General features: G+C 37.3%; 3 protein-coding genes and 1 long non-coding RNA gene across 9 annotated transcripts; 1 reads left to right on the forward strand and 3 right to left on the reverse strand.

Moving 5' to 3' along the window:
* Positions 1-229: 229 nt before the first annotated feature.
* On the reverse strand, positions 230-23,216 carry LOC139149108 (short transient receptor potential channel 4-like). Its single transcript, XM_070720664.1, has 9 exons — positions 22,649-23,216; positions 12,208-12,353; positions 11,815-11,965; positions 8,164-8,333; positions 6,778-6,957; positions 4,794-5,530; positions 3,574-3,844; positions 1,685-1,858; positions 230-1,468 (listed from the first exon to the last, which is right to left on the reverse strand). The coding sequence occupies exons 1-9, from the start codon at positions 22,650-22,652 to the stop codon at positions 1,346-1,348; spliced, it is 1,956 nt and encodes a 651-aa protein (XP_070576765.1). The 5' UTR covers positions 22,653-23,216; the 3' UTR covers positions 230-1,345.
* Positions 23,217-31,404: 8,188 nt separating this feature from the next.
* Positions 31,405-33,841, reverse strand: LOC139149102 (uncharacterized). Its single transcript, XR_011556073.1, has 3 exons — positions 32,585-33,841; positions 31,803-32,060; positions 31,405-31,538 (listed from the first exon to the last, which is right to left on the reverse strand). It is a non-coding gene; the product is annotated as an uncharacterized lncRNA (long non-coding RNA).
* A 2,118-nt stretch (positions 33,842-35,959) lies between these two features.
* Positions 35,960-75,772, reverse strand: LOC139149111 (short transient receptor potential channel 4-like). 5 transcript variants are annotated; one of them, XM_070720669.1, is made up of 11 exons: positions 75,636-75,766; positions 60,676-60,821; positions 59,064-59,212; positions 52,281-52,426; positions 51,922-52,072; positions 48,196-48,365; positions 47,032-47,211; positions 45,065-45,801; positions 42,021-42,291; positions 39,938-40,111; positions 35,960-39,721 (listed from the first exon to the last, which is right to left on the reverse strand). In XM_070720669.1, the coding sequence occupies exons 5-11, from the start codon at positions 52,064-52,066 to the stop codon at positions 39,599-39,601; spliced, it is 1,800 nt and encodes a 599-aa protein (XP_070576770.1). In that variant the 5' UTR covers positions 52,067-52,072; positions 52,281-52,426; positions 59,064-59,212; positions 60,676-60,821; positions 75,636-75,766; the 3' UTR covers positions 35,960-39,598. The 5 variants fall into 5 exon arrangements, 3 of the variants coding, with proteins under 3 accessions (XP_070576770.1, XP_070576769.1, XP_070576768.1); XM_070720668.1 differs by lacking the exons at positions 59,064-59,212; positions 60,676-60,821 and adding an exon at positions 55,804-55,999; XM_070720667.1 differs by lacking the exons at positions 59,064-59,212; positions 60,676-60,821 and having other exon boundaries at positions 75,636-75,772.
* Positions 75,773-76,145: 373 nt separating this feature from the next.
* Positions 76,146-115,874, forward strand: LOC139149109 (short transient receptor potential channel 3-like). Of its 2 annotated transcripts, none has more exons than XM_070720665.1 (10): positions 76,146-76,283; positions 91,234-91,376; positions 100,185-100,335; positions 101,403-101,581; positions 105,157-105,336; positions 105,817-106,571; positions 109,195-109,441; positions 110,648-110,830; positions 113,958-114,023; positions 114,522-115,874. In XM_070720665.1, the coding sequence occupies exons 1-10, from the start codon at positions 76,274-76,276 to the stop codon at positions 114,612-114,614; spliced, it is 2,007 nt and encodes a 668-aa protein (XP_070576766.1). In that variant the 5' UTR covers positions 76,146-76,273; the 3' UTR covers positions 114,615-115,874. The 2 variants fall into 2 exon arrangements, with proteins under 2 accessions (XP_070576766.1, XP_070576767.1); XM_070720666.1 differs by having other exon boundaries at positions 101,418-101,581.
* The last annotated feature ends 28,305 nt before the right edge of the window (positions 115,875-144,179 follow it).

A 144,179-nucleotide genomic window follows, 5' to 3' on the forward strand; every position in this document is an offset into this window, starting at 1 on the left:
GTTACAGGGAGATTATACAATGAACACGATGTTGTTATCCTTACTTACAGTGTGCGAGCAAGATGGACAAGACCAAGATTAGTACCGGTGAAATAAACGAATGAAAAATCTTCCGTTTGAATTATTATTCATAGTCTTCTTGTGAAGCTTTAGGCCTATGCGTTTCATTTGACTCGACTGAGAACTGCAAAAATATTTACGACAAAAAAAGAAAAAAAACACCCAGAAGACGTTTTCTCGCCCATTTATTGGCAACTCTAAACGTCAATACATGGCTAACGTAAAAAGACAACACATGAGAAACGACCATAAAGCAAACCAACACCTAAATTACTCTTTTATCTTGTTCATAGTTTTCACATTTTACCATAAATTAACATATCATGATAGAAAATGGAAACAACAATGTCGTCAAGATACAAGCAAAATAACTGGAAATCAAATCTCTCAAGAAAATCTTTATATTAATTAGTCATCTCGGTGAACATTTCTATAGACCTGTAAAGAACCAGTTCACGTCAACTACTTGTCAGAAAGAGAATATCTACCCTTATCTTCGATTTATAGCTTCTTACAGTCATACATACTAAAGTACGGGTAGAATTTTATCAATTCAAAATAATTCTTGTATACTTCACAAATTTTTATAAATTAGAAGAGGAAACCCTTCTACGGTATCGTTGTTAACGCAATGCAAATGAAGGCTGTTAAGATGATGAATGTAAGTCAGCCATTATGTAATTCAATTCTTAGTACATCCTAGTATGCAAATATTTAACAAAGTCCATAAACTCAAAATAATGATAATCATATTTGATATAGAATTACATTCCTAATGTCTTTTTGTTATTCGAAAATTTCAAAAGTGAATAAAATACACTATTTTTTCGGATAAAATAGGAGAGTAAAGAAAATCTTCTCTTCAGTTAAAAAAACCATCTGATAGCAACAGTATCATATTTGTCGCGTTTTAGCGTCACAACAGCAATGTATCAGATAATTTGAAAACAGCTTACTCGTAACAACTTGGAATTACTTGCGTGTTTTTGCTGAAGAACAGTTCCGTCGGGAGCTATTATACCAACTATTTATTTTGTGTCGATAATGCTCGGTACCATTACCATATTAACTTCATACAACGTTCTTGTACTTTTTAGATATAAATCGCCGAGATATCTTATTGTGTTTTATATATTAATTACAATCACTTTTAATCAGGGTCCATCTGGTCAAACGCCTCACAGGTGTGATCGTCGTTTTCTGCGAAAAACACTTTGGCGAGAAGTGTGCCTTAGTTTGAAACCGTTCGTCGTATCCTCTTTCTGGAGACAGTATGCTTAGCGTGCTATACATTTGTTTCATTGGTAACTTCACTGATACGATGGTCTGAGTCTTCAGATGAACATAGATAATCCTTTTGCCCAAGCATATGCTTATTTATATAATGTAAGGTGAGCATTCTAACGAGCTGAAATGAAAAAAAAAGAAAGATTAAAAAACATTTATGTAACATTCTGTAGGATTACGTGCACAATTAAGTAAACCGTTTCTCGGGATTTCGCAGCGATTGCTTCTGAGATTCGACAGCTCGATTAGTTTTTGTTTGATTCAGAATTTAACCCTACCGTACACTTTATTTTTTCACTGTATATATAGCAAAGAGTATAAACAAATTACATGATACCTTTTTTTCATATATACAGGGCATTTCACTGGGTCCTCCTTTAATCCATTTTACACAACTCTTCAGGAACTCATACGTTGGGATGATGTTAAAGGGAGACGCTAACACAGGTCCCGCTATGAAATCCATCCAGATTTTTGACCTTTCAAATTTCCATTCGATGTCGATATTGTCCTACAGGTAATATGAAAGAAGTGCACAATTATGGAAACAGATGATTGCCATGATTTTAAATTAAATCACACTTTTGACATTTTGATTTATTACAAGTGTCTTCAAGAGGGCTGAAAAGACATTTCATTTAAATGACTCCCGATCCCGTTTTACCCCATTCCGCAGAAACATCGTCAGATATATCACTGCATGAAAACCCAATAATTCAGATAAATGCACATTAATGAGTTGCCTGTATTATAGTGTAATACACGTGAATTCACATGAAATCACATGAATACAGGCTTGCTGAATACAAAAAATGGATTCTTGACTGTATTCATCTGTATTTGCACTCTTCAGCTAAAATACAGGCAATAATCCATGTTAATACAGTAAGTATTATAGGGTTTTCATGCAGTGTATAGCCTGTTTAAATGGTGTTGAATGCACTAAAACATCTCTTATGGGTCCGTATTACTGCAGACTAGAACAGGCTATAGCTGTACTTAAAGGTAATGCACGAGACGCTCCAATAGCACCCATACTTATATGATACAAGGAAAAGGTGATTTAAAAACAATAGAAAGGTCTTACATGGTAAAGTTCTGATTTGATTCTACCACTGACATTAAAGCATAAATATTTATGTAAACTTCATAAAGTCTGTGCGACATCGTTACTACAGTAACATCGTGTGTGATTGCTCCTTTACTTTCTGTGCTCCATAAGCAAGTAATACGGAACTAAAATTCTGCAGATGACACAAGGCATACCACAGGAAAGTCAATCTGCAGTGGCATTAAATTTAGTCATTAATTCAAAATGTTTCCGCATTCAGACTTCGCTCCCCTATTGCGATCTTCGGAACATGTGTAGAGTTACGGTAATTTTTTCTTTTGTTTAGGTCTTCCTAAAAATCACCATCTATACAGGCGAAGCACAAGCGCAGTGTCACAGTCGGTCTCTCCAATACGGGCTTCACATTTTACAAGATTGGAAGGAATTTCAACGCAACAAGTATTTCCGAGCAATCCGTTTGGTAAACAATACAATACTCAAAATGCCATCCAGTACTATGCGATTGAAATTATCTTTCATTCTTTTAAAATCTACCACTGCATTTTGAATTTGATACTTTCTTCACATGGAGTGAAATGTGACCATTTTCTGGAGCAAGTAGAAATTCTTGAGATTGAATGTGGTCCTCTCTTAGAGCAATGTTCAACGTTTTATCTATTGTTTCTCTTTGCCATTTACATTTGTGAGCACCCTACACGTTATCCAACACTTAATAAGTTTGCATTTTGATTCCTACTTTCGTGTTGATCAAAATTATGACAAATTCCGATCGCCCCTACAATAGTCTCTTATCTTGAGATGGTATCAACTAATCCTATAGGGTATGCGCAGTGAGACTAGGCTGATGCCAAAGGAAAGGTCAGAGGGTAAATTTCTCATTCTATTTTTTTACAGTTTTGAATGTAATGTAAAGACAACTTCTTCCAAGAACTGCCTGAGGATAGATAGTAATTACGGCATTACCAAACAATGGTGGTGGTATTTATATAGAACAAAATATAACAAAACAAGTTTTTGAAATTGTTTGTAGTTTGAACGGAAACGAACTACAGATGCCTTCAAGACAAAATCTAGAGCCTATAGGCAGATTAGATGCATTCACTAAAATATTCAGATACGCCCCTGTGTGTATAAATCGCATTTTAACCACGAACCTGTATCTTGGTGAATGTGTCTGACATCATTGCAATGCATAGATTTAAGAGGATAAGCAATGTTAGGAAGCAAAACACGCAGTATAGGATATAACTGGTCGTAGTCGTGATGACCAAATGCGACTTCTCTAAAGTGAACACCGGAACACTTGTATTGGATGTATTACTTCCATTTGTTAAATTCGTATACCAGAGGTCATAAACGTCCATTTGATCCGTGGCATCTTTACCAAATATCGTCCAAAGCAAGGTAGCTATGCCCGTATAAAATCTGTTGACAAATAATCAGGTGAGTCATGTAACACGTCATTCCTTAACTTTCGCAAAAAATTTTGATTAGGATGATTTCTATTTTTGTTTATAACGAAATTTGGAGCTACGTCACATGATACTAGCAATTACTAAAGTCAGACTTAGGTGGCTACAAGGTACACTACACGCGCTATTCACAATTTTAGTATAATAACACAATTGCCTCGGTGCACAGTTTCAGCTTGCAAATTTTGAACTGTGACCTCTTAGCGACAGTGAAATGGTGAAATGTAATGGTGATACATGCAGAATACATCTACCAAATTTAATCATATGGAATAATTGCATAAGAGTTACGAATGGATAGCCTTTTCGAACAAAAAGGTAGGATTATTCTCTCATGATACTTGGCATTGTATTTTGACCAGTATTTGCGAAATTTTAAAAATCATTGACCGAGCAACTGTGTAAGTAATTCAATTAGGATTTGACTCAGATGACTCTTGTACATTAAAGCTGACTGAAGTTTCCTCAAGATTTTTCATTAAAACTTTCAGAGACCATGAAGACTCTATGTTACGCATCCGAGTATTTTTATAGATATTGCTTCACGAACGCAGGATTAGACTCAGACAATGTATTACATTGTCGACACTTCTATGTTAATTTGTAAATGAAATTTACATAAAAATTATCGTAAGGCAACATTTGTGAAAATACACGGATTTGTACACAGGTTCTTTAGATATATGTTACTTTGTAAATGTGATAATCGCAAAGGTTATCGAGCTTGTTTCCATGGAAATTCGCATCGGCACTTTCCATAAATTTAGGCAACTGACATACAAGTGGCCTTCGTGGTTTAGTAAAGAGACTTACTTTCCAAAAAAAATTTTGCTCTTAAAATTCTTATTTTGTTATGCATTATAAATGAAAGAGAACTATGTCAAAGACGAGTTCTAACTTACGTTGAGAAGGCTGTTTTGCTACCATCTTCGGAGTAATAGTAATTGTGAAGAACGTGAAAACTCATGGCGAAGGAGAAGACCACGATGAGAAACAAACAGATAAAGGCAAAGACGTCGCCAGCCATAGACGTAAACGATAGGAGCATGGAACCAAGCTTTTCGTGAAGGTAAAAAAACTGCATTCCTCGTAGTAATGCCAATGTCACCAGTAATGAAGTTATGGTGAAATATATATTTCCATTTGCGTCTCCCAGTGAACTACTTTGCACTACTGTGCTAGCAAAGATAAGCAGCAGAACTGTTATGTCGAGCACGTTCCATAAATCACAACAATACTGCGAGGCACCCTGGCAGAAAGCTTGCTGCACCTCCCCTAGAAGAAAGCCCGTTGTCCAGATATACAACAACACGAATATAATACGCTCGCCTTGTGGTGAAAAAACGTGAACATGCTGACTTATAAGTGCTTCTTTGATGATCAAAAGACAGAGGAACGTAGCAAAGGAAATCATGCGCATAGTGAACTTTGTTTTTGGTGACGTGATGAATCTTGAGAGAGGTGAACATGGGATGAATATGTGCGAAAGGGCCAAGATTGGCTGCAATGCTCCACACATAATTAGCAGAAATATAACGTATATCAGCTTCCAACATATCCCAGATTTCTCTGCCCACAAAGGTTGACCGTCAATCCAGGCCGAGTGTATGACGTGTTGAGTCTTTGAGTCGGCAACGAACTGTATACCAAAACATAGATAGCACACATCAGTTCGATTCATTATCCCATAGCGTTGTTGAAATGAGAACGAAGGAGAACTTGAATTATCGTTTGACCAAACTATATTTCCGATTTCAACAATGCCGCTAGTTTCATTCTTCCTGTATCGTTTCCTTATCCTTTGTGGCACAATTTTATGAACGCAATGTGAAACTGACGGCATTGTTGAAATCGGGAATATTGTTAGGTCAAACGAGAATTTCAGTTCTCATTCCTTGAGTAAAAATGGATCAGCCAAAAATTACAGAACGTTTCTGATATGTAATTGAAATAACGAAACGCATAAGTGTCGCATTTCAAAGAATTTTTTTGGAATTTATTGTTACATCGGTATTCAAATGTTGACCCTCATGGCAGAAGTGTAACTTTCTTTCTTCGTGGTCAGTCAGACCATTGTTACATTTTAAATGAAATAGAAATAAAAATGGCTGAATGAAAGGTAGCGCAAAATGAATCGAAAGAAATCCAAAAACCAAAACTTTAAATGACCAACATCAGACCAGTAGTTCTTAGTGCAAAGGTTTTTATGTTTATTTTTCTTCTTTCAATATCCTGATTGCATTGAAGGTAAAAGCTTAGCATCAATATCATGCCAATTACAAAGAAAACCCATACTATTTCCTTTCATTCAATTGATTCATTCATTTTTTGCAGCAACATCGGCTGTGTATTCATCAGGATAGTATGTTGGATGTATTATGCGGTGAAGATAATGAAAATGATCTTCTTTACATAAAGAGAAAAATTAAATTCCACAGCAAGTCCTACCTATCCGTAATCCTACTTGTGCAATTTATGCAAAAATATTTTATTCTATTATTTCAAGGCCTGGTGACTTAAAATTTGAATTTAGATTATTTGTAGGTGTGATAAAATTTGTTTTATCGAATATTAATAAATACATCAGTGTCTTTTCATCAGTATGCACTGAAACATACTCCGTCCCCTATTTCTCCTAAGAGCGGCAAAGATTCTAGCTGAGCTATGAAAATAAATATCCTGGTAAAATTTTTGCGGCGCCGTATTATTTGAAATCGTTCTATAGCAAAGGCTATATTCAATTATCGTTATTTGAAACGTTTTAATATAATAAGATAACATCTTTCATTTCTAAGTAGAGGTCGATGTTATTTACTAATATTGCACTGCACATGGATAGCTCTATAGACAATTCCAGTTAAAATAATGTTGTTTGATTACATTTACCTTTTTCTGTTCTTTAACGAATGCTTCACGTAGGGTTTCCCAGTCCCCTTTGTTCCACCACCTTGTTTTCGATTTGCAACAATCTTGTAACAAGCTTGAAACTGTTTTCTTGTTCTTGCAGAGTTCCAACAACGCTACAGTAAAGTCATCTACACGGTCCACCAGTTTCAAATAATCCTCCTAGGTAATATTGAACAATTAAGGGAGCCTGTAGTTATTATGGGGGCGGGCAGGACGAAATTGAGAGGGTACATCATGTAAAATGTGATCCTCTCCCTGATGCCCCTTTCTAATATATGGCCCTCGACTGACATCCCTTTCCAAAGTGTGACTAAAGAGTAATAGAACTGCTGAGTTTGTTGTATTACAACCAAAGATATCAGAGGGAAATTTGCTAAGGGACTGGACAGAAATTACGAGGGGGCGGTATTTTTCGTGTAGGCATATTTAAAGCGTCATGAAATTTCACACATGCCTTTTGGGGAAGCTTTACGTTTTTGGGGCAGCTATTAGATGTCAAGACGTAGTTCTTCGTCCATACATATCAAATCATAGTATATGGGAGTCTAATGGGTGAAGTATTAATAACTTTCTCCTCCAACACTTAGTTATAGGTGTACTTTTATTATGTTTACTAAATTATGTAAATGTACTTTGCTTGAAGTGGGAGATAAAAGGTGCACGTGAGTACAAGAAATTTGACTTTCGGATTAAAACGAAAGTGATGATTCACTATACATGCTAATCTATGAGAAAACTGTTAAGATTTTTTTCCCAAATATAAAACTTAACAATATCTGTGCATTTATTGACATAGAATAATTGATATATACGTACTTGATGTAACTGTACAAGAGATTTGATTTTGGAATTTCACTGAAAATTTTGATTCACCATACATGGCAGTATTATTGAGAAGTTTCATTACACAATCATGCATACTTTGTATTTTATCCTAATCTTTATAGCAATGTAAAATGCGATAGAAAGGCTGGTTGTAAAATGTGGCCCTTCTTCAAATGCATCCGGCGTACTCCCTCAAAATAACTGAAGGCCCCTAAGTATGATAATTTATAGAAAGTTAAGATTACATAAGAGGCGGCAAAATATAACTCTTTATTACCAGTATCCAATGTATTAATAGTCCTGGTTCCTTGTAATTAAATGGCTCTTTCAGGCTTGTTCATCCTTTCACCGGTTCAAGGCAAAAAAATAGCCGTTCGTGTGCGTGTGTGTGTCTGACGACTGCCTCTACAATTTCCGTATTTCTGACAGAAAGCGAAAAAGTAATCATCAAGCAGAATGAATAATCACCCATTTTAAACGCTTTCGTTTTGAATGCACCATTATATGCTACGTTCCAACAAAACAATACAGATTACTCACACTGTAAATCATGTGTATCCCACTTGATGTTGACATGGATCGTAACAATCTTGAAAAATGAAAAGCTGATAGCAGTGGATTTTCACTGGTGAAACAGATGTACGCAGGACTTGAAATTGCACCGTATTCCTTCAATCTCAGTAACCCAACTGTAATGTCTTCATCGTAAGCTGTATTAGAACCATTGTGTAAGGTCAAAAAACTAAAATAATTTGGGACATACCTTCGAATATACTTACAAACATACATGTACATTTACTGATATGTATGCAAAAACATAAACAATCAGATACATAGCTTCCATCCACCTGTCCATCACTGAATCCATCCATCCATCCATCCCATCCCATCCCTCCCCATCCTCCGTCTATACAAACATGCATGTACATCTACACATACGTATGCAAAAGCATAAAAAATTAATACATAGTTTTTGCTATCGGTTTATCCATACGTCCATCCATTACAGCCTCCATGCCTCCATCAATCCCATCCTTCCTTCCTTCATCAATACAAACATACATGTACATGTACAAATATGTATGCAAAGGCATAACAAAAATTAATATATTTTTTTCCATCCGTCCATCAATCAATCCTTCCTTCCCTCCATTATTACAATTTATCAACAATAATAATCAACAACAACAACAACAACAACAACAACAACAATAATAATAATAATAATAATAATAATAATAATATTTCTTCTTATTATTATTGTTATTATCATCATCATCATTATCATCAAAGTAATTATCAAACTTCAAGGCCAAAAACTACTATATATTGATCTTATAACTATATTAAAGGGGGACGAGTCACATAATTGTTTATGAGCAATTTTCGTGATATTTCAATAACAGTGCAGAATACAACTTGCAACGAAGTAATTTTAGCCTATAACAAGTGTGAAATCAATGACGCATATAGAAGATGAAGATTGCATATATTAATATGAACGCGAATGGATACATCATCTGTATTTGCGCGCTCTTATCCTGTTCAGTTGATGTTACACAATCTCTTGTTGTTTGCTAGTAACTTTCTACTTGAAACGATTATTTCTGGCATTCGTCTCTTCCGAGAGCGATCTGCATGCTCACTTTGTTATAGACTCTATGTGTAATATTGACATTCCATTCGTTTTGTATTGATGCTATTGGGTTTTTTTTCCGATTGCCGTCTGATAACAAAACCGATACGAAGTTTCACTGAACAAAGCCAATGTACGTCTTGCGTTCTTGCAACGCAGACTTCGCTGACTGCACCTCAGTCTGCTTACATGAGCATTTACAATTGAGTTCAGTGCATGAACTCAGCCAGGCGTTCGTTTGACTCTCGTGTAATCGTCCATCTCGACTAGTCTCTCATAAAATAAGCACAAATTTGACGGAAACGAGTGTCTTTGCTGACATCTTGATTTGTACGATTACAGTGGAACTTTCAGGAAATCTGTTACGAATAATAACGGCCCCCTTCTGCACTCTTCAAGTGAATGGCTGTGGACCGAACTTGCTATGGACCTGTCTTACAGCTATAGTATAGTCTATTAAAATACTACACTCGGAATGTTGAATATGGTTTCACGTTGTTCTGTTATTTAGTTCACAATCATGGGCTTTTCTTCAAGCGTGGAAAAGAAGTGTAAAAGACTTGGTAATGTTGTCTTCAGCATCGGAAAGATTTACACAAGTAGATTTTCAAGAACATAGGTGAATGTAAGCTGAACACTGAGTTAACTTGTTCAGCAAAATGGTATCCCCAGCCTGTGTAGTTTGGCCATCAAGATGGCGTGTGAACATTGACATTAATCAAAAATACCCTGCGAATCTATGAAATAATCTTCACCGTAGCCTGAATGGTGGGAGGATTATTTTGTCCCTCATGAACTATGTTTTAATCTATGTTGCCCTCTCTGTGTTCAAGAAGACCCTGCATTACATTCAATACAAGGTATATCGTACTGTATGGAATATAAATTAGTTCTGTAGTCTCTTTACATGATTGAATATTTTGAGTACAGTCCTCGCAGAATTACACCACTTTCTTAGAGACTAAGCACTTAGCAAGGAACCATTTCTAATCCGATGTTGTATGATTACAGTGTCTACTGGGTGATGTACTGGTATGCACCCAACAGGCACTTTGTTGTTTTTTGTACGGCACTTATGAGTGTACAAGAAGAGCAATTGTTGGTCTGATATATCAAACTGAAAATTTGTGAAATATTTTTATGAAAATGTTAGTACCGAAGGATGGATTTTTTACGCTTTCTCGGCGATGTATATAAGTATAGCCTTCACTGTAGATTGACTCTTCCTGAACAAAACATAGGAGTTTACCTGTTCCCACCAAATTACGTTATGCAAGAAAGAAACATCGGACTTGATCAAATCGTGGCCATTTGTTAACTATCGGCATAATATCCAAACGGTATAAATGTGCAATGTTATTGAAATATTAAACACTAACCTTTGGCATGCAATCCTAGTATTTTGATGACTATGCTTACTCTGTTAAGCTTTGATAATGAAAATACAAATGTTCAAAGATAAACTTGAATAATGCTAACTGTTGCATATGTGCTTCGGTATAAATCAGCAATATTAAAATTGTATTTACAATTATGCAAATGAGAGAAAGGAGTCCTTGTGTACAGCATATTTTCACGGCCGAAATGTCTTTTTTTCGTATTATTTAAGGGAATATAAGCAATTATAACATAACGCAACGAATTAGCGCGTGATCTGTGAGGTAAAGGAGTAATTTTCACTTGCTCGTTATAGTCAAATGCAGAAAATACCTGTGTCACTAATGAAAATGAGTTATGTACTCCAAGGATCATACTATGAGGTACTGGCCTTCTTTCACAGTCACACTGCTTGTTGATCTCAAACACTTACCGTTAGGCTGTCTATTGAAACCTCAAAACATACATCTCAGCAAAGGTCCACCATGGAGTAAACAAAATTTAGTCAACTATCAACTGAATAATGTCAATGCTAATGTCATGGTTGACATGGACGCATGACCATAAAATGAATACATATTTGTGATCAGCAAGATCAAATACCATTAATTGTGTTATTTGAACAGAATTTTTATTTTAATGATTGAATCCATTGCCACAGAAAAAAGTGACTATAAACTTAATCCTATATTTGTCATTGCAAACATCAAATACTTAAATGCTGTAATTGGATGAAAATCAAACTATGAGGAAATTGTTACTTTGATGTATAAAGCGGTTGCCACAAAAACATGTGTTCACAAAATCGATGTCAATTAGTGACATTCAATATCTGTATGTTGCATGATTGATAAATATCCAACTTCCTTTAAGGAAACAGTATCTAAGTTCCTGTATCATGATTTTAAGGAAATAATATCTAATTTCGTTTATCATGATTTTGAGGAAATAGCAATTTTTGCGGCCAAAACGATTATCAGGTAACATTTGCCCATAAAATGGATGACATTTTTGATATCAGAGCCCCAAAATTATTCTTCACTAAACATTTCATGAAATATTTAATATTTATCATTAATTATACAGTTTCCTAAAATGATCTTTTGATATTAACAGTTTTCAGGGACTCTGTTCCGTCAACATACAATCATAATGGAGGCAAAAGACCTAATCCATACCCGTATTTTTCTTTGGCTCCATCAACCTCTCGGCTCCTTTGTTCAAAAGGAGGTGAACCATTTGAAAGTCGTTTTTCTCCGCCGCTATAAGTAGTGGTGTCATCTGAATTCCTTCTACTTCAACCTTGCAATTAACGTCCACCATTTCTGCCTGCAATGAGAGTGTATAGTCAGTGAACGAGATCATCAATCCAGAGGAATTTCAAAATAAAGTTTTAATTCTGAGATGTTCACGCAAAAAAGATAAATCCTTCCCTTTTACAATTCTCAAATGTCTAAGTTCTAAGTCACATTTTTGTGATAATTATCATAAACTTGATTTTTATGACAGTCAAAGCTTAGATAACAAACACTGCTGATGAAAGAAACTACTCTGTAGCTTCATAGTTATACCTGCAACCATTCTTCAACTTCTTTCACATTACCAGTCTCAACGAGAGCGATGAATTCCGCCTCTCGGCCGCTTTGGATATCACGCTTGATAGAAAGTCTTTCTTTTGGAGTGAGTTTTAAAAACTCAAATGTCTCTTCATTCGAATCTGAAAAAATAACAAAGCCGATGTTGGTGATAAAGATTTAGCACAAAGTCGATTGAAAAACTTTAAATCATTCAAATATCTTTTCTTTTCATTGCTTTTGGACCATACGCAAAAGTTTAAGTACACTGTATGGGAAATAATGAATATTTTCCAAAGTTTGGTCAATTGAATTGTTCTGGTGAATTAATGCGTGAGTGCTTCACGAACTCTACAACGTGTGGAGCGGTCTCAGTCAGAAAAATGTAACAACTTAGCCGGCTATTGAACCACTCTTTTTTGAGAGTGGGGATTTAGCCGAGCGGATCTCTCTGTGGCCTCTCCGCTAGGCGACTGATGCCGTATGTTGTGGGTTCGAACCCGATTGAAAACTAGCCGTATTTTGGCAGGGATGATGGCAATATACATGAAGTGCTGCCTGTGCTTTGCAAGCATATTTAATTTTTTTTCTATTTTGGGGAATTGTACGTTTGCTACAGACAGCAAGTGTATTCTAAAGGGAAAAAAATCGAGACTGGAGCGAGAAAATGACGCTTTCTCGCAATTGGTGAGAATCTCTTGCTATTCTCACCGCTGTCGGTGAGATTTTTTTAATTCTCGCCTGTGAGCTGCGAGAAATCCACTCCTTCGTGCGAATACAGTATGAAAACAGATTCCTACCAGTGAGACTGGAAATTCTCACCAAGCACGGTGTGAGAATGGTAATTTTCAGGTAAGATGTATCATACTCATCATTTACTGGTGAGAATCAAGCAGACTCGCTGTTTATTGGTGAGAATTAACCAAACTCGCCGTTCATCGGTGAGAATCAACAAGACTCACCATTTACTGGTGAGAATCACGCAAACTCGCCGTTCATGGGTGAGAATTAACCAGAGTCGCTGTGAACAGCGAGTCTGCTTGATTCTCACCAGTGAATGGTGAGTCTGGTTGATTCTTACCGATGAACGGTGAGTCTGGTTGATTCTCACTAGTGAATGATGAGTATGATACATAGATGCCGGTCATTTTGTTTGCGGTAGGGAAAATATGTCATCGGCTGTGTCTTGGCTTAAGCGGCCATTAAGTCTCATCCCTTTGGGAAGTATAGGAATAGTGGTACTGTCGTCGCATGTTGAATATGTTGTATGAGCTGTTTAGTCAATCATTTCAATCTTTTCTCAACATGCTGTTGTCTCTAACACTCACGCACATACATCATATACATACACACAAAAACATACAACAAATAAACAAACAAATGTAAACACACAAGCACATATAATATATATATATATATATATATATATATATATATTATATATATATATATATATATATATATATATATATGTTCGACTGTGGTTTTTCAGGTTGTCCCCAGTGTTGTCGGTGGCGTGGTTATGATAAATTCGTTTGTAGGATATTACACACGTACCAATCTTCTGGTTCAAATAGTTTATTATAACAGCACAACGTTTCGTCCTAAAAGTAGGACTTCCTCAGGTGCTACAGATCAAAAAATTTCAACACGGAGTAAGTCACAGTGATATTTAACGTACAAAAGTTACATGTCGGAGAAAATACTAAGTGACAGTATGGTGAAAATACAGGAGTTGTTTCTTACCTATTTGAATGGCTCAGATGTTGAATGGCAATTGGGAGAATGTTTGAATGTGTATTTATAGTGTGGCTGGGAGGGCGCTAGTGTTGGAATTTGAATAAAGACAATGGGAGTAGCTAGCTGTGAATATTTAGGCCGTCAGGTGTTAATGTCTTTAATTTGGAAATCCACAAGGGTTCCAGTTTTTTTCGACGACCCGCTTCGAAAAAAACTGGAATCCTTGTGGATTTCCAAATTAAAGACATTAACACCTGACGGCCTAAATATTCACAGCTAGCTACTCCCATTGTCTTTATTCAAATTCCAACACTAGCGCCCTCCCAGCCACACTATAAATACACATTCCAACATTCTCCCAATTGCCATTCAACATCTGAGCCATTCAAATAGGTAAGAAACAACTCCTGTATTTTCACCATACTGTCACTTAGTATTTTCTCCGACATGTAACTTTTGTACGTTAAATATCACTGTGACTTACTCTGTGTTGAAACTTTTTGATCTGTAGCACCTGAGGAAGTCCTACTTTTAGGACGAAACGTTCTGCTGTTATAATAAACTATTTGAACCAGAAGATTGGTACGTGTGTAATATCCTACAAACGAATATATATATATATATATATATATATATATATATATATATATATATATATATATATATATATATATATAATATATACTGATTTGTCAGCGTTGACCATGTGTAGTTTTTTTTATATACAATGATTACATCGCTTGCTTATGTTAGAGTAAGTTCGTGCTTTGTCAATGATTGACCACGAAATGTCAAAGACCTTGTTCTTTTGGCTCAAGGACCAAATGTACTTGGACAACTCCGTGCAGTGACGATATCTTTCGTTACAAAACGATTACATGTGGTTAGCGAAGCGCGTCTTGAAGGTGTTTTCAGCGAGTCCGACGTAGACCTTCTCCGTGTTGTCCCCCGTTGATACCTTTGCCTTGTAAACCACACCCTTGACTTGACAGTTCCCCGTCGAAGGGCATGTAGACTTGTCCCGGCAATTACAATCAGCTGGTCGATCTTGACGTTGTTCCGGTGATTACTCTCTTATTATATGATTTGATTATACTAGCCATATTTTTCATACAACTGTAACTCACTTTAATAGTGTTTCTATTGAAGATCTTATGAAGCTTAGACCCCTTTGGAAAGTGTTTGTCAACAAGTTGAAGGAATTTCTTGTGAGCACTTTAGATAACGTATGTACGTGTATTTGGAGTGGAATAGAATCTCTATATACCTACGAGTTTGAAAAGAGCGTACTTCCGGTCTTTACATGGGGGCGGCCATTTTGACTACTTTGTCACCGATTGCGTAAAGAAAATATATGTCTTCTACCACAATTCCTACTCGAAAATGGACTTTTCTGACAAGGGAAGTTCTCTGTTGCGGAAACAGTACCAACTTTGATTTGACATTATTATTTTTGATCACACTAAAAGCCGGGCTATGTAACCACTCTACGCTGCCATTTTGAAACAAGCCAACTCTCATGAGACTCATTTACAATATTCTTACCTGATCAAATTTGCCCATTATAATTGATTTTCGTTGGTCAACTTGATTGTTGGGTAGTTTCAAGATGAAATATTGAAAACTATTGTTATTAGCTCACGTGTTCACACGTGGGCTAATGTCATAGCGATGTCTGTCTGTCGGTGTGTTTGTATGTGTATGTTAGTGTGTGTCTGTCTGTCTGTTTACACGATAATTCAAATCAGATTTGGTGGAAAGGGACCATATGCTACTTGCAAGAACTGATTAGATTTTGGTCAACGTAGCTTGCATATTAATGAAGCTATGCATTTTTTTCCGTACAATGGTTTCCCTAAGGAGACGGTACTGACAGTGTAGACATATATCAAGAAATACTGCACAAAATTTCATGAAACTTTTCACAGATGACAATCGCAGAACATTACCATGACACTGTGAGTGTCATGTCAATTATCTGCTAATTTGCATATTTAATGAACTTTTGTTATTAGTTACATAACTCTGAATATCCTGCACCAAACTTGATGATACTTGCAATACATATTGATCTGATATATATCTAATTATAATTGGAAGCATTGGGCAGTGTAAAGTTAATAAATAGCTCATTTGCATATTTTATGAAGTTTTGTAATTAGTCATATAACTCCGATATAACTGCACCAAATGTCATGAATTCTGCTGAAGATACTGATCCGACTGATATCTCACTGTGATGTAAAACATTTAGTAATGTGAAGTTAACTAAGGGTACATTTGCATATTTAACGAACTTTTTAATTAGTGATATTACTCCGAAACTACAACATTAAATTTGATGAAACTTGCTACAGATGTTGATCTGATAAATATCTAATTGTACTGAGAAGAATTGAGCAGTGTCAAGTTAATAAATAGCTCATTTGCATATTTTGTGAAGTTTTATAATTATTCACATAACACAGAAATAACTGCATCAAATGTGGTGAAAACTGCTGCATATACTGATCCGACAGATATCTGACTGTGTTGTAAAGAATTTAGTGGTGTGAAGTTAATTAAGGGTTCATTTGCATATTCAATGAACTTTGTAATTAGGCATATAACTATGAAATTACGGCATCAAAGTCAGTGAAATCTGGTACAGATATTGATCTGATAAATATCTAATTGTACTGACAAGCATTTGGCAGTGTCAAGTTAACAAGTAGCTAATTTGTATATTATATGAAGTTTTGTAATTAGTCATATAACTTGGAAAAAACTGCACCAAATGTGATGAAATATGCTGCAGATACTGATCTGACAGTTATCTAATTGTAGTGTAAACCATTTATTATGTGGAGTTAATTAAAGGTCCATTGCATATTTAATGAACTTTGTAATTAGTGATATTACTCCAAAATTACAGCATTTCATTTGATGAAACTTGATACAGATATTGATCTGATAAATATTTAATTTTACTGAGAAGCATCGGGTGTGTCAAGTTAATAATTAGCTCATTTACATATATTAAATAAAATTTTGTAATTACTGATTTAACTCTGAGAGTACTGAGCGAAAGTTGATATAATGATATAATGATATAACATATATCTGATTGTTCTTATTACACGCCTCACACGGATGTCGATTACATTGGTATGAATTGGGTTTATTGACAGGAATATTGAAAAACATCATACAATAAATCTTCGTCAAAGAAAGTTACTCTGGCAGTAGACGGTTTACACTGCTAGTCTTAACTATCAGTAGTCTGTCTGCCACTCCGCGTCAATGCTCAATTGAACTGCTGTCAGAATATACAATGTCTGTCTTTGTTCTTGTGTTTTGGTTAGTGATTATCCTCAGGTCTGCAAATGTTGCGTAACTTCTCCTTGCTCGTTGTTTTAAAATGAAACAGGTCAAAGGTACAATTGTTTTACACAACTTCATAACAGTCAAAAGTATGCAGTAATTCATGTCATACTGTTTTATTTCATGCGTCCAGTAGTGTCTAATAAATGTCAATACATGTCGAGTCATCAGTAGTCAATTGCAATGCTTGATAACTAACTTTGTAATTTTGTCAAACTCAAATCTGTACACGTCATTCCTTCCGTTCAGAGGTCACATTAGCAGGTCAAGTTGTTGTGTCAAGTAAATGCTAACATTTTCAAGTCTGTTTACTGGATATCAAACATGTGAAGCGTACTACTATTAATGAACCTGTTGTAAAACACGTTAGTATATTCAGTTCATATCTGGTTTTTGAAAATATTTGGCAGCCATTATCCGTCTGCAGCACTTTTGCAAAAATATACAGCGAACATCTTTATCTGCATGCTATGGGAATAGTTACCTCAATGTCAAAACGTCACACTGCGCTTGCTTTCACATCAGACCTGTTACATATTATATATGCATTGTGTATACATGTGTTTGTTAATTTGTTTGTATGTTTGTTATTTAATCAAAGTTCTATGGTATTGTAGGTTTGTTTGCTTGTTTATCTATTTGTTTGTTTGTCTGTGTTTTGTGATTTATTTATGTATTTGTATGCTTGTTTGGATGTTTCTTTATTTTTGTTTATTTGTTTTATTTATTTATTTGTTTGTTTGTTTGCTTTTCCTGGCTCCCCTGTGGTTCACCTCGCCGCCGCCTCTAAAACCTCAAGACATAATTTACATGTGTGGGACTTACAAAATTATTATGAGTTAGGGGACCTAAAACTTTTGGCGAAGTTAGTACCGGGTACATAACCAGATGTGAAGTGAATGTGCTCACGTGTTTTACAACAGGTTCATTAATAGTTGTACGCTTTACAGAACGATCAAATATCTGTTATATCATTATATGTAGCAGGTTTCATCAACTTTCGCACAGTACTTTCAGAGTTAAATCACTAATTACAAAACTTTTTTAATATGCAAATAAGATGTTTATTAACTTGACACTGCTCAGTGCTTCATGGGACAATTAGATATGTGTCATATCAACATATGTTGCACATTTCATTAAATTTAATGCTGTAATTTTGGAGTAATATCACTAAATACAAAGTTCATTAAATATTAAACTGAACTCTCAATTAACTTGACATACTCAATGTTGTACAGCACAATTTGATATTTATCAGATCAATATCTCTAGCAGGTTTCACCAAATTTGGTGCCGTAATTTTAGAGTTATTTACCTAATTACGAAGTTCATTAAATATGTAAATGAACCCTGAATTAACTTCACACTACTAAATGCTTTACAACACAGTCAGATATCTGTCGGATCAGTATCTGCAGCAGATTTCATCAAATTTGGTGCAATTATTTCGGAGTTATATGACTAATTACAAAACATAATGTAATATGCAAATGAGCTATTTATTAACTTGACACTGCCCAACGCTTCTCAGTATAATTAGATATATATCAAATCAATATATGTAGCAGGTTTCATCGAATTGGGTGTCGTAATTTCGGAGTTATATATTACCTAATTACAGAGTTCATTAAATATGCAAATGGACCATTAAGTTACAACACACTACTAAATGATTTATACCACAGTGAGATATCTGTAGGATCAGTATGTGCAGCAGATTTCATCAAATTTGGTGCAGTAATGTTAGAGTTATATGACCAATTACAAAACTTCATAAAATATGTAAATGTGTTGTTTATTAACTTGACACTGCCCGATGTTTCTAAGTACAATAAGATATACATGATATCAATATTTTTATCATATACCATCAAATTTGGTGCAGGAATTTCAGAGTTATGTCACTAATTAAAAAACTTCATTTAATATGCAAATGAGCAGATAATTGACATGACACTCACAGTATCGTCATGATGTTCTGAGATTGTCATCTGTGAAAAGTTTTATAAAATTCTGTGCAGTATTTCTTGATATATGTCGACACTGTCACTACTGTCTCCATAGGGAAACCATTATATGAACCAATGATATGAACTGAATATGCTCACGTGTTTTACAACAGGCTCATTAATAGTAGTGCGCTTCACAGAACAATGAGATATATGTTATCACTATGTAGCAGGGTTTTTTTAGACTTCGCACAGTACTCTCAGAGTTTAATCACTAATTACAAAACTTTATTGAATATGCGAATGAGCTGTCAATTAACTTGACACTGCTCAATGCTTTATGGGACAATTAGATATCCATCAGATCAACATTTGTAGCACGTTTATTTAATTTAATGCTGTAATTTTAGAGTAATGTCACTTATTGCAAAGTTCATTAAATATGCAAATAAACCCTACATTAACTTGACACTGTTCAATGATTCATAGCACAATTAAATATTTATCAAGTCAATATCTGTAGCACGTTTCACCAAATTTTAGTGCCGAAATTTCAGAGTTTATACCTAATTACAAAGTTTATTAAATATGCAAATGAACCTCTTAATTAACTTTACACTACTAAATCCTTTACAACACAGTTAGATATCTGTCAGATCAGTATATGCAGCAGTTTTCATCAAATTTGATGCAGATATTTCGGAGTTACATGACTACTTATAAAACTTCATGAAATATGCAAATGAGCTAATATTAACCTGACACTGCTCAATGCTTCTCAGTACAATTGGATATTTATCAGATCAACATCTGTAGCAAGTTTCATCAAATTTAATGCTTTAATTTTGGAGTGAAATCACTAATTACAAAGTTCATTAAATTTGCAAATGAACTCTTAATTAACTTCACACAACTAAATGCTCTACACCACAATTAGATATCTATCGGATCAGTATCTGCAGCAGATTTCAGCACATTTGGTGCAGTTATTTTGGAGTTATATCACTAATTACTAAACTTCATAAAATATGCAAATTACCTATTTGTTAACTTGACACTGCCAAATGCTTCTCAGTACAATTAGATATTTATCAAAACAATATCTGTACCCAATTTCACTGACTTGGGTGCCGTAATTTCAGACTTATACACCTAATTACAAAGTTCATTAAATATGCAAATGAACCCTCTATTAATTTCACACTACTAAATGCTTTACACTACAGTTAGATATCAGTCAGATCAGTATCTGCAGCAGATTTCATCACATTTGGTCAAGTTATATCGGAGTTATATGACTAATTACAAACCTTCATAAAATATGCAAATGAGCTATTTATTAACTTGACACTGCCTAATGCTTCTAACTGTAATTAGAGATATATTAGATCAATATTTATTGCAAGTATCATCAAGTTTGGTGCAGGAATTTCAGAGTTATCTCACTAATAACAAAAGTTCATTAAATATGCAAATGAGAAGATAATTGACATGACACTTACAGTATCATCATAATGTTCTTAGATTGTCATCTGTGAAAAGTTTCATAAAATTTGTGCAGTATTTCTTGATATATGTCTACACTATCATTACCGTCTCCATAGGGAAACCATTGTATGGAAAAATACGATATTGCATAACTTCATTAATATGCAAGCCACACTAACCAAAATCTAATCAGTTCTTGCAAGTAGCACATGGTACCTGTGTACCAAATCTGACTTGAATCCAGTCAGGCGTTTTTGAGTTATCGTGTAAACAGACAGACAGACACACACACACACACACACACTAACACACACACACACACACACACACACGGACAGACAGACAGACATCGCTATGACAATAGCCCACGTGTTTACACACGTGAGATGAAAAAATGATACGTCATACAATATATCTACATATAAGCAAGCCATATATGCAAGCCATACTAACCAATATCTAATCAGTTCTTACAAATCGCATATGGTACCCGTCTACCAAATCTGACAAGAATCCGTTCAGGCGTTTTTGAGTTATCGTGTAAACAGACAGACAGACAGACAGACAGACAGACACTCACACACACACACGCTGACAGACAGGTAGACATCGCTATGACAGAGCTAAAATGGATGAGAATATTTTCAAGATTCTCCCGCGCGCTCGAGGTATTTACAGCACTTGTTTTTTGAGTTTGGAGTTTCAGTGTGTGCACACTGATCAGTCGATGTTACGGCTGATCGCAGCTTTTCGACCCTAATTTGACTCGTTTCAGGTCCTTCCGTCAGTTATTTGGATCGTTTTCTTCATTTTGGGGTTGTTTTTGAGAGTGTAGGTTGTTTAGATCATCTCTATGTATACTAATGCCCCAGTCAGTCAAGTAATCTGGGTGTGCCAAATACAGAAACTCCAAGTTGAAACTCAAATGATTAACGGTTGTATAAATGCAACCTTAAAGTTTCCTTCAGCTAATTATAAGCCTAAATTTATTTAAACCCATATAGTATCATTTTTTGTGTCGTATCACCTTAAATATTTCTACATACACGGCTTATTTGTGCTCACTGGATCGTAGCATTCCTTCCTATTCATGTGTCATGAGTCATGTGACAGAACCAGTATCGCATTGCAGTGAAATCACTATTAACTCATCTAAATGCGATTCATTGCGAACACCGAAATATCATACTGCCACTTAGTCGAAACTCATCTAAAAATACTGAATCGACATCATTGTCAGGACAGGTTTTTGAGCGTAAATGATATGATCGATACAAGCTGGTCTGTAGAGGTCATCTGTTGGTCTGTCTGTCTGACTTGTATGCTAACAAAAGATTTCCATCGCTTTGGTGTACATGATTATAGAGGAGAGCATTCAATGACGTATACAAGTATAGAGAAAAGCAGTCCATTGTATCGTGCTCTTAGTATTTCTACAAGGTTATTCGGCCTTATTGAAAAGGGGAAAACACTAGACCAATTCGGATTATTCATGGCGTGGCCTTAAGCACACGCCCTTAACAAAGAAGTAGAAAAAATGTAGTTTTCCCTACCCATACAGTATTAACGTGCATACTGAGAAAAGTCATCGAAAGAATGTCCAATATATTGGTCTAACGATTAGGTTTCCTACTTTTAACATTTGTGCACGAACAACGCTGAGTAAAAACAATATTCACAGAAGAAAATTCGCTGTACATTACTTGTCTTTGTAATGAATTTTCCTCGCGTGAAGCAAGAAAACTCAAAACCCTGGGAATATCTGCTATTGAAGGTGATAGCATAGAAATTAAATATATTATTGGCCTATGTAGGCTTTATAGGCAAAGAGTGTCAGCAAAAATTTTGCCTCAAATCTACAAAGTTATTGCATTCAAAGCTGAAATCATACTCACCCATATCGCTATATCTGGCCCTCAAAATTTGTGTGTTGGTGACGAACTACAGACATGTATGGTGACTGTATATATGTGCTGGAGAGAATTTCCCAATGAAATGATTCGCCGACAATTGATATTCGATAGTCATGCGGTGTAATCAATCATCCGTCTTGTTTAAAAATATTGTGTCACAAAATATTCGGCTTTCACTCACTGATTGATCCCAGCTTATCGAAGACAAGTAAGCTGGTATAAATATGATATAAACTGATATTTGCACCGCTGCAGTACGTGTCAACTGTTGTTCGCTCTTCCAAAACAACAGGCGTTATCCCCGTGATTCAAAATGGCGGGGCAACGCATGAGCAAACATGCTCACTACAACATTCAACGATGCCACATAAAAATTGCGGTCAGGAGACGGTCGATGGTCGAATGAAGGTGCTGCAAACTTTCAAAGTGTAGCTCGTTTAAACGGGTCGAGATGATATTTTCATTTGGTTCTGGTTCACCTCGCAAAGATGTTCCCAACTGAAAGGTACGTCAACTGGAAAGCTCAGTTGACCTATTCTTGTCAACCTTTGAACTATTCTTTATACAATAGCAGAGGGCGTATACACTAGCCTGCACAGCTGCTGAATGTTCAGATTATTCAGGATTGATGACCACTGGGCAATGAGTATTTTAGTCGGAAGTTATAGTAGATAGAACAATTTAAGTTTCTGGATTATCCTCTCTGTAGTGCCGCGGACTTGTGATGCGTTTGAATTTTTTATTGATAATCTGAAATATATACCAAGGATTTTAACGGAATTCACGAATGCAAGGATTGTAATTGGTCGCCCGAGACTTGCGTAAGTTTAACTGTGTATATTAGCTACAGCAACGTGTCTGCACTACAGTGCAAGTTGCCTTCAAATTCATATGAACTCACTCGTTTTATATGAAAATGATGACAGAGTACAACGTATCATGTAACTATACAGATCATAGTAGAATGTTCTACCCTGCAGGCTCGGCAGGGGTCTTTGTCAGATCAATTTAGCAAAAATTTTAGAATGTTTCATTCTGTCGTGTAATTACTTTTCTTGCATGCATTTGGAACACCGGAAATCGCTAAATAAACCTATATCCTATTTTGAGAATAGGAATAATACATGACTGTCGATGCGAATGGACCAACATTTATCTTTGCCAAACGACTACATCGTTTCTCTGACATACTTGTCGGAGTGAACAATTATCATGTTGGCTTGGTTCTGTCATGCATTCGTTAAGGTCACTGGCCAGCCGCTTGGTTTTTTTTTCAGACGGGTATGTATTGTGGGAAAGTTGCTTTGTACGGGGCATGAACATCAGAACGCATTTCTGCTGGCGACATGTTATGGAGTAAACACTGAAAAGTCTTAAGGATATGTCCTTGTCAGGGATAGCTGATAGCGTTGCTGTCACATGATACTGATTTCGAGGAATCCGGAAATATCTTACATGAACCTATCTGATTGCGAGCCTCTCGGCCCTTGACCGTGCACGGCTGGCAAACTAGCAGTTCAGGACGTCACGAGCGAGAGCAAATTGTTTTGTAGTCTGTGAGGGGTTGAGTTATTAGGGTAGGCATAGCTCGGAATCTAGATGATTTTGGCCGAAAGCAGTTTGAAAAGTAGTTTTTCGTGCGCGGTCGAAATTGGGACCGCATTTCACCGCCTTTGTCTACAACAGTCCGAAGGCTGTTGTTGGACGCCGTATAACTCAGGGAACACACAGCATCGTACGCACGGCTAGTTACCAGGTCAGCTCTGTCAGCCCACTCCCTCAGGGTCATCAGCCTACAATGGTTAAAATTATCTGTAACTATGTCTGTACCCCAGTCTGAAGCCAACCATAGATATTGGCAACCATTGATATGCAGTCACATTTAAACATGAACATTCCCATTAACCCGAAAAATAAATGTATTTCCCGTGCCATGCAACAATCAAAGCACTATATCTTCTTGCGAGTAATGATACTGTTTTCATCCTCTGTATTATTAAAAACACAAATACAACTCTTTTAAAAAGTTGACCTTGCGTTCTCTAGCAAAACAGGAATATTGTAATGCAACTTATGTAACCGTGGCCTTTGATTTGCCTTAAGGATATGCCTGTTCACCCTCCTTAGCCTGCAACACACCTATTTAATACCAGACCCAAATGTCGCTATGCCTCATCAGAACCTGTGATATATTCTCCTTGCCGAATATTGTATTTCTATGTAGTTAATGAAATTTCACCAGTACAATGCCATCTATATCATTTCAATCAGCTGTAAAAATGAGGTCCCATTCTTCAGAACCTAAGAGGGGTTTTACAAATTGGCAAACTTCGGCTTCACGGTCAGCAGACCCTGGAGTGAGCTCCACTACTGTCACATTATGAAGCTGGCGCTGTAGCATCTATGCAAGCTATGATCGCTTACTCATTAAGCCACGGTTGCCATCTGCCAGAAAAAGTTCGCCTATGAGAGCTAAGATCTAAGGCTCTCTTTTTCCAACCATAACTCTCTTTGCCGTTGTTCATGATAGATAGCTCAGTGTTTCTTTATATAATTTTCCCAAGGCTTGGTCATGCCTTTTCTGTTCAGCCCTTTAAATTGACAAAGATATTGCAAACAACACTGCATCTTAAACTGTCGTAACAACTGTTGCTGCCATACCTACAACGTAACTCTATAGACTAGGATTTTTTTTGAGCAAGAGTTTCCTAATCCATGTATTTGGTAACAACGGCTCCAATAGCCACGGCTGTAAAAACTAAGATGTCCTTGACTTTAAAGATATCCTTATCCTAAATGTCTAGTAAGATAGGGGCTAAACTCAAGTCCGGCAATATCTAACGTAAAATGGACGCTTTTGTAGTCACATGGACTTTTCCGAATAATAATAACTGTTATTTAATACTTCAAGTTGCGAAATATACATAATTAGGGATTAGGACACAATTAACATCGGAGAAGGCTAGTGTCTATATGAAAACATACCTACTCCATAATATGACGCATTTGAAGTCACATCGACATTTTGACGTCATACTAATCGCTGCTCATGAATGGATATATGAATGGATATAAAAAACAAAGGAATAGTCCTGGAGGCAGGATTATAGGGACTATTTTTTTTCAAAAATACAACTGCCATATAAAGAGATCTTTTGAAGTCATGCACAGTTTTTTGAAATCATACTAGTTCACGCTATTTGATTCTTGAAGTTACAAAAATAAACAAGATCAGATCTCTAGAAGAGTTGTTAAGCAGGGAATTGTTTTGTAAAACATACCGTAAAATTGAAGGAAAGATTTGGTTGGAGTGATATCGATATCTTGAAGTCATATTTATTTATTTTGTTTTACTACTTCAAGTTTAATATAAAAGTACAAGAATGGAACAGAATAAACAAGGAATGGGGCTAGTTTTCAATATACCTCCAATACACAGGGACAGTTTTAAGGTATTTGTTGATATTTAACACTTTAAACAGCACAAAATCATAGCTTGGAGCAGGACTGACACGGTTAATGGATTGTGCTTTTTTCCAAACATACATTGCTTATAGAGGGATGCTTGTTGTTACGGGAAAGCTCCATTAACTTAGGAATACCCCACTTCCCTTTTTGGTTATCAGAGGATTAATCTCTATGTCAACATTTGCAAACAGACTATCATGTAGTGTAAATAACACATTAGCACTGCCGGAACTACTTTCAGGATCATCACATTGCTACATGTGGTGCTACATTTGTTTGGCATTGAGGTTGTAATAGACAACCGCATGTGTGGCTATATAGTGTAGTCACTGTCTAAATATACATTTGTAATAATGATGAGTTCTGGAAAGTCCCTGACTGCCAACAATAAAGATATTCTAAGTCTTATAGTATTTGGCAGAATCCTTCATCTATAATGCATGACAATTACAATCACAAAGGACTTTTCATTCTCACGTCCCCAGTGCGCTGGGAGTGTGAGAACACAGTGTGAGAACAATTTGTTCTCACACTCTGTATTGTTGCTCGACCGAACACCTCGTATGTGAAACGTATGTTGATTGGTCAACTCTGCTCAGCGCCCAGTTCTCTGTACGAATTATTTGACGAATAGAACATCGCGTAATGTACAACTGGCACTATAGCGGACAGACGACTGAACCGCAGAGTGAACAGGTTGTTCTAGATTTGAGTACGGTCAGCGCAGCGTCGGCAACAAATACTCGGAGGATGACCGCTTTTATGTTGTAACGGGAGAATTCAGGCCATTACAAACCTATCGGCTGTTTACGCTCGTCGACATATTTTCTGGAGAAGAACTGACTTGACAGCGATACAGTTAGCGAAAGACTTCGATGAGCGAGCCATTTGCACACGAGGCTGTAGCAGACGACAGCTTTCACGCAATGTCATCAACAGATGGCCACCAGAGCTGTTTCGCAACATTTTCCTCAGATGACCTGGAGAATTTTGTGGCTGACCAACAAAACAAAATTGCCATATCGGTAATATACATGTTAACGTGTTTGATATGCTCATCAATGAAAGGAACTTCATTTTTCTGTGCGGAATGATACAAATGAAACAAGAGCAATCGGCTGCTGGTTTTTGATAGTTTAAACCTACCACTCTGACAATAAAATGCAATTTTCTAAAGATATTGGAGGGACGTGAGAAAAATAATCCCACACCCCAATGGGTTGGGATGGAATGTCTCACACTCGTTGGGGAATTCTGTCTCACACGAGCCGAAGGCGAGTGTGAGACAGAACTCCCCAACTCGTGTGAGACATTCCATCCCAACCCGTTGGGGTGTGGGATTCTATTAATCCACAAGTAAAAACATCCCTAAAATACCAATAAAATGTCAAAGACATCTGATAGTTAGAAAAAATGACAAAAACAATAGGAACAAGAATACCTTCCTGAATCAATTCCATATGAAGATGTACCACAAGAACTTTTAACTGAAAGAAATCACCAGAGAGACAAAGCACGGCGGAAAAAGATACTACTATACACTCAGTGCACAACAAGGTCGAATTCTGAAGGGAAGTTGAGACATGTGCACCTCTTGTACAATATCAAGGGGAATTTAATTCAACTATTTTACGTGTTTATCAAGTTGGTCTGACAAATCCTCATGTCCATGAATAGATAGTAAGGATTTATTGTCAGAGCTGAATTGATATTCCCCTGAAAAAATGAAGGGAGTTGCACTATCACTAACACTTAGTAACGACCGACATTCAAGTCTTGGTCAAGTGAGTTCGACACTACCATATACTCATCACTACCAAGTTCTGGTAAGTTTCGAAGTCTTTGAGGCATAACCCAGAACACGGAATCCCACCCCTCCCCCCATCCCAGGGGACTGACTCCTTTTCCCTGTGAAGCCCCCGTCTTGAATTATATGCATGTTAAACGAAACTCATATGACCACTTAGAGTTAAATGAAACGTGGTACAGGTACTGCTCATAGTAAAAACATATGGAACGCAGTAAAGGGAAAGACACAATGCAGTTTTCATGTCAAACGACTAATATTTAACAATTTTTTACAATTTTCATTTATCTCGGTTATGGTTGCATTAAATTTGATCGCCTTTATCTTGGAAAAGGCTTCATCAAATATGATGATCAATACTAGTGACGTTGATGGATGGTATTAAGAGGTGGACATATAATTAGGTGCAATGCATACATGACCACTGCGCATACTACGGAGGGACGGGGGCATTCTCAGTTCACATCTGTCGTTCTTTACGTCTTTCATTTTACAAAATACGTTAAATATTTTCTTTAAAAATTCCATTGTTGTTGATACGGGTACTCACAGTAAAGTACATCAACATACACATTAGGAAAAATTGCGAGACTAGAACGAGAAAGTGACGCTTTCTCGCAATTTGTGAGAATCTCTTGTTATTCTAACTGCTACCGGTGAGAATTCAAAAATTCTCATCGATGAGCAGTGAGAAATGCACTCCTTGGTGAGATAATAGATTCTCACCGGTGAGAATGGAAATTGTCACCAAGCACTGTGAGAATGGTTGATTCTCGCCGTAAAAATAACCAGACTCATTGTTCACTGGTGAGAATTAACCAGTGAACAACAAGTCTGACTGATTCTCACCAATGAATGGTGAGCCTGGTTGATTCTCACCGTAAAAATTATAATTCTCACAGTGCTTGGCGAGAATTTCCATTCTCACCGGTGAGAATCTATTATCTCACCAAGGAGTAAATTTCTCACTGCTCACCGGTGAGAATTCAAATATTCTACACCGGTAGCTGTGAGAATGACAAGAGATTCTCACCAACTGCGAGAAAGCGTCACTTTCTCGCTCCAGTCTCGCAATTTTTTCCTAGAGTGATATCACTGCAAAATCAAATGAAGCACTGGGAAGAAATCCCGGAAAACGACACAAGCAGTGACAACCCTAGGCATGGTGACAGAGGAACAAGTAGTTAAGCTTCGAATATCTGACACTGCCGTATTTATTGATCTTTCTAAAAAGTAGACAGTGGGCATACAGAGATAGATTTGAGAACGAAATGTTCTACAAAATTAATGAGTTGAACAGTGAGGTGTAACGACTCCCAGTTGCACTGATCATGCTGGTTCATTTGTTGACGATGGACTATATATGATGAGTCCTTTCACCAGAGTTTCTATACTGGTATTTGTATTCTCTATGTGAAATGAAAATATCGTTGCTTTCTGTATTTTTATTTGATGCGTAATGAGGATTATTATACACCTACTGCCGTAAACTATGGGAGTTTGACCGTCCAATAACTTTCCGTATTTTGTATAGTACGCGGAGTCCCGAATACGGGAGACGCGCGACGGGCTTGTTTGACCATTGACCTAGCGATTATCGGATGTAAACAAACTATATTCCGGTGAGATATAGACATAATAACAACTTCCACCAAAATGTATTCGTAGTATAAGGTTTAAAACACGCTAAACACAAAACTGAGTCTAAATGCAATTTATTTTTATTTTAAAAAACTAATTAAATTGAAAACATTCAGCGAAGTTTGCTTGTACTGCACTGGAAATTAATTGGCTTCGTGCCAATGCAACAATCGCGCGCGTTCCACTCGTACTCATATCGCGCGTGCCGCATTCCTCAAAATTTACCATAGAATTAGTTTATACGGACGATTAATGGAGGGAGGTGTATAATGATAGGGTTATACACAAAATACGGCCCTGTATGGACTCGGGCTCAGTGAGTGACGTATTGGACTCGCCTTCGGCTCGTCCAATACGTCACTCACTGAGCCCTCGTCCATACAGGGCCGTATTTTGTGAATAACCCTATAGTATTTATGTTTTACATATTTGACTGTACAAGAGTGAGGATATGTTCTCAAAAATATTATATTTTGCTGCATCAAGACAACGCGCCAAGAGGACACAAATTTTGACTCTCAAACTTTTACAATTTTTTTCTGAGATACCGCTTGTTGGGGTTAATTAAAGCTCTTGGTCTATTACAATTTTTCACCGTCTTAGTTTTTCGAAATTCGAAAATTTTATTTTTCTCCATGGAGTTTACACAGCGATGGTGGCCATTTTGAATTTTAAATATCGGTAAATCTTGAGTAATTTGTTTCCCTAGTACGAAAAATTGCAATTTGACCCCCGATTTTTATTCTTGATTTTGAAAGAGAATGGTTGAAAGATTCCTCAAGGAAAGTTGAGCAAAGGGTTAGTCTTTCATGTTCGAGCCGCGAACTACCTTAAAGAAGTTTGTTGCTACGTCAGTGTGACTTTCGCAAGTGCTGAAACTTAAGGATGAATAGAATGCATAGAAACGATTGCCTACCATGAAAAACGATTGCATTTGCGTTAAAAATATTTATCAGATCACTATCTCCAACTCATGCTGGGTAAGAAGTCGACTCTTTACCCACAATGCATTTCGATATCATGCAGTTTGACCCCTTAGCACAAGCAAAAGGTATTTAAGGTAGCGAGAATTGTTTATGATGATATATTGTATGATGGCAGACTCATACAAGACTGCAAAAAGTTTCATGGAGCTTACTAGAGATGTTGCACATACATATATAATGAAGTGTGTCAAGATATGGTTTATTTGTTTGTAGGTCATTGGTGTGTCAGTACATTGCCACTGACCTATTTGATTTCTATTGGGTGAACGATAGATGTATTTGTTACTTCAGAGAATTTACATATTGTAGATATAGGCAGATGTTTGAGAATAAGAGTAGAACTGACCGGGTGAGTTCGACAGGTGGGAAATATTTACATACTACATGAACTGCATGCGTAGGTTGCCATTCGTTACACAACAGTTCTGAGGTCGCGGTTGGACAGACTGAATATTCTGAGAAGGGAACTCGCTTACTCCAGGTTGTGAAGTCACCTTACAACACTACACACGTCAACTGTCTTTGTTCAAGAGGGGCATTCTGTGTAATATAGCATCCATTTTATGCAAATTTTATCACCGGGAGGGCAATATCTAGATAATGCTCCTGACGGGGGCATTATCTACATATTGCCCTGCACCAGAGTAAACACTAAAAAGCACGCGTAAACAAATATTTTGTAACAGGTGCATGACATGCGACTTTATTACATGTAATTTATTCGTTAAACACGATCATTTTTTAGTCATTTTGAAAGAAAAGCTTCCATTTTCTGGGATAACAGCTTCCACGTGTACGTAATTTTGTAGACTTTCGTGTTTCGTGTCGATGTTTCATTTTCTCCACTCTCGCTTTCAACCGCTTCATTCTTCATAGTTTGCTTGTTGTGTTTGAAGTCACAGGTCTTCGGTATTTTCGAGTTTCCTTGAAGCACCTTGCTAACTTCAAACTGCTGCTCAATGCTGGTACGCTGTAATGGTATAAAGAATATAGACATTTAATGGAATATACTAATATTACAGTACTTAGCCTTTCGATTCTATTGAGTGATACTGAATACATTAAATTATAATAGTTTGGCATACAATTTGAATTAGCACTAGTTATAGGTTGTCTTGTACTCTAATTTTGCAGTCGTGTGTTACTGGTTCTTGCGCAGTATCAGCCTTACGGGCTTATCGACTCCATGTTGGTTTGACATTTCGTATTCAATTTTGTCTAGCTACCAGCTTACCTTATATGACCTGATGGCAGCGCTCCGGTGATCAGTTTTTTCAGCAATAAGCTGCTCGTCTATTCCATCGCTGTAAAGACGTGTGGCGGCAGCTGCCCTCAAACTGTGGTTGCTGTAAAAACCTGATATCCCAGCGTTCTCGCACAATCTCCCCACTGTTTTTGCAAGTGTATTTTTCCAATTGGCGTAGTGGAATACCAACAAACTTCCTGGCTGGCTGGCTGCAAGTAGTATACGTCTTGTGGACGATCTGGAGGACTACACAAAACAGTTATTTACTACATGGCGAAAACAGCAATAGTTGCGCATGTTAAAGTTAATACACTGGTCCAGATCTGTTCGATATTAAAAATGAATTAACACAATAACTGCAGTAATTTTCAATGAGTTATGTGTAAAATGGCTTGAAATTTCGCCACCGTGTACATCTTGGTTCATAATGATGATCTTTTATGGTACATGTGAAAATAGCATTGTCACGTGATCTACAACTTCCATTTTCCCGCCAAAACCGTACACTATTAATAATCACAAAAAATGAAGACAAAATTATGGCTTGAGTTTGGAATATTTATTTCATGTTCAAATGTCAATTTGGCGGGAATATGCCGGTTTTGGTCATGTGAAAAAAATAGCTGATTTTTTTGTATTGACAAATTCATTATGTTTACCAAATTTCAAGAAAATCCGACGATGTTTGATAACAAATCGCCAATTTCTTACATTTTAACTTTTTTGATTAAGGAACTTGAGAATATAAATGACATTGGACAAGAACTTACCAAAGTTTGTTGTACAAATCGTATAAACGGACGATGCATCTTTCTTTGTTGTCGGTATTTTCAAATGCCGTGGTAATCTTTCGCTGCACTTTCCTACATGCCAAGCCGCCACGGTTTGTTTTCGACACGTCCTCTGTGTACTCAAGATAATTTTTCCGACAGATTTGCAAAACTTTTTTACTATTTGCCCGGGACGTAAATTTCTGTGTTCTTGCCCCCCTCGCAAGGCAAAATGTATGCCAAACAAGACTACTTGGGCATCCAATAAAGTTTGGGGTGTACTGTCCCCGATCAACTTCTCCCAGAGATTTTCCTCGTCAGCCAGTGTCAAGACTTCGGCTTGACGTTTTTGTATACCAATGCCCATGCTACTTCTAGTTTTCATAACAGAGTCAAAACTATCCTGGAGCTGTTTAAAGGCCTAATCATTAAAAAAGCGGTAGGATTTACCTTCAACAGATAAGTGATTTTGCAGACTCATTATTAATTCATAAATTGTTTGGCCAGGATAATCACTCCCATCCTTTCTCATTTCACAAACAAAACGCGACAACGCGTAATTTAGCTCATCTTTGGTCATTTCTTCTAACTGTGGTTGGATTACACTTATATTTAAAGACTGGTTCTGTGCCAGCTTATTTCTTTCACTTTGCCAAAATCGAAAGGTATTCACAGCCCATTTGTTTTTATACGGGGTATTTTTGGGAATTCTTTCGAGTGCCATTGCTTGTATTTCAGCATCACTTTTTATATTTAAACGAGAGGTATCTGAAACACTATAGGGTACATTAGACAGTGTCGGCTCGGTATGAGCGAGCGGAGCGGACTTTGGCAAACCTGGTGGAATTGCAGTTTCTGCCAATGCAGACTCTTGCAAGTTCTTCCCGTCAAGAAGTTCATCGAAGTCCTGGAAAAGCCAGTCATCCTCGCTTGCATCTTCCCGCTTGTCAGGTTCTATTTTGAATGTGTTTTGCGTTATAAATAACTCGACGTCGTCGCTATCTGACATGATGTTGAAACCTCGAAGGCCGTGAAGTGAATGACGTAGCGTATAGAAATCTCCAAGGTGTCTCTTCATGGCTAGCACGTGACAACTCTCAACCAATAAAACGAATACATGTGTGCATGTTAAGGTCATTAATTAGTTTACTCACAAGCGCTACGTAGTTCCCGATTGGTTAATATTTGCACCAGGTGTTGTTGACGTGTTGTAAGCCGGATAATACACTCGTGTCGTGCAATCGTTCAGATATTGAACGGCACGAGGGCCGTAGTGCCGTTCAATATCTGAACGATTGCACTCCACTCGTGCATTATCCTATACATAGACGTTCGTTTTAGTGTTAATTGGGTGCCAGCCGTCTACACGTCTTTCTGGCGAGTGGTGTACTCAACTGGTGTACCTGTCAGTCCGGCCAGCAAGCAGTTGTGAGCGTCCGGTGTACCAACCACGTGTATAACGTCTGCACGGTCTACCTGCTACCCGCCAGTCCGTTGTCTACGACCCTGGTCTTCAAGTTTACGGTCGTCAAGCACGTAAGAACTCCGCTGTCTACGTCTACGTCCCTGTCTTCTAGTTTACGGTCGTCAAGCAAGTAGGAACTCACCGTATAACCCACATCGGTTATCAGTGCTTGCTCCGTCGTTCGACTTCTGAGGACTGTAGATACTGTTTTTTAACCTGTCGTCACCCGCATTATTATATCGAGTTTTTAGAGGAGTGTTTTAATGTGCATACTTTTTTATATTTCGTTTATTTTGGTGTAAATTACAGAATAGTTAAATCATAATTAATGGTGTGAAAGTGAGCTCTTTTCCACGCAACAGACTCTGGTTCCTATAAGCTCATATTCGACAATTTTAAACTCCTGTTCCAGTTGGCTAGGGCAGTCCGTACCATCTTGTGACATAGTGTATTATATATTGAGCCATGTAATGTATTTCAAGACTTTCAATATTTTAAGGAAAATCACAGGAACTTACATGCCACATGACTAACTGTATTGACCACATAATTATGAGGTTGAAAAGAAGACAACTTCTGGTGAAAGTGTGGCAAATGTGATGAACATATATTGTATTTACAATAATATATCGTAGTGTTATAATAAATCTCACCACATAAAAACCAATGTGAGGAGTTTACATTATTTCATGCAAATGTTGGATTATATTGTCAAACACTTTTTTGACTGGGACAAGCTAAATCATTTAAACAAATACAACATACCATCTTTGTTATCAGACGTATGTTGCCAACTTTGCAGTGTTCATTTTTACTAAGAGTCAATTACATAATGTTCACTATCATGCTTGACCTTGGCATGGTTTTTATTGCCGTTGTGATCAAAAGACTATTGCCGACTCAGCTGATAGGATTATGCTTTCATACACATTTTTGACATTACACAGAAAAGGAATAACCAATGCGGAATGTCAGTACGAGTTTGTCGACTTTCAACTAGCGACATGAAATCTTCAGATTTCTCGAGGGGCGCCCCCCCCCCCCCCCCCCTTTACAAGAGTGAAGCCTTGAGAGTGCCCTCCAGCGATGGATCTTTCAGTGTCGGGTTATTGCTATTATATAATATAAACTTGTGTGACTGTGTCGTCTTAATTGGACACTTTCGTCACTTCAATCCCCAAATCAGAAAATGGACGTCTGAGAGATTTAACGTCGGAAACTCGGCGCCGTAGACCGAGCATTTTATATAAGTTGGGATTACGTTGATATCACACGCATACAGTATCCAATGATATCATATGCATATATACGTTCATGAACATTGCGTTCTATTCACATTTCATCGCGAACATTAACTTGTTAAAAACAACCTGCTTCCGTCACAGAACACGGGTCAAGGGTATCGTAGGTTGAAGCTGCCTCAGATAAAAAAAAACGCCGAAATGATCAGTGTTTTTAGTTTTATGTTAAATATTATTTTAAAAGTGATTTTTACATAAGAATTAACGTTTAAAAAGGTTATATAGAAAAAAAATATTATTGCAACTGAGACAAAATAAATTTGGAAAAAATGTTTGTTTTATGAATTCCTTTTGATTAAAAAAGTGGGAACATTTGAAACATATTTTCTCGATATTAGAAACCAAAAAATAAAATCAAAATTTAAACATTAATGAAATGAAGTAAATTTCAAATTAAGGTGGAGCATGTTGCCAAAACAGTTTTTTCAAAGCAATATTTCTCATCAAAGATGACAAGGAAACCCCCTCATACTATATATTTTCAAAAAGCAGAGACTCTAAAGTTCAGTACGGTAGCAGTAGTTTACTCGAAGGATTTAAATTAATTTAAGCCAAAAATTTGACGCTATTTTCTGAAATGTAATATTTCACTTGAAAGAAGAGTAATAATAATAATAATAATAATAATTTATTGCCATATGCATTAAAATACAATGGAAATTGATTTTTCACGTGCGCATCAGTGAAAGAATTAAAAATATCATAAACTGGAATAAAAATACTAAAAATAAACACACGTTAAAATACAAAGACTAAAATACGAAATGTGAAACAAATATATTACTATGATTTAAAATTCGAACTGCTGATGGATAAAAACTCTTGCGAAAGCGTTCAGATTTTGTTCTGATGCATCGATAGCGTCGCTCAGAAGGTAAAAGTTCAAAATACTTGTGGGCTGGATGATTTTCATCATTAATGATAGATGTGGTTTTCCGAATGGTCCTGGATCGATAAATTGATTGCAATGAAGGTAAATCTGAACCAATGATCTTCTCTGCAGTGCTAACGAGAACAAAACGACTTAATGTAGAACAAAACGACTATTTTATTTTGCATTATCTATCCTCATTCTAGAATAGCATGGGTTGAACAACTGACGCTCAAAAAGAGATTAAAAACATGATTAGCAAAATTAAAATGCCTCTTTTTCAAAATGTAAAAACTTAAGCCCAATTCTTAATTCTTCACAATCACTCAAAAAAACCGGCGGCGACTATGAATTAGTCGGTTACTCGTATAGTATATTGAGCCCGCACATTCGTAGTCACCTAGCTGCTGGCGCGACAATCAACTTGATTCACTAATCTTCTTTAATCTGTGAGCTGGCCAGCTCAGCTGATGTCTATAAATCTTGTACCTATTTGACCATTTGATCGTCATGGGAGAACTTAGGGGGCATTCGTTTTTACGAGGGGGGGGTCGATGGAAAACAGAGGAGATTTGACTATTACGAAAATAATTTTAAAGGGTAAAATCAATGACTGGGCGGATGGTCACATTTTGCGTAGGTTTGTATGGAGTTATGGCAAACAAATTTATTGTGGAATTTCATCTAAATGTTGATTCACTTTACATTGAAGTCTATGAGGAAACTCTGAATATATTATCCAATACAAAAACAAGCTAAGTATGTGTGCTTATAGACTCTTTATATTGATATTAATGTACTTGAGTAGACTAAGGTGGTTACAGGTGCATGTGTGTGCAAGAAATTTGATTTTAGAATTTCATCAAAATGTTGATTCAGTTTACATTGTGAATAATCAATTGATATCAATATATGTGATGAGAATATGTTTGAAAGAGCAGACATGAAAAACAAATATGATATTGGAATTTCACCAATGATTTTGTAAAGTTCAAAAAGGATTCTTTCAAAGTTCAAAGGTCAAATGAAAAATTATATGTCAATTAAGATATTATCGATACGGACTGTGACATCGGAGAGGGTCGCTTTTTTGTGCCTGAAGGCCCACTTTTCACCCCAGGGCCATAGGGTGCAAAATGTTAATGAATCAAATCTGATGATTTTTGGGAGTCGCATTTCACAATTGAAGAAGGGGTCATATTTTAGATATTGGATTTTGAGGGGGCCGCTTTTTACATTTCATTGGTCACTTAAGTTCCACCAACCCCCTCCACGTAAAAAAAGAATGTTCTCTTAACGTTTCACTTAGAGTATTAAAATCACGCATGTAGGCTGTACATTTATGTTAACATTTGCTGTTATGTTTGTGTCTCATGGAAAGCATATGTTACAGGGGAGATTATACCAACAAGGCGATGCTGTTATCCTTACTTACAGTGTGCGAACAAGATGGACAGGACCAATATTAGTGTCAGTGAAATCAACGTATTAAAATGTTCCCTTTGAATTATTATTTATACAGTCTTCTTGTGAAGCTTTACGCCTATGCGTTTCACTTGACTTGACCGAGAAGTGCAAAAATCATTACGACGAAAAAGGAGAAAACCGCCCAGAAGACGTTTTTCTCGCCCAATAATTGGCAACTTTAAACGTCAATACATGGTTAAGACAACACATGAAAAACAACCATAAAGCAAACAAACATCTAAATTACTGTATTATCGTGTTCATAGATTTCATATTTTACCATACATTAACATATGGCGATAGAAAATACAAGGAATCGGGCTTGCAATGGAAACAAAAAAGTAATTACTCAAGAAAATCTTTACAAATTATCCATCTCGGTGAACATTTTGTGGACCTATAAATAACCAGTTTACGTCAACTGCTTGTCAAAAAGAGGAATATCTCCCCGTTTTCTCTTTTTATAGCTTCTTACAGTCACACTACAGTACGGGTAGAATTTTATCAATTCAAATTATTATCGTATACTATACAAATGGTAATAAATGAGACGAGGTAACTCCCTACGGTATCGTAGTTAACGCAATCCAAATGAAGTATGTTATAGCATTTGAACACAAGATGGTGAATATAAGTCAGCCATTATGATATACAATTAAATAACTAGTACATACTAGTATGCAAATATTTAACAAAGTCCATAAACTCAAGTTAATGATAATAATATTTGATATATGATTATATTCGTAATATCTCCTTGCTATCTGTAAATTTCAAAAAGTGAATAAAATACACTATTTATTCAATTCATACAAAGGACGAGACTAAAGAAAATCTTCTCTTCAGTAAAAACAAAACATCTCTAACGCGGTAATTGATAGCAACAGTATCATGTTTCTCTGAGTATAAGCGATAGAACAGCAATGCATCAGTACTGTAGATTTCCCATAATTCATTGCGATTTGTATCCTCGGAGATACCTGAGTGAAGTCTACCATGTCTCCCATGTGTAGACAAATTCACAGACTATTTATCAAAATTTTGAAAACGTACTTTTATGCACACCATTCTTCTCAATTCTCATTTTAAATAATTTGGAAACATATGCATAATTGAGAGAGGAGATAGCATTTTGTGAAATTTGCCAGAGATTGTGTCCTCAGCCATACAGAATAATGTGATGGAAAGTAGGGAGACTAGTTGCACCTGTTTTATGAAACAAAAGGATATTGATTTTTTGCAATGGAAGTGACAAAAGAAATTTGCATGTTAAGTTTTCTCAGAGAATGACCCCTTCAGTTCGTCATAACTTGCTGCCCAAAAAGCAAGGCATTCGTAGTACCTACAGAATGTGACTTTTATGGTTGTTTAGTGGTTATTTTGAAACTTTCACTGAAATATCTAAACGTACTTTTACTAGATATTATTTATCAATTATTTTGATGCTGCACACTAGTGCTTACATGCAGAACTGAAAAAGTTTTTAGAAAAGTAACCTTCATGGATACAAATCAAAGAGAATTGTGGGTAATTTATTGTACTGTGCAATGTATCAGATGATTTGAAAACAATTTACTCGCAGAAAGTGGGAATTACTTGCGTACGTGTTTTTGTTGAAGAACAGTTCCTTGGGGAGCTATTCTACCAACTATATATTTTGTGACCATAATGCTCGGTACCGTTACCATATTAACTTCATACAACGTTCTTGAACTTTTGAGATTGAAATCGCCGAGATATCTTATTGCATTTTACGTATTAATTACAATCACTTTTAATAAGGGTCCATCTGGACAAAGGCACTCACAGATGTGATCGTCGTTTTCTGCGAAAAACACTTTGGCGAGAAGTGTGCCTTACTTTGAAACCATTCGTTGTAACCTCTTTCTTGAGACACTATGCTAGGCATGCTATACATTTGATTCAGTGGTAACTCCACTGATACGATGGTCTGAGTCTTCGGATGAACATACATATTCCTTTTGCCCAAGCATATGCTTATTTATATAATGTAAGGTGAGCATTCTAACGAGCTGAAATGAAAAAAAGAAACGTTCAAAAACATCTGAGTAACATTCTGTAGGATTATGTGCACAATTAGGTAAACCGTTTTTCTCGGGATTTCGCAGTGATTGCTTCTGAGATTCGACAGCTCAATTAGGTTTTGTTTGATTCAGAACTTTACCCTACCGTGCACTTTATTTTTCCACTGTAGATATAGCATAGAGCAAAAACAAATTACAAGGTACCTGTTTTTCATATATACAGGGCATCTCACTTGGTCCTCCTTTAATCCATTTTACACAACTTCTCAGGAACTCATACGTTGGGACGATGTTAAAGGGAGACGCTAACACAGGTCCCGCTATGAAATCCATCCAGATTTTTGACCTTTCAAATTTCCATTCGATGTCGATATTGTCCTACAGATAATATGAAAGAAGTGCACAATTATCAAAACAGATAATCGCCACGATTTTTAATTCGATCACACTTTTGACATTTTGATTTATTACAAGGCTCTTCAAGAAGGCTGAAAAGACATTCCATTTATGTCACTCCCGATCCCGTTTTACATCATTCCGCAGAAACATCGTCAGATTGCCTGTCAAAAATGGTATTGAATGCACTGAAATATTTCGTATGGGTCCGTATTACCGCAGAAAAGAACAGGCTATACTTAAAGGTAATGCACGAGACACGCACCAATAGCACCAATACTTGTATGATACAAGGAAAGGGTGATTGGGTGAGAACAATCTATCGTAAACTAAGTCTAAAATTTAAAAACAATAGAAATGTCTTAAATGTTGGAGTTCTAGTTTGATTCTGCCACTGACATTAAAGCATAGATATTCATGTAAACTGGCTTAATTCATAAAGTTTGTGCGACATCGTTACTGCAGTAACATCGTGTTTGATTTCTCCTTTACTTTCTGTACTCCATAAGCAAATAATACGGAACTAAAATTATGCAGATGACACAAGGCATACCACAGGAAAGTCAATCTGCAGTGGCATTAAATATAGTCATTCATTCAAAATGTTTCCGTATTCCGACTTTGCTCTCCTATTGCGATCTTTCGAACATGTATAGAGTTAGGGTAAATTTTTTTTTGTTTAGGTCTTCCAAAAAATCACCGTCTATACATGCGAAGCACAAGCGCAATGTAACAGTCAGTCTCTTCAGTACGGGCTGCACCTTTTACAAAATTGGAAGGAATTTCAACGCAACAAGTATTTCTAAGCAACCTGTGTGGTAAACAATACAAACATGAAAATACCATCCAGTACTAAGTGATTGAAATTATCTTTTATTCTTTTAAAATCTACCTCTGCATTTTGAATTTGAAGCTTTCTTCACATGGAGTGGCATGTGACCAGTTTCTGGAGCAAGTAGAAATGCTTGTGATTGAATGTGCTCCTCTCTAACAGCAATGTACAACGTTTTATCTATTGTTTCTCTTTGCCATTTACATTTGTAAGCATCGTAAACTTTATCCAATACTTAATAAGTTTGCATTTTGATTCACACTTTCGTATTGATCAAAATTATGACAAATTCCGATCGCCCTACAATAGTACCTTATCTCAAGATGGTATCAACTAATCCTAAAGGGTATGCGCAGAAAGATCGGAGGGTAAATTTATCATTCTATTTTTTACAGTTTTGAGTATAATGTAAACACAACTTTTCCAATACCTGCCCGAGGATAGATAAATATTCATATTACAACCGTCTGAGACCTATTTATATTGGAGTGTTGCACACTTACTATCATTAGGAGAAATTTTGAGGTAAACTACAATACCCCTAAAAGGTTAACCCCACCACCTGCTTTTGACAATTTTTTGTTATATCTGTCTGCATTTTCCCTAAGCTTCCACTTCAAAAGTTCTTTCGTTGAGGGAAAAAGTACAACAACAACAACAACAACAACAACAACAACAACAACAACAACAACAACAATATCAAGACAATGAAGAAGAAGAAGCGATATTGTAACAGTCGATCAACGACCATATTGAGAAATTCGATTCCAGAATACTTTGTTATTAAAGATAGTAATTACGGCATTACCAAATAATGATAGAACTATCGAAAGATTCTAATCTTTCTCTAGAAACTATAAAAACATAGCTTCCTACTACTATTTATGGCACCTGACATACATAGAAAACAAGTAAGTTTTTGAAATGGTTTGCAGTTCGAATGGAAACGAACTACAGATGCCTTCAAGACAAACTCCCCAGCCTATTGGCAGATCAGATGCATTCACTAAAATATTCAGATACGCCTCTGTGTGTGTAAATAGCATTTTAACCACGAACCTGTATCTTGGTGAATGTGTCTGACATCATTGCAATGCAGAGATTTAAGAGGATAAGCAATGTTAGGAAGCAAAACACGCAGTAAAGGATATAACTGGTCGTAGTCGTGATGACCAAATGCGACTTCTCTAAAGTGAACACCGGAACACTTGTATTGGATGTATTACTTCCATCTGTAAAATTCGTATACCGGAGGTCATAAACGTCCATTTGATCTGTGGCATCTTTACCAAATATAGTCCAAAGCAAGGTAGCTATACCTGTACGAAATCTGTTGACAAATAATCAGGTAAGTCATGTCAAACGTCGTTCCTGGACTTTCGCAACAATTTTAGATTAGGTTGATTTCAATTTTGTTAGCTCACGTGTGTGAACACGTGGGCAAATGTCATAGTGATGTCTGTCTGTCTGTCTGTGTGAATGTGTGTGTGTGTGTCTGTCTGTTTACACGATAACTCAAAACCGCCAGAACGGATTCAAGTCAGATTTGGTAGAAAGGAACCATATGCTACTTGCAAGAACTGATTAGATTTTGGTCAGTGTGGCTTGCATATTAATGACGTTATGCAATATCTATTTTTACGTACAATGGTTTCCCTATGGAGACAGTAATGACAGTTTAGACATATATCAGGAAATACTGCACAAAATTCCATGAATCTTTTCACAGATGACAATCTCAGAACATTATCATGATACTGTGAGTGTCATGTCAATTATCTTCTCATTTGCATATTTAATAAACTTTTGTTATTAGTGACGTAAATCTGAAATTCCTGCACCAAACTTGATGATACTTGCAACAAATATTCATCTGATATATATCTTATTATATTTAGAGGCATTGGGCAGTGTCAAGTTAATAAATAGCTCATTTGCATATTTTATGACGTTTTGTAATTAGTCATATAACTCCGATAAAACTGCACCAAATGTGATGAAATCTTCTGCAGATACTGATTCGACTGATATGTAACTGTTGTGTAAAACATTTAGTAGTTTGAAGTTAATTAAGCGTTCATTTGCATATTTAATGAACTTTGTATTCAGATATATAACTCTGAAATTACGGCACCCAAGTCAGTGAAATCGGGTACAGCTATTGATCTGATAAATATCTAATTGTACTGAGAAGCATTTGGCGGTGTCAAGTTAACAAATAGGTCATTTGCATATTTTATGAAGTTTTGTAATTAGACATATTACTCCAAAATAACTGCACCAAATGTGATGAAATCTGCTGCAGATACTAGTCCGACAGATATCTAATTGTTATGTAAAGCATTTAGTAGTGTGGAGTTAATTAAGGGTTCATTTGCATATTTAATGAACTTTGTAATTAGTGATTTTACTCCAAAATTACAGCATTAAATTTGATGAAACTTGCTACAGCTGTTGATCTGATAAATATCCATTTGTACGGATAAGAATTGCATATTTCATGAAGTTTTATAATTAGTCATATACCTCCAAAATAACTGCATCAAATGTGATGAAAACTGCTGCATATACTGATCCGACAGATATCTAACTGTGTTGTAAAGCATTTAGTAGTGTGAAGTTAATTAAGGGTTCATTTGCATATTTAATAAACTTTGTAGTTAGGTATATAACTCTGAAATTACGGCACCAAATTTTGTGAAACGTACTACAGATATTGATCTGATAAATATTTAATTGTGCTATAAAAAGTTAATCTGGGGCTCATTTGCACATTTAATGAACTTTGTAATTAGTGACATTACTCTAAAGTTACAGCATTAAATTTAATGAAATGTGCTACATATGTTGATCCGATACATATCTAATTGTCCCATGAAGCATTGAGCAGAGTCAAGTTAATGAACAGCACATTTGCATATTAAATATAGTTTTGTAATTAGTGATTAGACTCTGAGAGTACTGTGCGAAGTTGATAAAACCTGCTACATATAGTGATATAACAGATATCTGATTGTTCTGTGAAGCGTACTACTATTACTGAACCTGTTGTAAAACACATGAGCATATTCAGTTCACATCTGGTTTATAACGATATGTAGAGCTACGTCGCATGATACTTACTTAAGTCAGACTTAGGTGTCTACAAGGTACACAGCACGCGCTATTCACAATTTTAGTACAATAGTACAATTGCCTCGGTGCACAGTTTCAGCTTGCAAATGTTGAACTGTGACCTCTTAGCGACAGAGAATAAACTCAGACAAAAAATTTAATGCAGCTGCTTAGTAAATCATCATAACAGTGAAATGGAAAATATCATGGTGCTACATGCAGAATGCATCTACGCAAATTTAATCTTCTGAAATAATTTATGCATAAGAGTTACGAATGGATAGTCTTTTCGACAAAAAGGTAGGATTATTCTCTCATGATACTTGGCATGGTATTTTAACCAGTATATTGCCAAGTTTTAAAAATCATTGACCGAGCAACTGAGTAAGTAATTCAATTAGGATTTGCCTCAGATGACTCTTTCTAAGTTAAAGCTGACTAAATTTTCCTCGAGATTTTTCATTAAAACTTTCAGAGACCATGAAGACTCTATGTACGCATCCGAGTATTTTTATAGATATTGCTTAACGAACGCAGGATTAGACTCAGACAACGTATGACATTGTCGACACTTCTATGTTAATTAGTAAATGAGATTTACATAAAAAAAATTATCATAAGGCAACATTTGTGAAAATACTCGGATATGTACATAGGATCTTTAGATATGTGTTACTTTGTAAATTTGATAATCACAAAGGTTATCGAGCTTGTTTCCATGGAAAAATAATCGCTATCATACCAATCCATAATCCAATAACACTAGGTCAAAATTTGTAAGACAATAGTTGTAAACATAGACACAAAATAGCCCAGAGCAGACAGTTAATAGACGGTACACAAACAAAATTAGCATTGGCACTTTCCATAAATTTAGGCAACTGACATACAAATGGCCTTCGTTGTTTAGTAAAGAGACTTACTTTCCGAAAAAATTTTGTTCTGAAAATTGCTGAAAAAGACTATGTCAAAGACGAGTTCTAACTTACGTTGACAAGGCTGTTTTGCCACCATCTTCGGAGTAATAGTAATGGTGAAGAACGTGAAAACTCATAGCGAAAGAGAAGACCACGATGAGAAACAAGCAAATAAAGGCAAAAACGTCCCCAGCCATAGACGTAAACGACAGGAGCATGGAACCAAGCTTTTCGTGAAGGTAAAAAAACTGCATTCCTCTTAGTAATGCCAATGTCACCAATAATGAAGTTACGGCGAAATATGGATTTCCAGCTACGACTTCGTGTCCAATGCTTTGCAGCACTATGCTAGCGAAGATAAGCAGCAGAACTGTTATGTCGAGCACGTTCCATAAATCACAACAATACTGCCATGCACCTTGGCAGAAAGCTTGCTGCACTTCCCCTAGAAGAAAGCCCATTGTCCAGATATACAACAACACGATTATAATACGCTCGCCTTGTGGTGAAAACACATGAACATGCTGACTTATAAGTGCTTCTTTGATGATCAAAAGACAGAAGAACGTAGCATAGGAAATCATGCGCATAGTGAACTTTGTCTTTGGTGACTTGATGAATCTTGAGACAGGTGAACATGGGATGAAAATGTGCGAAAGGGCCAAGATGGGTTGCAATGCTCCACACATAATCAGCAGAAATATAGCGTATATCAGCTTCCAACATATTCCAGAATTCTCTGCCCAAAAAGGTTGACCGTCAATCCAGGCCGACTGTATGACGTGTTGAGTTTTTGAGTCGGCAACGAACTGTATAACAAAACATATAGATAGCACTATTCAGTACGTTTGATTCATTATCAAATAACGTTGTTGGAATTAGTAGCCTGCACTCATAAAGCCATCACATTGCCTTCATAAAATTGAGCTGCAAAGGATGACGAATTGATAAAGGAAATAACTAACGGCATTTTTGAAATCAGAAACATTGTTTGGCCAAATGAGAATTTCAGTTCTCATCCGTTGAGTGAAAATGGATCATCAAAGAATTACAAAACATTTTTGATTTGTAATTGAAATAATGAAACGCATAAGTGTCGTATTTAAAAGAACTTTTTTGGAATATAATGTTACATCGGTATTCAATTGTTAAGCCTCATAGCAGAGTGTAACTTTCTTTCTTCGTGGTCAATCAGACCATTGTTACATTTTGAAAGAAATGGAAATTAAAAAAATTGCTGAATGAAAGGTCGCGCAAAATGAAGCAAAAGAAATCCAAAAACCAAAACTTTGAATTACCAAGATCAGACCAGTAATTCTTAATGCAAAGGTTTTTTATGGTTATTTTTCTTCTTTCAAAATCCTGATCGCATTAAAAGTAAAATCTTAGCATCGATATCATGCCAATAACAAACAAAACCCGTACTGTTTTTCCTTTCATTCGATTGATTCATTCATTTTTTGCAGCAACACGGGTTGTATATTCATCAGAACAGTGTGTTGGATGTATTATGCGATGAAGATAATGAAAATGATCTTCTTTACATAAAGAGAAAAATCAAATTCCACAGCAAGTCCTACCTATCCGTAATCCTACTTGTGCAATTTATGCTAAGATATCTTATTCTATTATTTCAAGGCCTTAAGGCCTAGTGACTTGAAATTTTAATTTTGATTATATTTGAGTGTAATGAATTTGTGTTATCAAATATCAACAAATACAATGCATTAGTGTCTTTTCATCAGCATGTACTTAAATATACCCCGGCCTCTTTTTTCTCCAAAGAGCGGCAAAGATTCTAGCTGAGCTATGAAAATAAATATCCTGATAAAATTTTACCGGCCCCGTATTATTTTAAATCGTCTATTTTATAGCAAACGCTACAACCATTATCGTCATTTTAAAAGTTTTAAAATATTACTATAACATCTTGGATTTCTAAGTAGAGCTCGATGTAATTTACTAATATACACTGCCCACGGATAGCTCGCCGTCTATAGACAATTTCAGTTGAAATAATGTTGTTTGATTACAGTTACCTTTTTCTGTTTTTTATCAAATGCTTCACGTAGGGTTTTCCAGTCCTCTTTGTTCCACCACTTTGTTTTCGATTTGCAACAATCTTTTAACAGGCTTGAAACTGTTTCCTTGTTCTTGCACAGTTCCAACAACGCCACAGTAAAGTCATCTGCACGGTCCACAAGCTTCAAATAATCCTCCTAGGTAATATTGAACAATTAAGGGAACCTTTTGTTACTAACGGGGTGGGCAGGACGAAATTTAGAGGGTACATCATGTAAAATGTGATCCTCTCCCTGATGCCCCTTTCTAATATATGACCTCCAGTACTGACGCCCCTTTCTAAAGTGTGACTAAAACGTGATAGAACTTCTGAGTTTGTTGTATTAAAAGCAAAGATATCGAAGGGACATTTGCTAAGGGACTGGACAGAAATTACGGGGGGAGGCCGGTGTTTTTCGTGTAAGCATTTTTAAAGGGTTATGAAATTTCACGCATGCCTTTTGGGGAGGGTTATCTTTTTCGGACCAACTATTAAAACTTAACAATATCTGTGCATTTATGGACATAGGATAATTGATATATATGTACTTGATGTAACTGTACAAGAGATTTGATTTTGGAATTTCACTGAAAATGTTGATTCACCATACATGGCAGTATTATTGAGAAGTTTCTATACACAAGTCATGTAGACTTTTTTTTTTTATCCTAATCTTAGCAATGTAAAATATGACCCACAGGCTGCTTGAAAAATGTGACCCGCCATGAGGATGAGTTTGTAAATTGTGACCCTCCTTTAAATGCATCCGGGGTACTGCCTCAAAATAACTGAAGGCTACCTAAGTATGATAATTTATAGGAAAGTTAAGATTACATAAAAGGCAGCCAAATATAACTCTTTATTACCAGTATCCAATGTCTGGTTCCTCGTAATTATATAGCTCTCTCAGGCTTGTTCATATACTTTCACCGGTTTGGGGCCAAAGAGTAGCCGTTCGTGTATTTGTGTGTTTGTGTGTGTGCTTGTGTGTCGGAGACGACTGCCTCTGCAATTCCTGTATTTCTGACAGAAAGCGGAAAAGTGATCATCAAGCAGAATGAATGATCACCCATTTTAAACGCCTTCGTTTTGAATGCACCATTATATGCTACGTTCCAACAAAACAATACAGATTACTCACACTGTAAATCATGTGTATCCCACTTGATGTTGACATGCATCGTAACAATCTTGAAAAATGAAAAGCTGATAGCAGTGGATTTTCACTGGTGAAACAGATGTACGCAGGACTTGAAATTGCACCGTATTCCTTCAATCTCAGTAACCCAACTGTAATGTCTTCATCGTAAGCTGTATAAGAACCATTGTGTAAGGTCAAAAAACAAACAAATTAGGGACATACCTTCGAATATACATACAAATATAGATGTAAATTTACAAATATTTATGCAAAAACATAAACAATCAGATACATATCTTTCAATCTACCTATCCATCCATCCATCCATCCATCCATCCATCCCATCCAATCCTCTCCCACCCTCCGTCCATACAAACATGCATGTACGTCCACACATATGTATGCAAAAGCATAAAAAATTAATACATAGTTTTTCTATCCGTTTATCCATACGTCTATCCATTCCTGCCGCCATCAATTCCATCCTTCCTTCCCTCCCTCATCCATACAAACATACATGTACATGTACAAATGCGTAAAAGCATAACAAAAATTAATATATAGTTTTTTCCATCCGTCCATTCATCCATCCATCGGTCCATCCATCCATCCATCCTTCCATGTAAAAGCATAAAAAATTATACATAGTTTCTCTATACGTTCATTCATACTTCTATCCATCACTGCCTCCATGCCTCCATCAATCATATCCTTTCTTCCCTCCCCCAATCCTTACAGACATACATGTAGATGTACAAATATGTATGCAAAGGCATAAAATATTAATATATGGTTTTTCCGTCCGTCCATCCATCCATCCATCCATCCATCCATCCCTCAATACATATAATATTATCATCGTCATCGTCGTCGTCATCATCATCATAGTAATCATCAAACGTCAAGGGCCAAAATCTACTATATATTGATCTTATAACTATATTAAAGGGGGAACGAGTTACATAACTGCTTATAAGCAATTTTCGTGATATTTCAATAACAGTGCAGAATACAACTTGCAACGAAGTAATTTTAGTCCATAATAAGAGTGAAATCAATGTCGCATATAGAAAGATGAAGATTGAATATATTAATATGAACGCGAATGGATATATCATCTATTATTGCACGCTCTTTTCCTGTTTAGATGATGTTACACAATCTCTTGTTGTTTGGCAGTCACTTTCTACTTGAAACGGTCACTTCTGGCATTTAATTTTTCCGAGAGCGATCTGTATGCTTACTTTGTCATAGACTCTATGTTTAATATTGACATTCCATTCGTTTCGTATTGATGTTATTGTTTTTATCGATTGCCGTCTGATAACAAAACCGATACGAAGTTTCACTGAACAAAGCCAACGTACGTCTTGCGTTCTCGCTACGCCGACTTCGCTGGCCGCATCTCAGTCTGCTAATATGAGCATTCGCAGTTGAGTTCAGTGCATGAAATTAGGCAGGCCCTTGGTTAGACTCTCGTGTATTCGCCCATCTCGACTGGTCTCTCATAAAAATGAGCATAAATTTGACAGAAACGAGTTTCTTTGCTAACATCTTGATTTGTAAGCTTACAGTGGAGCTTTCAGGAAATCCGTAATGAATAGTTACGGCTCCCTTGTGTACTCTTTGAGTGAATGGCTGTGGACCGAACTGGCCGTGGACCTGTCTTACAGCTATAATATAGTATATTAAAATACTACATTCGGAATGTTGAATATGGTTGCACGTTTGTTCAGTTATTTGGTTCACAATCATGGGCTTTTCTTCAAGCGTAGAAAAGAAGTGTAAAAGACTTAGGAATGGTGACTTAAGCATTGCAATGATGTAGTTTACACAAGAAAATCTTCAAGAACATAGGTGAATGTAAGCTGAACAGTGAGTTGACTTGTTTATCAAAGGCTATCCTCCAGCCTGTGTAGTTTGGCCATCAAGATGGCGTGTCAACATTGAATTTAATAAAAAAATACCCTGCGAATCAGTTAAATAATTTTCACTGTAAGCTGAATGATGGAAGGATTATTTTGTCCGTCATAAACTATGGACGCCAGTTGTTTTCGATATGTTAATCTGTGTTGCCCTCTCTGTGTTCAAGGAGACCCTGCATTATAGCCAATGCAAGGTATATCGTACTGTATAGAATATAAATTAGTTCTGCAGTATCTTTACATGATTAAATATTTTGAGTACAGTCCTCGCATAATTACACCAATTTCTTCGAGACTAAGCACTTAGCAAGGAATCATTTCTAATCCGATGTTGTATGATTACAGTGTCTACTGGGTGATGTACTGGTATGCACCCAACAGGCACTTTATTGTATTTTGTACAGCACTTATGGATGTACAAGAAAAGCAATTGTTGGTCTGATTTACTAAACTGAAAATTTGTGAAATACTTTTATGAAAATGTTGGTCCCGGATGATGGACTTTTACGCTTTCTTGGTGATGTATATAAGTAAAGCATTAACTGTAGATTGTCTCTTCCTTAACAAAACATAAGAGTTTACCTGCTCCCACCAAATTATGTTGTGAAAGAAAGAAAGATCGGTTTTTATCAAATGATAGCCAATTGTTAACTGAACTATCAGCGTAATATCCAAACTATGTAAATATGCAATGTTATTGAAATATTAAACACTTCAACCTTTGACATGTAATCCCAGTATTTTGATGATTATGCTTACTCTGATAAGTTTTGATAATGAAAATACAAATGTTCAAAGATAAACTGGAATAATGCTAACTGTTGCATATGTACTTCAGTTTACATCAGCAAAATTAAAATGGTATTTATACATATGCAAATGAGAGAAAGGAGTCCCCGTTGACAGCATATTTTCACGGCCGAAATGTCTCTTTTCGTCTTATTTTAGGGAATATAAGCAATAATAACATAACGCAACGACCTTAGCGCATGATCTGCGGGGTAAAGAAGTAATTTTCACTTGCTCGTTATAACCAACTGCGGAATACAAATGACATCTGTACCCCAAGGATCATGCGATGAGGTACAGACCTTCTTTCACAGTCACATACCTTGCTGTTCTCAAAGGCTGACCTTTCTATTGACTTTTGAAACTTCAAAAATGTATCTCAGCAAATGTCAACCATGAAGTAAAACAATTTTAGTCAACTATTAACTTAATGTCAACTCAAACGGTTGCCATGGAAACATGACCATGAAATGAATACATATTTGTGATTAGCAAGTTCAAATACCGTTGATTGCGTCATTTGAACAGAATTTTAATTTTAATGATGGAAACCATTTCCATGGCAAGTGACCATAAAATTAATCCTACATGTGTCATCACAGACATGAAATACCTGAATGCTGTAATTGGATGAAAATCAAAGTATAAGACAATTGTTATTTTGGTGTATAAAGCGGTTGCCATGGAAACATGTGTTCACAAAATGCATGCCATATTTGCAATCAGTGACATTAAATATCTCTGTGTTGCAAGTTTGATATCCTAGTTCCATTAAGGAAAGAATATCCAAGTTTGTTTATCATGAACGATTATCATGGTAACATTTTCCCATAAAATGGATGACATTTTTGATGTCAGAGCCCAAAAATTACGCTTCACTAAAAATTTTATGAAATTAATATTTATCATTAATTGAACAGCATTCTAAAAGGATAGTCTGATATTAACAGTCTTCAGGGATTCTGTTTCGTCAACACACAATCATAATGGAGGCAAAAGACTGAATGTATACCCGTATTTTTCTTTGGCTCCATCACCCTTTCGGCTCCTTTGTTCAAAAGGCAGTGAACCATTTGAAAGTCATTTTTCTCCGCCGCTATAAGTAGTGGTGTCACTTGAATTCCTTCTACTTCAACCTTGCAATTAACGTCCACCATTTCTGCCTGCAATGAGAGTGTATAGTCAGTGAACGAGATCATCAATCCAGAGGAATTTCAAAATAAAGTTTTAATTCTGAGATGTTCACGCAATTAGATAAATCCTTCCCTGTTACAATTCTTAAATGTCTAAGTTCTAAGTCACACTTTTGTGATAATTATCATAACAAATACTTCTGATGAAAGAAACTACTCTGCAACTTCATAGTTATACCTGCAACCATTCTTCAACTTCTTTCACATTACCAGTCTCAACGAGAGCGATGAATTCCGCCTCTCGGCCGCTTTGGATATCCCGCTTGATAAAAAGTCTTTCTTTTGGAGTGAGTTTTAGAAACTCAAATGTCTCTTCATTTGAATCTGAAAAAAAATGACAGAGCCGATGCTGGTGATAACGATTTCGCTCAACCTCCTTCGAAAAAACTTTAAATCATTCAGATATGTTTACTTTCATTGCGTTTGAACCATAGAAATATGTTTAAGTACAGTGTATGGGAAATTAATATGAATATTTTCCAAAGTTTTGTTAATTGAAGCACTTAGTATTATTTATATTTTGCTTTTGAATTTATGATTAACCCTAACAGTTTTAAAAAAAGCACTTGCGAGAGCGATCATGACAATTAAAACGAAGTACCTTTGTGACAGGTATTATGTTTGGACTATAAACATTTGACAACACTTTGCTTGTCAACAGCTTGTTTGTAGATCTAAAACTTGTTGAAATTATTACATTTTTCCTCCTTTTGTCAGTGTGAAAATGGAGAAGGTAGCTTATTACAAGGACTTGAAACAGAAAGGGAAGACTATTTTGTATTATATCATTGGTAAATTTATATTGTTTGTTTCTCTGAGTCACAAGTTTGATTAACCTCGACCATTTTAGACAGTATTCATATACACCTCTGGAGGGTAGATTTGAGAGGGACCTGAATAATACAGAGGGAGAGACTTGAGAATACTGACAGACTGAAAGGGGAAGTTTAGAAAAAAGTGCTGCTAATTTGAAGCATCATAATGGAAAGAAAAATAAACAAAAAGTAATCAAAAAATATTGACGAATTAAGAGTGCACACAGTCTTTACTTGTTGTTAGTGTCATAATCTTCCAAATTGGCGCACAGAATATTAATATTTCACGCTCACAATACATTAGCGTTCTTGGACGCGAGTGATCAAGCTGCAACGTTTAGTTTGTTTGGACTAACGATGCTGACGCCACGAAATACGAGCCAGTGTCGACAGCATGATCTCGCTCATTTACACTTTTAAAAGAATTACCCTAATTTTTCTCAAGGAGGTATTCTGGGTACTACCCCCATGTTCTATTGTCTTTCAACCAATCGTAATAGTGAGCCGTTGTTATCATTTTAATTTATTCATGGCGTGGGTTTGAAACAAAAGAATTGTAGCAAGCCACGCACGGGCAAGTGATAATTTCTACTTTTGTAATCTTTTCTAATGTCGATAAATCAAAGTATTGTCTTATTATATTCTTTATGGCGTCGGCATCCGACATAGCCAAGATACTGTATAAATGGACACACTAACTCAGAGGAAAAACTAGGAATTAGGACCGAAACCAGGACCACGGTCACTCCTTTGTGGAGTGACTGAGACAGGACATTAACTCAGAAACTAACTAGGACCAACGAGAACAGGACTCAGGCAGAGTCACTCACTGATGTTGTTGGGCCGTCAGGCCTAGCCACGGTTCCGTATTCAATAAATAAGTTCCAGTTATACATCAACACTAGTCGTCAATTCACGCTTCTCTCCTTTACGTACAGGATGTACTATTCGTTTATTGATCGGGAATAGATCCGTTTTTGTCGAAATTCCGCTCATCAACCCTATTGACCCTTCGATTGCGGATCTTTTGACTTAAAACACGACGTCGACACTTTCTGTATATTCGCTTTCAAAGATTTATTTATTTAAAACACCATGACACTCTGTATATTCGATTTTAAAGATATTTTTTGCAAACAATTTACGATGTATTCCCAATGTATATACTTCTACTAATGTAATTTCTGTCTTCTCAAAGCTACACGTGAAGAGGATTTCTATCACTTTTTAGTCAAGGCAACACTTAAAAAAGAAGCTAGCATCAGTCCAGTGATACAATGAATCCGCGACCACACACGAGACGATTTCAAGACATCAGCATCTCTGTATCCTGGACTGCACTTGATGTATAGTTAGATTTGTTGCCTCGACATGTATACTTTATTGCTTCTTTTCTCTCGAGCACTTACTTCTTTCATGGAGTGAGGTCACTCCATTAGTTTAGAAACACCCATGTTATGATATCAATCTGACGTTGGATAACGGCTGTGGGTATTTCAAAATTCAAGCCGAATTCTAACTTCCACAGACATAAGATTCCCCAGGCTGTTTAATTAAGTATTCATATAGACAATAGATTAAAATAAGAATAAAAGAGACTGAGAATCTACGTTTCGGGGAGCATCGACGGAGGAGGATCGACGTTGGAGGAGAACCCTTGACGACCTGAAGACCACACAGAACGAGACAACTGCTCGGCGCTCCTCTCCTCCACGATTTAGACATCTTGCTTCCTGCTACCCCCGTTCTATTTTGTCAACTAGGCCATTTTTAGACAGTAGTTTACATAAGTGCTCGAGTTAGCTTGTTTTATTAAATTTCACACATTTCAATTTGCACCATTAATTCCCAGTGTTGGTGTCGGTCTATGCGGATGTCAGAACGATTCTGTATAGGTACCTCTCAGCTTAGTCTTAGCCAAGCGAGTTAGCTCTAACAAGTGAGTGAAATTCCCCCATTACATTTCCCCCGCTCAAAACCCTCCCGCGTGACATTATACAGAGAGGAATTTTCTTTGTATGTATTTGCATATATATATATATATATATATATATATATATATATATATATATATATATATATTCTCGATACTTGGTCACGACTTTTCAAGATCTATGGACTCGGAAAATTGTGTAATAAATCCTCGTTTTCGAAACAAGATAGTAACTTTCTAAATGTACTTTACACTAGCAACTGGATTTACATGGAGAAGGTGGCGGTCAAAATGATGCACAGACACAACTGGGCTTGTTTGTTTGGCAGGGATGATGCCAATACACATGAAGTGCTGCCTGTGCTTTGCGAGCATATTTGAATTTTTCTATTTTGGGGGAATAGTACATTTGCTACAGACAGCAAGTGTATTCCAAGCACACACATGAAAGTGACATTTGCCGCTACTGCCTCAGCGACATACATGCGACCTCAGAATCTGATATATATAGATGCCGCTTGCTTGCCAAGACAGTCACTGAGACTCTTTCAAAGTCCCTCACTGGCTGCGCACTTGTATGGCCTGGCTCAGCAAGAGCTGGCAGAGTTTGTGAAGCCTCGCGCTTCCTGAGGCCAGCATAGCAGGCTGCACCAGATCACAGAGAACAAGGCTACACCAGTCACGATGCGTATAGCAGGCGATGGGCCAGGCTGTGAGCGCGTCCAGACACTGGCTGAATGTGACATATCAGCTCTGCATGGCGCCCGGTGGGGTCATGGCCTGTGCAGTGCAGTTTGTATCCTCTGACGATCATATCCCTGCTCATGCTTTTCTGGTATTCGATTGGCAGCTTTAGTTGTCGATTCATTCCGTTGCCGATTACGACACCCGTCACAAAATCAAAGTTATTATTAAGGGGAGTGGGACCTGAAAATATTTTGGTTGGCGTTTACCTTTTACATTTTCCAAATCAAAGGCCTGGTCGTCTCCATGTGACGGCTACCAAGTAACCGTTGAGTCATCCCTGTGATGCGGAAACAGACTATAGGGACCTTAGCCGAATTTTTCTTCCATATAATTTTTTGACAGTATTGTGGTGCATTTTTCTTCTTTATACTACTACAGTACTACCAATGATAATCTGAAAATCTGTAGTGAATAATAAAAAATATTTTTTTTTAATTTGGTTGCATTTTATAGACCGCTGTGACATTGTATCAACAGTCTCGTTTATAATTAAAGACAGAGTTGATTTTGGTCTGCTAAATATAATTTCTAAGTCAGAAAGTCTGTTTTGATAGGCAAATCCTAATATTTAGAAGCAAGCGCACGATATCCATATCAGAGGCAACACTTCTATCACTAAAAGCATTAAGTTTTGGGCAAACCTAGTGCCGCCGATAATCGAGGAAGGTCCGCCTTCTTAAACCGAAAAAACGCTTTCGCTTGATCGTCGGTCATCGCATTCAAGTCGAAACGCTCAGCTGTGACTGCATCATATTTAAAGTAGAATAGTTGGTACTACCATCGTCGTCTAACAGCGCCAAGTGTTAACAGCGCATAATCATCATTTAGCAAAGTTAAATCGGCAAAGGTGGCATATATGAAATACCAATTGCGCCTACCACGCCACACGTATACGAGCGGGTGACGTTACGCGTAGCAAAATGGATTTTTGCACGTGAACGTATACGCCAACGTGGATTCTACGCGTTCACGTTCACGCAAAATGTATAGCCAAACGTATATGAGCAGACGACGACGCCATGACGAGGCAGATGTACAACGGCCATCATGCGTGACACATGTTACGTGTAGGGTTATACTAATCAATGGAATATGGAAGTTGGAAAGAGATTTGTACGATATCAAATGAAGTTGTACACAAGAGTGGAAAATATAAAAAAATGGGTCGACTGCTGGTGAAAAATCGCTCGTCAACCTATCAGTATCTGGTCAAAGAGGAGAAGTCTCCTCACGCTCGTGTATGCAGCGATCATTTCGAAAAAAATCGGTTCATTCCTAAGGTAGATTGTATTATAGATCAATAGTATGGCCTTGTAATGGTCATCTCTATGTCTACTTATGCCCCATTCAGTCAAGTAATCCGTGTGTGCCAAACACAGAAACTCCAAACTCAAATGATTAACCGTCGTATAAATGCAACTTTAAAGCTTTCTTCAGCTAAGTATGAGCCAAACTTGATTTAAACCCACACTGTAAAGTTAAGTGTTCAAGGATAGAACAGCAATTAAACGCCTTTTTGTAACACTTTTTGAACGCGTCTAGACGTTCAGAAATTTAACACTGCGTGTTTAACCAACGTTCAATTTTTGAACACACGTGTGCAGATTTTGAACACTATGTGTTCATCAGACATTCCATATCTGAACACACATTGCACATGAAATGTGTTCAAAACATTGAACGCATTTACGCGTTCAAGGGGCTGTAACACTTTTTGAACGCATGGACGCCGTTCAACGATAAGAGTGTTAAAGGCTAGAACACATGATATGCACTTGTTGAACACCTTTAATTCACGCGTTCAGGATGTGTTCAAGCCTGAAAAATACAAAACAGACCACTGATATTCAGTGAAATTATTTTATTCTAAATATACAATTATTTAGTGTAAAATGGGAAAATAAACATGGCCACTTTGTAAAGTGTGTCAGAGGAAAACAACGGTGTTAACACCTTCCTATCAAAACATAAACAAAACAAAATCCTTATAAACACTCTCGATCGTTTTCAAAAAATATGAACAAAGTAATGACAAAACAAGTTTTTCTTAAATATTGTGGATTACATTATATGTTCATACTTGGAAAAACGCATTAACTAATTTTGACTTAGTTTCATAAGTTTTGATCTGTGTGTCAATAAGCATTTGCTGTTGAACCTGGAAATTTCAGTCCTTACTAAAATTCACTTGCAAAAGGAAATTGCAGTCTGAAACTAATGGCAACAACTTAAATGCTAGCCATTTCAACACAAATATATTAATACAACGAGCGACTTAGACGTCGAAAGAGCTCACAGTGTTATGTATAGGATCTCTGACAGCTCATTTCAGAATGGCCTCACCAAAAATGGGGAAATAGCTGCAAAACATACACAGTTGAAGATTTCACCATGATTTGACATATCAAATTAAGATCATCCCAAAGAACATTAGTAGCAAATATCAAAGCTATCATACTTGTAATTTTTAAAACAAAAATTTTTTGACGAAAAATGATAAAAATTGCCCCAAAAATAGAAAAATGCAGATTTCACCATAACATGAATATATCACATTCTGATAATTCCTTATGTCTTTAATGTCTGAAATGTCTTTTATGTCTCAAAAATACAAATTTGCACATTTCTGCATAATGTGAACAATCTGAAAAAAGCTATCCGCAGAGACTTATGTCCCAAATATCAAAGCTTTGTAATCAGCAGTTTTGAAGAAAATTTTAAAGATTTTTTGATCAAACAAGAAAAAAAGTGCCATGAAAAATAAAAATTTGAATATTTTATCACAACTAGCACAAATTTGACGAAGGTCATTCTTAGGGACATGTTACCAAATATTGAAGACGTCCAACCATCAGTAAAGGAGAGGATTTTTGCCAAAAAATAGCAAAATTAGCCTCAAAAATACAAATTTGCGTATTTCATCATTAGTAATCAATGGGAACATGTACTCCAAATATAAAAGGAATCGTAGTGGCAGTTTTAAAAAGTAGCTTGGAATGTAAAAATGTGAGGACGATGCCACACATTCACCTTTTAAATAAGCTCTGCGTCGCTAACAGCAAAGCTAAAAATGTAACAAATCGAGAATAAAGACGTGTTGATCTACAATACAAAATAATCTAAGGTTTGGTAGCAGGCTGTGATCAACTAAATGTGACTGGCGCATAAGCCTTAAAAGACGTGAAATCTCCCTAATCAGATGGAATGAAGAATTAAAGCAGATAGTGACAGAGAATTCAGAGTAAAGATTTCAGAAAATTCAGAAATTCAGAATGTACATTTTCCACTCTGAATCATCTGTCGCTTTCTACTTTAATTCTTCATTCCACCCTTGAATCTGATAAGGGAGACAACATGTATTTGAAAGCTTATTATCCAGTAACATTTAGTTGATCATAGCGTTCTACCAAAGCTTAGATAAATTCAGAACAAAAATACAGAAACTTATCAAAATTCAGTTACTGACCCTCGAAAGTTTACATCTACATTAGAGATGAACTGAGGTTCTCAAGCTTGTTTCAAGGCAACTACCTGTACACTCATCTTCTTCAATTTCTGTACCATCAACTTCTGTAATAACTCTTCGATTACCTGGTAAATCCAACTTTTTACATCCTGAAAATAATGCAATAATAGGTAACACTGCATAAAAGCCCTATAATACTTACTGTATTAACATGGATTATTGCCTGTATTTTAGCTGAAGAGTGCATATACAGATGAATACAGTCAAGAATCCATTTTTTGTTTCAGCAAGCCTGTATTCATGTGGATTCATGTGAATTCACGTGTATTATACTATAATACAGGCAACTCATTAATGTGAATTTATCTGAATTATCGGGTTTTCATGCAGTGTAATATGGCGACATGAGACTTTAAATGAAAGACAAGGTAGCCTTATTAGGTTAAGGAAAAGGGGTGACTTTGGTAAAGGTATACAGTGCCTCTTTTTCGATACTGTTAAAAATATTGGCTTCTTCTTAAGCTTGTCATCAACTGATGAAAAGTAAAAACAAAAGCCAACTCTCATATGCTGAAACAATAGAGTATACACTCTGCGATGTTTAACTAATGTTTTACATGCGATTGTAATTACTAAATGACATGAAACATTTCAAATCAGAAGATTTGGGGCAAAAACATGAATTTGAATATTTTTGCTCTTATTCATTGAAATTTTGTCATAAATAATGTCCTATCATGTTTAGTGTGTAGTTCTAAACTTTTCCATATTTCAGAAAAGAACCATACACCTATAATATCATTTATGCAGAATGTGGGGCAAAAAGTGGTAAAAATGGAAGTTTTCTGCCACATTCTTGATTATAAGAAATACAATTTCCATATGGCTTTCTCTTAAATTCAGTTTTATTGATGTTTTATTGTACAATGTGAGTGAAACTGAAGTTGTCTGTCACTGAAAGTCACTGCCATTATTTTGGGGGAAAACCTCAAAAAATGCCATTTTTGGACAAAAGTTACTCTATTTACTCATAATTGGGAAGTAACATATCATATTTTTATATTAATATACAATTTCCTTTGTATTACTGGAAACTCTAATCTGTCCTTAAATTTTATACAGTTCTTTTACATTTTGGGTAGAATTACCCAAAAAATGAAACTTTTTGGTCAATTATCATGTCATCATAGGAAAACTGATATTGAACTTCTCAAATATGTCTTGACACTTCATAATGTATCACTTCACATGAAATCAGGTTGAGCAGAAGACCCCCCACTACAAAATGCCATTTCTAAGCACTTTTACAAGGCCTGGCCCATAGACTATAAGCTGTGATCACGCAGCGGTAATGTGGTATATCGATCGCGCTCGGGTCAAGGGTCATCGCTACAGTTCGGTGATGACCCTTGACCCGAGTGCGATCGATACGCCATGGCCCAAAACACCGCTGCGTATTCACAGCTAGTGTATGGTATACCAGCAACTAAAAGGAAAAAGGTTTCTTCACGTATTTTAGGTATTCCAAAGTACTATACAAATAATTTGAAAGGATAATAATACAGATGCTTCAAAATTAAACACCTTTTACTATTTTGGAGAGAAAACTTACCCTTTCTAGTCTTGCTTCCGTACGACCACAACTTCAGCGTGTCTTTACAAGAAAAATGTCGCATCTTCCGTTTTAATGCATGACGGGATAAGAAAAGGTACCAAACTTGAACACCAAGTGTTTAGGAGTAGAACGCCTCTTGCACGCTGATGTTAAAATTAAAACGTTCATGGTGGTTATCTGATTTTCTTTTCAAAATGTCAAAATTTCAACCCGTAATAAACGTGTAAAATTATTTTGTATACTTCCTTTTTTAGAAAAAACACGCTTTCAGCAATTTTAGACCGGAGACATTTTTTTCTTTAAGTGAGAAATTCGTTACATCAAAATCCGTGTACGTTTGCCGGACAGCGAGGCAGTAATAAGTTTAATATAGCCATAGTAAAGTAGGAAACACCAAAGACTGTTAATTGTTTCACATTATTGTAAAATTTCTGTAATGCTGAGTTTTTGAACACTTAAAGCAGATGGTTGTTAACACTCCGTGTTCATGTTTAGAACACCATTGTTAATAATATGAACACTAGTGTTAACAATATGAACACTAGCCGTTAAAATTTGAACACCGACATCTACATTTTGAACGCGTAAAGACGCGTCTAGCGTCCGCTATGTTTACAGTGCATATAGGAACATTTTTGTGTCGTGTATGGCAAGCCAAGTGTTGCAAAATTCGTGAATTTTATGTTTATGTTCATAAAAAGCATTTTTGTGTTCATTAAAACCATGTTTATATTCATGAAAACCATTTTTGTGTTCATAAAAAAACATTTTGTGTTCATGAAACACATTTTTTATGTTCATGAATTTTATGTTTATGTTCATAAAAACCATTTTTATGTTCATGAAAACCATGTTTGTGTTCATGAATTTCATGTTTATGTTCATGAATTCCATGTTTATGTTCATGAATACTATTTTTGTGTTCATGAATTTTATGTTTATGTTCATAAATTTCATGTTTATGTTCATAAATTTCATGTTTATGTTCATAAAAACATTTTTGTGTTCAAAGAACCATTTTTGTGTTCATGAATATATGTTTTTGTTCATAAAACAATTTTTGTGTTCTTGAAATTATGTTTATGTTCATAAAGTTTATGTTTATATTCATGAAAACATTTTTGTGTTCTTGAATTTTATGTTTATGTTCAAGAAACCTATTTTTGTGTCTATGAACCATATTTTTGTGTTCATAGTGTTTTTATGTCCATAAAATCTCATGTTTGTATTCCTGAAAACAAATTATTTTCATGAATTCGATGTTTATGTTCATTGAAAAACATTCATTTGTTCATATATTTTATGTTTTTGTTCATGAAAAACAATTTGTGTTCATAGATTTCACGTTTACGTGTATGAACCATATGTTTTTTCGTAAAATCATGCTTGTGTTCATAAAAACATGTTTATATGCATACACTTTTTCAGCGCTAGGTGGCGCTCTGCAGTTCTCAGAGGTGGCCATATTATGACAGACTGAGGTGGCCATATAAACTGATTTGTGGCCGCAGTGTTTTTATTTCTTCACCCTCCGAACACCTTGCCCACCACTCAGTCAGCGCGGCATATCCCAAAATCCTAAAACGACGCGAGGATGAACCATTCTCTCGAGAACAGATCTATGGAAGACCGGTCACGACATGCGACATGCGACCTGCGACTTCAAAACTGCGACCTGCGTCCTGCGAGTTTGAAACACACGACCTGCGACTTCGGCATTTAGACCAAGGTGTAGGCCTAACCTGCGACTTCACAACAGCGACCTGCGTCCTGCGTGTTTGTCAAACTGCGATATCAATCTTGATTTGTTCGCACCATTGCTCTGAACACGAGCCTGAAAAACACGAGGGACACCATTGCACTATATTAAAACAGCCGGTGTTTACCGCATTCTCGCGACCAGAGCATTATTTTCGCACCGCTGGCCTACGCAAAAATCGGCCAGCGAAAGAATTCAACCAGCGATAGAAGTGCATGAAGCTGTGACGGTAGAGAATTCCACAAACGAAGAGCACAAATTTATTTTCCTTCTTACGAAAGGCAAACCGATCTGAAATAATGCAATAGCAATAGGGTTTTAAACGTCTACATCAGTGTTTAATAGTTTCTGGAACTTTTCTGCCTACATGATCTAAAATATTATATACACACAAAAAATAATATGTACATATTATAGTATATACATATTAGGCTTAAAGACTGAAAATAGGATTGTAGGAGGGTTTAATTATGTCCTGTTTTACAGTTTTAACTCGCGTTATCTATAAAGAACTTGAGTCGGTCTCTGGCTATTCATGGTTAGCAAATATGTTTGCACTTCTGTCAATATCAGTATTATTTTAACTGCTTTACTTTGCATATGTTATTTGTGTAGACAAATGTAGTCCGAAGTTAACCAGTAAGAATATTTTTATTTTTCCAACAATTTACTGAACAAAAGTTGGATCAATTCGATTTTTTGACGAAAAGTAAAAATGAAATTAGACGAAAAGATGGCAACATCCGATGATCAATCACTAGAGAATTGGAACAAAACTGGAAATGTTAGAAAATGAACGACAATAACTGAAAATTCGAATGTTTGCAATGACACTGACGCAGTTATGATACAGGGGGGGACAACTGATGAATTAAACAGACAGCTAGATGGTTATACCACAGTGAAATGAGGATAAATACCAGAGATTTCTAAAAATCAAAAAGTTTGTCGATAACATAAGGAAAGAAGCGAGGTAAGGCAGACGAAGAATATCTAAAATAATTTGAAATTATAATATAAACATATAAATGCCTATCACGTAGCATATTATTTTCCATGCATTAACACGGACTGTCAACATTTCCGTCATAAAATTATCTCTCCAGATGAAAATGAGTGAACTGGTGTGTACATGAATTGAGTTTTGCCAGACTTGGTGAACGATTTACCACAGCGAAAGCAATGGCTTATTAATTGATTGATGTTGAACGTTAAATCTCCTTTCCACGTTTTACCCTTTGAGCGCTGTAATTTTCTCCCACCAAAATTTTAGTGCAAAATTTTACCAATTGTATGATTTTTCTGTAATGTTTTGATAATTTTGGACCAAATCGACATCACATTTCATTGGCTACAGGTTTTTCCCAAATTTTTTTGCAAAAATTGGAGAAAAATTGACAGGGGTTTATTTTATAAAGGGGACAAAAATAGACTTTGGCGCTCAAAGGGTTAAAGTTCACGCAAGACGCCTCAAATCTTATACTGAGGAAAACACCATGAAACGTTACGTGTTGTTGTTGCATGTCGCAGTTGTGAAGTCGCAGGTCGCAGTTTGACAAACACGCAGGTCGCTGTTGTGAAGTCGCAGGTTACACGTAGGTCTAAATGCCGAAGTCGCAGGTCGCATGTTTCAAACTCGCGGGACGCAGGTCGCAGTTTTGAAGTCGCAGGTCGCATGTCGCATGTCGTGACCGGTCTTCCATACAGATCCGTCTTCGAGTTATTTGTAGACCCCCTAGCTACCTAAGTTTTATTTGTTTTGGTAGACGTATTGGCTATCGCGTGCCGTTCACGGTTCACTGTGTTTTGTCGAGTTTTTCCCTGAGGACACTATGAATACAGCGAAACACGGACAATTTCTTTCAAAGGCCGAGTTCAGAAGATGTCAGAATGTTTCTGTTGTGAATCAGAGTAGAATTTTCACAGTTTCTGGGGCGAAAACTCCAGCGGGAGATCAGCTGCAGAGACAATCAGTTCAGCGCGAGGCCACAGTTGCTGAGAGTGATACTGACACTGTCGGCAAGACATAGACATACCATGGAATGAAGCCATCAGGCTGGTAAATTTGGGAGTTCTTGCTACAAGTCTGAACTCCTGTAACAACTGTAAGAGGCCCCTTCAACTTTCACGGTGTATCGGTGAAACGAGGTATGGAGGTGGAAGTATTTTGAGGTTGGCCTGAGGATGCATGGATGTAAAAAATCTATTTTTTACATCCATGGAGGATGTGATACTGTCAACAAAGTACGAACAAGACACATCGAAAAGTAGATAAACGTGGAATGAGAGCTTGTGATATCAATAACAAGACAGCAACAGGTATGTCAGTACTTTATCAGTTAATGTAATCTGCCAAGTGTATATAGGACGTATGTGTCGACACAGTTTACGTATTCTGACAGGAATTGAGGTAAGGGGCCACGGGTTGCGTAATGTGTTTGTTGCCCTTGACCTAACCGTATGTCGTACCGTGGACGTAAATCACACATTGCACTACCAAATCAACATTTCGGATGTTTTATCCTTCTTTTGAATCAGCGTTAAAATGAGAAGCCTGTATTCATGTTCTGTCGTAGATCCATTGAGTGAGAAATGGAACTTTGGACTTTGTTGAACGTTAGTATTGTCCCCCCTTCACTTATCATCCCTAAATATGTCTAATGATAATAATCTTTATTCGCCTTTTAGATCAAAATCATTTTTATTTTGTGCATTGTTAAATATTTTCTGAACTCAAAACTTTGTTACGAATCATAATTTGCTGTAACAGAACTTTCTTTTTTTTCATTTGCTACTTTTCAAAATTTTGAGCAGTGACAGATAAGTTTTGTTTTGGCAAAATGACTATACACTGTGTTGACAAATCATACAATATCAGTTTCAATGTTCTGTTATCTTTCAGATGCATCAGCAGACATCACACAATTCTCAGCTGTGTCTAGTGAACATCAGTTTGAAGAGTATGTCATACCAGATCAGCCAATTTCTCAGATTGCATCAGAGAAGATGAGACTTACCATGAAAAATTGGAAACTGTGTTATGAAGGAAATCCTGTGCCAGCAGTCACAAAGGCTGTGTGCATGGAAGCGTTTTCTTGATTTTCTTCAAAATTTTGATAATCCAGTTTTGGTGGGGCATAATTCTTGTGTATTTGATTGCAGATATATCATTAAGGCAATGAATGAATGTTCTCTTATTGACCAGTTTGTTTGTCAAGTCAACGGGTTTGTTGATCTTTTACCCATATTCAAGGCACTTTTCCCAGGGAGAAATTCATACTCTCAGAAGAATCTTGTTCATTACTTTATTGACCAGGTATATTCTGCACACAATGCAACAGCTGATGTAATGATTTTGCAGATATTACTTGAGACGTGTAATATTTCTTTGACAACACTCCTTGAACACAGTTTTCCGTAAGAATGGAGAGTTGCTTATCAAAACTACAGAAACATAGTATCTGCTAATTACAATACACTGCATCCCCTGGTCAGTGGCAAAGTTGTTAGTAAGTCCATGGCACGAAGATTGGCAGGTTCAGAGTTGAATTATTCACACTTACAAATTGCATATCAGAGAGGTGGCTTGGATAGTCTGAAAGAGCTCTTTTGTGAGGATAATTGTGGCTCTGTGAGAGTCACCAAGTCCAACAGAATTACAAGTAAAGTGTATGAATATTTTTGCAGCAATATAGTGTAACTTTTGAATTGTTTGTGTATTATTTATTTTTAATTTCTTGCTAAAGGGTGTAAGAATGAGCAGTAAAAATGAGAGTACTGTCACTTTTCTTAAAATGTCAATTTTTGCATTCTTCTTTGTAAGTATTATCAAAATATGTCATCAAATATCAGGGTCACTATGTCAGTTTCTAAGATACAAGACCGTGAACTGTACCAATAATATGAAAAAAATGCTTGAGTCTGCATTTTTCACCAATGCTTTTTCTGTGGACAAAATTATTCAATGTCGTTTACCTCAAAATGAAATGTGTGGACCATACAATTTATTTTATCACTATAATATATTTCTTTTGACCGAGCTTTGTGCAAATTTTAATTAAAATGACAAAAATACAAGGTGCTCTTCCATACATTCTAAATGGAAACCTATAGGAAGAAGAAATGAAATTTAATGTATATAAATTTAACGTACTTGATCATTACTTCAAAGAATGCTGGAAATTGCTGGTTTTCAAGTTTATATACTTTTCACTCGAAACATGACTTACTGTGCTGAATGCCATTATTCATTTTGTTAATGTATAATCACTTACAATAATGTTCAGTTGAGAAAACATCACAAAAGTCAAAAGCATTGATGTTGTTGATGATTATAATGATGATGATAAAATCTGAGAGTTGATTTCTTTGCTAATACACTTCAAGTATATATTGAGCTGGTTTCTTTTCAGAGATGTATAATTATTCTTTTCTATAGATGAGAAAGTAAGTAACCAATTATTTGCACATGTTTGTTTGAGTTTTTAAATTTTTCAGTGATTCCTTCAAATTTGTATGAGTTTATAGTTTTATTAGAGGAACATGCACATTTTGTATGATTTTCACTTACATTAGATTTACAGTACATGAATATTGTTCTTACCTGTACATGGTGACTTTTGTAGTTAATAAATGTGAGATTATCGTACAACATACAAACTGGTACAGACTTTCATGTATTTCACCCCTCTCAAATTTTAATGACTGGCAGGCTGTATTTGAATGATTTTGTTAAAGAGGCACTCCCACTTGGTAACATTTTTAAAACACATTTTTTAATGCCAACGGTCGATATTTGACATGGCGACTGCGCGCGGATCGCGAGATATCGAAAAAAACATGTCCTCAAAAAAGTTAAAGTTTGAATTCCGGTGGCCCACCTGAATTCAGCTTCCGAACATAGAACGTTCGGCACTGGGGCCATTGTCAACTAAGCTATGGAGTACGAGTCTACGCTGACGCTGCTGTACGCCACAGCAGTACCACTCGCGTCGGTGAGCAGTCATGTCCCATGGGAGATAGCCGAGTCCTACTGACTCGGCAAAAAAACGAAAAACAACGTTTGCTGATTCCACCAGAATTCGCATAGGTGACTAGCACAGATAGGTGCGGTTAATACATAGTATGCATAGTGGCCGCCGCGTGGTATGCGCGCATACCACACGCAGCGGCCGCTATGTATCGAACCACGCGTAACCGTGTGGCAGACGACAATATGTAGTCATCAGAGGCAACTAATATTTTACACGTAAAAAGTGATATCTATGTGGTATTGTTTCGAACCACGCGTCAGTGTTTCCGTTAACGCAAAATCCTGCGTATTTTACGCAAAATTGTTCGGAAATACGCAAAAAAAATCATGACTGCGTAAACAAATACGCATTGAGAAATGCCGCCCAATGACACGACGTACTTGACCCGCACTACATTGCCTGCACGTGGTTCAATGCAGGACAAAAATAGAACATATGCACCTGCTTGCAAGTGACATTCATCATGACATTGCAACATTTTAGACTTTAGCAGACCGCAGCACTTTATGCAACATTGTATTTCATCAGCACAAAACGTCATGTCAATCAGTTCTGTACAGACAATGGCACTACAGATGCAAAAAATTCGAGAATCAATCGAGTCTACGTTGTTGGTAACACAATACAGTTAATGGTCATTACGTCGCATGTTATTTGGAAAGTGTTTACGGGTGACCATTTAGACTCTGTCGGGTTGCATTCTTGAGAGGTCCCGCTGGACTTTGAACGGTATCTGCTTTTTGTTGGCCCTTTGAAAACACTAATTTCGTAGTCAGAAGGTATTCTCTTTGAACATGAACTCATTGGGCTGCTCAACGATCATGTACGGGACATGCATCACGGCATGGCAAGTGTTCAGCTACACCTTGAAGCCCCCCGGGTTGTTGTTTTTTGTTAATAGAGCATGCGCATTACAGGAAACCCCCAAGTTTTACAGAAAAGACTGCCCAGCTCACTTCAGATACTGATTCCTGCCGTACGCATTTTGAATACATTTTACGCAAATGAAAACTCAGTTGCGTAAAATCGTACGCAAGTTTTGAAATTGTAACGGAAACGCTGACGCGTAACCGTGTGGCAGACGACAAAATGTAGTCATCAGAGGCAACTAATATTTTACACGTAAAAAGTGATATCTATGTGGTATTGTTTAAAAATTTAATACAACTAATTGAGAATAATGAAAATGACAAAAACTAAGGAGAAGTTTTAAAAAAGAATTACCAGAGGTAAAGGCATTGATAATGATGTATATAAAGTCATCGCAGTAGGAGGTAAATTAATTGCGTCATTCGAACGTTTTTGGACTCCTTAGAATATCGTCAATCACCACAACAACACACTTTCGGGGGATTTCGGGTCATAACCAGAAACGATCGTAAAACTTCGGGATGTGAAAAATACGCTCGGGCAATGACATGTTTTTATCGATATCTCGCGATCCGCGCGGAGTCGCCAAGTCAAATATCGACCGTTGGCATTAAAAAAATGTGTTTTAAAAATGTTACCAAGTGGGAGTGCCTCTTTAATATAGCAAATAATCAACATTGGAGTTAGTACAAGCAGAATTCATGCTGTAAATGCCTTGAGCCAATCGCATGTGGAAGAGTTACTCTTAGGGTCAAATACACTGTACAAAAAACTCTCTTTGAGTGTGCATCCGCCATGGTAAGACAGCCATTGATCATCACGGTGAGGGCCCAACAGTGTAAATTACTTCAGTGTGCACAATCCCCTTTCACGAGTCCCAATCCACTTTGGCCAATTCAATACAATTTAGAGATTGCATTAAATCAGGTAAGAACCTGACGGTTTACATAAGTTTCCTGGATGAAATACAAGGGAAGTGTAATACGCTCAAGCTGCCTATGGAATTGATCATCTGCCTTATCCTTAACAAAAACTCCCTTTGTCACACTTTGTTATTTCTGGCGGCATTTTCAACAGGGACTGAAATTTGCAACTGACAGTGCCTTTCTGTATCATCAGATCTAACACAACGTTTATTCCGAGGAGAAACCGCGTGTTAGTTACGCATTGGTTACTCCATCACGTGATTTCAAACAATTTGCACGGTGTATAGTTTTATATATCTGCGAGCACAGGTCACAAAAATAGTTTTATGAACACAAAAATACTTTCATGAACATAAACGTGGATTTCATGAACACAAAAATAGCTTTTATGAACACGAAAATGGTTTTTATGAACATAAACATAAAATTCATGAACACGAAACTGGTTTTCATGAACATAAACATAGAATTTATGAACACAATAATAGCTTTTATGAACACAAAAATGGTTTTCATGGACATAAACATAAAATTCATGAACACAAAAATGGTTTTCATGAACATTAACATGGAATTCATGAACACAAAAATGATTTTTATGAACACAAAAATAGTTTTCACGAACATAAACATGGAATTCATGAACACAAATGATTTTTATGAACACAAAAATAGTTTTCATGAACATAAAAATGGTTTTCATGAACACAAAACTTATTTTTATGAACACAAAAATAGTTTTCATGAACATAAAATTGATTTTCATGAACATAAACATAAAATTCATGAACACAGAAATGGTTTTGATGAACATAAACATGGAATTCATGAACACAAAAATGATTTTTATGAACACAAAAATAGTTTTCATGAACATAAACATGGAATTCATGAACACAAAACTTATTTTTGTGAACACAAAAATAGTTTTCATGAACATAAAAATGGTTTGCATGAACACAAAACTTATTTTTATGAACACAAAAATAGTTTTCATGAACAAAATTGGTTTATATGAACATAAACATAAAATTCATGAACACAAAAATGGTTTTCATGAACATTAACATGGAATTCATGAACACAAAAATGATTTTTATGAACACAAAAAAAGTTTTCATGAACATAAACATGGAATTCATGAACACAAAAATGATTTTTATGAACACAAAAATAGTTTTCATGACATAAACATGGAATTCATGAACACAAAAATGATTTTTTTTTAAACACAAAAATAGTTTTCATGAATATAAAAATGGTTTTCATGAACATAAACATAAAATTAATGAACATAAAAATGGTTTTGATGAACATAAACATGGAATTCATGAACACAAAAATGTTTTTTATGAACATAAAAATAGTTTTCACGAATTTTGCAACACTTGGCTTGCCATAGTCGTAACACTCTAAATATGTCTACACACACTGCGTATTTGTGCTCACTGGATCATAGCATTCCTATTCATGTGACAGAGCCAGCTTTGCGCTTGTATCGCATTGCAGTGAAATCACTATTAAGGGGCCGCGGATAATCAAAACATGCGCACGGTAAACGAAACTAAGTGCGTTTGTCCTCAACCCTCTCCCCCTCTCTAAAAGAAAGTTTGGAAGTGCGAAAATCCAACAAAGCCTCATTGTGTATCTGCATCCAACAATTACGTCGCTATGAAATCACGCATACGCTACCGACCGCCCCCATACCCCCTCTAAAATCAATCTCTGTTCAGTGCCAACCCAATAATGACGCAACTAATAGAAAGAAATGAAACAGTGTATCCAAATAATCGCAATCATACCAATCCATAATCCAATAACACTAGGTCAAAATTTGTAAGACAATAGTTGTAAACATAGACACAAAACAGCACAGAACAGACAGTAAATAGACGGTACAAACAAAGTCAAATTCATGAAAGAAAGATATATGGACCTCTGGCCAAAAGACCAAGAAGTGATGTCAGGTGTTTCGAAAATAGTAAGCGCATCCTGCCCCACATGTGGCACCCGCCATATATCAATCTGTAAGTCAGATAGGTAGTGGTCACTAACTAAGGCCCAATGTCACCGATGCCATCAGTGATCATTTGTCGAAGAGAGATATTGTACTTATCTACCAGCTTGCGATAGCTGCCAAAAGCGTTTGAATGTAGAGACAAGTCTTGCTCTGGTGTAACCTTGATTTAACAGTTTGTGAGAAAGGTGGCCACGTCTCTTTACAAAATCACCATATGAACTGCATGCTCTTGCATATCGTATAAGCTGGGAAATGTATACCCCATAAGCAGGTGAGAGTGGAATATTACTGATGAGGTGTGGAAAATTAATTATAACTAAAGTTGAAATCATCTCTCTTGTCATATAGCCTAGTAGAAAGGTGACCATTGGAGTCAAATTCAAGTAAAATGTCCAGATATGAAGCAGAAGAGGCCGTTTCTGTAGTTTCTTTAATCTCCAATTCTGGAGGATAAATCATAGCGAGATATTTACTGAATTCAGAGTTATTCAATGAAATAACATCGTCTATGTATCTAAATGTTAGGTTGAAAGTACGAGCTACAGAGACCTTTTTCTGCTTGATAAGGTTCTGGATAAATTCTGCCTCGTATGAGAACAGAAATAAGTCGGCAAGTAAGGGAGCACAGTTAGTGCCCATGGGAATTCCTATACACAAAATGATTGTTACGTTTACTAGTGCACTGATTCACATGTATGTCAAAAGAATGCTGGTGTAGCGCCAGTGCCGTACTTGCCCGGTACACGGCAAACAATGTGGCGCAATATTTTACGATACAGAAAAACCTGTAGCGAGATGTTGCGATAGGAACACTTGTAGTGCGATTTTTGCGCACATGAGGGAAAATGCCAAGACGTTTTGACCGGTTAAGAAGGACTTGACTACGCAGTTTCTGCGTAGTGAAGCTTCATTACGTATTCATGGTGACCCCTGGCCAGCTGTCAATAACTTTGGGGGCTTTTGTCTTTTGGCCTGCTTTGCATATGCGTCGTTGGACACGACATGCCAATCACCCAGGTAGTCAATTAAACTATTAATTGACTGTTTACCGACCCAATTAACACTATCCAGCAGTATCAGTCATATTTTAATCGCGTTGCCCGGGTTGGCACAACGTAGGAACGCGTGTATTTCTATGTGTACGTTTCACTTGTGGTGTTGTTTGTACCATCTTTCGTTTGGAGTCCTTGTTTCACCTACAGCATTACCTTCAAGGTGACAGGCTTACTATTAATGTTCAGTATCATTGCACCGAGTTCTGCCCACGGTGAAAACCACCTGTTTTGCCTACTAATTACTGCCCGTCGCTGCCCATCCTGAATGTAGCCTATCTATAGCTACAGTAATCACATAAATCATTTATCAGTTTTGATATATACTCCTAAATTGTAAGTTTGATCAAAATCGAGACCACATTCAAGGGCTATGCAGACTGTCCATGTACGCACACGCAGTGACAAGAAGGCGGCAAACACCTACTCACCAAGCACATCGAATCGGCGAAAAGAAGCATAAAAAAGCTAGGCTCATCGCAAAAACAAACGCGCCAAGCGCTAACAAAAACCCATACCAAGCGGCCCTTTTCAGGGCCACCAAATACTCCAAAAGAGAACTACCAAAAAATACGATAAAATGACATAGAACACACAAACACTTAAAAGAAATAACAAAAATCGTACACATAACAACAACTGAAACACAACATTAAATACAAAATAAACAATCACAGTAACGTAACAGAAAACATGGCCGTGGAAATAAATCAGCTATTTCCAAAGAAAAGCCGACAACAACATGAAATTCAACAACAACCTATCATCGCTCAAACTATGAAACTCCGAAAAATAGTACTAGGCAAAAGCCTTAAAATTCATTCGGACACCAACAAAACCAAACAGAATAAAACCACCTCAGGATTTCAACAAATAAAGTCGTATAATGTGACTACGCTACATCGTGAGACACAAACAATCGCAACACCTATTCAAAGAAAAGTCAAATTGGACTCCACGAACAACAAAAAAACAAAAACTTGAAAGCTATCTGAAGCTTCTAAACTCGCACTTCTAGAGATACCCTTTCAAACAAGGAAACAAAACATGTCGCGTGCCAAAAGAATCGCGATAAACCAGCTTGCAAACAATAGACAAATTTTGGGAAAATAACCCTTCGACAAGGGTCGGTTTTTCGTTATTGTCAACACAAACGATTACGTACTCGAATGCGAAAGGCAATTACGTAACACTCAGTATTATACACATCAAGCCAGAACAAACAGTAAACAAAGTAAACGAACTATTGATTAAAATGTACGAGAACAAGCACATCAACCAGGATACTTGTAAGTATCTTGATTTAATAAACATAAAATCTGTACCCCGCAGTGGTACTTATTGCCTAAAAATTCACAAACCTCCGCAAAAATCTAAAAGACACACCAGTCAAAACAAAATTTACCGAAGTAAAGAAATATAGAACAAACAAACCGAACCACCAAACGGACTCACAACGTGACCAAAATTAATATACTTGCCTCGCTAATCGGAAAGCAAGACCACTAAAATGCATTAAAATAAATTTTCACAAACACAAACTAAGGAAAGAATCTACACTGCGACTGATGAGAAACCACACTCGGGTTTCGAAACGCAAGCGTCAAAGGGCGACTCTATCAACTTTTGTAACAACATAGGTCCGGCTGCGTCTGGCCATAAGCTTTCCCCACACAAACAAAACATTACCGTACACACTAATCCAAACTTCTCTACAAATATCCAAAGCGAAACAAACATTTCATTAACACAAAAAATCGGATAAGAATGTAGGAACATATTTTCGAAACGAATCAAACACAAACTCGACACAAAAACATTTAGGATAGTTAGGTTGGGAGCCTGTTTCACATTTTTTACATCTCGCTATACTGTCTATGATTCTCAAAATAAAGTCGTCTGCCACTTTTTCTGTATACGCGGTTTGGCAAAATTCATCTCTTCAATCGAAAGTCGGGCGATTTCATGGTTCTTTGGGGCACTTAAGTGTACGTCGAGGTTAAGGAATGTAGTTACATTCGCGATGTTTTATTCGAAAATTATTTATTTCTTCAAAGGGCAAATGCACATAATTTATGCTGTTGGAAATACTGGCCGCTCATAAACAAGACAATAAACTCAATTAATGTGCATCTTTACTTATATTGTCAAAGTACCACCGACACCCACAAAAAACCAAATAGTTCAGTCCAGGTATTTGCAACTCTGCCATCCGACTGGTCAACAGGAAATCAACCATAGGTGTCTTTTGGCACGCGTATACGCCAGTCACCTAGGCGACGGTAATCTGCACCACTTATCACCATCGGGAAGGTACTCCTCCCCATATACCACTGGCGATCCCACCCTAAAGGCACTGCGTCATTCGACCAAGCATTGTTATTGTAATTTCCTGCATAACATTAACAGTGAGGTCAACCGGTCAAAATGTCTTGGCATTTTCTGGCATGCACGGTAATCGAAATACAGCCAAACGCCCTCCCCGCTACACACAGAAGTTGCGTTTACCGTGTGCGTGTTTTAATTACCCACGGCCCCTAACTCATCTAAATGCGATGCATTGCGAACACCAAAATATCTTACTGCCACGTAGTCGAAACTCATCTAAAAATACTGAATCGACATCATTGTCAGGACATTGTCGATACAAGCTGGTCTGTGGAGGTCATCTGAGGGTCTGTCTGTCTGACTTGTATGCTATAAACAAAAGCTTTTCATCGCTTTGATGTACATCTTTACAGCCAATACAACCAAACATGCAAGTATAGAGAAAAGCATTCAACCACGCATACAAGTATAGAGAAAGGGATTCCATTGTATCGTGCTCTGAGTATTTCTACAAGGTTATTTGGCCTTATTGAAAAGATAAACAAAATAAAGCAATTTGGATTTTTCATGGCGGGGCATTAATACTGCACGCGGCCTTAACAAAAAAGTAGAACAAAAGATGTAGTTTTCTCTACTCATACAGTATGAACGCCCGCGTACTGAGAAATGTCACCGAAAGAATGTCCAATATATTGGTCTAACGATTAGGTTTCCTACTTTTAACATTTGTGAACGAACAACGCTAATTAAAAACAATATTCACAGAAGGAAATTCGCTGTACATATTCGCTGAATATTCCTCGCGTGAAGGAAGAAAACACCAACCCCGGGGAATATCTGATATCGAAATTAATTATGTATGTGTCAATATATTATTGGCCTATATAGGCTTTATAGGCAAAGAGTTTCGTAAAATTTGTTTCTCAAAATCTACAAAGTTGTTGCACATCAATCTGAAATCATACTCACCCATATCGCTGTATCTAGCCCTCAAAACTTGTGTTGATGGCGAACTACAGACTTGTATAGTGACTGTATGTATGTGCTGGAGAGAACTCTCACTATGAAATGATAGGCTGACAATTGATATTTGATAGTCTTGCGGTGTAATCAATCATCCGTCTCATTTAAAAATATTGTGTCACAAAATATTCGGCTTTCACTCACTGATCGATTGCAGATTATTGATGACAATTAACCTGATTTCACTGTGATAGAAACTGATATTTGCACCGCTGCAGTTCGTCCGTGTCAACTGTGTTCGCTCTTCCAAAACAACAGGCGTTATCCCCGTGATTCAAAATGGCGGGGCGACGCATGAGCAAACATGCTCACTACAACATTCAACGATGCCTTGTAAATAAAATTCGGTCAGGAGCGGAGACGGTCGATTGTCGAATTAAGGTACTGCAAACTTCAAAAGTGTAACTCGTTTAAACGGGTCCAGGTGATATTTTCATTTGGTCCTGGTTCACCTCACAAAGATGTTCTCAACTGAAAGGTACGTCAGCTGGAAAGCGCAGTTGACCTATCTTTGTCAACCTTTCAACTATTCTTTATACCAGAGCATAGGGCGTTTACACTAGCCTGCACTGCTGGCTGTTAAAATGTCTCAAGGTGAGTTTGTTACAATCTTTACGTCGAAAACGATCATTTGACATCCAAAAAGAGCGGAGGGAGTCATACAATTAGATATAAATGTCTATGTAACATTTTGTAGGAGAAAACATTTCTGGCGTAGCAGACGATTGCGTAAAATACGCCCGCTTTTTTCGTCTTCATGAAAGTGTAGTGATATTGCATAGCATTTGTTACTGAGATATACGTGTTAAATTGAGATTCTATCTCACAGACCGTTTAATCAAAACCCACAGTTAACAAACTTGTGCAATAACAAGCTCAAATGACCGATTTTCCTGACCAGTTTGGATTTTTTACGCTTGTGTGTGCAGCAGTAAATAAGTATTGTTCTGTTTCATATCAACGACCTATTGCCTTGGTCGCCATTACGGTTGTTCGAGGACAATCAAGCAGTACAAGGCCGTTATCAAGGCTTGTACAATTAGTTTTTAAGCGTCTATGACACCGTACCAGTAAAGAGCATACCTTAAGAGTGGGTCAGTCGTGCGTAATGTCGATTTTTCCCCATCAGAAGCTGAAAATTAGGTGTTCTTTAGTGCACAGTTAAGACATGACAATGGTGACCTCTGACGAGATCAAAGTGTTGTAAATAGCTGTGCAGACGACAAAAGAATTACACCAGTGAAAATAAATAAACTGCCCCTCGACTCCCAAAGTACGGGAATACATACGGCAAGGGAGTAGACCAAGAAACCAGATGCAGAATAGAAATATCAACAACTGTTACAGTTTTTTATATTTCTATTCTGTATCTGGTTTCTGGTTTCTATTCTGTATCTGGTTTCTGGTTTCAATACAGTATTGAATTATCCTTTAAATCAAACATCTCTACCGTTTTAGAAAATTAAATTAATCGCTTTTTTAAATTCACATAACGACTGTCATATTTACAGGAGTTGCATCAAATACAACAGCATAGCATTATTCTATTCAGATGATCCAAGATTGATAATCACTGGGCAATGAGTATTTTAGTCGGAAGTTATGGTAGATAGAACGACTTAAGTTTCTGGATTACCCTCTCTGTAGTGCAGACTTGTGATCCGTTTGGAATTGTGGACATAATCGAAGGATTTTAACGGAATTCACGAATGCAAGGATTGTAATTGGTCGCTCAAGACTTTCGTCAATTTAACTCTTTATATTAGCTACAGCAACGTGTCCACTACAGTGCAAGTTGTCTTCAAATTCGAACTCCTTCGTTTTTATATGAAAGTGATGACTGAGTACTATCGCATCATGTAACTATACAGATAATAGAATGTTCTACCCTGCAGGCACGGCAGGGGGTTCTATGCCCGATTAATGTAGAAAAATCTTACAAGGTTTATCATTCCAGCTTTTGGCCATACAAATTTTGACGTGGGCACTATCCGGCCTAGGCCCCGAGAACCGGATAGTGCCCACGTCTATGAATATTCAGCGTGAACGAGGGATATAAAACTACAAAGAATGCTTCAGATAAGGCTGACAGGAACGCAAACAAATTATCCCCACTCTATCCCAAATTCTACACTTGGCTCTTTTAAGTATTTCTATGCACTCCCACTTGGTCAGTCCACAACAACTGGATTTTCGGTAGTTCAGAACGGCGACACCAAACGATGTTTCCATTGTCCAATGAGTTGAAATGGATACTAGCGAACTATTAAAAGTGCATGTCATGTTGTAAAATAACAAAGTCACCATTTTTGGTTGAAAATGAAAAGAAATGCGTTGCGACACACGATAATTTCGAGTATTTAAGCCCCACAGTCACTCAAACAACGGCCATAAGCTTACATGAACGCGCTCGCTTATGTCCGTACACTCTAAGCTGACATTGTATGGTATGCATTACACGTCAGCGACGAGTGCTACGCTTGCGATCGTGTCGATCGGTACGACGGTATGACATGTATCAGTGGTCCAGTTCAAGTGACTTGAATGACTACAAAACTGATGTTTTCTCCGTTGTTATGGACAAGGGTCCGGCATTCACAGGTGCAGAACATTTCGGCCAATGGGACATAACACTAAAACAAAAACTTTGTACTTAGCCGTTTTTATTTATGTGTGTAAACACGTGGGCTAATGTCATAGCGATGTCTGTCTGTCTGTCCGTGTGTGTGTGTGTGTGTGTGTGTGTGTCTGTCTGTCTGTCTGTCTGTCTGTCTGTCTGTCTGTTTACACGATAACTCAAAAACGCCCGAACGGATTCAAGTCAGATTTGGTACACAGGTACAATATGCTACTTGCAAGAACTGATTAGATTTTGGTTAGTGTGGCTTGCATATTAATGAAGTTATTTAATATCGTTTTTTTCCGTACAATGGTTTCCCTATGGAGACGGTAATGACAGTGTAGCCATATATCAAGAAATACTGCACAAAATGTCATGAAACTTTTCACAGATGACAATCTCAGAACATTATGATGGTACTGTAAGTGTCATGGCAATTACCTTCTCATTTGCATATTTAATGAACTTTTGTTATTAGTGAGATAACTCTGAAATTCCTGCACCAAACTTGATGATACTTGCAACAAATATTGATCTGATATATATCTAATTATACTTTGAAGCATTGGGCAGTGTCAAGTTAATAAATAGGTCATTTGCATATTTTATGAAGTTTTGTAATTAGTCATATAACTCCAATATAACTTGACCAAATGTGATGAAATCTGCTGCAGATACTGATCCGACTGATATCTAACTGTAGTGTAAAGCATTAAGTAGTGTGAAATTAATTAAGGGTTCATTTGCATATTTAATGAAATTTATAATTAGGTATATAACTCTGAAATTACGGCACCCAAGTCTTTGATATTGGGTACAGATATTGTTTTGATAAATATCTAATTGTACTGAGAAGCATTTGGCAGTGTCAAGTTAACAAATAGGTCATTTGCATATTTTATGAAGTTTTGTAATTAGTGATATAACTACAAAATAACTGCACCAAATGTGATGAAATCTGCTGCAGATACTGATCCGACAGATATCTAATTGTGGTGTAGAGCATTTACTTGTGTGAAGTTAATTAAGGGTTTATTTGCATATTTAATGAACTTTGTAATTAGTGATATTACTCCAAAATTACAGCGTTAAATTTAATGAAACTTGCTACAGATGTTGATCTGATAAATATCCAATTGTACTGAGAAGCATTGAACAGTGTCAAGTTAATAATTAGCTCATTTGCATATTTCATGAAGTTTTATAATTAGTCATATAACTCCGAAATAACTGCATCAAATGTGATGAAAACTGCTGCATATACTGATCTGACAGATATCTAACTGTGTTGTAAAGCATTTAGTAGTGTAAAGTTAATTAAGGGTTCATTTGCATATTTAATAAACTTTGTAATTAGGTATATAACTCTGAAATTACGGCACCAAATTTTGTGAAACGTGCTACAGATATTGATTTGATAAATATTTAATTGTGCTATGAATCATTGAATAGTGTCAAGTTAATTTAGGGATAATTTGCATATTTAATGAACTTTGTAATTAGTGACATTACTCTAAAATTACAGCATTAAATTAAATGAAACGTGCTACAAATGTTGATCTGATGGATATCTAATTGTCCCATGAAGCACTGAGCAGTGTAAAGTTATTTAACAGCTCATTGCATATTAAATAAAATTTTGTAATTAGCGATTAAACTCTGAGAGTACTGTGCGAAGTTGAAAAAACCTGCTACATATAGTGATAACATATATCTTATTGTTCTGTGAAGCATACTACTATTAATGAACCTGCTGTAAAACACGTGAGCATATTCAGTTCATATCTGGTTATTTATTTGTTTTTATCCTTTATGTAAGCCTAGTGAAAGGTCAGTCGTCCAATTTCGATATATTGAAGTCTAATTTTGATATGCTGACTTATTCACAGACAACCAGAAAAAATGCTTACATGCCGGCTAACCCGTGCAACGCCGGGAACACACGGAGGCTGTACGCAACTCACAGCTAAACATTGCCGGCCAACTTCAAGAATCATGTCTCAATTTTCTCGTCAGTTCTCCTTCAATGAACCCGAGTACAATTTTACTGACAGTATTACACTATTGCCAACTAGTCATGTCACGAGGGACTGTGTATACACAAAAGTTTTTCAATTTCATAAACCAGAATTCAGATCTCTCCGTTCAAGTGATGAAGTTTCTCTTAAATTCAACCAACAAGACTCAAATTATGATGATCGTTCTTTCTCATAATTCGGTATGTCGTTGTAGCAGCAGCCGTAGCTCTCGTCCGCTGCGACGGAAAAACTCTTTTTCAGTCACACAACTCGGAGTTTTCCCGTTGCAATCCAAATTCGACCGGGAAAACGAGAGCTTCGGCTGCACAGCTGAATGCTGCTGCTTCCTTGTGGAATAGACTTTCTAGTCATATTCGTTCAGCATTAAGTGCCGAACTTTTAATATCTTGACTAAAGACCTGCTTCTTTGAGAAAGCATATAGTCACGCGACACTGTGTAAACCGCCAGTGACAATTTTCTTTATGGTTTGTCTATAGAAAACTTAGGTGATTGTGCTCAGCTCACGTCTGAACCACAGAGTAAGATAGACAGAGTGGTAACGCCTGCATGCCTTTTGTTCCATGGTCGTCTCGGTAGACTATTGGCTTTTCATATTAAAATGAGCTTCAAAGGTGTTAAACTTTTTGGAGGCTTTGTTTGTGGTTGATAATTACACGAGATTATGCGAAATATACGACGAGATGGCATCGTACTGCCAGTCGCGTAGCAACCATAGTTACTTTGTGAGCTCTAAGGCCAGAAACACTGCTTCACGCCAATCAAAACATAACACGCCAGCAGTTTCATAAACATGTCCTTCCTTGACGCACGTGTCAAAGACGGTATGACTGACCGTAAACCATTGAGTAAAACCAGACAGTATCGATAAAAGACTTTCAAATTTGGTTCAAACACACTCATTATATATTCATAAAAATATGAGAGGAATTTTTAAAACGGTAAAACTCACTTTCCTGAAGCCTCAAAACACTCCCGTTTTCGCCAGCACGTCAATTCTGCTCAGCACCACACGAAAACAACAACACAAACTTTGCCGAACATACTTTCGCTTAACAATTGGCGAAAATCCGAAAATTACCGAATGATTCATTGTCGGCACTCTTCGGAAAAGAGAGGCGAGAGCAACCTGAGGCGAGGCGAACATGGATGGGTTACGTAACCGCTTCACGCCTTAAACAATACCCGTTGCGACTCTATCTATCTTTCTCTATGTCTGAACATAGCGTTTAGGACTCGATAAACAAAATGTTACACTTGGTGGGGGTGTTCGTGATAAGTGGAACGGCGTTTCTGTCCTATCACTTGCCATGCTTGGGTTAGGCGCCAAATTTAAAATTCATTGTTATCAGTCAGTACACATTGACACACACACCCACTAACTCATTAAGCTGGCAAAAGCTCTTGCAGAAATTTGTATGGCAAAAAGCTGTCATGTTCTGTCCTGTAATTACTTTTCTTGCATGCATTGGGAACACTGCAAATCGCTAAATAAACCTGTGTTCTATTTTGAGAATATAGTCGATGCGAATGACGCTACATTTATCTTTGTCAAAAGGGTACGTCATATGGGGGCCATTCTGGTCAAAATTATGTTTTATTAATTTTAGTATGTTAGAATTAATTTTATGTAGACTAGAATTAATTTACTAGCACCCCGCATTAATTGTATGTTTCTTTTAATTAATTTTTATATGCTTTAATTAATATTGTGTAGTCATGCCGAATTAATTTCATGTGTTCCAATTAATTATTTTTGCTTATCTTTACTGTAATTAATTTTATGTAGTCTAGAATTAATTTTGCTAACATATATGTTTTTTATGTGCCGGAATTAATTTTATGTAGTCTAGATTGAATATATTAATTCCTTCAATTGATTTTGGGTTCAAAATGTTTTCACGTGCTGCAATTAATTTAATGTGTGCTAGAATTAATTTCTACAAGTGTCTTGAATTAATTTTGTGTTCGGTCGAAGTAATTATGTGTGTTCACTCGAATTAATTATGTGTTTGAGCGAATTAATTATATGTGTTCGCTCGAATTAATTATATGTGTTTGCTCGAATTAATTATGTGTTTGCTCGAATTATTTTCGGCCGATCCCACAGTCCTTTGTGCACGCTTTCTTAAATCAATATGGCGGCTAGCCGGCTCCCGACTGGAGTGATTCCGCGCTCGAACCGTTATCTGTGAAAATGGAAATCAATAAACTGATCACAAAAACTTTTGTAGTGTCTCCTGTCTGAGGGATCGTGTATGTGATTGCCCATAGACCGAAGCCCGACCAATTTTGTGTTTACGTCAGACGCCAACGTTCACCCTTTCTATCGGGCTTTGCCAATCATCGTGTACTGTAGTGTAGTGCAGTGTGTACCGTAAGCGTACGCAGCATTCGAAAAGAAATCTGCCGAACAGATATCGACGAATATGAAAACCAATAGGCCTAAAGAACTTTACAATGACCACCAGGAAATGTCTCCGAGCTTGATTACTGTCAAATGTCCCTAATTACAAATATAGCATTCGGCAGTTTCACCTCTATCTGTATATACATATAGGCCTACAGATAGACACAGGCGCTCAAACTGTCGCTACGCGCAGCCGGCCTGTTTTCTTCTCCGGGCGGCTTCGCGTATCTGTAGGCCTATGTATATACAGATAGAGGTGAAACTGCCGAATGCTATATTTGTAATTAGGGACATTTGACAGTAATCAAGCTTGGAGACATTTCCTGGTGGTCATTGTTAAGTTCTTTATTGGTTTTCATATTCGTAGATATCTGTTCGGCAGATTTCATTTTCGAATGCTGCGTACGCTTACGGTACACACTGCACTACACTACAGTAGGCCAGGCTACACGATGATTGGCAAAGCCCGATAGAATTAGAAAGGGTGAACGTTCGCGTCTGACGTAAACACAAAATTGGTCGGGCGTCGCTCTATGGGCAATCACATAGGCCCCACGATCTCTCAGACAGGAGACACTACAAAAGTTTTTGTGATCAGTTTATTGATTTCCATTTTCACAGATCACGGTTCGAGCGCCTGGGCCTGAATAATACCACTCCGGTCGGGAGCCGCCATATTGATTTAAGAAAGCGTGCGCAAAGGACTGTGGGATCGGCCGAAAATAATTCGAGCAAACACATATAATTAATTCGAGCAAACACATATAATTAATTCGAGCGAACACATATAATTAATTCGCTCAAACACATAATTAATTCGAGCGAACACACATAATTACTTCGACCGAACACAAAATTAATTCAAGACACTTGTAGAAATTAATTCTAGCACACATTAAATTAATTGCAGCACGTGAAAACATTTTGAACCCAAAATCAATTGAAGGAATTAATATATTCAATCTAGACTACATAAAATTAATTCCGGCACATAAAAAACATATATGTTAGCAAAATTAATTCTAGACTACATAAAATTAATTACAGCAAAGATAAGCAGAAATAATTAATTGGAACACATAAAATTAATTCGGCATGACTACACAATATTAATTAAAGCATATAAAAATTAATAAAAGAAACATACAATTAATGCGGGGTGCTAGTAAATTAATTCTAGTCTACATAAAATTAATTCTCACATACTAAAATTAATAAAACATAATTTTGACCAGAACGGGCCCCCATATACGTCATGTAGATTTCTGTCACGTACTTTGCGGAGTGAACAATTATCATGTTGTCTTGGTTCTGTCATGCATTCATTTAGGTCACTGGCCAGCCGCCTGTTTTTTTTTTCAAACGGGGCATGTATTTTTGGAAAGTCGCTTTGTACGGGGCATCAACATCAGAAGGTCATAACTCATTAATTTCTGCTGGCGACATGTTATGGAGTAAACACATATATCAAATTGCATTGCTGTCACATGATACTGATTTCAAGGATTCCGGACATATCTTGCATTAACCTATCCTATGGCGAGCCTCTCGGCCCTTGACCGTGCATCGCTGGCAAACTAACGGTTTAGTACGTCACGAGAGCAAATTGTTTTGCAGTCTGTGGGCGGTTGAGTTATCCGGGTATGTAGATCGGAATCGAGTGGATTCGACAGTTGGAAAAATAGCTTTTCGTGCGCGGTCCAAATTGGGACCGCATGTCGCCGGTTCTGTCTACGGCAGTCAGCAGGGCTGGAAACACACAGCATCATGCGCACGGCTGGTTACCAGAACAGCTCTGTCAGCCCACTCCCTCAGGGTCACCAGCCTAGGATGGTTAAAATACTGTGTAACTATGTCTGTGCCCCAGTCTGAAGCCATAGGGCCACCATTGATATACAATCACATTTAACATGAACGTTCCCATCAGCCTGCTAACTAAGTGTATTTCCCGTGCCATGCAACAATCAAAGCACCCAATATTCTTGCAGGTGATGATACTGTTCTCATCCTCTGTATTCTGAAAAAGACCAACAAATCCAATTTCAAAAGGTTTGCCTTCTTGCGTTCTCTGGTAAAATCAAAAATATTGTGATGCAACTTATTGCCATGTAACAATGGCCTTTGATGTGCCTTAAGGATATGCCTGTTTATCCTTCTTAGCCTGCAACATTCTTATTTAATACAAGACCAAAAATATCGCTATGCCGCTTAAGAACCTGGAATATATTCTTCTCGCCGAATATTGTATTTCTATGTAGTTAATGAAATTTTACCAGTACAATGCCATCTTTAGCTTTCCAATAAACTGTAGACAAGAGGTCCCATTCTTCAGATCCTAGGAAGGGCTTTACAAATTGGCAAACTTCGGCTTCACGGTCAGCAGACCCTGGAGTGAGCTCCACTACTGTCACTTTGTGAAACTGGCGCTACAGCATCTATGCAAGCTTTGATTGCTTACTCATTAAGCCAAAGGTTGTCATCTGCCAGACACAGTTCACCTATGTTAGCTAAGCCTCTCTTTTTCCAATCATAACTCTTTTTGCCGCTGTTCATGATACATAGCTCAGTGTTTCTTTGTAAATTTTCCCGAGGCTTGGTCATGCCTTTTCCGTTCATCCCTTTAAATTTACCAAGATATTGCAAACAGCACTGCGTCTAAAACTGTCATAACGTTTTGTGGAACAATAACAGTTCTCTGATCAATGTGATGGGTAACAACGGCTCCAATAGCCACGGCTGTAAAGACCTCTAAGATGTCCCTGAATTCAAAGGTGTCCCCATCCTAAATATCTGGTAACATAGAGCCTAATCTGAAGCCTGACAATATCTAACGCAATGGACGCTTTTGTAGTCACATGGACATTTTTTGAGTAATAATAGCTGCTATTTAATACTTCAAGTTGGGAAAAATATACATAATCAGGGCTGAGGACACAATTAACAATGGGGAGGGCTAGTGTCTATATGAAAACATACCTACTCCATAAAATGACGCTTTTGAAGTCACATCGACATTTTGAAGTCATACAAATCGCTGCTCTTAAATACATGAATGGATATGAAAAACAGAGGAATAGGGCTCGAGGCAGAATTATAGGGGCAATTTTTTTCAATATTTTTTCAAAAATATATCTGCCATATAAAGAGATCTATTGAAGTCTTGCACAGTTTTGAAATCATACTACTTCACGCTATTTAATTCTTCAAGTTATACATAAAAATACATAAGATTAGATCTCTAAAGAGTTGTAATTGGGGGAAGTGGGGTCCGCACGGCCACGGTGTTGGTAGTTCGGTGTTGCCCGAGGAAACACCGCTGGCTAGCGAAGTTGATCATCACACAGTGGCGACGTTGGTGTTTTCGAGAGAAACTGTAGACAGAGTCTGTCTCCTCGTCGTGGTGCAGTAGTCGCGTGTCACTCATTTTCTGGTTCCATCTTTCGATCTGACCAAACAGTGTTTATTTTGCCGACATTTTTGGCCAATTTCTTCCATTTTTGCAAGGCCGAATCAGCCAGCAGAGACCCAGGGCGCGGTCAGAGACCTGACCGCTTGCCCGTGGGAAGGCTAGCTAGGCATGTTGACACGATGTTGCAATTTCATAAACCGTTACCATGAATCAAAAACGCATGCATACATATTCAAATAGTAAAAATGACGTTTCAAATTCTGTGCTTTAATCTCGCAAACAGTACGTACCAAAACAGCAATTTATTCGGTAATTAAATCAATTTACTCAAATTACAGTCATCCCCGTGTTCCTGTTAATGGTCGAATCTGCAAATGAAATTGTTGTGGATTTTTCTATAAAGTTAAATCTTTGAAATATGAAGGTCAATTCTGATCCATATTGCAACTTTAAACACCTTTGTCTATCTGTAGGCCTATGTATATACAGATAGAGGTGAAACTGCCGAATGCTATATTTGTAATTAGGGACATTTGACAGTAATCAAGCTTGGAGACATTTCCTGGTGGTCATTGTTAAGTTCTTTATTGGTTTTCATATTCGTAGATATCTGTTCGGCAGATTTCATTTTCGAATGCTGCGTACGCTTACGGTACACACTGCACTACACTACAGTAGGCCAGGCTACACGATGATTGGCAAAGCCCGATAGAATTAGAAAGGGTGAACGTTCGCGTCTGACGTAAACACAAAATTGGTCGGGCGTCGCTCTATGGGCAATCACATAGGCCCCACGATCTCTCAGACAGGAGACACTACAAAAGTTTTTGTGATCAGTTTATTGATTTCCATTTTCACAGATCACGGTTCGAGCGCCTGGGCCTGAATAATACCACTCCGGTCGGGAGCCGCCATATTGATTTAAGAAAGCGTGCGCAAAGGACTGTGGGATCGGCCGAAAATAATTCGAGCAAACACATATAATTAATTCGAGCAAACACATATAATTAATTCGAGCGAACATATATAATTAATTCGCTCAAACACATAATTACTTCGACCGAACACAAAATTAATTCAAGACACTTGTAGAAATTAATTCTAGCACACATTAAATTAATTGCAGCACGTGAAAACATTTTGAACCCAAAATCAATTGAAGGAATTAATATATTAAATCTAGACTACATAAAATTAATTCCGGCACATAAAAAACATATATGTTAGCAAAATTAATTCTAGACTACATAAAATTAATTACAGCAAAGATAAGCAGAAATAATTAATTGGAACACATAAAATTAATTCGGCATGACTACACAATATTAATTAAAGCATATAAAAATTAATTAAAAGAAACATACAATTAATTCGAGGTGCTAGTAAATTAATTCTAGTCTACATAAAATTAATTCTCACATACTAAAATTAATAAAACATAATTTTGACCAGAACGGGCCCCCATATACGTCATGTAGATTTCTGTCACGTACTTTGCGGAGTGAACAATTATCATGTTGTCTTGGTTCTGTCATGCATTCATTTAGGTCACTGGCCAGCCGCCTGGTTTTTTTTTTCAAACGGGGCATGTATTTTTGGAAAGTCGCTTTGTACGGGGCATCAACATCAGAAGGTCATAACTCATTAATTTCTGCTGGCGACATGTTATGGAGTAAACACATATATCAAATTGCATTGCTGTCACATGATACTGATTTCGAGGATTCCGGACATATCTTGCATTAACCTATCCTATGGCGAGCCTCTCGGCCCTTGACCGTGCATCGCTGGCAAACTAACGGTTTAGTACGTCACGAGAGCAAATTGTTTTGCAGTCTGTGGGCGGTTGAGTTATCCGGGTATGTAGATCGGAATCGAGTGGATTTTGGCCGACAGTAGTTGGAAAAATAGCTTTTCGTGCGCGGTCCAAATTGGGACCGCATGTCGCCGGTTCTGTCTACGGCAGTCAGCAGGGCTGGAAACACACAGCATCATGCGCACGGCTGGTTACCAGAACAGCTCTGTCAGCCCACTCCCTCAGGGTCACCAGCCTAGGATGGTTAAAATACTGTGTAACTATGTCTGTGCCCCAGTCTGAAGCCATAGGGCCACCATTGATATACAATCACATTTAACATGAACGTTCCCATCAGCCTGCTAACTAAGTGTATTTCCCGTGCCATGCAACAATCAAAGCACCCAATATTCTTGCAGGTGATGATACTGTTCTCATCCTCTGTATTCTGAAAAAGACCAACAAATCCAATTTCAAAAGGTTTGCCTTCTTGCGTTCTCTGGTAAAATCAAAAATATTGTGATGCAACTTATTGCCATGTAACAATGGCCTTTGATGTGCCTTAAGGATATGCCTGTTTATCCTTCTTAGCCTGCAACATTCTTATTTAATACAAGACCAAAAATATCGCTATGCCGCTTAAGAACCTGGAATATATTCTTCTCGCCGAATATTGTATTTCTATGTAGTTAATGAAATTTTACCAGTACAATGCCATCTTTAGCTTTCCAATAAACTGTAGACAAGAGGTCCCATTCTTCAGATCCTAAGAAGGGCTTTACAAATTGGCAAACTTCGGCTTCACGGTCAGCAGACCCTGGAGTGAGCTCCACTACTGTCACTTTGTGAAACTGGCGCTACAGCATCTATGCAAGCTTTGATTGCTTACTCATTAAGCCAAAGGTTGTCATCTGCCAGACACAGTTCACCTATGTAAGCTAAGCCTCTCTTTTTCCAATCATAACTCTTTTTGCCGCTGTTCATGATACATAGCTCAGTGTTTCTTTGTATAATTTTCCCGAGGCTTGGTCATGCCTTTTCCGTTCATCCCTTTAAATTTACCAAGATATTGCAAACAGCACTGCGTCTAAAACTGTCATAACGTTTTGTGGAACAATAACAGTTCTCTGATCAATGTGATTGGTAACAACGGCTCCAATAGCCACGGTTGTAAAGACCTCTAAGATGTCCCTGACTTCAAAGGTGTCCCCATCCTAAATATCTGGTAACATAGAGCCTAATCTGAAGCCTGACAATATCTAACGCAATGGACGCTTTTGTAGTCACATGGACATTTTTTGAGTAATAATAGCTGCTATTTAATACTTCAAGTTGGGAAAAATATACATAATCAGGGCTGAGGACACAATTAACAATGGGGAGGGCTAGTGTCTATATGAAAACATACCTACTCCATAAAATGACGCTTTTGAAGTCACATCGACATTTTGAAGTCATACAAATCGCTGCTCTTAAATACATGAATGGATATGAAAAACAGAGGAATAGGGCTCGAGGCAGAATTATAGGGGCAATTTTTTTCAATTTTTTTTCAAAAATATATCTGCCATATAAAGAGATCTATTGAAGTCTTGCACAGTTTTGAAATCATACTACTTCACGCTATTTAATTCTTCAAGTTATACATAAAAATACATAAGATTAGATCTCGAAAGAGTTGTTATCTGGGGAATTGTTTTGTAAAAACATATCGTAAAATTGAGGAAAAGATTTGCAGTAATATCGATATTTTGAAGTCATATTGATATATTTTATTTAATACTTCAAGTTGGACATAAAAGAACAAGAATGGAACAGAATAAACAAGGAATGGGGCTTGTTTTTTAAAGAATATACCTTTAATACATAGAGACAATTTTAAGGTATTTGCTGATATTTAACACTTTAAACAGCACAACATAATAGCTTGGAACAGATATGACACGGTTAATGGATTGTGCTTTTTTCCAAACAAGCATTGCTTATAGAGGGATGCTTGTCAGTTGATAAGTACAACTTCCAAGTCAAAGCTATTAGTACTATTTAATAATTCAAGTTAAATATAAATTCAAAAATTAAGGTCAATTGTACAATAAAACATTTCGCTTCAATTAGACACAAGTATTTGGACAGAGCAATGCAGCATAGTAGTGTAGTCATCAGAACTATCCAGAGACAGTCAAAAGGTTACAGGGGCACTTTTGGAGCCAAAGTTATTTTTCAATTCTGCATATGTTGGACATAGTCGTGGACGTGTACGATAATTTTGTTCGTAACTGATAGTTTACGGGTCACTAGGCACATAACTGAATTAAAACACGTTCATTCTTTCAATTATGTATAAGAAGTTTAATATAGCAGAGGAAGTATATAATCATCAGAATTATCCGGATGCACGTTTGAGATCATGGGACACTTTTGGAGTCATATGTGTTCTTTTCAATACAATACTAATTGTTAAATAAAGCAGTGGACGTTTACCATACTCCTTCAAGTAACTAACACTTGACAGATTACCCGGCACATTTTTAAGTCAAAAATTACTTACGGCTAGTTGGATATAGCAGCAGAATCATGTAACAAACAAAATTATCCTTGGACACTTCTGAGGTCTCAGGGACACTTTTGGAGTCAAGGATATTTTCTTAATTCAATACTTATAAATCTTGGACATCGTTAAAGAAATACACTTTAGTCATATTAGTAGCTGATAGTTTACAGGTTGCCCGGCACATTTTTGAAGTCAAGCACGTTCTTTCAATTATTTATATGTACTTTTAATATAGCAGAAGGAGCATATTATCATCATTTTCTTGGGACACCTTTGCGATCATGGAACGTTTTTGGGGTCATATATATTCTTTTCAATACAACACAAACTTTTAGTCAAAGCAGTGGAGGTGTACCATAATCCTACAAGTTACTAACACTTGACAGGTCACCTGGCAGTTTTGAAGTCAAACAAATCCCTAAAATTGTGTATGGGTAGTTTGATATAGAGGTTTGATCATACAATCATGGAAATTGTCCGGGGAAACTTTTGAGGTCACGGGACAATTTTTGTTAATTCAAAAATAAATGGTGGACAAAATGAACAATGTGCACTCTAGTCCTATTAGTAAGTGATACTTTACAGGTCACCTGGCACATTTTTTAGTCAAACACATTCCTTCAATTACTTAAAAGTAGTTTTATATGTTTGTCGGAGCATTGCTATACAGCATTCTGTCTAGCGTTTCTTGCATGATTAACTTTCGCTCATTATCTTTGCAGATCTATGTGAGTGGGCTACAGAATTGTTCACACTTTCGCCACAGGAGCTACTTATTCGTAAGGAAGAAATTTATGATGGAGACCGAAAATTCATTCAAATAATCGAAGATGGCAACTTACACAACGTTATTGCATGGTTGCAGGTACGGTCAGCTAACAATAATATAGTATAGTTCCCAAAAAGCGTAAATTGATTCGTCGCCCATCCGTGTGTCCATGCATCTATCAATCTATAAATCTGAAGCCATTTATTTCATCAATACACATGAACCAAATTCTTCCAAAACTGGCAAAAGGATAATGCACTATGTCGTTCATATGCAAATACATTTGTTTCATGATACGATCAAATGTGGCAGCCAGTTTCCTTTTTTTACAATTGTTCACTTCAAGAACCATTATAATGATTTGCGTGATCTCATTCAAAGTTGCAAGAAAGGACACTGTATTAATACATATTACTTTAATGTCATGTTACAAGCAAACAAGCGTACGGCTGCTGAATAGCGTTAAGATATGTTTCTGTCAAGAACAATCATACACACAAAACCGAATAGATCTCATTAAAAGCATTAACTTTATTCGAAAAATGTAACATTGACAGTTAAACAGTTATTTAATATAATCAGCTGATGCACAGTCTGCGTCACATCGATAATAAACCACTGTGACTTAATAGAGAGAAATCGCACTTCCTAATATATGGCCTGCGAAACCTGGAGGCTGATCACAAGACTGTCACATGGTATCTTTATAACCGTCAAATAGTATCCACTCTACAGAAACGTAGTATCCACATGCCTGGTCAAGACTGACCAAATGTGCCATCCTACTCACTGGTCGTTTGCCGAAAGGGGACGCAAAGCGAGTTTCACTCGCTGGTCTAGCCTTGTACACCTGCCATAAGAAACTGTAGCCTGAACGGGCTGTCTGTCTCCGTGCATCCTGTAGTGGTCACTTGCACATTCCTCATCTACAGATTTTGAGTAGCTCTTAATCTACAGCTCGATGACCTTAGAGATTTTAGTTAATCAGAAAACATGGTAACAAAGACCAATATGAACAATGATAAGGACTTCATATTATTACATATGTACCTAAGTTTACTTGCATCGAAGCGCGCGCGTACTACCGGTATTTGCACTGCAGTGCAATACCAAAAACATTATGCCATTCCTTTATGTTAATGAGTGTTTACCAATTTTGACCCGGAACTATTTTTGTTTGTAAACACAAAAAATGTCGTCTACAAGATTTCATTTCACTTTTGTTCGATGCTAGTTATAGTAAAATGCATGACATTACCGATAAAAACTACGACAAAGAAAATTGCATGTACTTATTATAGTGTGAGGATGATTTTTATTATCCGGAAGAGCAGTTTGTTTGTCAGCGAAGCAAAAACATTGACAACGGGCGACGTCCGTTTCTAGATGGATACGCGGTGGCCGCCGTGCTATATAGGCTATACGGCGGACATCATACATCGAAACACACGTAACTGCGGGCGCAGTGGAGCCAATTAAACAGTTAACATTTTCAGAGACGTTTTTGCCAGTATCACCGGACATTCCCTGTTTACAATAGAAAGTCACTTTTACATGCAGTTTATTCTGTGCTTGTGTGTCCTACACGCTATTGATAACAGTGAGCGCTTGTGTGCCACGGTGAACACTGAAATTTGATCGTTCGACAAGTTACGTTTGCCGTATCTTACTCTTAAATTTCCCGTAAAAATCTTCGAACTGTTATTTGTATCGATCATTTAGAAGAATTTCAAGCTCAAAATGTGAAAAAATCAAAAGCGTTCCATGTTCAAAGTTCTCTTCGTTTGGCTATCTGTGGCATGTTGCTACGTATCTGTGAGCGATCGCAAGCAGAGTTCGAGCCCTCCGACGTTCCTCTTACGTCATCCTTGATAAACAAGTAAACAATAGTTTAGCCAATTAAAATAGAGGGTGTGACGGCGTTGACCAATGAAAAGTGAAAGCTGATTCGATGCCTCATTACAGTGATGTCAATGTTATATAACTCCGCAGGCTCACCCTGAAGCTTTGACAGACAAGTAGTACGCACGACTAATCGTCGATTCTCTCGATAAATGATGCAAATAAAAGATAGAACATATGTAATAATAACAGAACCCCATGGCCAGTGAGTGCAAGTGCGCCGTACTAGCGGTATTTGCACTCGTGCTGCGGTGTATTTTTAATGGTTTAGTTTAGTTTATTGTCATTTACAATCATACAAAGTCAATTTACAGATGACATAACAAGTAGCAAAATGACAATTTTTGGAGCCAGAAAAATAGCTATCAGCTAATCGAGTCCGGCCCCATCTCTAAAGTTTACATTTCATATTTAGATATTTAAAAGCGCTCAGTGAGTTATATTAAACAAGAGAAGAGGAAAAAAAACAAAAAAAAACCAAACTTTTACATAACTTTGTAGTCTTGTAACAAAAGTTGTCTTAATGATCTTCTAAACTGATTTCTTGATGTAATCATCTTAACGGTATGCGGTAAAGTATTCCAAAAAGTTGCACCGATGTAAGAAACCGCAAACTGGCCTGCAGTGGTGCGCATTTTGGGCAAGGGTAGATTGGCATCAAGTTTGAATCTAGTGTCATAACAGTGATCAACCGTCTCAAAATATTCATTCAGAAAGACAGGAACATTCTGATGTTTTAAATCGAAAATAAATATACAAACAAGTAATTTGTGGAGTTTATACACATCTAGTATTCCTAAGGTTGAGAATAAGGGTGAAGAGGGTTCCTGGAACCCAGAGAAAGTAATTGCTCGTACACACATTTTTTGAGCAATATGAATAGGCTTTAGGTACGATAAAAACGTACTACCCCAGACTTCAAGTCCATATGTTATATTCGGCAAAATAAAAGCATTATATAGTGAAACCATAATATTTCTTGGTACATAATTTCTTAATTTGAAAAGCATTCCAACTTTTTTCCGTATACATTTATTTACTTCGTTAATGTGTGCTTTCCATGTGAGATGTTTATCAATTATCACTCCAACAAAAGATGCCTGTAAAGCCTCGTGTATTGTACTATTTTTTACAGACAGAACACCTTTGATTGATAACAGTTTACGCCTGCTGTGAAAAACTACATAACTTGTTTTGGCAATATTTATCGTCAACATGTTAGCATCACACCAGCGTGTAACATGCCTAAAGTGATTATTAACCATATGTAAATCTATATCGCTTTTATCTGATGGAAAAGTGTGAAACAGATTTGAATCATCTGCAAATAAACGGAAATCAAAATAATTGGAAGAATTCGGTAAATCATTTATATAAATAAGGAACAGAGTCGGTCCAAGTACCGAGCCCTGGGAACACCACACTTTACTGGTAATTTTTCAGATGTTATTTCATCTGCAAATACATATCGCAATCTATTTTTTAAATAGTATGTAAACCACAGAAGCGGGTTTCCCCTTACGCCATAGTGCTCAAGTTTTGATAACAGTATATTATGATCTATCGTATCAAAAGCTTTCGTGAAGTCTATAAAAATTCCAATGGTAGAATTTCCCTGATCAATTTGCTGAATTAAGTTATTCATGAGGTTAATGAGGGATAACTTGGCACTTCGTTTTTCACGAAAACCATATTGGTGCTTAAAGAGCAAATGGTTCTTTTCTAAGAATTTCATAAACTTTTTATCTGCAATCTTTTCCAAAATTTTACTAATTACAGGTAAAACAGAAATGGGGCGATAATTTCCAGGTGCGTCTGTGGCGCCTTTCTTGAAAATTGGAACCACTTTAGCAATCTTTAATGCATCGGGAAACTGACAGTTTTGAAATGACAAATTGAAGATGTGACACAGAGGCTTTGCAATTTGTTCTGCAGCAGTAACTAATAATTTTGCACACAGGTTATCGTAGCCACTGGACATGCCTTCTTCAAATCAAGACTCAAATCAAGACTCATCAAAAGATTACTCACTTCCTGTTCCGTTGTAGGATAAAGAAATAAAGAATGGTTTGAAGGCTCCTGTAAAAATTCTGTAAATGACGAACGAGATGTTTGTATTTTACTCGCCAGGTTTGGACCAATATTTGCAAAATACTCATTAAAATAATTTACAATCTCTTCGGGTGTACGGTAACTTTGTGACATCTCAACATCTGTATTTATAAGATGATCTGGCAAACAATGACCTTTTTTGTCTTACCTAGTAGTTCATTAATGATATTCCATGTCATTGCTGAATTTTGATTATTTTGCATAAAAAGTGATGTGTATTTGCAGACCTTACAACAGATGTAAGTACATTTCTGTATCTTTTGTACTGTGTCACTGTAGTTGGTTCAAAGTTTGATTTCACCATCTTGGCAAATAAAGCATGCTTTTTATGAACTGACTTTTTGATTGATCTGGTAATCCAGGGCTTCCGTTTGATTACATTTTTCAATGACTTAACAGCAAGTGGTGCATGCTTATTACAGCAATTATCAAAAATTTTGAAAAAATTGTTATATGCTTCATTAACATTTGAACTGGCAAATACTCCGTCCCAAGTTTGCCGAGAAAGATCACTTCTGAAATCTTCTGGTACAAAATGTCTATAATTTCTGTAAAAGACCTTTCCTTTGACATTTTCATTTAAAAATAAATCCTTAAAAATAACAAAAACTGGTAAATGGTCAGAAATGTCTCCTGCAATCGTACCTGTGAAAATTGTACATTTGTTTACATTTGTATAAATGTGATCAATAATAGTTTGAGTGGCATTTGTAATTGTTGTTGGAGTAGAAATAATTTGTTCTAAATTTAAACATTTCATCGTGTTATAAAATTCCTCCACATCCTTGTTACATTTCAAGAGATCAGCATTAAAATCTCCGACAAGAATACAGTGTTTTTTATCTACTTTTACATGGATAAGGACTCTTAATAAACTATCTTGAAATTCTGAAATATTTGTATTTGGTTTTCTATATATAATTCCAATGATAAATAGTTGCTTCTTATCGACAACCTCTAGCCAGATTGACTCAGAGTGGTCAACATTGTAAGACAGTACTTTATAATTGACAGATTTATGGATATAAGCGGCAACACCACCTCCCCTTCCGGTTTCACGACATTGAGATTCCAAATAGTAAGAGTCCAAACTGAACAAATTACTGTTATCAATTTTCCAGGTTTCTGTGATACCTATAATTTTAAATTTATTTTGCAAGAAATCTTCATACAGTAATTGGAAATTATCAAAATTTCTGTTCAAGGAGCGCACGTTTATACGTATTCGTACGGCGCGCTTGCACTCACCGGCCATGGGGTTCTGTCATATTACAATATGTGCATAGACAAATTCCAAACTAAAAGTGTTTTGTTTGTCCCTAATGGCTATCCAGCAAAGCCCGAATATTGACACTCAGTGACATAGGTAAGAGCAGGTTCATTTTCTATCTTCATTATAATTATTATTATAATAAGGATAATAATAACAATAATTATTAAATTTTAGAAAAAAAAACACTGCACATGGCATACAAAAGAAGAAAGTGATAAAAGAACAGCAGCAGTTTGGAGACAATAAGCCCTAACTCCACCTATCACGTACGGTTCTCACGTCCATTTTACATGCCTTTCAGTATATCATGGTACAGTCCTCATTTTTCATCTAATTTGACATTTCTATCCCAGTCAAAATACTGCTCACTTCAACCATGAAAGTAGCATATGCAATAAGACTGAATATTCTTGATTGTAGAAGAAAATGGAAAAAAATTATAATACGCCTGAAGAATATGGTGCATGTTTAGCAGAGGGAGGAAGGAGGAGAGTTTCTTTCACACCGGGGGAGTGAGAGGTCTCTCCGTTATGAAATCTGTGATATACTGTTGGAAGATTAGGATAAATGATATGGTTATTTCGGTCTTAACGTAGATTTAAGAATGTGGAATGTACCTAGTGATACTTGAAGACCTGTAAAAATCGAAAATTGGCCAGTACAAGAACAGTATTGATGAGAAATGTATTCAGCTAGTGGATTTTGCAGAGCAGAACACGAACCTGCTTGTAACTTTGTTGCTCAGTATAAATGGGGGAGTCCTTTAGCTGGCAGCCATAAGGGCCAAAAAGCCTCAGATTATGAAATTACTCTTGACACTGGTAGTTTGATATTTTTCCGTATGCAAGGGTACAACAGATTGCAGCCGTGCAAGCGAAGCTGCCTAGTAGTCTCCCGTGGCTAGAGAGTAAGTCGCCCTAACGGGTGGACCTTTTGATATCCTGGGGGGGGTCTGGAAGATTTGAGAGATTGCATTTTTTTTTGTACCTGATCCACTGTTCAATTTTTTTTTCACTCTCTGATAACTGGTAACTTTTTTTCTCGCACTCCTTATTTTGATACTTTTTTTCCGACAACAAAAGTACAGTCCACTACTGTGTGCGGAGTAAAATGTTGCACATTAGATAATCAGTTGGAACACAATACTTGTACGTATATTTACCATTTACCATTTATCAGTTTGAACAAAATACTTGTACATATATTTAGGGAGGGGTTCCAACTTTCGAAAACAGGGTGACCCCCTGCGCGCGACAAAGGTAAAACAAAAGGTAGAGTATAAATTCAATAATTTAGTGTATATATATATATATATATATATATATATATATATATATATATAATATATATATATATATATATATATATATATATATATATATATATGAGCTGTGATTGTATTCCATTTTTTATGCATAACCAGATGTCCAGAACTATTATAAGAAAAATGTAATTGTGATATTTTAGTGCATGTTGCTTTCTAATACTGAATTCTCATAGAGAAAACAGAACAGTATCAAGAACTCGTCATGCTTTTCATATTAACTGAAGATTTCATAATGATTAGTATACTTGGCAAAACAGACTTTCAATTTACAGACATCAAGATATTTCTGACATATATCTCCGATATATTTAAGTAATGCGCCCTAAGGGATGATGAAAAATATTAAACATCCAGATATCTCTGATATTTACATATGATATATGAAAGTCTTGTGGCTGAAGGGCATGCTGAAAAATATGTTTGATATTTTAAAGTAATGCGCTCGAAGGGCGCGCTGAAAAATGTTAAACGTACACATATCTCTGGTATATATATATGTCTGATATATTAAAGCTTCGGGCTTGGAGGGGGCTCTGAAAAATTTGTCTTATTATTATTAAAGCTATGCGCCTAAAGGGCGCAGTGAAAAATGCAACTGAATCATGAATTTGTGGCTCCCCATATGTATTTGGCGAAAGAACCATTGTATATTTGACACAGTCTTCAGTTTTGCCCGAAGGGCGCCCTGAAAATAAAGAAATGTGTTCCAGAAAGTAACTTTTGATGGATTTTTTTTTCTTTCACCTTAGTGAGCCATCCTTTTTTTTCTAAGCCCCCTCTGGCTGATTGTTTTTCATTGACATTCGCTGGGAATTTTTTTTTTTTGAAAATCTTCCAGACCCCCCCCCCCAGAATATCAAATGGTCCATTCCTAATTTGGATAGTCTCAAGCAGGGCATGGAAACGCAATGTGACAAGTCGATACCAAGTGACAGTCATGTTAACAGGTATCGTCGACCAGGACCCAGGTTTTGCAGAATGATCTCAGGGTTTTATTCAGGGACAACAAATACTAATATGATAAAAACCAAATAAGTTTTGTTTTCCAAGTTTCTTCTGTTTGCCTTTCTCTTACCTATACCACAGACAAATAGAAGAAACAGACTAGCAATGCGGCATGGCTTTTGTTCCATGGTCGTCTCGGTAGACTATGGCCTTTCCATATTAAAATGAGCTTCACAGGTGTAAGATTTTTTTTTAGACCTTTGTTCGTGGTTGATAATTGCACGAGATTATGCAAAATGTACGACGAGATGGCATCGTGCTGCCGGTCGCGTAGCAACCATACTTACTTTGTGAGCTCTCAGGGCAGAAACACTGCTTCACGCCAATCAAAACATAACACGCCCGCAGTTTCATAAACACGTCCTTCAATGACCAACTTTTAATAGACGATATGACTGACCGTAAACCATTGAGTAAAACCAGACAGTATCGATAGAAGATTTTAAAATTTGGTTGAAACACACTCATTATATATTCATAAAAATGTAAGAGGAATTGTTAAAATGGTAAAACTCACTTTCCCGAAGCTCAAAACTTTCCCGTTTTCGCCAGCATGCCGATTCCACTCAGCACCACATGACAACAATAACACAAACTTTGCCGAACATACTTTTGCTTAAAAATTGGCGTAAATCCGGAAACTACCGAAGGGTGCATGGTCGGCACTCTTCGGAAAAGCGAGGCGAGAGCTACCTGAGGCGAGGCGAACATGGATGACTTACGTAACCGCTTCATGCCTTGAACAATACCCGTTGCCAGTCTGTTTCAATTTGTCTGTGCCTGTACACTCTGCTCGCTTGAGACATGGCGGACTGCGCACTGTGTCAGATATGCGTAGTAAAATGCGCCCTCTTTCTGTGAACTGCATCCATTGTGGGATTATCATGCCTGATTCCCCAGACTCGATAATTCTGCAGACTCGGTAATCCTACAAATTATTCAGGTCACGCGGAAGCGCATCTTACTACTCAGGCACTTACACGGACACGTCTCAAGCGAGCAGAGCGTATAGGTAAGAGAAAGGCAGACAGAAAAAAAACTTGTAGACAACGAAACTTATTTGGTTTTTATCATATTAGTATTTATTGTCCCTGAATAAAACCCTGTGGAATGATCTTGGAAAGACTCATTCCCCTCTCCTTTCCTATCAATTAAAATTATATTACCAAAGATCGTGCATTGTCTTATAAGTTCATAATGGACAAACCAACGTCTCTGGATTCACAGCTTTTATATTGACTCGTTTATGTAAGTGAAAGTTGATGATTATTATATATGTTTTCAGGTGAATGCAGTCAACATTAATGTTCAAGTAGACATTGATGGAATTAAAGTGACGCCATTAATGGTTGCAGCGGAGAGAAATGACTTTCAAATAGTTCGTTATCTACTGAGTGAAGGCGCTGAAAAGTTGAAGGAGCCAACTAAATCAAACTGTAAGAATACCATAGATGATCTTCTTTGAAAGGTGTTTATATCATGGTTATTGCTTTGGCCGCAATCAAAAGTGCTGTTTGGAGTCTTAACCGTTGAAAATTGACCCAAAACATATAAATCCAAGTTGGTTTTGATGTGAACGGAAAGTTATGTTCTTAGACATAAATAATCCAATAAATTGCAATGTCCCGTAGGTCTCAATAAAGCATCCTTTTTGCATGTACTGCAGTATTCAAAGCAAACCGATGACAAAGTCCCCTGATATATTCATTACACTGTCTTTAAGAAAATCAGAAAGTAGAGGTTCTTGACCAAAACCAAAACGAATTAAAGGTTCTCGATAATTTTATTTAAAGTTTGAAGACAAGCCAGTGGGAATTTGCAAAAACAATACTTACGCCCCTAGGATATTAGTCTTGCAGACTTTCATAATTACGGGTCTAATTTTGTGGTCAACCTGGCCTATAAGTTTGTTTGCATGAAACTATGTGATATTAAAAACTCGGTTGATGTAAAGTCCTGGAAGATAATTTCATAGGCTGCAAGTTCCCAAGTGCTTGTACGGGAACAAAAGTACCGACATGTCGCATCAGTGTGAACATTCTAGATATTTGTATTATGCTTTTGTGCGGAAATCATAGCAAAAAATGTTCCAAGTGAACCATTGAGAAAGTCATTCTATCAAAAATAAGGTTCTTGACTTGTATTTCTTCTTCTTTACTATGCTGTGCAAATTTCTGCCGAATAATAAAAATCCACATCAAAACAGAAACAGTAAATATGAAGTTTTCACTATGAAAGCTTATACTGTCAAATATGTTTCGCGATTTCATATCGAGATCATTGCAATATTATCGATATAAAATATGTTGTGAAAATCAGTGGAAGAAACTTTCTCAAGTGGAACCATAGACCCTCGAGAAACTCGAGGGTCTTTGGTGGAACAGACTAGCAGACAATAGATTGTAGAAACTGTCTTTTACAGGATACAAACAGACCACTGCTAACTCTTAAATCAAATACCCAACTGTTAAATACCAGCTTAGGCTAATTATGACACTATCAGCTTTCTTCAACTTAGGTGATACAACGGCATTTGGGTTGTCGCTTTTGAGAATATACCGTGCACTCTGCAGTCCTGCGTACATCGTTTTGACAAGTGATAATCCTCTACTCTCGGCCTTTCGGTTGTCGAAGAAGATGCGTATCATTGGACAAGTTCGCGGAGTTAATAGTGTCAACAGGGTGAATATTACGCATAAGAATTAAATTATAACACACCCTAGCAAGGGCCAAGTTCACGATTTGTTGCCCGCCCAAGGGATGGTACTCATGACAGTAATATTGATGATGCCCGAGCCGAAGGCGAGGGTATCATCAATATTACCGTCATGAGCACCAGCCCGAGGGCATGCAACAAGTCGTGATCTTGCCTGTGCTGTCGTGTGTTATTAATTTTATTACACCGAACAAACACTTTTGTTTTCGAAACTTTGCTAAGAATGCAGTCAAAGAACTTGAAGGTCAACTTAAATTGACGTCTAGAGTGTTCTAAAAAGAGTCAGTCCAACTACAACCATAGAAGCAACACGTAGAGTGCGGGAACACACCAGGATCATGGCATAGATAAATTAATAAAGAAGGCAGTTCAACCAGTACTCCTTGTCTTCTAATGATCTTTATTTAAAAATACCGACGTTTCGGCAACACACAAGTTGCCTTCTTCAGGGCAAAAGCTGACAAATAAAAATGAGCACAAACAGAAGTAAAAATCGGGCTGATAAAAAGTAAACTGAGAGTAAAAACGAAATAAAATGAGAATTACAATACTTGTGAAAACTGGAATTACAGTGAGTGAAAACAGCACAACTACAGTTGTAAGGAACGAAATTAAAATCAGTAGTGATAAAAAACAGTGAAAAGCGCTATGACTAAAATTAAAGATCAATAAGCCTTTTGAAACAAGAATGGTGGTTGAAACAAAGGTACAATGGAATGAAACTGACCTGGGTGCGGAGAGTGGAACTGTACCAGCTGAAGTGGAGGGTCGGAATGAGCAAGTTCATGGTGAAGGGACTCCTAAGACGGAAAAAAAGGTCTGAACTAAGGGGTCCCCTAAGTGGTTGGAAAAGGGGAAGTTGAAACGCGGGAAAGTAGCTTTATCCTTCTCTTTGGTTAATGCCCTTGGGTGTGAGTGTGTCAATTTCTACAATGTATTTTTGTTCACATCGGTAAAATCTCGTGCAACACCCGTAATCTCATTTACATTATTACCTGCCAAAAATGTTCAAAACAATACGAAAAGGGAACTCAAAGACGAATATACGAACACATATACACAATCCGCAGTCGTAAACCCACCCCAGTCTAAGAACATTTCAATCAACTCGACCACAGTCCATCACACTTCCAAGCTACTGGTTTACACAAAGTTCACACCACAAACACCCGAAAAAGAAGAATATGTGAACGACTGCGGTGTTGTCAAAGCGTCGTCGTGTACTTCAGGTCGAGCTAGTTTCTTGTACCTTTTCGAAAGCCATTTAAAGAATAACACATGAGAGCGAGGGCAATATCACGATTTATTGCCTGCCCAAGGGATGGTGGTCATGATCGAAATATTGATGATGCCCGATATTTCGATCATGACCACCATCCCTTGGGCAGGCAATAAATCGTGATATTGCCCTAGCTCTCATGTGTTATTATTTTTATTACACCGAACAAGCAAACATGCAAAGACACAAAAACACAAAGACTTCTTCGAGTACAGTTCGCCTTTCTGAGTCCGGACCTCAGCGTAACTTGTCAGTGCCGAGTCCAGGGTTGCCGCTGAAAGTTTGCCGATCTCCACGGTGGCGTATCCAAATTTGTTGCTTGCATAGCTGAACACAGAAATTGCATTCCTTGTTGCTATTTTCGTTCGTTTGCTGTTTACTTGCATCAAAATATCGTCTAACTGTGCCGGTGACAGTTCTGCATGACGTTTCGCCGCGATAGTAGCAAGTACAAGCGAACGACAATTTGTTTTGCGCAGAAAGGATGCGCAGTAAGCAAAATGACGTCATCCATGTAATATCAAATGCAGAGGGTATCATCAAGTTCGCAGAGGGCATCATCACGTTCTTTTACATGTCACGTGAGTCGTGTTTAACCAATGGCAGTGCACGCTGAATGAGTGAGGTGTAATAATGCTTTACAGAAAATACCAAGCAAATGTACGCGATGATGTTGTACGTGCAGAAAGGACGCGTCACGTATTCCAGAACGTGTTAGCGGGCTTTATTACACCTCACTCATTCAGCGTGCACTGCCATTGGTTAAACACGACTCACGTGACATGTAAAAGAACGTGATGATGCCCTCTGCGAACGTGATGATGCCCTCTGCGAACTTGATGATGCCCTCTGCATTTGATATTACATGGATGACGTCAGTTTACTTACTGCGCAACCTTTCTGCGCGTAACAAATTGTCGTTCGCTTGTAGGCCTACTTGCAGTCGGCAACTATGGCTGCGAAACCTTATGCAGAGCTGTCACCGGCACAGTTAGACGATATTTTGATGCAAGTAAACAGCAAACGAACGAAAATAGCAACAAGGAATGCAATTTCTGTGTTCAGCGACTATGCAAGCAACAAAGTTGGATACGCCACCGAGGAGATCGGCAAACTTTCAGCGGCAACCTTATACTTGGCACTGACAACATTTTACGCTGAGGTCCGGACTCATGCAGAAAGGCGAACTGTACTCGAAGAAGTTTGTTCGGTGTAATAAAAATAATAACACATGAGAGCTAGGGCAAGATCACGATTTTTTGCCTGCCCTCGGGCTGGTGGTCATGATCGAAATATTGATGATGCCATCAATATTTCGATCATGACCACCATCCCTTGGGCAGGCAATAAATCGTGATCTTGCCCTCGCTCTAATGTGTTATTATTTAAATAACAGTGCTCGCGACTGGGCTATATCAGCGCACGCGACAGGGATATATTGCCAAAGCCAAGTTCTATCATTTTTGTTCTATATTACGTGAGTGAAGCTCAGCCAATCACAGTACCTGCATGAGGTGTAATAACACTTTTTAAACCAAGGGTTGCACTTACTAAATGCTCCGGCCAGGATTTTTCTTTAAAGAACTCGTTCGTTACTTACCTTAAAGCCCCACTAGCTGTATCTTTTGTTATTTTTATAATTTTACTTTCAAACTAAAATAAGCTGTCGAGAATGTACTAATTTAGATGTGTATACACTTGTTATCAACTACCAGCCGGGGCTGAAAATGCATTTTTGAACAAGATAAAGATTTCAGTGCGATTAAATGTTTGCCCAAACATTAAATCGCAGCCCCATGCTAAAGAGCAAAAACCGTGGATACTGTTCATATCTAAACTGAAATCTTCACATAAACTGCATAAAGTGGTCCAATGTAATGCATAGGAATGAATGTTTTCACAGTGTTCTGTTTACATTGTAAAATGTAATGTCATATATTCCTAATGCAGTAAAAGCTCATATCCCTTGAGGTAGAATTCTGAGAAAACCAGGAGAGAATAGGAAGAAATTTTCAGGTCAACAAATTTCAAGAGTTACAGCTAGTGAGGCTTTAATGTCTGTCTTAGATTTTGACTGGTAATATTAACGTACCAGACAAGACAATGGTTTTCATCAGTTTATATAAAATAATGCTTATGTGAACTGGAATGTTTCGATTAATGCAATGATTGCCTAGATTACTTTTTGTTTTCGCCTATTTCTCTTTCTTTGAGGAATTTGACGATGTCACTTTTTTCTGTATTCGATACATACATACACAGGAAGCATACTTAGATCTTGCTACTCGCTTGGAAGATTTCACGGTGGAACTTTTACGGCTGTGCAAGAACAGTGAACAGGTGTTGATCTTGCTTCATGGATCTGGAAAATCGAAAACAATAAGTTGGAAAAGACACGGCATGGTGACAGCTCTTGAGGCCCTTGAAACAGAACAGAAGAAAGTAAGTTTACCCAAAATAAACAAAATTCGGTGTTTATAAATATAGATAATGAAATAAATATTTATAATAGCGTTCGTAAATCATATTTCATAATTTGCATATGTTGTTCTATATTAATTACCGAGCCAAATGTAAAAATTTGTCTCACTTACAAATTTCACAGATTAGGTATAATGATATATAGCTCAGTCACATTATTGATAATTAAATTCAAAGAATCCATGTAAACAATGTGGGAGTTATTCTTGGTTTGATTTGTACTGTGTCCAATTTGTCGAATTCATATCGCATCATAAAAGTTTAATCCTCTCTGAGCGATCTACTATCTGAGAGATTCTTAGCACCTCTAAACTTTAAACCCCATATGACTGTTGTTGTGTGACTTAGGAAATTAAGTATAGCGTTTATCTCATTAATCTGAGAATGGTAAAGGAATAAAGACAGAATAACAGTCAATGTCAATTCTCTTTACTTTTACAGTTTATCGGCCATCCATACACTCAACATGTACTCCGCGCTGTCTGGATGAGCGGACAGCCGGAATGGTCCAACAAAGATGGCATAGCTTGGCAGTTTATCTATTTTTTATTTTTGTTCACTGTTTGTGGAATGCTGCAGCCCTTCTTAGCAATAATGCACATTTTTGTTCCTTGTTCGCCTCTGTCTGGTTTCATTAAGTCCCCTAAGTGTAGACTTGTTATGTATCTTTTTTCATACGCTATTTTCCTAGCAGCCATTGCTCTGATTGCAACGTCAGAGAACCTTCGTATTCTTGACGTAGTCTCGAACATACTTCCGTTATGGGTCGCGGGCCTGGTTTTCTGGGAGATAGAGCAAGCAATTCACCACGGCATCCGGAGATATGTGAACGACCCGTGGAACACATTCGATGTTGGTGTACTTCTTGTGTTTATCATTAACATGCCAAGCATCTTCTTTCTTCTAAGCTCTGAATTAAACTATCTCATAGGTTATTTAATGGAAATTGCAGTCAGCATGTACGCGATTTGCTTCACCTGTGCTTTTCTGCGAGCTCTCCAGTTCTTGTATCTCCAAAACAATCTTGGCTCTATGCTCTTGAGCTTTACGCAGATGATGTCAGATGTTTTTACTTTCGTCTGTCTCTTTCTTGTTGTGGCAATATCATTTGCTGCTGGTTTGTTCACAAATTACTACGGATTGTATACCAATGGGCGTGACGATCAAGGGAATGCTATCCCAAACAAATTTGGCATGTAAGCATTTTTTCATATCTTCTTTCTTATTTTGATCTACAAGACACACTTTCTTTTACTACTGCTTCTTAACAGGTTCAGATTATAGACTAAGTAGTAGCAGCAGCATATTTGTGTGCCACGCTGTCTGTGTTACGTTTATATATTGTGCCCTTTATATGACCAGTAAGGCCAACGCTATCAATTAAATAATCGCAATCATACCAATCTATTATCCGATAACACTAGGTCAAAATTCGTAATACGTAATTCGTAATAAACACAAAGCAGCACAGAGCAGACAGTAAATCACCGGTACACACAACAAAGTCAAATTCATGAAAGAAAGTTATATGGACAATCCATGACAAATTGCGTCCACCCCTTCTGATGTCGTGATTCTTGATATATCATATTCTAAAACACTTGTTTTGACATTTACGATTTGAAATTTCGATGAGCTAAGTCACGATAATGCCACAGTCCTCCAAACGTTCAGAGTGAATAAAACAGAAGGAAGATGAAAGACATCCTTTTTTTCATTTATCCAAATACAACGGCACCAGACTTTAAATCAAATAAGTCAAAACGTCGTTTTAGCGTGAACAATCGCATCCAGATGATGTGTCATCTTTCAGCTGTTCTGGGCAATCATCGGGGTAACTATATCACTGGGCACATTGCGTTTATTCCTTCTGCCCTATACAAATTTAACATTCAATAAGGCCAACTCTTAATCGGTTTTTGCATGTGAGTTTGACCCAAGGGGCGTGCGCCCTCTTTCGTTTATTTTGATCGAAACTGGCACCACATTGCAGGGCTACGGTTCTGAAATAATGATTGTTACACTTTGTAACTTTGTGAGATTATTACCGGTGTGTTTTGATTGTTACCATTTCTTTCCCATGGTCTACTGTGCGAATGATTGTATGAACCTATCACTCATATTTTATTAGTCAGTATCAACGGTTCTATTTGTCCTGGATCGCTGGATGAAGAAACGTTTCTTTTCAATAGAAGCAAGGAAGTCTTGGTGACTTAACTATTTTGATACTGTCTGAGAGTTTTTCTACTCATTTGTTTTGTTTTATAATGTTTACATTTTAAGTACACTGCAGATTGTCAAATTAAACTCAATGTAACACTCCTTTATTTGCCATTTTTATAACTAGAAACAATCTGCCAATTCGTTCTATATTTTGATCGGGTGAAAGCAACAACCCTCATCAACTAATTTTGAAACGAACTGAGACAGACCGTGATGCAGCCGATGATCATGGAGATGGAAAATCTTATTTCAAAGACGAGGTCAGATCACTCATTCATTCTAGACGCACCCATCGTGATGTCAGTATTTTATTACAAACAAAATATCATGGTATTACTGGGATATCTGGAAGGAGTGTGCGCCGTTTCCGTAAAAGACATGATATTCATCGCTGAACACCCGAGGAACTTGACGAAGAAGTTGCGAGAGCTGTGGCGGAAGTAGGCCCGTCATACGGAAAGAAAACTATGACTGGGTTGCTCCGAGCTAGAGGAGTACACGAGGGGAGATACCGCATTCAACAAAGCTTGAAGCGTGTGAACCCGACGTATCATCATCAGCGACAAAATAATACTGTTCGCCAGTTGAATCCGATTCCATATTTTTCACCCTATCATGGACATAAGCTTCATATCAACCAAAATGAAAAGTTGGTTTATTTTGGGGTCACGCATGTGTTGTTTTCTGATGGATACAGCAGGAAAATTGTCGCCCATATAACAATGCCAGTGAAGAATCCCATCATCGTATATACTGCGTATAGAGATCTCCTATTACGCGAAGGGAAAGCAATAATAACGATCAAAAACATTAAACAATCTCACTCTGTAGCAAAGCCTTTCTAGCAAGATGATGGCCCTGTATTCTGCCCCGTTTCCATCAAACTAACGATAGAGGGCGCTTTGGGTCAAACTCACATGCAAGAACCGATTAAGAGTTGGCCTTATTGAATTTTAAATTTGTATAGGCCAGAAGGAATAAAAGCAATGTGCTCAATTATATAGTTACCCCGATGATAGCCCAGAACAGCTGAAATATGACACATCACCTGGACGCAATTGGTCACGCTTAAACGACGTTTTGACTTATTTGATTTAAAGTCTGGTGCAGTTGTATTGATATATATAAAAAGAAGGATGTCTTGCATCTGCCTTCTGTTTTATCCACTATGAACGTTTGAGGACTGGGACATTTTCACGACTTAGATCATCGAAATTTCAAATCGGAAATGTCAAAACAAGTGTTTTAGAATATGATATATCAAGAATCACGACATCAGAAGGGGTGGACGCAATTTGTCACGGATTATGGACCTCCAGCCGAAAGACCAAGAAGTGATGTAAGGTGTTTCGAAAATAGTAAGTGCATCCTGCCCCACATGTGGCACCCGCCATATATCAATCTGTAAGTCAAATAGGTAGTGGTCACCAACTAAGGCCCAATGTCACTGATGCATTCAGTGATCATTTGTCGAAGAGAGATATTGTATTTATCTACCAGCTTGTGATACCTGCCAAAAAAGCTTTTGTAAATGTAAATGATATATCAGTCTTAAAAAGTTGTATTCACTTTTGGTTTTGGCGTCTACCTTTACAGTCTCCATCAAAATATAATGACCTTGATCTGGTCAATATTTGGAAAGGAGGCCAGTGAAGATTTGAAAGCCTATGGCTGGGTCTACAGTAATGGAACGGTGGACAGAGAAGATAGCGAGGATACATTTTATATGCCAGAACCAACAGCCGTGGGCAACGTTCTCCTAGTACTGTTTTGTTTTTTGACAATTCTGATATTGGTAAACCTCTGCGTTGCAATGATGTCAGACACTTTTACAAGGATACAGGTGAGGGTAAATGTTTGTTAAAGGGACACAGTCGGCCATTTTTCATGAATTTTGTTTGATAAGAGATACTACTTATATTGTTTGACATGTTGAAAAATACTGAATGAATGGGTGACCATGCATATATTCGACGCTGGCTTCAGACACGATACATGAAACCATGGCGAAAATGAATTAATGGTCATGACCATTAATTTATTTTCGACATGGTTTCATTTAATTTGTCTAAAATCGGGGTCGAATATATACATGATCGCCCATCTATTCAGTATCTTTCAACATGTCAAACAATATAAGTAGTATCTTGCATCAAACAAAATTCATGAAAAATGGCCGACTTTGTCCTTTAAGTATTCAAATTTCTAAAATAACAAGGGTTGTTAATGTGCCTATCACACTAATTTTCATACCAATCACTCTCAGCATTATTTTTCTAGGCATCTTAAATGTTGTGATGGCATGTAATATTCCAATGTAAACAAGAAAATTCAAAACCGTTTCAAGTTCATGATTACGGCTATTTGAATTTCTGTAGAATGCAAGATCGTCTGCCAGATATCATTACCCTGTATGGCTTAGTTGCCCTCTTGTGGAGTTCAAGTACATGCTTTGTACATGACACTGTATAATGGTCTCGTTTTCAATCTTCAAACAAGTGGCCATATTACGGACAAAAGGATCTCAACTTCGCTATATAGAAAGTCGAGAAATTAGCTTTTGATAAAAAAAATTGGCAAAGTGAATGGTCGTAGTCCATAAGCTGTATATGAATAACGCCACAGCCATTCGTTCAGAAGTATGCAAAACTATTTGGTTTGTCAAAGTGCAATAAATTCTACTCAAAAATTACATTGTACAACCAAAGTACGTGTTTCAGACTGAAAAGTCGAAGAAGCGCGACATTTTGTCCTATGACTGGTTGGCCAACTGAAAGGGAGCAGCCCATGAAGCAGTCAAGCTGCGATGAGATGTTGCTAAATAAATATTTGGGAGGGAAAAGGACACCAAAGGAAGAGCAATTTCAAGAACTTAACCTTTATTTTACCGATGCAGCATGTTTGCTTACCAGCCCTTAGATGCAACACTGCTTCGAATGAAAAATTAAGTTATTGTCGATGTGTAACAGATTTTGAACAATTGCAATATAGAAAATGGTTAATTTGACAATATGTACATTAATCCTACTTCGACATCTTAATTCCCTAGGAAAATATCGACATCGAATGGAAGTTTGCCCGTACAAAGATTTGGATGGAGTTCATCAGAGGACCGGTGTTACCAGCTCCATATAACCTTATACCGACATTTATGTGTATGAAGGGCATTGCGAAACGATTGATAGGATTAACACGTAGAGCGAGTGGACAACAAGCGGGAGACACGCCACAGGTAAAGCAGGCTATGCTACTTTGGATAGGCAACTTTACTCATTTGCTAAGTATGAACAATAACTGCATCTGTGAATACGCAGCGGTGCGAGGTGTATTGCGTGCAATCAACTTTCGAACTCTCAATTTGGCCTGACTCCCATTTTTGACTAACTCCCTCTTTGGACTCGAAGTCGCACTTTTAAGTTTCGAACTCTCATTTTTACAAACTACCATTTTTGACTAACTCGCATTTTACATACGAAGTTTCAACTTTCAACTTTCGAATTCTCATTTTTACGAACTCCCATTTAGGACTCGTAGTCTCATTTTCATCTTTTCAAACTCTTATTTGTGACTAACGTTTTCACTACTAACTCCCATTTTGGACCCGTATTCACTTTTTCAACTTTCGAACTCTCATTTTCGGACTAACTACCATTTTTGGCTTATAGAGCTCCCCTACAATACTAGCAAACTAGCACAAGCAAAAAATTAGCATACGAACAGTCAAACGCGACAAGCAAAATTGGAAGGTTTCATTTTACATGAAGTTACTCATCACTTCGTTAGGGAGTCCCAAACACGTGGTGACCACGCTATTGGCAGTTTGTCAAGACTTTTATATGACCTTGACAAGCCTGACAGACGAGGAGATGTGTCACATAGGTGTCAGAGATAGACTTACTGGACTTTTCCCACAGTTAAGTGCGATCGGAATGTTTGATGAGCGTGTGGTTCAGCTCGTGCGTTTCTAGTGGACCCTCTGGACTATCACTCAGGAATAACTCCAATAATCCGATAACATCACGTGAAGTATCTATTACGCGTTCTGGCGTAGCTGGCCAGAAGGAAAACGTGGCTAACTGTAATGAAACAACTGAGGTATGCCTAAGAAAAGCTAAGCGCTAAGAAAAGCGTCGGTGATGCGGCTTCCAGTGAAAAATGGGAGTTCGACAATTGTGGGTATGAACGTTGAATATGACGCGACGACGAGTCAAAAATGGAAGCTATTAAAAATGGGATTTCGAAGTTGAAAATGCGACTTCAAGTGCAAAATGGGAGGTAGTCAAAAATAGGTGTTCGAAAGTTGAAAATGCGACTTGTATGAGTCAAAACTTGAGTTCAATTTGGCCTTGAATACGCGCCATACACGGTGTTGTGGCGTATCGATCGTGCTCGGGTCAAGGTTCATCGCCCTTGACCCGAGCGCGATCGATACACCCAGCATCGCTTCGTATTCACAGCTGGACCAATAACTAATCAGTACAATTAGGACATCTGAGAAGGGAGATATTCTTGTATTCTTGATAGACATTCTGGATTGAGTCAGATACTGTTGATAGCAAATAGAGTAGTCGTACCATAATATCAAACTTGATAAGTTTCAATAACACTCGCCTTTTTAGCTCCGCTGTCAGCGACGCGGAGCTTATCAAATAGGTTGATTTTCCGTCGTCGTCCGTCGTCCGTCGTCGTCCGTCGTCGTCCGTCGTCGTCCGTCAACAATTGCCTTATCCTCTGAAACCGCAAGTCCGATTGCTTTGAAATTTTATATGCAGTTCACTTGGGGTGACCTCACTTAAGTTTGTTCAAATCGTGGTGAAATTTACATATTTTTGGGGCAATTTTTGGTGTTTTTGGTAAAAAAATCTCCTTCTCTGAAACCGCTTGTCCGATTGCTTTGAAATTTGATATAAACTTTATTAGGGTGACTTCAGTCAGATTTCATCAAAATGTGGTGAAATTTGCATATTTGTATTTTTAAGGCAATTTTTGTCATTTTTGGTAAAAAAATCTTTAAAAATCTTCTACTTAAAAACTACCGGTCAGATAGCTTTTATATTCGGTACATATGTCCCTAGGGATGATCTATTTCAGATTTGTTCAAATTGTGCAGAAATATGCAAATTTGCATTTTTAAGGCAATTTTTGCCAATTTTGGTCAAAAAATGTGTATTTCCAAAACTACTTATCTGATAGCTTTGAAATTTGGTATGCAGGTTCCTACAGATGAACTAAATGATATTTATTGAAATTATGATGAAATCTGCAATTTTGTAATTTTGGGGCAATTTTTGCCATTTTTGGTCAAAAAATGTGTATTCCCAAAAATTGCTCATCTGATAGCTTTGCAATTTGGTATACAGGTTTCTACAGATCACCTTAATGTTATCTATTGAAATAATGATGAAATCTGCAATTTTGTAATTTGGGGGCAATTTTTTCCATTTTTGGTCAAAAAATGTGTTTCTCAAAAAGTACTGGTCTGATAGCATTGAAATTTGGTATACAGGTTTCTACAGATGAGCTAAGTAATATATATTGAATTTCTGATGAAATCTGTAATTTTGTATTTTTGGGGCAATTTTTTCCATTTTTGGTCAAAAAATGTGTTTCTCAAAAAGTACTGGTCTGATAGCATTGAAATTTGGTATACAGGTTTCTACAGATGAGCCAAGTAATATATTGAATTTCTGATGAAATCTGTAATTTTGTATTTTTGGGGCAATTTTTTCCATTTTTGGTCAAAAAATGTGTATTCCCAAAATTGCTCATCTGATAGCTTTGCAATTTGGTATACAGGTTTCTACAGATCATCTTAATGTTATCGATTGAAATTATGATGAAATCTGTAATTTTGTAATTTTGGGGCAATTTTTTCCATTTTTGGTCAAAAAATGTGTTTCTCAAAAAGTACTGGTCTAACAGCTTTGAAATTTGGTATACAGGTTTCTATAGATGAACTAAATTTGATCTTTTGAAATTATGATGAAATCTGCAATTTTTATTTTTGGGGCAATTGTTGCCATTTTTGGTCAGAAAATTTTATTCTCAAAAAACTACTCATCAGATAGCTTTGGTTGACATGTTCTTAGGGATGATCCGATCTGATATATTCCAGTATGATGAAATCTTCAATTGTGTATTTTTGCAGCTATTTTAGCCGCTTTTTTCTAGCCACTGCTTTGAGCTATCAAAGATTTCCACCTTCTTCATCAACATGTGTCAAAATAGTTATTCTCTACATAAACACAGCGGAGCTATATCGGCCGCTAGGTCGCTTGTTTAAAATTGTGCGATCAGTTATAATGTCTCCACACTAACAGCAATAAACGTCACATATTTCCTTCTCATACTCCTTTAAGGGTCCAGAAAGCTGCGAACTAAACCTTCAGTCTCGCAAACTGGAAGAACAGCTAACATACAATGAAGTAAGTTCCAAGATTGAATGTTCCTACCAACATTGGAACAGTCTACTATTTTAGCTTACGTGGTACAAAAGCAGTGAAAAACATTTAATGGCTCAAAGGCAGCCTATTGTTTGCACACTATTGATACTTTTAATGAAAGGTATACAAAAATTCAATTGTGACGGCACAGAATTTTGATAAAACATAGTACGGGTACTGCTTATAGCAAATAACTGATAATCTGAATATTTTAACGAATTTCTGAAATTTACCTTTGTCGCGGTAATGGGTGCATCAAATTTGATCGTCATTTCTTGGGAAGGGCTTCATCAACTTTGATGATCTATGCTAGTGATGTTAATTGAAAGACATGGGCATATAATTGCATGTGAATACAACTGCGAAAATATTATATACCGAAGGGCAGGAGCATTTTCAGTTTACATCTGCTGTTCGTTTGTTCCGATACACTTAAAGGAATGCTTAAAATCTTATTTTCTCAACAAATTTTCATTGCAGTTGATGCGTGTACTCACAGTAAAATACATCAACAAATCACTACAAAGTCAAATCAAGGAGAGTGAGGAAAGCCCCGAAAATGATACACCCTAGCCATGGTGACATAGAGGAGATTCAGTAACCAAGCCCAGCAAATCGGATGCCGCAGTGTTTATGACCTTCCTGATGCAGTTATAGATACAGTGTACATGCAGAAGAGACAAGAAAATAATCAGCTATCTGCCAAAGCTACTCCAATACGAAATCATTGCGTTGAACTTCGTAGCCTAATGACTTCAACCATCACTTTGGAATTTAACTGTTTCAGTAAATGACGATGGAATTACGGGTTCCTGGTCCTTTTAAACATCTTTTCACTTTTCCCTTTCCCCTGCATTACATTTTTTATTATCTTTGTGAAAGGTAAAGGGACTTTGCTTGATTTGTATTTTTCTTTGTGACGTACCGAGTTTTATTTTGTTTACATATTTGGCCGTATCTTGGCTATAACTTTGTGTTCTCATAAATCATTTATTTTATAAAAGACCTTCTTTGCCACGCATATGTGCTTTTCTCGGGTGCTGGGATATTAGCATGGCTGAATGCTTGTTTCCAGTGACAATGCAGAAGTTTTAGTAGTCCAAATGAATTGTTTCCTAATTTCCTATTTTGAGAACTTATCTTCGATATACCACTAGTATGGATACAATATGGTACCCAGATCCCTGCAAAATGATGGGAAGATGACTGCGTTTGCAACGTTTTCAGTGGACTGCAATGATCCTCAAGCAAGCCCTGTACCGAAGAGTGCAAGTCCTGTACCGTAGAAGTTTCGGGCAGCTTTACATCGAATTTGCTGTTCTATGAGGATGATATTTCGGACTAATTGATTGTTCTTGGTGAACATTTTAAACAAAAAGAACAGAAGATGAGTCAAAGAAAACTTCACAGGTCAGAGAACTCCTATTGGGTCCGTCATTTTGTTTTTACTGCATTTCTAGTTGCCCGGCCACAGCAAATTCCAAGGTCATCGTAGTCAGTACCTTTCACTAGGATCATCAATCAACTTCTTTCAAATTGATTAAACGATGGTATTGTTTATACAGACTTATCATGTAGTATCCTTAGTTTGATTATGCCTTCTTTGAGATAGTTTGGCATGTCCAGGATTTAAAATCGTACAATCGTCATACCAAAGGTGCGTTTACATGTAATTTGCTATTAGAATGGAAAGGGAATATGTTTTAAAGAAATACTTGGCATCAAGGTAATTGGTACCGGTCTAATAGTCTGCCCGTTACCCTCTATCACCCACATCGGAAATCGGATCAATACGTAAAAAAATAATAATAAATCAAAGAAGTTGATAATGTACACGGATGTTTGGTTATATTTGTCACAACAAACAACGACTGCCCGGTAAAGCGTCAGCCATCCTTCAAGACATCAGTCTGACAATGCTGAATATCACTAGACCTATAATAAACTAGTTACGATTCAACATATTTGTACTCATTCATTCATCATCAAGGTTTTTTCTAACAAGCTCTGATTAATGCTGTGAGGAACATGGTCCGTTGTTCTACAGGTGTGTCATGACCTTCCATTAAGAATAAACATTCAAAGGCAAATTGATAATCATGAATTTAAGAAACTCTTTACAGCAGCCGACCAAAGGAATGTGGACCTGCCAATATCGCCGGTGTTTTATTACGGAATGTGTACTTATGTTCAACTAGCGCTCCCAATGTCAATAATCGCTTGGAAACATTTGATTTACGGATGTTTCCTAAAATATTCAAGTCTGTTTTATAGAGGTAGAACTAATTTGAAGAACAATGCCGGCAGTGTCGATCATGATGGATCATGACGGTTGTTATTAACACGATTGGAACTAATTTGGTATAATTGGATCTTTATCTTTTTCAAATTTCTCAAAAGTGTAAGTGTTCTATTGCTGAATGTTGCAATATTACAAATTACTCATAAAAACAAGTGAGTAACTTAAAAAGAAAAGCAGATGAGCTTACATTTGCAGATTACATCTACATCACTTCACCATCCAATTATCCCAAATTAGTTCAAATCGTGTTTATTTCAATCGTTCACTTTGGCTTTTGTTGTACCGCTGTTTTACTACGTTCAATGCACACGCATTGTACACACTGAATTAAAGAGTCTGACTCAGTGTTCATAACTTTTGATGGCTTTTCACTATTTTTCCCGGGTCAACTGCAAGTTGTTGTTCTAAACCAAAAAGCATGTTGAAAGACCCACTACTTAGCTTGTCAAAATTGCGTCTAATGGTGTAAAATGCACAGTTATTTATAACACTTCAATTCTAGTCCGGACCAGAAGTAATTTGTCAACAATAACAAGGCAGTTATATTTATACATGTACAGGCTGAGTGAACAAGTTGCATGTTGTATATCTCAGCATGCTTTCGGGCTTAGAACCAGAAAGTGTAGTTGACATTAAAAACAAAAATAGTGAAAATATCATCAAAATTACAGCCACTAGCCCTTTAAAGTTCACCTTGCGAGATGGTCTACAACTTGAAGTTAAATTCATATGTCCGTCACAATCGGCTTCGAATAAAAAAGTCTGAAACAAGTAAATGTCGATGCTCCTTCTGTATTCATTATTTAGAGTTTGCCATTACAAATTGTATTCGAGATTTCCATTGTCGGTGGGTTAAAGTCGACGGTTGTAAAGTTAACTTTCTTAAAAAAAGTTTGTAACAGGGTTGGAGGCAAATCACACTAGTGCTTTTAGAAATATTGTCGTCAGTAATTAACTTATAATTTAGTCGTTTAAGTTTCTGTCTCAAAACGCGCTTTATTATACAGTCCTTTACTCTGTGCTTGTGCTCAACACTTGCAACTTCAACCTTTTAACAAGTATTATAATCGAATTCAAGAATACTCTCAATGTCACCATGATGGTTATTTTTAAATAGTGCTGTTCATTTGTCGTCTGTAGCTTTAATTTATATGCGGAGTTTAAAGGTTTTACGACCATACAAATTGCAACGGAACTGTTCACAATTGATTGTCTAGAAACAAATGGACGAGTGCTGCACTTTTTACGCTCAAGTGAAGGAAGTTTCAACTTCGGAATGTCACTGGCGTGATGTCAAAGTCATGAGTAGTCAACATTTGAATACGGCGTGTAGCTGCCAGATTGCTATTGCTATGTACGAGGCTCCACTTCCAGTTTATCGTGACAGAGTAATTACCCTGAAACCAATTATTGGCGACAAAGTCCCCATAGGTTTCCAATAACTAGTGACATTGTAATTAATTGGAGATCTGAAGCTTCACAAATGCTAGCCGCCCGTAAGACTTGTCTTGTCCCCTGTCCCATTTCTACCGCTGGCTGCGCTGCTCACGAAAATAGGGTCAGGTATGGGCTACTGTAAGCATGGCTATCATTGTTCAACAGTAGAAGTGCAGAGATCGCGTTGAATTTATTTCTAACGTCGAGCTACCTTCGAATTTAGATTTCGTATGCCCATAGAGTAATTTTACCCCCATAGTTTCCCGACCCAAGCATCCTATGTAGAAATTGAATGAAAAACGAAAAATTATTTATTTTTAAGCCATTTCCGTGCATGCGAAAGGAGGGATAGATAGTCTGTCACAATGGTCACCAGGCTACGTCTGAGGAAAAGCATAGACGAGAATCGTCATTTCACAACTAATTGCCATCACAGAAGAACAGAGTCGGAGACTTAAGGTTCCAAGACAAGAAATTGACCTTTTTAAGCTAACAATTCTCTAGTGGTTAATAAGCTCTGAACCCGTGTAAATTATATATTTTCGGAAAGCCTAGCTATAAAGCAACATTTTGGTTACCATAGTCACACCATTATTTACATAACTATCATGTGGCAGGTAATTTGCATAACCTTTCAAAAATCGGTTTTCTGTATGTTTTGTTTCAATGCTTTCAGATATGTGGCTTGCCACTATACATATGTACTGATCACATGAAGCAGTCAAAATTCTGACTGAAATATTAGCCCATACCTGACCCTATTTTCGCGTGCAGCGCAGTCATCGGTAGAAATAGAGCAGGGGACCAGACTATCCGTAAGATCTCAGTGCACCTAGCAACTCCTAGTATGCATTCAAATCACGAAAGCGACAGTTAAGCGACGTTAAGGATAGGGACGACGAATTACGGTCAAAGTTTTAAGTCATGTCATTTTCGTGAAACTTTGCACAAACATTCTTAGAGGTTTTGCGATTTAAAAAAAGGAATAAAAAAGGGGGTCACCACGCTCGTTTCAATGGAAACGGGCGTTAAAATGGAGTCTGTGAAAACAAATGAATCTGAAGTTGTTCACCAAAACTGAAGAAACTAATATTAAAACGCACAACAAATGAGATGATTAAAATAAATGCCGATACTAGAGATGTACATGCATATCTATCGAAAGTCTAGTTTTTATGATTTTTGGAAACATTAGTATCGATTACAACATGACGATACCGAAATTTTATCACAAGGCATTTTCGAACTTTTATCCTGTCTCTCTGAATCATGTCATTTTGATCAAACTTTGCCAAATAAATATTGATATAGTACGGATCAGTTTGCCCTATTGATAAAATGGTGTCACCATGCTACTTTTTGCAATATTTCGAGATAAATGCGTAAACTGTGTTATGTAAAAGAAAGTGAAATTTATATTTTTCATTCACATTTAATAAAAATCGGCTTCTTAGAGGGTCAAAAGGACACAACACACAACGTCACAGTTCGCATATATTTCTAAGATATCGGGGCAAAAAATAGGTAAGAACGCAAATTTAACGATGATAGCCGATGTTAAATAAGTGCGCTATCAAATGAGCGCCGTCCGACTTCGTCGTTCTTATCCTTAAAGGGACAAAGTCGTCCATTTTTCATGAATTTTGTTTGATGCGAGATACTACTTATATTGTTTGACATGTTGAAAGATACTGAATGAATGGGCGACCATGCATATATTCGACCCCAGTTTTAGACAAATTAAATGAAACATAATTCATTTTCGCGATGGTTTCATGTATGTTGTCTAAAACCGAGGTCGAATATAAGCATGGTCACCATTTATTCAGTATCTTTCAACATGTCAAACGATTTCAGTAGAATCTCGTATCAAACAAAATTCATGAAAAATTGCCGACTTTGTCCCTTTAACTTCATTTATCATTACATTTTTTCGTCTTAGCATTACACCGAGGCAGGTTCGAGAAGCTGGCAAATTGTTAAAACAAGACGGTTATAAGATTAAGAAAATGAGCTTCAGCAAAAATATAGGGTTCTTTGACCAATGTCATATAGACGTAATAAATTACAATACACCAAAATATAAATATAATAATACTTTAGCAATAAATCACACCAAGCGACGATATACCACGAGATTTTGACCAGTTCACGACAAATATGTAAACCGGTCAAAATCGAGTGGTATACCGTCGCCGGTGTGATTTATTGCTATTATATCATAACAGTTTATTGAAATTCTGGCACGGAACGTCAAAAAACGGATTTTTGCCCTAGCCGAGAACTCACTCGTGTACCAGCCTTGGTATATCACGAATATACCACGGTTCTTTTTACGTCTCGAACAATCAGATCGCTGTATTTGCGCTATCAATATATTGGTATGATATAATTACTTATAAGACTTCACGCCAAACAAATAAGTTAATTACTGAACCACTGCAACTTCTATACAGGAAACTCATTAGGTGTCGTAGAGGGGACACTTCGCAGTGATACAAGGGTCAAACGTTTGTCTTTGAACCTTAGCACAAAACATACACATAAGAAATTGACTATATAAACTGTGGTAATATTTCCTCAAAATTAGGCGTGTGGAAAGTGTCCTAGAGGCTCTTTTGCTACCTCTTTTCCGACCATGGTAACTTGAAAACTTACAAAATAGGTTATTTGTACGAGTTATGCTAGCTGGTGAGTGTGTTACGGATCATTTTGTTTACAAATGCTTGCATGACAGAGCGATACTTGCCAAATTTATTTTGTCAATAATCAGTAAGACGTTGTAGAATGTAAAGTATAAATCCGACTGACGCGGTACAAATCAATTACGTTTTTTCTAATGATCACTGAATATGAAATCCGGCGTTTATCGAAGACTGTTTTCAATGTACGACCAAATAATTGAACAAATCATAACTGATGAAGAGAAGAACTGAACAGATGCCTAGATCTTGAGAAATGCGTTGCAAACATTCATCGCCCTCTGCACGAAGAGAAACAAAAACGTTTTTTATCAGCCAACAACGTAACCCTTATTTTGCCTTAGTTGATCTTGTTCAATGGGAGAAAGGCTCATTCACGATATGGAATCTAATGGGGCGGAGTTATTTATTCTGCCGGCAATGCTTGATATCGGTAATCGACAGTCTCTGATGCAGCTGTTGAAGGTTTGCTCTATCGTCATAGCTTTGCACAATGACTTTGAATTGCCGGCGATAGGTACAGGGTGTCATTGGCAAACACACTCGGAAATTAAGAGTTATAGATATGCCATGGAGCTAGCACACGCCACCACCGAGGGTTACAGGGTTCTAACACAATAACGGTCTGAACAGCACCAGTGGTATTGCCTATGCAGTTTGGGGTATAGAGTTACCGGTATCCTCAAATGTCATGTATTTTCTCGTCGTAGCCCTCTTCGATTCAAAACTCCACATTGAAATGGTCTTTTCAGCCATTCAAACAGTTTACTATTTAGTGTGACAAAGTACTTCGAATGCCCCTGAGAGTTTTGCTATCGGATTTTACGATATAATAATAAGAAAAATTATGAATAAGTAACGAAGAAGTGTAGAGTTTCACGAAAACAGAATATAAATGATATCATCTTGCGAACATTTTGTATTGTTTGTTACTTCATGCCGATGGTGCTTTGAAATGTATTTTTTCAGAACTTTTTCTGTAAAGTCAAAGTGCCTTTAAGTCGAGTTGCTTTCTTCATACATGTGGTCTTTTCTTTGCAGTATAATGTGTTCTGAAATCTGCCGATAGTTGGGCTTTGTGAACAAAGCAACCGTGATCTTGCAATATCCTCTTGAGATCACTCTTCTAGGGGGAATGACCTGTAATATGCAGGAAACATAGCTTCTTGCAAAACTCCGCAATTATTACTTGATTTTGAAACGAAGAACGAAATGCAAATGATTCAAGATGGGCGATTGTGCACCTCAGTGGTTCCATGTCCAGGTTTCCAGCAATTACAGTGAGATTTGTAAGTCTGGAAAATGAAAACCGACATTCATGCTTGAAGTAATCAACCAGATATCACAATCGAAAAACAGCTGTGGCAAGCAAGACACAAACAGATCTTTGAACTCCTCGATGCATTATGCATATAGCCGCTCATCGCATCCTCGGCGGGATTTTCATTTGAAAAAAAAACGAAGTGTCCTATTAAACGTTAGTTTGAAGAAAAATGATGTGGCTGCTTGATGATTGCCCGATATACATACTACCACTGTACTTTACGCCTAGGAATGATGTGCAAGGGACTGCCCTGGCCTTGGTTTGTTACAATATCTTCCTGGTATACAACAAAATTATGTCAGTGCTAACTTTATTTTTCCTGAAAGCGGATGTCAGCTGAAGTCTTGTTCTGGAGAGAGAGAGAGAGAGAGAGAGAGAGAGAGAGAGAGAGAGAGAGAGAGAGAGAGAGAGATGAAGAGAAAAAGACACGGATGAGAGAGAATTATTTTACATCGTTTTCTGTGCCAACTTTTGAAAAAGACACGGATGAGAGAGAATTATTTTACATCGTTTTCTGTGCCAACTTTTGCATCACAGAACTACATATTTTATCTCATTTTCGATAATGCATGACGAAATGTCATGCATTATCGAAAATGTGAAATAAATCAAAGTTTCCATATCCAGAATAAAACGGTTATTAGTTTATTCGTAACTGAGACATTTTTGTCATCCGAAGTATAATCTTTTCATATCGCAAAGAATGAAAAGATACACAGAATTTCCACATTCGGTGTTAATCTTGCGCCGAGGCACATTTCGGCAATCAGCGCACAGATGTATTTTCCAGTACAATATTATGTAGTAAAGGTCATGACATACACATTTCTTTATTACGGCTATGGCGTCTCGGAAGAGTAATAAAACAGTTTTTTTTTCAGTTTAACATGATTGAAACTAATTTGGGAGAATTGGATCTTTATATATTTCAAATTTCTCAAAAGTGTTGGGTGCCTAATAGCTATATGATGCAATTTTACCATTACTCATACAAACAAGTGCTTTGCTTGAAGAAAAATGCAGATGAGCTTACATTAGTAGATTAATTATAAACTAACATTAGATCACTATCCGATTATCCCAAATTAGTTACAATCGTGTTGTTGTTTTTTTCAGTTTTTTCGCCATTATAATTGACATTTACTGTATCATAAAGATAGGATCATAGGCTTCTGACAAACAACACAGCGGTGATAATGCTTGAAATCTACGAAGTTTTTGTAACACACACGCATGTGCACTTTTGTACAGGGCAGTGCAAGAGCAATGACGTGAAATATATCAGTACAAACTGAATTACATTTTAATATTTCATCTAATGCCTTATCGTATCGTCAAAGTTCATGATGTCACTTACCATAAATAGTTTTTCTTAGTGACTGTTCTATGATTGTAACCCCCTTAAAACAGACACGTGTCTATAAATAATTCAAAGCCCTAATCATAGCCCGATATGCAATCTTTAGAGCTAGTGAAAGACAAAACAGGGATATCAGAATCGACATCTCTACCCCTATGGGTTATTTTCAGTAAAGTATAAGATGCAATGGTGACGTCTTCCGATGGAAATTGCAAATCGTCACTTTGGTCGATTCCCTTATGAACAAGCGTATACAAGCATGAGCAGATAATTTTACAGAGATTAGGAAACCATTCAAAAATCACTTTCACAAACGTATCACAGAACGGTCTCCCGATCCAAATCTACATCGAATAAGTGAAGAAAAATTTTCTAATAAAATCAAAGTTGTTATCGCCTTGTTCATCTAGCTCAACTGCAATTTAATATTTAAATACAACCCACTTTTACACGCACGATTTTCACTCTTCGGATAATCCATTATCGTTTAGTTCAAAACGTTGGCCGAGGCCTAACACCAGAAATTATTATTATTATCATTAATCTGTATTACTTACTCTTGATAACTCCATACTTTTTTTCTTACAATAGACTTTTTTTCATGGAGGTCGAGACACAACAGAACAAATTTCAAAATTTAAATAACTAGTAAACAGAACAATATAACAAGAAAGTATACAATTAAACGTGTTAAAATATATGAAGGACACAGGCAAGGACAAAAAGCTTTACATCGGGATTTAAATTCTCGTAAGTCTCCATCTTAAGGCATTTCCCCGTCTGTGTGATTTTTTCCTTGAATAAAATGAACTTTGGAGATATGTTTTGAATACAAGTTGCGCGAAACAATAACTCCGGTCTACGGCAATGGCTGCATTGTGATATTTGTTTTTGCAAGCAATGCGAATTTCTATTATTTATTGTCATATGAACGAGAGGGTTCGTCCCAATCAGCATCTAGCATCTAATAGAAACCATTGGAAAGGCGGTACATGGAGTATAAAAGCCAATTCTACGTTGAGCCTATCATGCATGAGGAAAAGATGCTTGGCAGATCCGCAGCTTGTCGGAGGTGTATTGTCGGAGGTTATAGGATTTCCGCACCTGCTAAACAAATTCACAGATAAACAACGAATCAAACGTAAAGAAATGGACCAATCACAGATAAGCGTGCAGGCAAGCTGCGCGCAGCCTCCATATACTTATTCAGGCGGCACTCACAAACACTGCAATTACAGATGTCCAGTGATTTATATGTACATGCGTGTACCTACCTTTTGATTTACAGCTGGAATTGACAATGTATAAATATAATGTCTCTATGAGCGAAATAGTCGCTGTAAATACCTCCGTAGAGTTAAGGATATAGACTTCTTGAACTTTGCAACTCGATGTTGAGTTTAATTTAGAAATAAGTGACACGCAACGATAAGAGAAGGCCAACATTCTTGTATCACCATGGAATGAAGGTAAGTTACAGGTTCAGTACAGTATGGAGTACAGGGGATGAAATGCCATGAGATTGCGTGATGTGCTGGGCTGCGCTGTGCTGATGTTGTGCTGTACTGTGTTGCGCTGTCACATGGTAATTTTAACACTGCTATAGCAGTAGCAATGTAGTCCAAGAAATGACTCCCAAAATTGTCTCGCACTAGAAAACATCACCATGGTTGATGAACCCACTGAAGCCTCTAAATTGATTAAATTGTCGAACATTGAATGCCTATACCAGTCTTTGAGAAAAAAGTGTGCATGACGAGTGTATATCGTTGTCACTCCCTTGATGGACATCTACGGTAAATACATGGTTTTGTTGTCATAAAAGATACAACGTGTTACAAGTCCGTACAAAAGAAGCAAAAGTGGTCATCTATTGCCGCTGATTTACCCTCAGGTTGAGATATTGGCTAACGCTCTGCGATGTCGCTCGAAGTCCGCGGCGATGTAGTGTTGTTTGTTTCATGGCTGGGTCGTGCATAAAGTAATATCTTAGCTTCAGAATCTCTTTAAGATAACTTTGACCCCGAGAAAAGTCATATCAATCAACTTAAGAATTTGGTACATGGCACATTGTTGTGGTAGATATTTTATCACCCAATTAGGCCCTACACTCTACACGTTTTCAAACGACTCGTATGGTGTTGGATGTAACTTTGTTGTCTAAAGAACAACATTAAGTGAATAATAGCATCGCCTCCATGTTTCAGTTTGATATAATTTTCAACATTATGTTACATTCTTTGGTTTGCACAGAAATCCCCGTGCGGCTCTGAGTGGTGCTGTGTCGCTCTTTCAAATATATCAGTAAAGTCGTTTGAACTATTGGTCCAGAAGGTTGAGGTCACGTGGTTTATGGTTTGAGGTAGTGAGTTTATGAAATTGTTGTAAAGATCTAAGATGTTGTAGTACTGTTTCTACATTAATGAAACTCTTGACAGCTTGTAACTAAATTCTCTCCGAGTCTGCAACTTTCGTGCACACTGAGGAACGGGATACGCGACTGGAATGTGTTAAAAACTTAACCGCGGTTTTTGAAAGTGTGTCACAATATCAGTCTCCAAAGTGCTGTACATTGTAACTTAACAAAACGGTCTAGGAAAATCCCAATGCTTTAAGGGAGATACTGCAAGAGTTCGGTAATAGCAACGAGTGAATAGATATCTCAATGTAGGGTATAATCGTATTTACCGAGTCTAAGCTTCCGCTATGATACGGGCACACCGAGCTTCCTGAAAATTAGGTCATCATCTATTTGGAAGGAGTTGCCATTGACAAAACAGATAAAAGTGTTCGTCATCGATGTTTTGAATAGCTTCACACATTTTACATCATTTACAAAGCTATCGTTCGCTTTCCTGTGGTTCCACTAAAACGTACATTTATTCCGACTATAAGTTTGATTTCACGTTCACTGCGTGAAATGAAATGATGAATACAGCAATATGTCTTCCGCGTTCATATATTCAATAGAGATGAACCACATCCTGTCAACCATGGGACGGCAGGGTTCATTACATAGATATTACCCTCACTCTTCGGTTCCCTACAACTAAAAGGAATATCTTGCCCATCCTTGGATGGAGATGTCCTCTGTTAGTCAATTCAACAAAATCGCATTAAAGTGCGGAAATATCGTCAACGTAGAAAATGCTCCACATTTGAATCAGCTTGCGTCACCATGTTAAGTGATCTGTGCAGTTAGTGTTGATTGCGGCTGTACAAAGGTCGTGAGTGCCTGGCGTATCGAAAAGTTGAAAATAGTGTAAGTGCTTGCACTCAGATTAAACGTAAATACTCAAAAGCCATTACCTTCCGCAATCGTGCATTTCCTCTCAGGTTATTCTAGTTGAAGAACTACTCCCATCTCAGAAACGTCAGCCTAGTAATTTGGAGAGAGAGAGAGAGAGAGAGAGAGAGAGAGAGAGAGAGAGAGAGAGAGAGAGAGAGAGAGAGAGAGAAGAGAGGGACAGATAGACAGACAGATAGACAGAGAAAGAGAGACAGACAGACAGACAGATAGGCAGACAGACAGACAGGCAGGCAGGCTGGCAGGCAGGCAAGCAGGCGGCGATAGAGTGACAGATCGATAGCGATATTGGTCGTAAATACACCTAGAACTAGTACAGTATATACCGTAATACAGACCACAGGGCAGATCACAGCAATATGTGGACATGGTTGCAATAAATTGACAGAGGAGACCATTGTTTTTTGAGTTAGTCATTGCGCGTAAAGGGTTCCATCCCATATGCGAGGGCGTTACAACAGCTTGCAATAATAGCAACCCAGTTTATATTAACAATGTTTTAGCTCCATGGTGTAGAAATACTTTTTAGGAATGTCACAGATTCAAACTGAAGAATTAAATCATGTCTTTTATCGTCCGGGTAACATTTACCCTATCCAGTGTGGGTAGTCACGATATAAAATACTGATTAAGTTGGTTTTTTTGAAATATCAATGATATTCGGATGTTTGTTTCACAGTTCTGTAGGCATCACGCACGTTCAAATCTTCCTGAACGCATGTTTCTTTATCCAAGCGACGCTAACATCTTAAAGGTAAAATGATGGTGACTTATTGCAACTTAAACGCGTGATTTCCGACCATACACTCATTACAAAATCAATTGAAATGGTTGTTGTAGTAACCACCATCAAGTTAGTTAATTTTGCGTTTTTACTTAGATCGCGTGAAATTGCGGGGTCAAACGCTGTCCAGAATGCTTTCGGTTATGTTACGCTGTGCACCTCATCTGTTAAGGTATAGGGTTAATTTCAATATCTGGGAACCTTAACTAGTACTCGCGTTCTTCGGTCAAATAGGCAAGGTATCATCGTCTCATGCTAAACGAAACACGAGAAATGGCTGTTAGTGAGTCAAAATGTGAATGGCAGTTAAAATGTGACTTGCTTGATTGGTTCTCAAATTTTCAAGCTAATTGTCATCTCTTTCACATGTCGACTAGGCCCTCGAGTTATGCATACTAGCTTGAAGGATTCCATTTTAAGGTACTGATTTCAAATTATTGCAGTAGGGGAAAAAGCACATTGAATTTTTTTTATTTTTGTCCTCGGATTTTATTTCGCACTGCCTAATTGATATTCACTACGTTCCAAATTGCGAATCGAGTTGAATAGACCATTAGACCTGCCAAAGCATGCAGAATGGGTAGGTACAAATTGGACTCGATATGATTGTGCATTTCTCCTAGTAGTTATTGGATTAGAGAAGTATGAAATGGAAAATTACTACAGGTATAATTGAAGATCAAAAGCCACTGTATTTGGATGTAATCTTTAAAAATATATTTTTATTACTTGAGACATCGGCTTATTATTGATGGACCATTTAAATCCTGATGAAAGAATAGTCCTACGTACATTCAGCATTACTAACAAACAAAACCGATGAAGTGGCGATACAACAAGTTGTGGTATCTGAGAGAAATACATGTTGATTACTTATCTGTTATCCGCACAAACTGTAAACCGTGGTTAAACAAGACTACACCGAGACTTTCTTCGAAACCAATCATATCATTTCGACATTGTTTGCATTCGGGAAACCATTTCCTAATTTATTACTGGTACAAAAGCACAGTAAAATACTTGTTGCATTTCGTCTGCTTGGTGAACACGGGACTGAGGTAAAGAAACGTGGACATTCCAACGTGAATAATTAAGAGTGGTTAATCACAACCAAGCAACACAACGCGAGCCAGAGTACTTATTTGTGATTTACCCTCGTTTCAAAAGTGACTGAATTGCGACATTCTATAAATCTTTGATCACAAGGCCGTGTACAGTTACTTCTACCGTCGTACATCACGCCAACGCAATAATTACTAATAACGTTAGGTGCATCCAAATAAGTTTAGATGTGATATTTAAGTGCGTAGTTTCGTCACGGATACCTCTTCCCCCTTGTATCTTCTTTGAATTTCCTTTCGAAAGTGCAGAACGCAATTAGGCATAGTGCTTTCTTCGAGGATCTCGACTCCTGCATTTTCTCTTTTTTCAAGCGTCTGTAGAAATGCCTTAAGAAAAAAACGCAATATGTTCGAATATCAGAATACACAGTTCGGAGTTCTGTTTGTATAGGAGTCCAGCGAATTGTCCTTGCGATTGCGTTTCAAAGCTATAGTTATTATGTCTCTGTCTGTCCGTCGGTTTGTCTTCAGCATTGGTGTGTTTCATTCTTAGTCTGTGTTTGTCTTATCTCCGCCTCTCCTTTCCTTCATGCCCTTCCTCGTTTCTCGATATGGAAACCATGGCCAACATTACAAACAAGGTTGACAATTATTCAACCTTGAACCCCCCCCCCCTTCCCCATCCACGGATATGCTCCTTTCCTGCGACATCCGGTCGACCACACTGATAGAGTGCGCGTAAAGGTAATTAAAAGGACATGTCCTACAATAGGATTCTTCCTTGGAGACAGCGATGACAAGATTACAGATCTGATGAGCTGTCATTCAAGGACTTTCAAATTAGCTTTTCAAAGAACCGTGCTGCCATGACTGATTTCTTTATTTTCAAGATGACAATTTATGGAGTGAAAAGTGATTCAATTTATGGTCCAGTCAATGACAAAAAGGATTCAATTAATTACCGACGACAAACCAGTAAAACGAATAGCGGCATGACACAGTAAAGCTCTCTAATATATACACGTTCCATTAGCCTTGTCTCATATTTTAAATATTCATTTTTAAAACGTTTGATTGATAATTTACCCTCAATTACTCTCATGGAGAATCAGCGAGGAGAGTGATTTTATGCGCTTTCGGTTTTACTTTCTGTATGTTTCACTCTTCGGAGGGGTTATATTTTATAAATTGTTAACATTGTACATATGAGATGAAATTAAGTTGTCTGAGCATCTGTCTGTACAAACACAGTAGGTTAACTTGCACACTCACACACCCCATCTCTCTCTCTCTCTCTCTCTCTCTCTCTCTCTCTCTCTCTCTCTCTCTCACACACACACACACACACACACACAGATGCATACGTGCATCCTTCGTCTGTGTGCTGTAAGTTCAGTTGCATTCACCTAACGACATATTGCGAGTCTTTTAAATACACCTGACATAATTCAGATCGCTAATGACAGCCGCTAAACTCGTTACACTCTAAATGGACTAACCTTCCTCTTAAAGGAACATGGTACAGTTGATGAGCTTGTAGATGAGTCTAGAGTGCACTTTGGGCGGAATCAATAGCGCTACTAACTAGTAAATCTGGTTTTGCCTCTCTCTCTCTGTCGGTTCTCTCTCTCTCTCTCTCTCTCTCTCTCTCTCTCTCTCTCTCTCTCTCTCTCTCTCTCTCTCTCTCTCTCTCTCTCTCTCTCTCTCTCTCTCTCATATGCATGGAAATTTACAATTATTTGAAGACACGTGATGAATGATATCATCTGTGAAATAAATCGTGATGATGAACTTTGTCTGACATTATAGTTGGCTTACTGATCATCAACAATTTGTTACTTGTCCAGAATGATTGAAATCGCGGAAGTGTTAGCATTTTGTTTTTGTTTGATGTTTTGACCGCATGCAACTTCTTTTAATTTTCTGTGATGTAGTATAGTGTAAATAAGCTCTATTTTGTGTAGTTATAAAGTTCAAGTAAAAACTCTCATAGATAGATACGTGTCTCCACCACATTTCAGTAACGTTCACCTAACGACATATATTGCACATGTTGCCATGCACCACCTTGCATAATTCAGATCGCAAATGGCAGCCGCATATAACTTATTACACATTAAATGGACTTACTTTCCTTTATACAGGAACAGGGTACAATTGATGTATTTGAAGGAGATGCCAGTTTGCACTTTATACAGAATTAATGGAGAAAATTATCAGCAAACATATGTTTTTTGCACAGTTCGTCTGAAAAGCAAACATCGAGCAATAAACGTACGGTTGTGCACGATTATAGTCATTAGCAGCTTAATTAATGTTTCATTGAGAAAAAGAGAACTATAAATTATTATTCGTTGTACCTTGCAGTAGGCCTGCCAGAGATTGGCCTAAGAACGATGACACCAAGCACATTGGCTGAGTTGTCACGGATATGGCTAGTATGTCATTGATATGGCTGATCTTTGGTATCATGCTTTTTTTCCGCGTTGCCTGAAACACACAACTCTGTGTACCCTGTCCCGTATGACAATTGATGGAACGCAGTTTCCATACTTGTTGCGTCTTATCTACATTAAATCATTCAGCATCGGTTAAAACAGAAACACATGTTAATTCCATGTCAATAAACATGTAGACTGTGTGTGTGTGTGTGTGTGTGTGTGTGTTACTGAGTCAGTCTGTCATTCAGTCAGTTTTCTCTCAGTCTGTCTGTCTGTCTGATTATCTTTCCCTCATTCTCCCGCTCCCGGCGCCCAAGTTTGTCACATCGACACTTCTACATCTTGAGTATAACAAGACCCATACGCGTACGTAATATGTTATATTACTTTATGTGCGACCTACGGCAATGATTTGACCTAGACATACAACAAGAGGGAAACACCCATTTAAAGTATTCCTATCCATCGTTACGGCTCAGTATATATGTCACAGTGTACTAGACCTACGGCCTGGAAAAGCTGATAGTGCCATCCCTGAGTGTACTGAACTTCTCAAAATAACTGACGCAGAGAGTTTGCAAACGCTCGGCAGGGCTGTATCTGTCCAGGAAAACTTCACCACGTTTACGTGCATACCCTGACATCGACAATCAAGACATATTTCAACCAATGAAATGCTATGTTTCATATGCAGGTCGGTCTACATTGGTTTTTAACATCGCTGAATCTAACAAAAGAAAGCGGATGATTTTCATTTGTGTCGCAGTTTGGTAGTGTCTTGGAAGTCTGTTTGTTCTGATAGTCTTGCCTTTCTCATTCCTCCTACGGAAGTAATAAAAAGTAGAGAGTGTATCCATGTGCCCGCCTCGCACCTGTTTCTTCTGCGAACGAAATTACTTGCCCGAGGTAAAGTCCATACTTGAATAATCGTGCAGTTTCCACTTTCGTTCCACTGCTGATGTGGAGCGCATATTTTAAATGAGCAGTGAAATAAGAAGTGTGGTCGGTAAGCAACACGCACAATGCCTCAATATATTTGATGGAATGATTTAGCAGCGTGTTATTGTTTAATACTGGATAATGATGTCAAACACAGACATTTACACATAAGTGTAGTACGGGTACACTGTTTTATCGATTGAGAAAACAGCGGTTTAACATTTCCTGCGTAAACATCACTGCGATGGCAAGACTGTGTATGCAATCAACTATGGGATATCGGTTTGTTGCTTACAGAGTTTCTGAGTTCCGCCAACTTTTGACTCATTGAGGGTTTATAACAGAAAAGAAACTGGTTACATAGTGTTACGGTTGAATTACAATCTGGTTGCTTGGAAACGAAAGGCATTGCTATCAACAAGAATGAGAAAGTTAAAGAGTCTGCCGCTGGTAGCAGTATTTGCTCGACTTAGGGAGCCTTCTGTGGCACTGCTCCTACTAACACAACGAATGGAAAGCTGCGAAGTCAGTCTGTTTCGATAACCGGACTGAAACACCTGATTTCGAACTGAGCTGACGTTTCTGCGTCGATAAGCCGTTGACAATCGAGTGATCCCCAGGACGTGGTGACACGTACAATTAGAATCGCAGTGGTGAAGTTAAGTGACACGAAGGATTAGCTACAGGAGACGTTCGTCATAATGTGATTGTATTTTCACCTGTACTTTCATGCCATCATTATTGTCACGTTTGTAAGTGGGAATGTCGCAGTTTACACCATTTGTGCACGTTTTGACTCTGCGGCACATGTAAAAGTGACGGCTGGTTTGAATTCGGATGGAAACTCTCCAAGCAGTCATTAACATGTATCGGGGCACAAGAAGAAGTAATCCTATGATTTTTCACCGTGACAATTGAACGATGAGAAAAGCAACGAAGATATGGGGATGAGTGTACCGTTTTTCATTGTAAAAGAAGACATTGCTTCGTTCTCGTGCACGTGCCTGCGAAGACATAGCAGTAGACTTAATTGGCAGACACTGGTAATTATCAGTGAGATTCACACAGACAAGCCAGCTGAGATGCCTTGTAAACTGAGATCACATCCTACGGCCGTTGTATTAAAAGCACAAACTGCGTCATAAATCCACGTGTGATACTGTTTAAAGGCAAGCAGTTGTCTAGAACCGCGTCTCTTGCGATACTGATACTTTTGATGCCAATCGACTCCTTCCCATGCAGTGTAACCATGACTTTTAGGCACTTCATGTTCGTCCGTTGGTGAATTACATGTAAACCAGGGCAGAATGGCTTCATTCAACACCACTCCTGTGGAACTCTATGCGACTTCTACAAACAGCGATATAAACCCATTTGTCGAGTACGACGGCAATCTGACCGACGTCGAAAATTCGACATCATCGTCGCCCGGTCCCAGTCTCGTGCAGCGGGCGATTGGGGCGGCTTTCCTGACGGTGGTTGCCTTGATTGGAACATTCGGTAACATACTGGTGATGGCAAGCCTGGTAAAGTACAAGTATCTTCGCCGTCCGTCCAACCTTCTCATTGGGTGTCTGTGTGTCTCTGACATCATCTGCTGTTCTATCCTCCCGGTGACGTTGACGATATCATTCGTTACCAACGGTAGTGTATTCGGATATCCGGAGTACGGTATAGAAGGCAACTGGGTTTGCAAGACGTTTGGATTCTTGATGGCTTCATCCTCCATCTCGTCCATTGCCTGTATGACAATCATAGCCATTAACAGGTACATGTGTGTATGTAAGAAAGGCATTTACAACAAGATGTTTTCCACAAGGAATACATTAATCATGGGCATCTTCATTCAACTATACGGTATAACGCTAAGCAGCATACCCTTCTTTTCCTTCTCGCGATACTACTTCATAAGGCGGGAACAACTTTGTTTATTTGAAAAATATGAAAGTGGAGTCTATTTTATGATTATCGCACTTTTTATGGTTTTCATCGTGCCTTTTCCAATTATTACCCTCTGCTATTTCAAAATATGGAATCGCATTAGACAAGCTCGGCGGCAGGTACAGTCTACCTCCGCGACAAGCGGTTTTGCCGGTGTATCGCCAAGGGAGATCGCCGTGACGCGAGCCCTGGTCTTGGTGTTGATAGTCTATATAGTTTGTTACATGCCCCATGTGGTTGGAACTATCGCCCTCACTTCGCAGGACGCACCGTTTGGGCTAGCCGCGCTCTGGTTCGCAAACAGCGCTATTAACCCAATCATCTACGGCATGACGAACCCCCAGTTTCGCCGAGCATACCGCCGACTTGTCTTCTGCGCGGCATGTCGCTCGCTCGTGATGGGGCAAATGACAACGGCGGTGGTCAGTATGTCGGAAACGCTCACTGATAACCAACCTGGCAAGACAGATAGATCATAGTTGTTGCCCTGAACAAACAAAAGCCTGGCTTGTCATTGCATCAACATTTACATGTAAAGTCGATTTTTAAATAACAGCGGAGGATTACGTGCTACCGAAAATTTATTGTAGGAATGGAACGAGCGACAGTCGCTGAGAAGGCTTAATATATGTATTTTAACGAGTGTGTAGACTATATCAGTTTCTTAGAGAAGAGCGTGAACAAATCAAACGTCCGCACAGTTTTCAACCATGTCAAATATCACTTGCGTCGTTTTTAAAAGCCTGTCATACAAATTATCACCAGGTTATTGTGGCTTAACCTTTGTCTATCGTCCATATTTTTTCCATAACAATTATGTACCACGCAAATACTATCTGTTTTAACTCATTTCAATGTGATTTATAATGTACATTTTAAAATAATAGTTTAACCTCACTTTTATATTATCAAGATTTGCATTTGATGGCTGCATTTATAACAACTTACTCGTGTTCTCACATTCATCATTTTATGATTTTAAACTAGTATGAAACAGTCAGTATCTAGCATCTCTCTAGTACTGAAGAAGTCGTACACGTCACTCCAAGTATACAGTGCACTTATATGCAGATGGTTTGGTTTTTTGCAATTTGATATCCGATGCTCATTTTATAATTGCCATCGATACCGTTATCGTACAGCATTACAACGTGGACATACCACATTTTCAGAGGTAGCAGCCTGTCTCTTAATTATCGAGTGTGTAAAACGATAAAGTTGTCCTGAAATTTTGTGTGGTACGCGCAGTTTCAGTGCTACTTGAAAGAAATTTGAGAGTGGGCGCCATTGATCATTTCATTGATTCTACCTTCAATTATCTACTATAATAGGACAATTTGGTTCATGATGGCTTTTACTGTCCTGTGCATGTTTCCTACCAAAGAGTTTCTTGTGTCCATCTACCATGACATTCATGAATCTTACCCGTAGGTTTATCGTAATTTCAACCAGAGAGAATGTCAGACCACGACGAACTAGGGAAATCCTCTCACAAAGTAGGCAAAATCGAATTCAGCTTCTACTGGATACTGTTCCATGAATTTCTTAATCCAAAAGATGAGGTAAACTGAGATGCTGTCGTTGTGACTCATGAAAAAACCTCGCTCACCCAAATCGTCGAGGCAATTACTGAACATATTGTGGCGCCTATTTCAGTATGTATTATATATATAGCCTAAGCAAGGGAGCATGTGCCCGAGGGCTGGTGACTATTTGCCGACATCAAGAGGGCAAAAAGTCTCCTGCCTCGACGGTACATAGTCTCATGTTTTGGCGATAAGGCTTATAATAAATGCCTCTCTTACATAGTTTTCACTCCAAATTTTCCGGTTTATATGCAAATAACAATCATGTGCTTTAATTTCATGATCAACGAAAATCCTTTGAAAACAACGATTTTCATCATCGAGCGGTGCATTGATAAATTTAAATCAATGTATGCGGTTTATCGATTTTTGTATGCATAAATTTAAAAGACGTTATTTGATCATTTTAAATCCCGAAGTTGTCAAGTTCCGGTTCCGGTTCATTTTCAATCAAATGATGATTATGCGTCATTGATGAGTTACCATTCAATCCTATGGGGCGCGCGACGTTGGATATACGAGGCATGTAATGATTATCAATGTGGCTTACTTTTTTACTGCTTTAATTACACTTTGGCAAGATGTCTCGACGCCTGGCCCATAACTTATCAGTATTTGTGTGCCTTATCTAATTTCGATACCTGTAATTTGTGTGGTGCAGATCTTTTTGTTCGTGTGAACAGTTTATTGCCGTTGGGCAAATTTAAATTGCAGCACAGGTGTAAACATAATTTAAAGTCACCCGACTGTTGGAGTCAGTAACCCATTTGAATTTTTAGTGTGTGGTAAACTTAGGCTTGATATAATAACGCCAACAGGTTTAATTTACCTTTTAATCCCATGAAACCACTAAAAGTTAAAAGCGAATGTAGCTGACTCCGAACAGATGACAGACTAGGAGACCAAATGATAACGTGACACCATGACGTTGTTTTGCAATTGGTCTTGATGTATGTAGTTTTTTGTGTCAAGTAGAAGCTGTAAATCCTTACCAAGTGCAATAAAAGCTTCAGCGACATTAAATCTTTTTCCTTGCTTAAATTTAATTTCAGATGACCTGGATGTATGGTCCCAGGTCAAGGTCACAAAATCCCCGTTTGAATTTCCGTGCCATGAACAATTTATACTGCGTTCTTATGTCAACATACACTTAGAAATAGAAATCATTTGTGAAGTCAATTGCACGAAAGATCGTCAAAAAAAAAATTAAGGCAAGTTCACGCATCGGGTCTACCTTTCTTAATGATAAAAGGAATTGAATAGATCGTTGTGGTTGCGCAATCTCGAGATACATAGTGAAACGCCGCTTTTTCACACTCGGCCACATGACTTCAGTCACCTGTAATAGCTCTTTTTTAATAATTCGTCTTAAAGTGAGTGTTAGAACCTACATGTAAGCGTGGACCTCGTCATCAGTCGCTTTACTTAGTTTGTATTCTCTTACTTTTGGTTTGGTCATATTCATCTTCCCTCAGAGCAATATTTCAATCCCATTCCTACTCAAAGTTTCACGCTTTTCGGCCATTTCGCCTAACGTCATAAGAAAACGACTTAAAGTCTGACAGATGCGATTCGACCATACAGTCAAATATCTGTGTGTTTGTGTGTGTGTCTCTCTTCTCTCTCTCTGACAGTGTCTGTCTGTGTTTGACAATCTCTCTCTCTCTCTCTCTCTCTCTCTCTCTCTCTCTCTCTCTCTCTCTCTCTCTCTCTCTCTCTCTCTCTCTCTCTCCGGAAAAAGTTATATAGTACGTAGCACACACATGTGTCGGCAAGTTTCATACTGTCTCTTGAACTTAATGTTTGCCAGAGGGGCTGATATACACCGAAAACCTGGTGAAAGCAAATATGGTTCTGTGATGATACAAAGTTAAATATTAATGGCAAATAGTTTTACCGGATGGCGCTGCTGCTCACAATATTTTATTGCCTCTGTACAGTACTCTTTACACACAAGACAGTACAAATGTTGACGTTGTTTGGGTCAATGCTTTTAATTAAAGTGCACCAACAAACAGTAAAATTTAATCACCTCTCGAAACAAACGCAACCGATAAAAGGGCACATTTAAACCTACTGGTCGCAATGTAAACGCCACCGAGTTCCCAATTATCAGCTAAGCCTACCTCGATTTGCAGGGCACGTTTTCTTATTGTAATTTTAAATATTCCATCCTGGCATTTTCTACGTCCTTCATCAAAAGTAACCAAATTGTTTGCGTAATCGTTTTATTTCAATATTGAATCATACGAGGTTTTTACAGTCAGGCAGATGGTATGAACTGTGTTAGATTCTCACACAATACGACTCATCAATGAAAGCCTATGTGATCCCGCACTACGAATATGCTCTAAGCTTGAAAAGAATTAGTTGTGCGGTTACTCTGACAAAGCTTACTACCGCGCAATTATAGGTCTCTGCTTGCAAAGCTGAAAGCTTGTCCGTAATACTAAGTCCGCAGGCACTCAAGCGTTAGAATAACCAAAATGCATTAGAAACTAACCAACTGAAGTTCATGCGTTATTTGTTTCAACGCTTGTCAATATCTCTCATGCGTTAACTTTCTGTTGCACTTCCACAAAAGTCACGGCATATAGGTTTTGCATTTTATACAGTTGAGATACTGTAATCTCAAAATGTAACAAAAACCACCCAATTATTTTGTTTACCTTCCTATGGCAACATATAGAAGGACTGTCACAGTTTCTGCACCTTGGGAAGCCACGACTTGATTTAGATGCTTAACAGGCGTCAAATATATGTGTAAGACGTCAAATGACTAGTAAAGCTGCTATCATTATACCTTCTTGCCATTAAAACTCATCATTGCCACTAACGGATGTTTGACTTTTATAAAAGTCACTGAAGAATGAACCATTGCGAAGTTGCATGTAAATATAAATTATTGATGTATGTAAAACAAACCTCAATGAAGTATGACAGTAAGTTTTACTTAGGGAGGGTACTAGCTGGCACTCAGTGTTAAACACTTGGTTTTGGTGAATTATAAATCGTTCTTGGAATGAAAAGTGGTCAATATGGGAAATATGCTATGCCTTTCCATAAGCTTATAGGGTAGTTTGAAGGAAATCATTAGATGCTATAAATAGATGAATTGGATATCAGGCAATGAAAATATCTAGGTAAGCATTTCTGATTGATAATTTCCTTTCCTCGTTGGCGGTGTCTTTACTGGCTATGATCACTTTATTAGACTACCATGAACGACAGTGTTATTCTTAAATTGCCTGTTATACGCCTAATTTTCAAATATCCCTAAAATCATTTCCTTTCCCCGATCGCCCGAGTTTAATTTATGTTTTGCTCCTAGATTCCCACGATAAATTAAAAGACATTCTTGTTAAAGAAATCGTCAACACCACTTTTTGTTAAATACACGTATTTATCACTTCGCTTCTATTCATGGCAGTATAGGCCTAGGGTGGCTTGCAATTGCTGTACTATCAGTGAGGGATAGACACATTGGTATCAGTGAGGGATAGACAAATTACCATTCTTGGAAATTAACTCTTTACTACCAGTGAGGGATAGACTCATTGCTTTTGCTATTAGTGAGGGACAAACACATTTGCGATCAGTGAGGGAGGTACACATTGCTATCGTTAAGAGATAGACTCATTGCTTTTGCTATCAGTGAGGGACAGACACATTGCTATCTTTAAGGGATAGACTAATTGCAAATTTCTATCTTTAATGGATACACCCATTGTTATCAGTGAAAGAAAGACATATTAACACATTATTACCAGTTAGAAATAGAATCAATACTACCAGTGAGGGACAGACACATTATTATTGTTATAAATGAGCCATAGATACATTATTACCAGTGAAAAATAGACACATTGCTATCAGTGAGGGATTCATTCATTGCTATCAGAGAGGGATAGACACTTTGCTATCAGTGCGGAATAGACATATTGTATCTGTGAGGGGTAGATCCATTGCTATATCATTGAGGGATAGACACATTTCTATGAATGAGGGATGGACACATTCATATCAGTGAGGAATAGACATATTACTACTAGTGAGGAATAGACATATTACTACTAGTGAGTGATATACAAGTTGCTATAACTATCAGTGAGGGATGACTCATTGCTTTCGGTGGAGGATAGACACATCGGAGTTGGTGAGGGATAGACACTTTGCTATCAGTGCGGGATAAACAAAATGTATCTGTGAAGGGTAGACCTATTGCCATCATTGATTGATAGACAAATTGCTATGAATGAGGGATGGACACATTTATTTCAGTGAGGGATTCACACATTATTACCAGTTAAGGATAGACACATTACTACCTGTGAGTGATATACACATTGCTATAACTATCAGTGAGGGAGAATCACATTGCCATCAGTGAGGGACAGACTCATTGCTATCGGTGGAGGAATAGTTACCAATTGGGAATAGACACATTACTGCCAGTGAGTGAGATACCCATTGCTATAACTATCAGTGAGGGATAGACACAAGGCTATCAGTAAGGGATAGACACATAGCTATCAGTAAGGGATAGACACATGGCTATCAAGGAGGGATAGGCACATAATTATCAGTTGGGGAATAGACACATTACTACCATTGAGAGACAGATACATTTCTATTACTATCAGTGAAAGGTACTCACATTGCTATTTGAGAGGGGTAGCCACATTGCATTGCTATTGGTAAGGGAAAGAAAACCATTGACGAGGGCTAGACACGTGCACTTGGTAATTGAATAAGAAATAGAAGTTAAAGCTATATTGTGTCGTTTCAATGCCAGCTCACAAAATTTGACACGAGACCCAGTGACAATAATAATATCCACAGTCCACTGGTATCACTTTGAGATATTTTATCTAGATATTTAAATTCCAGTTGATTTGATGATGTGCGTTATCATTGAAACGATTGCTTGCACGCTCATCATTTCAAATGGCAAATGGCGGCCATTAACCTTATCTGTTTTTGAGAAGTTTTTTTCATATTATCTGTTTATCAGGATTTTCAAAAGGATGAAAAACGTAGCGAGGAAAATTGCTATCAATGTATTATATAGAACTCGTAAAACTTACAAAGGCCTTTTAGACGATAAATAGCACCGCCATTCAGTTGGCCTTTATAAGATGGTTTGTTGTTAATATTTATGTTACATAGCGACTTCAGAATCGAAACTTTAACCAGTTTATGACGCTTTTCAATGCAAACAATATTGATCAATATAGCAGGCTGTGTAATTTGTATATTAGGTTTCCAAATGAAGCGTTGAAATGTCTATTCACCTTTAGAATTAGCTTAAGTATTGATGTTTTGCTTTTACGATTACTATTGTAATATGAATTCAAGCATTACATCGATCTGTTTACTACGTACGTGCTTATCTTCGTAGTTCTGTATTGGTCGCTGTTTTTCTTGTCTGTTCAGTGGTTTTCCGGAAGACAAAACACAGACGGGTGCCTTCCACTGCTTCAAAAAAGGAAAATAAATTCAAAATTAGTGCAAAGACGCAACGATGTCTTACCTTAAGACTCCAATCAATGCTTGAGTCAGAGGTATACTAGAAATGGCCTGACTGATGGTTTTACTAAGCTTACCTGGATATTCATGTCTAATGTCTGTGGGGATTTGATGACATCAATTGGCATCTTCTGGCCAAACTCTGGAAACATGACCCCGATTTCCCGGCTATACATATATATTACATTATGTTACAGTCTTTCCATGCAGAGATTGTGCCTATGTCATGCCTACCGCTACCCCTTTGTTCTACGTCTACGGGTCCAGCCAAACGGCTTTATGAGTCGGAAGAACTATAGACCCTCGAAAAATAAGTTTATGAAAAAACACTGAAAGCGGGTTAAAAAGTGTGCTTCACTTTAGTTTTGAACACAGCCACATACTTGGACGGTTGGATCATGTGGATATGGTTTTAAATTTCTCAGGGGTATGACGATGAACATAGGGGTACGACAATTTATAATGTTCTTTGCTGTTTTGACACATGGCAAACAATTACTCACTCTCAGTCTGTAGGTTTGCAGACATAAATCGGGCCGTATATGTACGTATGTACTTGATTCCAGATTATGCTATTCTGAGTGGAATTTTCATAGAATTTTACTATGTACACTTCCTTGATAACACAGGAGTTATCTAAAATAGTTTCCAAAGTACGAACAACACGAGGCTGCTTTTTAACTAGGCAACTTTTTAGTATAGAAAGAATGTGGTACGACAATTTCCGCACACTTGCTACGATAAAATTGTATCTGAAGTCAAGTGAAAAAATACTGATGACCATTCCTTGGGCATATCAAGTACAGGGCTCAAAAGATTTCACTGCGTTCATGCTGTACCAAACCATATACCCTTCTCTACAGTCCGGAACCAAGGAAATTGTCAAAGTGGTTGCCATGCCAACCTCTCTTCGAAACCCTTTAGCAGTGGTTTGACCCATGCATGAATTACTTAACAATGTCGTGTGCGAGAACACGCATCAGTGAACACGTCGTGAAAGAAGGCATTGTTATTTTATTAATATTAATATTATTATTATTATTATTGCTTTTAAAAACAACTGGTTCTTTCAGACGGGTTAGTCGAAGTCTTCTAATTTCACTCAAAAATTCCAAACGCGTTAAGACCATAACACTTATTAAAGCGATTCGATGTTACAAGATGTAAGGCGGTATAAGAAGTGATTTTCACGCATTTAATGACAACTATGGCACAAGCTTTTGTATTTAAATTTATCATTCTGAAAATTTAGCTTGATTTGTGTTTTATTGTAGACTGGGTGTTTCCTTCGCTCCAATGCTACACCCTTCGCAACAGAATGAAATGTGTTTGGTAACTAAAGATAATTTAGCTCTGTGACAGAATCAACTCTATTCGACTGAGCCGCCTCGCTGAAGTCGACTCACATGAGCCCATCAATAAAAACTAGTTTTGCATATGAACTTCTTCGATGACAGTTTTTCAATTAGTGATCATATTATAAATTATATCGCATAATGAAAACCTATGCGCAAATGATCAGTTATGACCTCCCTATTCGTTGACCTTCAAGTTTTATTACCCAATGTAAAAAGGTGCTGCTTCTATAAATAATATTCAAATGAATATAATTCCCGCGTTAATGTTCGTATACAGCTGCATGATATGTCTGTATCATCGCCGGCTTACTATGTTGTAAGTTAAATTTAAGACCGTCGTTGGCGCCTTTTAACATGACCATCATTCTTGATGGATGAACTCATCGCGATTTCAAATTTATACAATGATATATTATGTGTTGCGTGCCGATAACCAATTTTTATGTCAAATTAAATTATGGTTGTCCAGAAGGCTGTTAATCCATGCAAGATTTAGGCTACAAGACATATTATCCACATATTTAGAATACGAATACTATCATGGTAAAGTGACATGTCAGGAATACGTATATGCCTACTTACAAACATAAATACATACATACATACATACATACATACATACATACATACATACATACATACATACATACATACATACATACATACATACATACATACATACATACATACATACATACATACATACATACATACATACATACATACATACATACATACAGACATACAGACATACAGACAGACAGACAGACAGACAGACATATCGTATGTTCTAGATTAACATATTAGGCTTATATGTATCCATTTATGTAACCTATCTCATGTGAGTGAGAAAGTCAATTGCAGCTCCTTTAAAGGGATATAAGCTGTAACTTTTGACTAATTTTTCACTACTCTGTTTCAATGTATCAACTACAGAATTTTACCAATGCCCGGTGTCCTGCTTGCCAACACAACCTGTGTATGTGAAACGACCATTGTTATTGTTGATAAATGTATTCTAGTCCGGACCTGAATACAAAATTTAAACCATAACAATGCAGATTATACTCATATAGGGTATATTTATGAGCTTAATATCAGGAATTTCTCCAAGGTTCAGGGATTCAAACCAGAAACTGCAGAAGATACACAGAACAAACAAAATAAAAGAAATGACCAAAGTTACAGCTAATGGATCTTTAAAGTTCATGAGGGTTTAACATATCTGTGACTGCTTTTGTACTGGGATTAGCTTCTCAGCTTTGACTTCCAATGACATTTTCGTGAAACAATAGCTCCTTTAGCTATATGATTATTGGTGAAATTTTTGTACTGTGTATGTTTCCTTGACAACCACCACGAAGAAAGCAGCTTGAGATAATCAATATTAGTTCAAATTTAAGGTTAGAGTTGTGTGGTAGCCGAAACTGATATCACAGTTTGTTTTGTTGTCATTACTTGTTCCGCTTTTAGCTCTACCATGCACAAGGCTTTCAAGGGGGAAACAAATATTTCCTCATTGCACTAACACCTGCTAACTGGAAAACTATTACGAAGGAATATATTGTGTATAGCAAGCGAACAGACAGATTGATTGGGGGAACTCGTGGTAAGATAGTTTCATTGTTTCACAGTGTTCTTGACGATTGCAGATGAATAGATTTATGCGAAATATCATTGAGTTATCGTTAATACATCAGTAAGCTAGGTAATATAGCCTGGTGAGTGCGTGGCTAGACTGGTGATTCATAGGTAGGATAGAAAGATATCTCTGGACAAGTTTGTGTAACTTTGTAACGTGTTGTTTACCTTTCAGTACACAGTCCAGGTAACTCTTTTCGCTGTTGTTCAGAACATTGACCCTTAATCCTGATCCCGTGTGTACTTAACGAGGGCTTTTAAGCGTTTTCCTCAACGAAATAATTTTGGACTATGCAAGCTTTCTGGTGAAGAAAACAAAGTCAGCGGACTCGAAGAAGGATGCTTTATTGAGCTACTCTTTAAAGCACTCATTTTGTGTATCACATAAACAGACGGTCAGTCTCACAGTCTGCTTGACTAATGAAC

The sequence above is a fragment of the Ptychodera flava genome, chromosome 14, assembly GCF_041260155.1.
Source record: "Ptychodera flava strain L36383 chromosome 14, AS_Pfla_20210202, whole genome shotgun sequence".
Classification (NCBI taxonomy): Eukaryota; Metazoa; Hemichordata; class Enteropneusta; family Ptychoderidae; genus Ptychodera; species Ptychodera flava.

Excerpts from the sequence above, each read along its gene's own strand:
- LOC139149109 (XM_070720665.1), top strand. Across the intron at positions 105,337-105,816 it reads TTGAAACAGAACAGAAGAAA|TTTATCGGCCATCCATACAC; the intron begins GTAAGTTTACCC and ends TTACTTTTACAG. Across the intron at positions 106,572-109,194 it reads ATCCCAAACAAATTTGGCAT|TCTCCATCAAAATATAATGA; the intron begins GTAAGCATTTTT and ends CTACCTTTACAG.
- LOC139149111 (XM_070720667.1), bottom strand. Across the intron at positions 45,802-47,031 it reads TTGATAAAAAACAGAAAAAG|TTCGTTGCCGACTCAAAAAC; the intron begins GTAACTGTAATC and ends TTTGTTATACAG. Across the intron at positions 39,722-39,937 it reads CCTGTATATATGAAAAACAG|CTCGTTAGAATGCTCACCTT; the intron begins GTACCTTGTAAT and ends TTTTCATTTCAG.
- LOC139149108 (XM_070720664.1), bottom strand. Across the intron at positions 5,531-6,777 it reads TCGTTAAAGAACAGAAAAAG|TTCGTTGCCGACTCAAAGAC; the intron begins GTAAATGTAATC and ends TTTGGTATACAG. Across the intron at positions 1,859-3,573 it reads ACACATTCACCAAGATACAG|GACAATATCGACATCGAATG; the intron begins GTTCGTGGTTAA and ends TATTACCTGTAG.